Source organism: Nomascus leucogenys, chromosome 9 (genome assembly GCF_006542625.1).
Source record: "Nomascus leucogenys isolate Asia chromosome 9, Asia_NLE_v1, whole genome shotgun sequence".
NCBI lineage: Eukaryota > Metazoa > Chordata > Mammalia > Primates > Hylobatidae > Nomascus > Nomascus leucogenys.
Genome location: NC_044389.1, coordinates 5,691,672 through 5,835,850, shown reverse-complemented (window position 1 = coordinate 5,835,850; position 144,179 = coordinate 5,691,672).

The following is a 144,179-nucleotide window of genomic DNA, read 5'->3' as shown; positions in this document are numbered from 1 at the left end:
AAGAAAATGATCATGTTTTTGCTGTGGGTTGCAGTTTTCATTTGTATTACCTTTCATATTTATTGAATGCTTGATTTCTTTAAGATATTTCTGAATTTCTTATAGGCCCTGAAACTCCTGGCCAAGGCCATTTTCATTAATTCAGTTCAACAGATTTATATCCATGTGTGTACTCTGTGCTAGATACTATGCCAGGTGTTTGAAGAAAGAAAATGGGAAAATTAAAAAGAAAAGAAAAAGCAGAGGAATTATCAATCACTAGATATCAATCTAATAAGAAAAGTAAAATATTTTCAAAAACTATATAATGTGCTGATGGTAAAGCCACAAAGACTAGACAAAGTAGATTCCATCTGAGCTAGTCATAAGGGTGGTAAGATTGAGTAGGAGTTTGGCAGGCAAATGAGATAAGGAACTGTATTCCAGATAGACTGGAAGTGTGCAGAATAACAAGGAAGTATAGAGGAGCATAATGTGATTGAGGAAGAAAATGTAGTTGATGAGGATGTAGTCTGTAGTTTCTGATGGACAGGGAGTAGAAATGACAAGAACACAGGCTATTTTAAAATTAAATCACAGGTTCTTTTTCAATGAGAGTGTCATTTCAATAGGGGGGAAATGGTATTTTCAAGTGATGCTGGAACTAGATATTCACATGCAAAAGATTAGTCAGATTCCTTCTCTAGACCATATACAAAAATTAATTCTAAGTGGACTACAGACCTAAATGTAAATGCTAAAACTACAAGACTCTTAGAAGAAAACATAGGAATAAATCTCTATGATCTTGGGTTAAGTTAGGCAAAGCCTTCTTAGACATAATCTAAAAAATATAAGCAACAAGAGAAAAAAATAGATAAATTGGAATTTATGAACATTTTAAAAATTTGTAATCCAAAGGACATCATCAAGAAAGTTAAAAGACAACTCTAAGAATGGAAGAAAATATTTGCAAATCATAGTATATCTGATAGGGAATTGCATACAAGACTATATAAAGAATTGCTATACTTCAACATTTTAAAAAGACAAATAACCCAATTTTAAAATGGGCTTTAAAAAGTGACCATAAAGGAGGAATTGAACAGATATTTCTTCAAGGAAGATACACAAGTGGCCAATAGGCACAGAAAAAGATGCTTGACATCATTAGTCATTAGAAAAATGCCAATCAAAACCACAATGAGGTAATAATTTGATATCCACTGGGATGGCTATAATAAAAAAGACAAATAATAGTGTTGGTGAGGATGTCACGAAATTGGAACATATATACATTGCTGCTGGGAATTTAAACTGGTGCAGCAATTTTGGAAATAGTTTGGCTTTCTCTTCAAAAGGTTAAACACAGAATTACCACAGGGCCCAGCATTCCTTCTAACCTGACTGTTAGAAGGAAAACTAACGAAAGAAATTTCTTTCTTGTGGCAAGTATATACCCACAAGAAATAGATACATGTCCACACAAAAACCAGTGGATGAATGTTCATAGCGGCATTATTCACAGTAGCCAAAAAGTGGGAACAACCCAAATGTCCACAAACTGATGAACAGATCATCTCTATGTAGTATGACTATACAATGGAATATTATTCCAGAATAAAAAGAAATAAAGTATGGATCCATGCTGCAACATGAATGAGCCTTGAAAATGTTATGCTGAGAGAGCAGCCAGTTGAAAAGACCACATACTGTAAGATCCTGTTTATACAAAATGTCCAGAATAGGCAAATCCATAGAGACACAAAGTAGATTCATGGTTTTTCAGGGACTAGGTGGTAAGATTGAGGGGGAAATGGGGATTGACTGCTAATGGGTGAGGGATTTCCTTTTTGTCCTGCTGAAAATATTCTAATATTGATCATGGCGATAGGAGCAAAACTCTGTGAATATACTAAAAATTATTGATTTATACATTTTAAATGGGTGAATTGTAAACTATATCTCAATAAGGCTGTTTAAAAAAATCTGTTATAGATCTTTGTCCAAGATGGCCGAATAGGAACAGCTCCAGTGTGGAGCTCCCAGCGTGATCGATGCAGAGGATGGGTGATTTCTGCATTTCCAACTGAGGTACATGGTTCATCTCATTGGTATTGGTTGGACAGTGAGTGCAGCCCATGAAGGGTGAGCCAAAGCAGGGCAGGGTGTCACCTCACCCAGGAAGCACAAGGGGTCAGGGGATTTCCCTTTCCTAGCCAAGGGAAGCCGTGACAGACTGTACCTGGAAAAATGGGATACATTCACCCAAATCCTGTGCTTTTTCCATGGTCTTAGCAACCAGCAGATCAGGAGATTCTCTCGCATGCCTGGCTCGGCAGGTCCCACGCCCACAGAGCCTTGCTCACTGCTAGCACAGCAGTCTGAGATCAACCTGTGAGGCTGCAGCTGGGCAAGGGGAGGGGTGTCTGCCATTGCTGAGGCTTAAGTAGGTAAACAAAGCAGCCAGGGAAGCTCAAACTGGGTGGAGCCCACTGGAGCTCTGCAAGGCCTACCACCTCTATAGACTCCACCTCTGGGGGCAGGGCATAGCTGAACAAAAGGCAGCAGAAACTTCTGCAGGCTTAAACGTCCCTGTCTGACAGCTCTGAAGAGAGCAATGGTTCTCCCAGCATGGTGTTTGAGCTCTGAGAATGGACAGACTGCCTCCTCAAGTAGGTCCCTGACCCCATGTAGCCAAACTGAGAGACACCTCCAAGTAGGGGCCAACAGACACCTCATACAGGCGGGTGCCCCTCTGGGATGAAGCTTCCAAAGGAAGGATCAGGCTGCAATATTTGCTGTTCTGCAATATTTGCTGTTATGCAGCCTCTGTCAGTGATACCCAGGAAAACAGGGTCTGGAGTGGACCTCCAGCAAACTTCAACAGACCTACAGCTGAGGGACCTGACTGTTAGAAGGAAAACTAACAAACAGAAAGGAATAGCATCAACATCAACAAAAAGGACATCCATAGCAAAACCCCATCTGTAGGTCACCAACATCAAAGACCAAAGGTGCATAAAACCACAAAGATGGGGAGAAACCAAGCAGAAAAGCTGAAAATTCTGAAAACCAGAGCACCTCTTCTCCTCCAAAGGATTGCAGCTCCTCGCCAGCAATGGAACAAAGCTAGATGGAGAAGGACTGTGACGAGTTGACAGAAGTAAGCTTCAGAAAGTTGGTAATAACAAATTTGTCCGAGCTAAAGGAACATGTTCTAACCCATCACAAGGAAGCTAAAAACCTCGAAAAAAGGTTAGATGAATGACTAACTAGAATAAATAGTGTAGAGAAGAGCTTAAAAGACCTGATGGAGCTGAAAACCATGACACGAGAACTTCATGACACATGCACAAGCTTCAATAGCCAATTCAATCAAGTGGAAGAAAGGATATCAGTGATTGAAGATCAAATTAATGAAATAAAGGAAGAACACAAGTTTAGATTAAAAAAGAATAAAAAGAAATGAACAAAGCCTCCAAGAAATATGGGACTATGTGAAAAGACCAAATCTACATTTGATTGGTGTACCTGAAAGTGATGGGGAGAATGGATCCAAGTTGGAAAACACTCTTCAGGATATTATCCAGGAGAACTTCCCCAACCTAGCAAGACAGGCAAACATTCAAATTCAGGAAATACAGAGAACACCAGAAAGATACTCTTCAAGAAGAGCAACCCCAAGACACATAATTGTCAGAGTCACCAAGGTTGAAATGAAGGAAAAAGTTTTAAAAGCAGCCAGAGAGAAAGGTTGGGTTACCCACAAAGGGAAGCACATCAGACTAACAGCAGATCTCTCAGCAGAAACCCTACAAGCCAGAAGAGAGTGGGGGCCAATATTCTACATTCTTAAAGAAAAGAATTTCCAACCCAGAATGTCATATCCAGCCAAACTAAGCTTCATAAGTGAAGGACAAATAAAATCCTTTACAGACAAGCAAATGCTGAGAGATTTTGTCACCACCAGGCCTGCCTTACAAGAGCTCCTGAAGGAAGCACTAAACATGGAAAGCAACAACCAGTACCAGCCACTGCAAAAACATGCCAAATGGTAAAGACCATCGATGCTATGAAGAAACTGCATCAATTAATGGGCAAAATAACCACCTAACATCTTAATGACAGGAACAAATTCACACATAACAATATTAACCTTAAATGTAAACGGGCTAACTGCCCCAATTAAAAGACACAGACTGGCAAATTGGATAAAGAGTCAAGACCCATCAGTGTGCTGTATTCAAGAGACCCATCTCATGTGCAGAGACACACATAGGCTCAAAATAAAGGGATGGAGGAAGATCTATCAAGCAAATGATAAGCAAAAAAAAAAAAAAAAAAAGCAGGTGTTGCAATCCTAGTCTCTGATAAAGCAGACTTTAAACCAACAAAGATCAAAAGAGACAAAGAAGGCCATTACATAATGGTAAAGAGATCAACTCAACAAGAAGAGCTAACTATCCTAAATATATATGCACCCAATACAGGAGCACCCAGATTTATAAAGTAAGTCCTTAGAGACCTACAAAGAGACTTAGACTCCCACACAATAATAATGGGAGACTTTGACACCCCACTGTCAATATTAGACAGATCAATGAGACAGAAGGTTAACAAAGATATTCAGGACTTGAACACAGCTCTGCACCAAACAGACCTAATAGATATCTACAGAACTCTCCACCCCAAATCAACAGAATATACATTCTTCTCAGCACCACATCACACTTATTCTAAAATTGACCATGTATTTGCAAGTAAAGCACTCCTCAGCAAATGTAAAAGAATAAAAATCACAACAAACTGTCTCTCAGACCACAGTGCAATTAAATAAGAACTCAGGATTAAGAAACTCACTCAAAACTGCGCAACTACATGGAAACTGAACAACCTGCTCCTGAATGACCACTGGGTACATAATGAAATGAAGGCAGAAATAAAGATGTTCTTTGAAACCAATGAGAACAAAGACAAAACATACCAGAATCTCTGGGACACATTTAAAGCAGTGTGTAGAGGGAAATTTATTGCAAAGAGAAATAAGAGAAAGCAGAAGAGATTTAAAATCGACATGCTAACATTACAATTAAAAGAACTAGAGAAGCAAGAGCAAACACATTCAAAAGCTAGCAGAAGGCAAGAAATAACTAAGATCAGAGCAGAACTGAAGGAGATAGAGACATGAAAAACCCTTCAAAAAATCAATAAATCCAGGTTTTTTGAAAAGATCAACAAAACTGATAAACTGCTAGCAAGACTAATAAAGAAGAAAAGAGAGAAGAATCAAATAGACACAATAAAAAAATGATAAAGGGGATATCACCACTGATCCCACAGAAATACAAACTACCATCAGAGAATACTATAAAAACCTCTACATAAATAAACTAGAAAATCTAGAAGAAATGGATAAATTCCTGGACACATACACCCTCCCAAGACTAAACCAGGAAGAAGTGGAATATCTGAGTAGACCAATGATAGGCTCTGAAATTTAGGCAAAAATTAATCACCTACCAACCAAAAAAAGTCCAGGACCAGATGGATTCACAGCTGAATTCTACCAAGGTACAAAGAGGAGCTGGTACCATTCCTTCTGAAACTATTCCAATCAATAGAAAAAGAGGGAATCCCCTCTAACTCATTTTATGAGGCCAACGTCATCCTGATACCAAAGCCTGGCAGAGACACAACAAAAAAATAGAATTTTAGACCAACATCCCTGATGAACATTGATGTGAAAATCCTCAATAAAATACCAGCAAATCGAATCCAGCAGCATATCAAAAAGCTTATCCACCACGATCAAGTTGGCTTCATCCGTGGGATGCAAGGCTGGTTCAACATATGCCAATCAATAAATGTAATACATCACATAAACAGATCCAACCACAAAAAAATATGATAATCTCAATAGATGCAGAAAAGGCCTTCGACAAAATTCAACATCCCTTCATGCTAAAAACTCTCAATAAACTAGGTATTGATGGAATATATCTCAAAATAATAAGAGCTATTTATGACAAACCCACAGCCAATATCATACTGAATGGGCAAAAACTGGAAGCATTCCCTTTGAAAACCAGTACAAGACAAGGATGCCTTCTCTCACCACTCCTATTCAACACAGTGTTGAAAGTTCTGGCCAGGGCAATCAGGCAAGAGAAAGAAATAAAGGGTATTCAATTAGAAAAAAAGGAAGTCAAACTGTCCCTGTTTGCAGATGACATGATTGTATAATTAGAAAACCCCATCATCTCAGCCCAAACCTCCTTAAGCTGATAAGCAACTTTCTCAAAGTCTCAGGATACAAAATCAATGTGCAAAAATCACACACCTTCCTACACACCAATAACAGACAAACAGAGAGCCAAATCTTGAGTGAAGTCCCATTCACAATTGCTACAAAGACAACAAAATACCTAGGAATCCAACTTACAAGGGATGTGAAGGATCTCTTCAAGGAGAACTACAAACCACTGCTCAATGAAATAAAAGAGGACACAAACAAATGGAAGAACATTCCATGCTCATGGACAGGAAGAATCAATATCATGAAAATGGCCATACTGCCCGAGATAATTTATAGATTCAATGCCATTCCCAATCAAACTACCAATGACTTTCTTCACAGAATTGGAAAAAACTACTTTAAACTTCGTATGGAACCAAAAAAGAGCCTTCATTGCCAAGTCAATCCTAAGCCAAAAGAACAAGGCTGGAGGCATCACGCTACCTGACTTCGAACTATACTACAAGGCTACAGTAACCAAAACAGCATGGTACTGGTACCAAAACAGAGATATAGACCAATGGAACAGAAGAGAGGCCTCAGAAATAACACCACACATCTACAACCATCTGATCTTTGACAAACCTGACAAAAACAAGAAATGGGGAAAGGATCCCCTATTTAATAAATGGTGCTGGGAAAACTGGCTAGCCATATGCAGAAAGCTGAAATTTGATCCCTTCCTTACACTTTATACAAAAATTAATTCGAGATGAATTAAAGACTTAAATGTTAGACCTAAAACCGTAAAAACCCTAGAAGAAAACCTAGGCAATACCATTCAGGACATAGGCATGAGCAAGCACTTCATGACTAAAACACCAAAAGTAATGGCAGCAAAAGCCAAAATAGACAAATGGGATCTAATTAAACTAAAGAGCTTCTGCAACAAAAGAAACTGCCATCAGAGTGAACAGGCAACCTACAGAATGGGAGAAAATTTTTGCAATCTATCCATCTGACAAAGGGCTAATATCCAGAATCTGCAAAGAACTTAAACAAATTTACAAGAAAAAAATCAAACAACCCCATCAAAAAGTGGGCAAAGATATGAACAGACACTTCTCAAAAGAAGACATTTATGCAGCCAACAGACCCATGAAAAAATGTTCATCATCACTGGGCATCAGAGAAATGCAAATCAAAACCACAATGAGATACCATCTCACACCAGTTAGAATGGCCATCATTGAAAAGTCAGGAAACAACAGGTGCTGGAGATGTTGTGGAGAAATAGGAATGCTTTTACACTGTTGGTGGGAGTGTAAATTACTTCAACCATTGTGGAAGACAGTGTGGCGATTCCTCAAGGATCTAGAACTAGAAATACCATTTGACCCAGCGATCCCATTACTGGATATATATCCAAAGGATTATAAATCATGCTACTATAAAGACACATGCACTCGCATGTTTATTGCGGCACTATTCACAATAGCAAAGACTTGGAACCAACCCAAATGTTCATCGATGATAGACTGGATTAAGAAATGTGGCACATATACACCATGGACTACGACGCAGCCATAAAAAAACATAAGTTCATGTCCTTTGCAGGGACATGGATGAACCTGGAAACCATCATTCTAAGCAAACTGTCACAAGGACAGAAAACCAAACACGGCATGTTCTCACTCATAGGTGGGAATTGAACAATGAGAACACTTGGACACAGGGCAGGGAACATCACACACTGGGGCCTGTCAGGGAGTGGCAAGCTGGGGGAGGGATAGCATTAGGAGAAATACCTAATATAAATGATGAGTTGATGGGTGCAGCAAACAAACATGGCCCATGTATACCTATGTAACAAACCTGCACATTGTGCACATGTACTCTAGTACTTAAAGTATAATAATAACACAAATAAATAAAAATCTTTAACAAAAAAAACTCTGTTATACCAAAACAACCAAAAAACAAAAACCCCAGACTCAGAGCCCGACTACCTAAGTTGAAATTGTGCTCTTTCATTACCCATTATAAAGTTCTGAGCTATTTAACTTCTCTCGCCAGTATCTCCATCTAATAAATGAATGATTACTTCCAGCTGAGATCTTCAGGGAAATTTTTACAGAGGTGGAATTTGGGCTGGTCTCAAAGACAGTGCTCTTCAGGATTGTGAGATGAAGACCTTAAAAGGGAGGGGAAACGAACTAGTACTTTGAAAACAACTATTGTGCACCAGGGTCTGTGCTAAGCATTCTGTGCACATTATTGCCCTCTGCTTTGTAGTTATGAAAAAAGAAATCCTGGAAGTGAAATCATTTAAAGTGACCAAGTAGGGTTTCAATTGCAAGCCAAGGGTCTCCTGTGTCTGGCCTAAGCAACACCCGTGAGAAGAAAAGCGCAGGCAGCTGGTGGAGGAAGCAAGGTAAGGTTTCTCTGGCAGCGTCCGGGGCAGTGAGTGGCAATTCGATTTTTTAGAATCTTTAATGGCCAGACAAATTTTCTGGATTTCATCCTGTGGGTAATGAGGAGCCATGGAAGTGCTCATCAAAAAAAGGACATAGCAGTAGTGGTAAGCATGTATTTTTACATGTAGAAGTCCAATTCATCTTGTACCTTATTAGGCAGCTCAACTCTAACTTTGAGAAAACTTGCAATGTTATTCAAAATAGACATAGTCTGACAAGCTGGCCTTCGGCAAATTTTCCAGCAGAGAAAGTGCTTCCACAATTAAAAGATGACTTTAAAAAGTGAATTAAAACTCTGTATCTGAAAGTTTGTTACTTTGAGCTGCTGATTGTTACTGAATGACAGACTGATTTTGATGTGAATGTTGATGCTAAGAATAGATACTTGAAGACTTTAAATCTAATTAAAACTGAAAAGATGAACAAAAATTGTAGCCTCACTTTATGCAAGAGCTTAGTGAAAAGGAAAACCATTCAAATGGTATATATGCGTTTATTTCATGGTGCTTTCTTTCACAAGTTGAGGAGGCATCATGAATGCCTTGCCTCTGCCTCCTACTTGGAAACAGCTTCTTTGAAAGCCACCAACAAGTATAGTGTCCAGCAAGCATTTGAAGTGCTTAGGAACTGTCAGACCTGGCATGCCAAGGTAGGCACCACATAGTTGAAGGAACAGGTAGCAAATGTGTGCTCAGCCCCATCCCAGGAGGGACCCCAACCTTAAGTTATGCCGCTACATTAGTGCCCCGAAGGGCCAGGGTGCTCTTTCTCTCTAAGACAATGGTTCTCAAGGGAGATGCTACACCTTCTAGAATGTGTGCATTTGGGAAAAAAACGAGGAGGTACATTTTTGTTTATTGTAATGATTGGGATCTTCCACTAGAACTTAGTAGCCGGTTGTCATATTCTGACAATCCTGAAAACCAGGACTGGACAGTGAAGACGTGCCCTGCATTCTACATGATTGCCAAATCTACTGCCACATTAGTTATTATCTGAGTTTCTCTGAGACTAGACCCTTATTCTATTTTACATACAGACAGAAAGCAGCTTTTACATGGCTTTAATACATATTCAATTTTCCAGCAATGACACTACCATGGAAATGGTGGGAAGACTGTGAAGTTTGCTCATAACTTTGTGAAGAGCTATTCACCATCACAGGACATGTTACCAAGGATGATGTCATTCATGGTATTGGGACCACCAGTTTAAGACATCAGAAGTAGCCTGCATTTCTAATTACTGTAATTGTTGTTTTTACTGTGTCCAAATATATATATTCTCATTTAGCCATTATTTTAAAATGTTGACTCTGGTAGTCTATGTTTAAACCATTTATTTAGTTTTGGGTTATCTAGGCTTTTCAATGATACTTCCATAAATTGTACAACTTCTCTAGAGCTTCTTGTAGTAAAGCTTCCTTTTCCTAATCCATCTTTATTTTTCTTTTCCTAATCCATCCTTATTTTTCTGTGGCCTATGGAAGAAAATGATCTCTAATGTCTTTACATATGAGACAAAACGTATGCACTGATGTGGTGGAATTTCAAGAATGCATATATATTTTTGGTGATGCTTTGTTTCTATACTGTCCTATTTTATAACACAAAATTAATTATTGTGACATCATACATAAATAAAGCCCAGCTCATTTGCAAGAATATCAGACTTTCTCATTTTCTCCACCTTGACAGTGACAACTTGTCTTAGCATCTAATCTTGACTTTAATGAAGGTTATTTTATTCTGCCTTCTATCACACACTTACAAGTCTGCCTGTTATTACTCATCTCAGCCCTGGTTTCATTCTAATTCCCCCTTACCTCCACTCTTTCACTTACCTGAAACTCTTCTGCAAAATCACTTCTCATATTCTTACTTTATTTATTTATTTATTTATTTATTTATTTATTTATTTATTTTATTTTTTCGAGATGGAGTCTCGCTGTCGCCCAGGCTGGAGTGCAGTGGCGCGATCTCAGCTCACTGCAGGCTCCGTCCCCCGGGGTTCACGCCATTCTCCTGCCTCAGCCTCCTGAGTAGCTGGGACTACAGGCGCCCACCACCTCGCCTGGCTAATTTTTTTGTATTTTTAGTAGAGACGGGGTTCCACTGTGTTAGCCAGGATGGTCTCAATCTCCTGACCTCATGATCCGCCCACCTCGGGCTCCCAAAGTGCTGGGATTACAGGCGTGAGCCACCGCGCCTGGCTCTTACTTTTTTTAAATCCAAAACTATTCATTATAAGCATTGGGCTATTTCATTATATCTTCTAATGTGGTCAAGCTGAGCATTATATACTAAATACATTATCATTTAATTATAAATTATTTTTCTTTTTATTTATTACATTTAAGGCATTATATTGGTTTTTGAAAATATTTGTATTTGCTATCTGTCCATTTCCTTTCAGAAGAGTAGACTGTACTTATTTGTTTTAAAACTCTTTATGAAATATGTGTTGTATTAAGGGGTTACAGTACTCCTATTATTATGACAAAACATTCTTCATGTTTTCTATCTGAGACAATGGAATGTGTCTTACTCAAGATTACATATAAAGAATGAGTTTTGACATTTTAGATAAAATTAGAACACCTTGGCTTCTCCTTCTATTCTCAGTTTATGAACTTGTATTCACCACTAAAATGCTTTGTCATGCATGATTTGGGTACTCAGTAAATATAACTTTTAGGTAGAGGTGGTTATGACAGCTCTGTATAGAACTAATTATTATCAATAATAACAATGCAAGTAATAGCTATTATGTATTGATCATGTGCAGGCACCAAAATTAAAAGTTTCCATTTATTATTATCTCGTTTAACACTAATAATAATTATGCCCAATAGGTATGTTGTTATCCATATTAATAGACGAGGAAAATGAGACGTACACAGATGGGTGCCTTGCTCTTAATCACAAGCCTAGTTAAGTGACAGGGACCTAGACTCAAACTCAGGCCTCTCTATCCCAAATGCCCATATTTTCTACCTCCAAAAAGAATGTTACTCAGTTATGTGTTAACAAATATAAAACATAAAAATAATATTTTGGATTACAGAGGATGGTAGGAGTGCTTTCATTAAATCCATTAAGGAAAACAATAATCCCTACAAATATTTTAAGTCAAGAGGATTTAAGGAGGCAAAGATAATATAACCCACACTGGTGGCTCGCCAGTTTTCACAAGCCATGCCATAAAGATATTCCCTTTTTTTTGCACTTGAAATAAATTCACCCAATACTATTTTTCACAAGGGTCAAACCAAACAACAACTTGTGCTGTTCAAAATGGTAGCCAGTAGTTATATACAAGTATTGAGCATTAGAAATGTGGCTAGTCTATAACATAAAAATAAGACACATAGCCAGGCGTGGTGCCTCACGCCTGTAATCCCAGCACTTTGGGAGGCCGAGGTGGGCAGATCACCTGAGGTCAGGAGTTCGAGACCAGCCTGACCAACATGGAGAAACCCCATCTCTACTAAAAATACAAAATTAGCTGGGCATGGTGACGCATGCCTGTAATCCCAGCTACTCGGGAGGCAGGGGCAGGAGAATCACTTGAACCTGGGAGGCGGAGGTTGTGGTGAGCCGAGATCGTGCCATTGCACTCCAGCCTGGGCAACAACAGCGAAACTCCGTCTCAAAAAAAAAAAAAAAAAAAAAAAAAAATAGACACATAGACTGATGGAAGAGAATAGAGAACTCAGACATAAATCCACACATTCACAGCCAACGCTGCTTTGACAAGGGCACTAGGAACATACGATGAGAAAAGATAGCCTCTTCAATGAATGGTTCTGGGAAAACTGGATAAACACATGCAGAAGAATAAAACTAGACATTATCTATCATTATATACACAAAATGACTTAATATGGATTAAAGACTTACATGTAAGACCCAAAACAACAAAACTGCTAAATGAAAACATAGGGGAAATCTTCATGTCATTGGTCTATGCAAGGATTCTTTTGATAAAACCTCAAAAGCATGGGCAACAAAACAAATATAGAAATTAGATTACACCAAACTAAAAAGTTGGTGCACAGTAAAGGAGAGAGCAGAGCAAAAAGACAACACACAGAACTATGGAATACATTGGCAAACTATGCATCTGATAAGACGTTAATATTAAAAATATAAAAGGAGGCTGGGCGCGGTGGCTCACGCCTGTAATCCCAGCACTTTGGGAGGCCAAGGCAGGTGGATCACGAGGTCAGGAGATCAAGACCACCCTGGCTAACGTGGTGAAACCCCGTCTGTACTAAAAATACAAAAAATTAGCCAGGCATGGTGGCAGTGAGCCAAGATTGTGCCACTGCACTCCAGCCTGGGTGACAGAGCGAGACTCCATCTCAAAAAAAAAAAAAAAAAAAAAAAAAGAAAAGAAAACGTGGTACATACACACAGTGGAGTACTATTCGGCCATAAAAAATAATGAGATCCTGCCATTTGCAACAACATGGATGGAACTGGAGATCATCATGTTAAGTGAAATAAGCCAGGTACAGAAAGACAAACATTCCATGTTCTCACTTATTTGTGGGATCTAAAAATCAAAACAATTGAACTCATGGACATAGAGAGTAGAAGGATGGTTACCAGAGGCTGGCAAGGATAGTGGGGTGCTGGCAGGGGAGGAAATGAGGATTAATGGATCCAAAATATAGGAAGAATGAATGAGACCTACTATTTGATAGTGCCACAGGGTGTGCCATAATAACTTAATTGTATATTTATGTCAATAATAACTTAATTGTACTTTTTTTTGAGATGGAGTCTCGCTCTGTTGCCCAGGCTAGAGTGCAGTGGCGCGATTTCGGCTCACTGCAAGCTCTGCCTCCCGGGTTCAAGTGATTCTCCTGCCTCAGCCTCCCGAGTAGCTGGGACTACAGGTGCCTGCCACCACGCCTGGCTAATTTTTTGTAATTTTAGTAGAGATGGGGTTTCACCATGTTAGCCAGGATGGTCTCGATCTCCTGACCTCGTGATCCACCCACCTCGGCCTCCCAAAGTGCTGGGATTACAGGCGTGAGCCACTGCGCCCGGCCTTAATTGTACATTTTAAAATGAAAAGTAATTTGATTGTTTGTAACTCAAAGGATAAATTCTTGAGGGGATGGATACCCCATTCTCCATGATGTGCTTATTTCACATTGCATGCCTGTATCAAAGTACCTCATGTATCTCATAAATATATACACATACTATGTACCCAGAAAAATTAAAAATTAAAATACATTTTTAAAAGACAGGCAACAATAACAGATGCGGGCAAGGATGTGGAGAAAGTAGAATTCGTGCATAAGGTTGGTGGAAATGTAATTTAGTACACTATGGAGAACAGCATGGAGGTTCCTCAAAAGCCTAAAAATAGAGCTACCATATGATCCATCAATTCCACCACTGGATATATATCCAAAAGAATGAAAATCAATATGTTGACAAGATATCTGCACTCCCATGTTTATTACAGCACTATTCACATAGCCAAAATATGGAATCAACCTAAGTGCCCTTCAATGGATACATGGATAAAGAAATGTGGTATATATACACAATGGAATATTATTCAGTCATAACGAAAATCCTGTCATTTTCAGTAACATAGGTGGAACTGGAAGTCTTTAGTTTAAGTGAAATAAGCCAAGCACGGAAAGACAAATATTGCACATTCTCACGCATGTGGGAGCTAAAAAAGTGGATCTCCTGAAGACAGAGAATAGACTGGTGATTACCAGAGGCTACGAAGGATAGAAGGGAGGTGGAGATGAAAAGAAGTTGATTAATGGGTACAAATATAGAGTTAGATAGAAGAAATAAATAAGACCTTCTATTCTAGATTAGTAGTGTGGCTATAGTTTACAATAATCTATTCTATATTTCAAAATAGCTAGAAGAGAATAATTTGGATATTTCTAGCATAGAGACAAGACAAATAATTAAGGTCATGGATATTCCAATTATTCTATTTGTTCTTTACAAATTATATGAATGTATTAAATGATCACATGTATGTAACATGGAACTGCATCGATAAAACATTGTTTAATTAAAAATATGGCTAGTCTGAATTAAGATGTGCTGTTAAGTGTAAAATACACCACAGATTTTTAATACTTATTATAAAAAGGAATACAAAATCTCAATAATTTTTATTTTGATTATATGTTAAAATGATATTTTAGAGCTACTGGGCTAAATAAAATGTTATTAAAATTATTTTCACCTGTTTCTTTTATTAATGAAACTTACGGATAATTTTAAATTACATATTTGGCTCACATTCATAGTTCACATTATATTTCTATTAGATGGCACTGTTGTGGAATATATGTCTTTGAAAATAACTAGGCTTAAAATTGAATCATGGGAAAATTTTTCTGAAAACAAAAGCAAAACAATAAGCAATACCCAATACTAGATGCTAGAAAATTTATTTTATTGAAGTGTTGGTCTTAGTTTTTGCCTACCAGTTAATAGACATGCAAAATTTGACACACCATTTAAAATCTATTAACCTCAGTTTCTTTAAAATCAAGATAATAGTTATATTGCTTACCTCACAGCGTGGTCATAAATATAAATAATTATTTCATTCATTCAAAAAATATATCAAAGGTCTAACATGTGGTGGGCCAGGGATACCAAGAGCGTAAGTTGTTGTACCTTCCTCCATGGGGTTTACAATAGAAATTACAGAATGTTACAGGGGCAATGACGGAACCATTACAAATTATCTTGTGACTAGCACTCTGCTTAGGGATCAAGGGAAACTTCAGCAGAGGACTTGGCCTCTGATCTGGCCCCGTGAATCTGAATCAGAGTAACCCAGGTAGAGAAGTCAAGAACACCTTGTCTTCAAGTCTCTGAGGTATAGAAGAGCAGGATATGCTCAAGGAAAAATAGGCATGGTTAAGGTGCTGGGAAGTAAAGGAGGAGAGGTAGTGCCTTGTTTGCAGTATGGACGGTTCTGGTTGGAAGGTTCTGATGCTGGGAGAGAGAGGAGAAAAGAGGACCCACAGTCACTTGCGAGCTTTTCTGATGGTGCCTATATTCTAATATAATTTTGGAATCTTTCTTTTCTTCTTAGAGAAAAGATGTTAGAAAAAGTTAGAACACAAATTAACAGGATTTAATAGAATAGCATTCAATAATTAATTTCTAGAAAAATGTTAATATCTGCTCAGCTCTTTAGGTTAGACCAGTCCCTCATGAAAGGGTCCACATTCTCAACAGGAAAATTATGCAGTTGCCTGGGGGATGGGGCAGCTTCACAAAACAACCTAAGTCTATAAGAGTCATTTAAATCTACCGGTATTTCCAAAGACTGAATTAGTTGCCAGATATTAATGTATTTCAAAGTTATCTGTTAGCAATACTGCAGTCAGTGCGATAGGTGATTTAAAATTTTCTATGGTACTCTATTTATGTGAAAATCACAATGCAGATAATGGGGTATGAATAGTACTTTCAAGATTATATGTTTGCACATAACATACTTATAAAAGGCATTTTCAGAAGCAAAAATTATGGCTGCTTTTTAATGTTTGTATTTTCTTTAATGCACTTTTTACAGAGATTGCTGTTTCAAGAATAATAAAAATAAACATTAACCAATCTCAAAACGATTTAGAAGACGTAGGCATACTATAGAATCTAAAATATGAAATAATACTTTATTTTCACCATTAAATTCATATTAATAAAACAATATGCCATAAATAAAAGTAGAGAGACCCATTTTTTAAACCTCAGACAATAAGATAAAATCATGTTATTGAATAGACAATTTTTGTTTTCCTTTCAAATCATGGAACAGATGAGAAGATTAAAAGGATGTTTTTCAGAAAACGTCTATTATTTACAACAAATGTCTTCGAACAACAAAATAAATTGATGCTTCAGTGCTTCTGATTGAAGAAATTATTGATTATACTAAACAAGGATTCTTTTAACCAGATAATATTCTTTCTCTGTTGCCAACAAAGTTCCTACTAAGCATAGCAATTACTTTCTGCTTTCTGGTCAGAATCTCATCTTTTCAAGGTCTCTCATCCTCTAGAAGAACTGCTCCTATCTCCCAGAAGACCTCAAAAGGGAGAAACCACGAACTGCTTTGTCTTTAGTTAGAATTTGTTCAGGTCTAGCTTCCTTCAAAGACTCTCTAGAAGCGACAATAGCAACGATCTCCATTACACTGGGTTCCAGAGGAAAATGTGAATCAGGCAGTTTTAAAACACAAGAAAGAATCACCAGGAATCACCCCGCAAGAGTCAACAGTGGGTCAGGGTCACATCCTTCTGCTGTGTCACGTTCCGCCTTCCATCTGCGTATGTGGAGGGGCCCCTTCAGTATGACTACCATATTACATCTCTGCTAAAACAGAGATCACACCTCTTGCGTTCTTTAGTTTTGTTTTTCAGAGAGCATTCCCTTGTGAACACTGAGTATTTACAAGGAACATTCAAAGGAGGGTTCATTAACTATAATCATAAAAATAATGTTTCCTTGATTTTAAAAATATGGCCTGTGTCCCTGTCATGCCCACCCTCTGAGTAACAGCAGAAATATCATAGAAAATGGCTGTGTATTTGCCCCCTCTGTGTATTTCCTTATTCTCTTCCCCCATTTGTGATGAGTTCCTTCAGGGAAGGCACTGTTTTTCTTCTATGCATTCCTTGTAATGAGTCACAGTGCCCACTCAATAAATTTATGAATCCACACACAGTAGTAGAAGTTTGTGGATGGACAAGCAGTAGCAACTTAGTCAATAGTCAGCCCTCCACGATATTCTTTGGAGAGTATTTGTTTAGTGAAAGGTACACAGTCTTAGAAATCAAACAAGAGGCCAGGCTCAGTGGCTCATGCCTGTAATCCCAACACTTTAGGAGGCCAAGGCAGGTGGATCACTTGAGGTCAGGAGTTCAAGACCAGCCTGGCCAACATGGCGAAACCCCATCTCTATTAAAAAATTCAAAAATTAGCTGGGTATGGTGGCATGCACCTGTAATCCCAGCCACTCGGGAGGCTGAGGCAGGAGAATCGCTTGAACCCAGGATGCAGAGATTGTAGTGAACCTAGATCATGCCACTGCACTGCAGCCTGGATGATAGAGCAAGACTCTGTCTCAAAAAAAAAAAAAAAAGAAAAATCAAACAATCAAACAAAACGTGATTTAAGTTCCAACTTAGACACTCATTGAGCAATTTAACATTTTTGACCCTTACTGTTTTATACATACAAAGTGAGGACAATACTTCCAATGATATAGGGTTATTTTGAGGACTGAATGAATGAATATACATAAAGAATGTCAAAGTCTCATAATGCTTTCTTGGCTCATGAAAGCTCTCAGTCAATACGGATCTGTATTCCTCTAGTATCTTGGAATTACTCTCTTCAAACTGGGGTATTTGGCAATGTGCAAAGAGGGCCACAAAGCCAGCAGATAAACACGAGAAATTCCTGCTCCATATACTTTTCTTGGTGGCACTTTATTAATATAAAAGCTATTGTTTAGGAGTTCATTTAGTCAGCAAATGTTTTTGAGTACCTGTTGTATGGCAGCAGTCTATTGGGAGCAAGGGATAAAAGAGTGAACAAGACATAGACGTTCTAGCCTATTGGAAAGGAAGAAAGGAAGGGAAGGAAGGAAAGAAGGAAGGAAGGAAGGAAGGAAGGAAGGAAGGAAGGAAGGAAGGAAGGAAGGAAGGAAGGAAAGAAGGAAGGAAGGAAGGAAACTCTAAGTTCTGACAAGTGCTCTGAAGAAATGGAGATTGCAGCCATAGGAACTAGTTGGGGAAGGAGTCAACCTCTTTAGCTAGAGTGAGCAGAGAAGGATTTTTAAAACAGGTGGCATTTAGGTTTCAAGAGAAGGAGACAGCCAAGCTGAGTTACGGAACAGCAATGCTGAAGTCACCTGAAATCTTAAGGCCAAATATAAATTTTATATTTGTTAGTGGGGCAGCTTCCTTGACTTCTCTGCTACTCAAGGCTCTTCAGTAGATGTTTGGGGAATTTTGCCCAGGAGAAGTCCATGAATTCCACTGCAAGAGGTAGGAATAGTGGATAGAAAACACTCTCCTTTTCCCTATCTGTATTTAAGTCGGCAGCTTGCAAGAGCTATAACTAAGTACTCAGAATAACTTTCAAGGGAATAAGCTGACACATCTCAACTATGGAGGGAAAGATTGTATTTTAACTAGATCTATAAAGCTCTTAAGCTTTATGTGGCACTTGCATTTCAAGATAGAGATTCCCACCAATTAAAATCAAATAAAACTAAGGTTCTTCTTGGCACAGTTTGATGCTTTCTTTTTGCCTCATGTGGCCATATTACTACAGAACGGTAATTGTCTCTCTATTTATATAGCCATAGGAAATCACAATTTAAAAATCTTACTAAATTACTGTAAATTTCACGAAATAGTTATAAATTTACTTTTCAAAAGGCTCTGGTTTCACCGGAAAAATCTAGAGAGATAATTTAATTTAGGCAAGCTTCTTGAAGGAGGGATAATTTTATCTCACTTTATCGTTGTATTGCTAATGCCTTGCACAGTGCAAGGGACATAGTAATGTTCAACAGACACTTAATTAACTAAATTGAAGTTATAATTTCATATTGGAATTGATAAAGGGTACCAAAAATCTCTTCGGCTCAGATATTTGTCACTACAATTAAATTCTAGTGAAACAGAAGAATAGGTACACTCCATATAGTACATGATTTTCTTCATAATAATTGGATTTGGCTAGTACTTTTGATTTCCTACATACTCTATACTTCTAACTCTTGTGAAATTCTGTTCCTAACAGATCCTTCTATTCTTGATAATGTGCCTAACAAAACGCCATAGCACAATGAAGCTGAGAAGGCGGGAAGTAATTATAGCTCTTGGAGGAAGGATGAATAGCTATGTCCGTGAAGCGTCTTTTGAAACTGTTCTAAGAAGAGTTGTCCCTATTGCCCTAGTGGCATTACTCAGAGAAAAAAAATATGATTTCTTCAGATGTGATTTTATTTTCCTTAGGTTTTAAAATTGTTTTCTAAACCAAAGAAAATTTTTTTACAATCTTTAAATGAACAGTATGTTGTGCACTAAGAATGGTACATCAATGTGAGATTCAAATATTCTTGACAGTGAACAACACAGTAATTTGGCTTTAATCTCCTATTTACACATTTAAAGAAATGATAATACATACAATGAGAAGAGGAATTAAAAAAGAAATTAAGTCAACCATCACTACTTGGGTTAATTTTATAGTATGTGTATATTTAGGTATATATTTACTCTTCAAAAATAAATTAATTTTTCATTCCATTAAGCAAACTATATTATAATATATAACATTCATTTCTGTTGTGAATTTTTATCTAATAAAGACCACAGCATAATAGGCATAAACTGGGAGGAATTATTCCACTGCTGCTACAGTAGATGTTTCTTTCATCACTGGGCTGAGATCTTTTGGTCCCAGTGGACAGCTTAAACTGCCTAGAAAAGAGTGGCATTCTCTCTTAATCTGTAGTGAAAGCAATAATGACTGGCCTTTAAACCACCTTATTGTGCCTGTGCTTTTCCGCTGGAATCTCTTTTACTTTGGGTTTCACATTTTACCCCCATCAGTGACTGAGACCAGAGGAAAATGTGAATCAGGCAGTTTTAGAACACAAGAAAAAAATCACCTCACAAGGGTCAACAGTGGGTCAGGGTCATATCCTCCTGCTACATCACGTTCCGCCTTCCATCTTTGTATATGGAGGGGCCCCTTCAGTCTGACTACCAAATTCTATTAAGGGAGGAGACCACCCCTCATATTGTCTTATGCCCAATTTCTGCCTCCAAAGAAAGAAAAAGTAAAAACTAAAAGGCAGAAATGAAATCCACAAGCACACAGCCCAGCGCCACACCCTGGGCCTGGTAGTTAAAGATCGACCCCTGACCTAATCGGTTATGTTATCTATACATTACAGACATTGTATAGAAAAGCACTGTGAAAATCCCTGTCCTGTTTTGTTCCAATCTAATTACCGGTGCATGCAGCCCCAGTCACGTACCCCCTGCTTGCTCAATTGATCACGACCCTCTCATGCACACCCCCTTAGAGTTGTGAGCCCTTAAAAGGGACAGGAATTGCTCACTTGGGGAGCTCGGCTCTTGAGACAGGAGTCTTGCCAATGCCCTCGGCCGAATAAACCCCTTCCTTCTTTAACTCGCTGTCTGAGGAGTTTTGTCTGCGGCTCGTCCTGCTACATATCTCTGCTAAAACAGCAAAGCTCTTGGACATTCCAATCAAGAAGCAATGATGGAAAGCCAAATTAGGAACGAGGGCAGTTGACTTTACATTTTACAAACAGCAGAAAGGAATGAGCATCAAAAGTTTAAATTATTAATGATTTAATTTGAAAAATGAGGTTAAAAAAGGGGGGATGACTGTAATTAAAAAACCCAAACTTATGGACTGCTTTGTATCTGCATGGAAATTGGAATTAGGCTTCTATAATTCTCCTTTGATTTACATGTTCAGAAAAATTGTTCTCAGATATCCTTCACCAGTATTTCCTTCTCCCAGAGTGCTTTCCATAAATATTTATGTGAAAACTGATTTGACTCTCTTCTAGATTTTCTGGCCTGCTTGCTTATTCGATTTTTTTCCCCTGCCAAAATGAAGCACTGAACGACAGAGTGGTTAAACAGCTAAATATTCAGGCTGTGGTAGACTGAACTCTCGTGCATGATACCTGAAGACCCACAGGTAAGCTCCACATCCAATCTAGGACCATTATACCACTTCAGAGCCTCCGTGGCTGAACTTCCTCACAGAGATTTAATTTGTTAGAAAAGTACTTGTCATTTCCATCCAGAAGTCAACTACGGTTGTTTCCTACTTTCTTGATTGTAACTTTTACATGGTGAAAAATATTCTTTTGCTATAATAAGTTGGATATACTTACGAAATGAAGAAAATAGACCTATTATTTTAGTTATCAAATCTCCAGGGGAAATACTTTGATTGTCTAAAAGCTTCACAGGCTGCTCATTAGTGTAAATCCCTTTTTTGGTCATTTCTGAAGTGAAGCACATTCTTTGCTGATGTAAATGCAGTATCAGCTCCTTTAATTCAAGTTGGAATTTCAACAAGAGAGACGAAGCACAGAGGGTTCTACTTATGTCATAATTTACTATTTGGACACATTCATATGATTTTAAAAGAGGTCTGTGCTTATTTCCCACTTAGCTGCCAGGTGGTTGAGGGTTATACATAGTTGAAGTCCCAAATATAAAAGTGGTCATGGACAAAAATTATGCACATTTGATGCTACAAGCATTTCTCAGAATGGCAAGAACAAATTCTGCTTGGTTGTTTAGTGGGAAAGCTGATAGGCCCAGCACACTCACTAAAGACATTTTCCTGACAAAGTTCTGGCCAGTCATTTTTGTCTGGAGGCCCAGTATAAAGGCCTCCTTGCAAATCTCCCCAAGAGTTGGAAGAACAGCAGGTGACTATATCCCAGAGATCCAATGCTCATCCTAAGCACAAGTGAAGCTGAGATCTTGGGTGTCTGAATAATGAACTGAAACTGGTTCTCAACAGATTATAGAAAAATGAGTGTATAATAATGCAAATAATGCTGGCACCAATGCAGATAAGGGTAGCATCAGACTATTGCTTTTAGAGGCATTATTTGTCAAGATACTTCAAAATCGGACTTTAAAGATATAAAGTCAAAGAAAAGTGTTAACTTTCAAGTCTAGCAATACGCTACCTACAGGATATGAAGAATACACACAGTGGAATCACATAAATGGCTTTGAAGGGGTTCTTTTCTATGTATAAGTATGTAAATGACCGTAGGAAGTGAGGACTGATATGGAGATTTCAGAATGTCTTATCCATAATGACTGTTCAAATGAAAAGTACAACAACAGCTGCTAAAGAGTTGGTAAGAAGTGGTGATTCAAGAGTGGTTAGCTGTTAGTTTACATAGTCATTAAAATAAGAAATTCCACAAATAAAGCTGTCAAGTATTCGGATTTATATAGAACATTTCCAAATACAAAAGCTATACAAATAAATCACTACCCTCATATATGCCTTATTTTCGAGAGGCCTTACCTTCGAAGCAGATGTTTCAGTAAAGGTGCAATCTTTTATTTAATTCCTACTTAACTTATAAGATACATTTCAAGACAAAGACTGGTTATGCAAAGCAATTTCTTTCTGTGTAAAATCAACTTTACAAAATGGAGATAAACTTGGCAGCACGGCTGCATGAGGACTAGAGAAAACCCAGTGAACTTTTCCAATTTTCAAAATGCAGGTCATATTCTGATTTAACATATACTGTATCCATCAACTTTGCATCCATAATTCAGCGACACATATGGCATGTTTAAATTTATAGGATCAGGCGAAGCTCTCCAAACAACTTTTATACATAAACAGGAAAACATTTTCTCAGGGAGACTTACCCGCTCTTTCTTTTGGTCTCTTATCAGAGAGCACCTGTAAAAAAATAGTATCACTCTTAATATCTGAAAATTATACCACTTTTGTCAAGAATATTGAGTTTGAGATAAAAAATAAGATTGTAAAATTAGAACCAAATGGCCTCCAGAAATGAAAATAAAATGCCAACTGAGGCATGAAGATTGAATGATTTTAGGAACTACACAATTCATCAGGAATCATAAAAGTCATCAAAATACTCATTCATGGGGAAGATGCATTAAATTTATTTTTCTCTGACTTAAGTAAAGATTTATACAATACAGGCCTTGTGCAGTGGCTCATGTCTGTAATCCCAGCATTTCAGCAGGCCTAGGTGGGAGTTCCAGGCTTAAGCCGAGGAGTTCGAGACCAGATCGGGCAACATAGCGAGACCCCCTGCTCTACAAAAAAATTTTAAAATTAGCTGAGCATGGTGGCATGTGCCTGTAGTCTCAGCTACTTGGAAGGCTGAGGTGGGAGGATCTCTTGAGCCTGGGAGGCAGAGGTTGCAGTGAACTGTGATCGTGTCACTGCACTCCAGCCTGGGCGACAGAACGAGGCTAAAAAAAAAAAAATTTACATGATACCATGTCTCTATTTAGTAACTGAGAGGAAGACTAAAGTCTAGTTTTAATCCACTGCTCCAGGGCCCTGGTGCCACCAATAGTCTCCTCAGAGCTAAAGCCAGGCCCTGCCTCACTGTGTCTCTCAGTGACATCACAGGCCCTAACTCAGCTGACTATTCCTCCCTTCCGAAACTTTATCCTTCTGCTTCTGAATCCCATGCTGTCCCTGCTGTCTTTTCCACCCCTTTGCTTGTTTCTTATCATTTTCTTGGTGGGCTCTCCTTTTGCCTGTGCCCTTCTTATATGCTGATTTCATTTACTTTAGTTTTATTTTGTCTTGTTAGGGATGGGTGCTGGCCCTTCTTCCCTTCTCACTTTGCACCTTCTTCCAGGGTGATCTCATCTACTTTCCATCCATATTCTGATAACCTTCAGATTTAGATCTCCAATTTAGGTCTCTTTCCTTGAGTTCTAGGAAAACAACAATTTTTTTTTTTTTTTTTTTTAAAGATAGAGTCTCACTCTGTCACCCAAGGCCAGGCTGGTCTCGAACTCCTGAACTCAAGCGATCCACCCACCTCGGCCTCTCAAAGTGCTAGGATTACAGGAATGAGCCACCATGACTGGCCAAGAGCAAACTGTTGATTGCACATTTGCATTTGGACATTTCACATCAGACACCTCAAACTCTGTGTCCACAACTCAACGTCCTCTCCTCCCCTCCCACCTCCTCCTCCACCTCCTTGTCCACACACACATACAGATCCCCTTTCTGTGTTCCCTCTGTCTTGGTGAATGGTCTTTTCATCTACCTGTTTGCTCAAATCAGAAACTCAAAGATCACCCTTGACTTCTTCCTGTCCTCACTAAATCCTGCTGAAGCCTACTTCCAAATGTTGCTTGAATCCATCTGCTTCTTTTCATCCCTGCTGCCACCTCCTGGGCAACGTTCAGGTAATATCTAGAAAATTGCAATAGTTTCCTAACTTCTTAGTCCAATTCTAGTCTTATTTCTCTCCAATCTATTCTCAGCCAGTATGATTGCTTCAAAATCAGTGTGATCACTTCAATCTTCTTAAAATCCTTCAATGATTCCTCATTACTCTAAGAATAAATACAGTTTTGTGGTTAAGATAATATATTTAGCAATCAGAAAGAGTTGGTAGCTGTATGACCTTAAAAAAGTGACCACATTTCTCTAAGCCTCATTTCCTCATCAGTAAAATGGGGTTGCTTTGAGGAGTAATTACAAAAATTCAGGGGATGTCCTGAGCCCCATGTGTGGCAGAGAAAATGTATACAATAAATATTGGTTGATTATTCTGAAGGAAATTCGGAAAAACAGATGCTTATGTTTATTAACTTTTTCAAGGTATCAGGTACACAGTATTCTACAAGAGTCAGTCAGGAAAGAGGCAAAATGATGATGCAGTTAAAGCTTTGTCCTTGATACCACAGTTCCTTCCCATCCCATTATTTGTGTTTCTCCCAATATTCTATGCCTGTGCTCATACTTGCCCTGGGAAAAAGCAAATCCACAAAAGAGTTGATGAGTGACAATAAGATCCACTTTTTCCCAAGGATATTCACATATTAAAGGGACATCATTTGACAATAAACACCAATAAATGAACTTCATTTCATTTCAATAAATGATGCAACGTCAGACATTTGTGACACACAGAGGGGAAAAGATCCCTCCATATTTTTAAACTAGTATCAGTGGTTCTGACTTGGTCTGGAAGCAAATATATTTAATGACTATTTGACCTGGAATAAGAAATAGAGTAAACTTAGAAAGTAAAATAAGTTGTGTTACTTGAATATAATAAAATATTAAGCATTATTTTCTAGATACAGTAATGTTCTGACAATCACATAAATTAGAAATAACCCAGTAGAATTCTTCCATTTCAGCTGTTTAAAAATTCTCACTTACAAGCTAAGAGCAATTGCTGTCGAAAAATTCAAGCCTCAGGGCTTGAAAAGGAAACAAAACATGAAAGTATGCTTTCTCAACCACACCTTGAAATGGAGTGCTAACAGAGCTACTCATACATTAATAATAATAATAATAAATAATCCTTGGCACAAGAATTGAAACTCAGATTGCTTGATTTCAAAATAAATCAATGCAACCCAACTGAAATAGGAATTCCAGAGAGAATATTTGACAAAAGTATGGCCAAGTATTATCTTGTCCTAAATGTAGAATATTTAAAAGGTATGCAGAGTTTGAATTTGATAAATATATAAATGTATACAGAATATGAACATTTCAAGTGTGAGGTATCATGATGAGATAAAAGGAGAAACTAATTATCTGAAATTAAAGCAACAAAAGTTAATGTTTTGAAAAATGAAAAATATTTGAAAAATATTACTGAAGTTCAAAGATGTTAGAGATATTTAAAAATGAGCCCCTCATGTATCTACCATTTCAGTAGTACATGAAACATTAGAAGCAGAGGCATAGGGGCCCTCATTTCCCAGGAAAATCGATGAGGCAAAAAATAAATACATAACACCCATTTTCTATAATACGTTAATTGTAAAACATTCATAAATGTGATGGTGAACATATTCTTCTTTATGGATTATATAGCAATATTTTAACATAATAATTTTCATTTAAAATCATAGGATGCCAGGGGCCAGGGTAAGAAGGAATAGGGAGTTATTGATTAATTGGTACGGAGTTCAGTTTTATAAGATGAAGAGTTCTGGAGATGGACAGTGGTGATGGTTGCATAACAATCTGAATGTTCTTAATACCACTGAACTGTACACGTAAAAATGGTTAGGATGGGCCAGGCGCAGTGGCTCACGCCTGTAATCCCAGCACTTTGGGAGGCTGAGGCGGGCGAATCACGAAGTCAGGAGATCGAGACCACGGTGAAACCCCGTCTCTACCAAAAGTACAGTAAAAATTAGCCGGGTGCGGTGGCGGGCGCCTATAGTCCCAGCTCCTAGGGAAGCTGAGGCAGAAGAATGGCGTGAACCCGGGAGGCGGAGCTTGCAGTAAACTGAGGTTGCGCCACTGCACTCCAGCCTGGGTGACAGAGCCAGACTCCGTCTCAAAAAAAAAAAAAAATGGTTAAGATGATAAATTTGTTACATGAATTTCATAACAATTAATAAAAAGGGCCCCCCCCACACACACAAAAAAACTACTAGAACACACACTCTATTGCAACCCTGTATGTTGAACCTCCTGCTGCTTCCTACTTCAAACCCCTCTGTTTGGAATCCAAATAGAAACTCTTTAGAATTTAGCAATATAACACATTAAGAGGATATCTCAGCCATGTGCGATGGCTCACGCCTGTAATCCCAGCACTCTTGGAGGCCAAGATGGGTGGATCACTAGGTCAGGAGTTCAAGACCAGCATGGCCAACATGATGAAACCCCGTCTCTACTGAAAATACAAAAATTAGCTGGGCGTGGTGATGTGCGCCTGTAATCCCAGCTACTTGGGAGGCTGAGGCAGGAGAATCGTTTGGACCCAGGAGGTGGAGGCTGCAGTGAGCTGAGCTGAGATTGTGCCACTGCACTACAGCCTGGGCAACAGAGCAAGACTCAGTCGCAAAAATAAAAATAAAAAAAAAAAAGAAGATATCTCTAAGATCTAAAATGTGACTTATGGATAGATAATTTTAGAAAACTGCCACTATTGGGGGGATAATTATTCATACTCATCTAACAATCCTGAGATTATAGTTAGCTCTATAAATATGAAGGAAGCGTACACTTTGGAGCAGATGCGAAATGATGTTACTTATTCACTGATGTCAGTATAGTTAGATTACGTGTCTCTCGACCACCAGTGGGTTTTCTCTGGGTACTGTATTCACTAAACATTTGCTGAGTGCTTAGTCAGTATATAGATACACACATTTCTAGCACTATGCTAGGTGCTTGACCCTTTCTGTTGTATAGGTGGCTTGGAGCAGGTAAGTGGTCTATATTGGAGAGCCAGGAACTCTAGAACTTAAGAATTATCTCATGGATAATTCATGGATAACTATTAGAATTATCTCATGGATAATTCTCATGGAAAAAACATGACTGTAGTTTTGCCATTTATCACAGACCACAGATAGCATAAACCACATTTGGGTGGCTTCAGTTCCTTCTTAATTAGCAGTAAATTCCTTTGAGGTACATTTAAGGGTAATTTGCAGGCCAGGTGCAGTGGCTCACGCCTGTAATCCCAGTACTTTGGGAGGCCAAGGTGGGAGGATTATTTGAGGCAGGGAATTTGAGATCAGCCTGGGAAACATGAGGAGATCCTGTCTCTACAAAAAAAAAAAAAATAGAAAAGATTAGCCAGTGTGATGGCTTCTGTCTGTAATCCCAGCCACTAGAGAGACTGAGGGAGGAGGATCACTTGAACCCAGGAAGTTGAGGCTGCAGTGAGCCAGTGTTCGCACCACTACACTCCAGCCTGGGTGGCAGAGTGAGATCCTGTCTCCAAAAATGATAATAATATAAAAGTAAAAATTTAAAAAGTCATTTGCCTCATTTGCTGAGCTCCCCCAGAAAGTGTTAATTTTGCAATACCTCCAAAGCCATAGTAGTTATAAATCCATGTTCATGCAGACAGTCTAAAAACATCTCAGGTATTTATTTTATGATAAGGCTGGATATAAAATGCAATTGCTTTTTGAAACAAATGTACCCAGTAATGTATCCTATGCCCACACAGCCAAATATGACAGATTAAAATACAGAACTGCACTAGGTAACCATAAAAACATCCAGATAATTTTTGGGGGGAGGCTATGTCCCTTAGGGCTTGTAATGATCAATCAAGTCAATGAATACATTAACTACTATTGTACTAGTCAAACTATAAAGCAGTTTCAACACCTGCTGCTCCTGAAAAACAAAGGGTCCATTTGTTCCTAATGCCTTCATGTTAACCTTTAAAACCAAAAGCAGTAGATAAAAATCCCAGAGTAAATAAATTCTTATGTAAATATGGAAGCTATTTTATTATCTGCCCTTTACTTTATTCAGAACCCACCTGCTGGTTTCAAACTCAATAGATTATATTCAGTGGTAACCTTGATTTGAATATTACTGGATAATCTCTAAGTAACAATGAGTAGAAAAGGTTAATCACTAGATTACCACTAGAAAGTTAGTTTCCTTGGACAAGTGTATGGGATGTATTACACACTGAGTTTGGCCCAAGTAATTTATGGCTGACTTTGTTATAGGTGAATTATTATTTTTTTTTTTTTTTTTTTTTTGAGACGGAGTCTCGCTCTGTCACCCAGGCACCCAGGCTGGAGTGCAGTGGCACGATCTTGGCTCACTGCAAGCTCCGCCTCCCGGGGTCACGCCATTCTCCTGCCTCAGCCTCTCCGAGTAGCTGGGACTACAGGCGCCCGCCACCACACCCGGCTAATTTTTTGCATTTTTTAGTAGAGACGGGGTTTCACCGTGGTCTCGATCTCCTGACCTCGTGATCCACCCGCCTTGGCCTCCCAAAGTGCTGAGATTACAAGCGTGAGCCACCGCGCCCAGCTGTTATAGGTGAATTATATCTCAAATAACCTTTTCCTAAATCACCCTTGTCTTAGTTTGTTTGCGTGTTGACCTGAGGATACACATATATATACACATATATGTGTATATATATATATGTATGTTTATTTGGCTCACAATTCTGGTACCTCAAACAGCTCAAAACTGGGCAAGGACCTCAGGCTGTTTCCACTCCTGGCTGAAGGTGAAGGGGAATTTGTACATAGAGAGATCACAGGGAGAGAGAGGAAGCAGAAGAGGGGCCAGGTGCCAGGCTCTTTTTAATGACCAGCTTTCACAAGAACTAATAAAGTGAGAACTCACTCACCCCTCAACCCCAGTGAGGGCTTTAATCTATTCATGAGGGATCTGCCTCTATGACCCAGACACTCCCATTAGACACCCACCTCCAACATTGAAATTAAATTTCAACATGAGTTTTGAGGGATCAAACTTCCAAATTATAGCACTCCTCATGTTAGCTACCCAATAGATCATGTACAAATTATACATAAAAAGTATAGGGTTTAAAAAAAGAAAATAAAATATTTCAAAGCACTGTAATCTGTAATTGCAGAGTCATTTTGACAAGACAGTCTTAAAGAAGAGGTTAACCAAACTATCAGCTGATGAAGAGGTAAAATGAAAATATAATGTTCCTTATTTGCCATACTAAATTCTCCCTATTCCTTTTAAATTTGAATTCAAAATATTGCAAGCATGGCCTTGCAGGAAAGTTCCCAAAACTTTCTATTTCTACAAAAATTCTATATAGTGATTTCTGTCTAATTATCAAAGCTATTCTTTCCCTGACTCAGGCTGAAAAAAGGCCGTTCTGACTCTTAGCTAGAAGGAGGGAAGAGACAGGGAAGATCACAATTTCCTCACATATAACTATGTGATGAAAGCAAAAACGAAAAAAAAAAAACCAAAATCACTAAAAAAGATAATTATAGAGTTTTAAATATACTTTTTATTTTTGTTTAACCTTCCCTGATTTCCTATAGATCTGAAATCTGTAATACTTATTTTCATTGCTATATAAAAATCTCAATAAACTTTATACATAAGAGTAAAATGAAAATCCACTTTTGTGGACTGAAAAATATTTCAGTTTCACCTATGATACATAAATCTCTCTGTTTCTAAATATAAATTTTGGTATATGTATATTAGTGTTCATATATTTGAAATAGAAGGAGTAATACAGAATTTTAGACATTTAATCTAATGCAAAAACATGAGTCTTTACTAGTTCAGTGAGTCTAAAATGATGCTATTTAACAAACCATAGCATTTTAATAAGCATTCTTGACATCTGGTGCTAATAAAAAGGACTTTATGTTTTACAGTTAACATTTAAGGAAAAAAACATGACTGTAGTTTTGCTCTTTATCATAGATCACATATGGCATAGCCCACATTTGGGTGGCTTCATTTCCTTCTTGATTAGTTTACATAAAGAGGCTACTTGTTCTCTCTCTTTCTGTGTATATTTTATACAGGATTTGGGCCAAGTCCCAGAAATTAATACATGAACAAAGAAAGGAATTCATTAAATTTAATGTGAAGTTTCTGAAAAACAAAACTGATTATTGACTTTTTCTGGATCCAGTTTAGTTAATAGATTCATTCTAAAACAAGGATCCAAGGAATTTTGCATCTGGAAAAATATTTGAAGCAAGTTTTTTGGAAATGCAAGAAACCACAAGGACCTAAAAACCTCCGTCTCTTGTACAACTATATGCCCTAGGCAAATACTGACTAGTCCGTCTATCCAAGACAGGTTCTTCCAGAAGCCTGTGTGCAAGCCAGCAGCTGAGCGTGATGCTGCTGCAACACCTAGACAGGGATGGAGGCTTCCAGGTGCTCTCCTTGCCTCTGGCTAGACCTTTTCCAATCATGAAACTGAAGTATGGGCTTCCCTTTTCCTACTTGCTCAGACTTTTTGTGTTCTTCCCTTTAGATCCTTTGCTGAGTGTCCTGCTCCAACTTGAACATTAGACTTGAGTTGTACTCTGACTCTCATGAACCCTAACTTACCACTTCCTTACACATTCCTCTGGAAAATGTCGTGCTTATCTGGAAGCATCAGTGCAAGAGTATAAAACGTGTCATATGACTTTTCATTAGATTTTGTTAGAAGGATTGAAAATTAATGATTACAGTTACCAGATAGTAATAACAGAAATAGTATGCTCTAAGATGCTCAATAAGACACACAGAAGCTCAGACTGAAAAGCCAATAGATTAATCTGTGAGAAATGGAGAGATGGGAGTGTTAATTAGCTTAAAATCAAACAAGTTTTATCCTCAGAATTCTTTAAATCTGAAAATAAGAGAGAAATAAGATATATATATAAACACCATTAGAAAGCAATTAAATGCAGAATTTATTACAATACAGAATTAACTGATTGAGATAATAAGCACAATTAATTTTTAGAATACCTTAAAGTTAGTGAAAGAGGTTATGTATGCTGTCGAAAATCTGACCAGATTAGAATAAAACTGAGTTCTTTTTTAAACTAAATTATCGTTATTATTATTATTAAATTTTTATTGATACATAATAATTGTACATACTTATGGGATATGTGATGTCTTGATATGTGTTCATTGTGTTATGAGCAAATCAGATTATAATAGCATATCCAGCACCTTAAATATTTATCATTTCTTTTTACTGAGTACATTCAAAACGCTCTCTTCTAACTTTTTCCAAATATGATACATTATTGTTAATTCTCCTATTCTCCCTCCTCACTACACTCCCATCCTCTGGTAACCACTATTCTACTCTCTACTTCTATGAGAACAACTTTTTTAGATTTCATATAAATGACGACATGCAGTATTCATCTTTCTGTTCCTGACTTATTTCACTCAATATAATTTAACAGGTTCGTCCATGTTGCCACGAGTGACAAAATATTCTTTTTTTATGGCTGAATAGTATTCTATTGTGTATATATACTATATTTTTAAGTTCATTCAACCACTGAGGGGTTTTAGGTTCTTTACTTCCCTTGGCTGTTATGAATTGTACTGTGCTAACCACAAAAGTGCAAATATCTCTTTGACACATTGATACCATGTCCTTTGGATATATACCCAACAGTGGGATTGCTGGAGTACAGGGTAGTTCTATTAATTTTTTTGAGGAACCACCATACTGTTTTCCATAATGGCTGAACTAATTTACATTTCCCCTACCAATGTGTAAGTGTTCCCTTTTCTCCACATCTTCACCAACATTTGTTACTGTTTGTCTTTTTGATAATAGTCATTCTAACCAGAATGAAGTGATATCTATTTGCATTTCCCTGATGATTAAAAATGTTGAGCATTTTTTCATATATTTTTTGGCCATTTGTATGTCTTCTTTTAAGAAATGTAAAGTCAAGTCTTTTGCCCATGTTTTAATTGAGTTTTTGTTGTTGTTATTGAGTTGTTTCAGTTCCCTATATATTTTGGATATTAACCCCTTATCAAATGCATAGTTTGTAAATATATTCTCTCACTCTGTATGCTGTCTCTTTGCTTTGTTGGTTGTTCCATTGTTCTAAAATGCTGTGCCAAAAAAAAAGGAGGTTGATGTAATCCCATTTGTCTATACTTGCATTTGTTGCCTATGCTTTTGAAGTTTTTATCCAAAAAAATCCTGGCGTAGGATATTTTTCATGGATGTTTTCTCCTGTGTTTTCTCTTTTAGCAGTTTTGTAGTTTTGGGTCTTACATTTAAGTTTTTAATTCATCTTGAGTTGATGTTTGTCTATGGTGAGAGAAAAGGGTCTAGTTTCATTCTTCTGCATGTGTTTAACCAGTTTTCCTAACACTATTATTGAAGAGACATTCCTTTCCCCATTTTGTATTTTTGGCACCTTTGTCAAAAATTAGTTGGCTGTAGATCTATGGATTTATTTCTGGATTTTTGATTCTGTTCCATCAGTCTATGTGTCTGTTTTCATGCCAGTACCATGTTGTTTTGGTTACTAACACTTGGTAGTATATTTTGAAGTCAGGTAGTCTAATGTCACCAGCTTTATTCTTTTTGCACAATATTTCTTTGGCTATTCAGGATCTTTTGTGGTTTCATGCAAATTGTAGAATGATTTTTCTATTTTTGTGAAGAATGTCACTGGTAATTTGTTAGCAATTGCATTGAAACTGTAGATTGCTTAGAGTAGTACGGACGTTTTAACAATATAAATTATTGCAATCCATGAACACAGGATAACTTTCTATTTTCTGTGTCTTCAATTTTTTTGTAGTTTTAATTGTGGATATCTTTTGCTTCATTAGTTAAATTTATTCCTAGGTAATTTTTTTTAGCTGTTGAAAATGGTATTGCCTTCTTGATTTCTTTTTCAGGTTCTTCACTATTGGCATATAGAAATACAACTGATTTTGTATGTTGATTTTGTATCTTGCAACTTTACTTCATTTATCAGTTCTAATAGTTTTTTTGTGTGAAGTATGGGGTTTTCTATATATAAAGATCATGCTATCTGCAAACAGGCACAGCTTGATTTCTACTCTTCCCATTTAGATTCCCTTTATTTCTTTCTTCTACCTGATTACTCTAGCTAGGACTTCCAGGACTATGTTCAATAAAAGTGGTGAAAGTGGGCACCTTTGTCTTGTTTCAGATCTTAGAGAGAAAGCTTTCAGCTTTTTCCCTTTCAGAATGATGTTGGCTGTGAGCTTGTTATGTATGGCCTTTATTACATTGAGGCATGTTCCTTCTATACCTAATTTGTTGAGAGTTTTTATCATAAAGAGATGTTGAATTTTATCAAATACTTCTATTGAGATAGTATGATTTTTGTCCTTCATTCTGTTAACATAATATATCATGTTTATTGATTTTCCTGTGTTGAACCATCCTTGCATCCCTAAAATGAATTCCACTTGATTATGGTGAATGATATTTTTAATGTGCTGCTGAATTTGGTTTGCTTATTTTTGTTGAGGATTTTTGTATCTATGTTCATTAGGGATATTAACCTGTAGTTTTCTTTTTTTGTTGTGTTATTGAAATTTAGTTATGGACCCTGAATGATATCACAGTCTAGGCTAGAAGACAGCTCTATAACAAAAAGGTTACAATCTTATAGTCCTGTAGGATTGTAAGTTTTTTGTTTAGATATACAAGACATAATGGTTGCACAAAAGGCAGAAGTAGTGGACATCATGTAGAGAATCAGGGGAGGTTTACAGATAGTAATATTTAACATGGCTGTTGAAGAATAAGCTCACTGGGAAAACACAGGGAGAGGGGACTTCCTGGAAGAAGAAACAACGTGTACAAAAGAAAGGAACAGAAGAAAGCATGGCTGTTTGGGGAAATGCAGGTGAGGTTTGTTTTTTGTTTTTGTTTGTTTTTTAAAAGAGACAGGGTCTTGCTCTGTTCCCCAGGCTGGAGTGCAGTGGTGCAATCATGTCTCACTGCAGTGTAGACCTCCTGTGCTCAAGGAATCCTTCCACCTCTGCCTCCTGAGTAGCTGAGACCTCAGGCACATGCCACCAGGCCTGGCTAATTTTTTTATTTTTTGTAGATGGGGTCTCACTATGTTGCCTAGGCCAGTCTTGAACTCCTGGGCTCAAGCAATCCTTCCACCTCTGTCTCCTAAAGTGCTGGAATTATAGGTGTGAGCCCTCGTGCCTGGCTGAAATGCAGGTATTTTGGAATTGCTGAAATATCAGTTATAGAAAAGAGTGGAAAGTGATAGGGTTTAAAAGACAGACGTGGGCTAGATAATAAAATACTTTACTACGTTAATGTGTTGAGAACAATTTATGTGGTGATGAGGGCTCTAAAAATGTAAGTTTTTTTTTTTTAGAGATAATGGAACTTTATTTATTTATTATTATTATACTTTAAGTTTTAGGATACATGTGTACAATGTGCAGGTTTGTTACATATGTATACATGTGCCATGTTGGTGTGCTGCACCCATTAACTCATCATTTACATTAGGTATATCTCCTAATGCTATCCCTCCCCCCTCCTCCCACCCCACAACAGTCCCCAGTGTGTGATGTTCGCCTTCCTGTGTCCATGTGTTCTCATTGTTCAGTTCCCACCTATGAGTGAGAACATGCGGTGTTTGGTTTTTTGTCCTTGCAATAGTTTGCTGAGAATGATGGTTTCCAGCTTCATCCATGTGCCTAAAAAGGACATGAACTCATCATTTTTTATGGCTGCATAGTATTCCATGGTGTATATGTGCCACGTTTTCTTAATCCAGTCTACCATTGTTGGGCATTTGGGTTGGTTCCAAGTCTTTGCTATTGTGAATAGTGCTGCAATAAACATACATGTGCATGTGTCTTTATAGCAGCATGATTCATAATCCTTTGGGTATATAACCAGTAATGGGATGGCTGGGTCAAATGGTATTTCTAGTTCTAGATCCCTGAGGAATCGCCACACTGACTTCCACAATGGTTGAACTAGTTTACAGTCCCACTAACAGTGTAAAAGTGTTCCTATTTCTCCACATCCTCTCCAGCACCTATTGTTTCCTGACTTTTTAATGATCGCCATTCTAAGTGGTGTGAGATGGTATCTCATTGTGGTTTTGATTTGCATTTCTCTGATGGCCAGCGATGTAAGTTTTATAAGCTAGAAGAAACATGAGGGACGGACTGGGGGTGGAGAGGAAGAGATCAGACACAAGTCAGGGGACTGTTGCCATAAACCATGACTAGGTGAAACATAGGGCCCGGACTAGAGTATGTATACAGAGAGGGCGTCTTGGATGGTTTTCAGGTTTTGGCGTGAGCACCTGGTTCATGTTGACAAAGGGAGTAACAGGGGAGGTGTACAGGGGTTTGGAGCATGAGAAAATGAGTTTTACTTTTATACACATTGAGTTTGAAGTGACTATGAGACACTCAGTTGGGTCTGCATAGAGAAGCTGGAGCTCAGGAATGTGGAATATCAGTGATGATGAAGCTGTAAAAGATGCTGAGATTGTTTAAGGGAAGTGTGGTTATACTGAGAATAAGAGAGGTAAAGGCAAAAATCTTGGCATGATAGTATTTGTGAAGTTGAAGTAATAATTGAAGAAGAGCAGCCAGAGAAGAAAGTGATATGGTATATGACAAAAAAGGGAAGACTTTAACCAGCAGGGATAGGTTAATAGAAAAGGACTGAAAATTGATACCTCTGAAGTCGCTAAAAGTTGGTAATTATGAAGTGACCTTGGCAAGAGCCAGAAGATAGAAATTAGAATAAAATAAATTAAGGAATAAGTGGGAAATAATTTAACTGCAAGAAACTCAATCAGAAAGATTGAAGGAAGCAAAAGTACTGGCCTTAGGAGGCAGTTTGATGGAGGGCTTTCATAAATTAGAGGAGATCAGGAGATCTCAGCATGTTCAGGGCCTAAGGAGAAGGAGCTAGTCAAGAACACAGGTGAAAATACAAGGGAACAGTGTTTCTGGAATGGACCCAGGGGCACGGGGCCTGCTGGAGAAGGAGATGAGGAGGGTGTGGATAATGACAGTCTGGCCATGGTGGGCAGCTGATAGTTGCGGGGCACACATGGGAGGGACTCTCAGTTCTCTGGGGTATGAAGGCCAGATAAGGAAGGGCTGGAGCTGGGGCTGGGGGAAGTTGTGGGGGTGGGTGTCAAGGGAAACCTATTTTCCATCTGAGAGGCAACACAGTGTTCTCCTCTGCTGCACTGTTGTAGTACTCAGACTATAGCCTCACGCTTAAACACTGCCTCCAACTAGTCCCTAGTTATTTCACAAACCTGTCTTCTGTCCTCATGCAAATGTGAGTACTAGAAATTAATATTTCTCCCTCTCTGTTTTCCCTAAGGCATTATCGTATATTAGAAAGACTTGAGTTTCTGAATTAGATACATTGGGTTTGAGTCTTGAATCCAACTCTTATTAGTTTCATGCACTTAGGCAACTCTTCATTGTCTGAAATTTAGATTCCTTACATATAAAATGGAGGTAGTAATATAGACCTCATAAGAATGTAAAAACTTGTATACCATCTCTCATCCATAACATGGAGGCCTAGACTGGGCACCTGATATGCTTAATCTATGCATAATAAACAAATGTGTAACCTGGAACATCGATGTATATCAACATGAAAATGTCTTTTCTTCAACTATTATATTTGGTTTCATCTCTAACTTTAAAATATATTGCCTAACATTAGAGAAACTACAGGAAAGGGTCATTCTATTACATTCCAATTTTGTCCATCAGTAATCATAGCCACCACCTCACTTTTAGGTGTGCGTAGCAAGAAATCCAGATCAAGAGCTTGGGTTGGCTATTACCATATGGCAGACCTCCTTGGGCAACATCCCACTGGGTTTGAGTATTTCATAGGCATATTTGCCTTGGCCTTTAGTCTTGTTTTCATAGCTCAATAGTGCCAGCTTTCAAGATTATACAAGATTATAGTGACATACTTTATTTAATGCTTCATTTTCTTTATAAGAGTAGTTTTTGGCTAAAAACAAAACAAACAAAAACAACAACAAAACATGCTATGCTTCATAAGCCTCATGCCTCTTGGGCCCTGGCTTGTTCAGCTGAATATAGGCCAATAGAGAATAACTGGGTCACCAAGTTCTGGACACATCGCCCTGGAAAATGTCAGATGTTGGATGGTCTATTCCTTTCTCTGGCACCAGCTCAAGTAACTTCATGAATAAATCCTAAGTGCTTTAAGAAATAAAAATGACTCTTAAGAACATGTTTTCTTTCAAGTATAGAGAAAACACTGGTGATGTTGGCTTTTCTTTTTTAGCATCCTTTTTCATTTTGAATTTGAAAGCCACAGAAAAGCCAGTTGTTTAAGGAAATCCCAATAAGAGATGAAGTATATGAGATAGTAATAATAACATAGTGCCACTCTTTTATCTGTGTAAATGGAGGTCTAGGCCTTTAAAACTATTATTGATCAAAACATAGTTTAACATCATTTTTAGACAAAACACATTGCTGCATGCTACCATTTTAAAAAGAAGATAAAAACATTCTCCAAACATGAAAAGTGTTTTTAAAAAAGAGTGTGTAACAGGGAGGATTTGGGGCCCTGCTAATTCAACATTTGAAAAGAATGGTCTGAGTTGTTGCTTCTCTATTCTTGCAACTTCTGCACAAAGGTGCTGATGAGTAGTGAAGAGATAAAAGGTACATAGCAGAAAGAAAAGGCTTAAAAAGCAAAACTGATAGTTCATGATGTGAGACCCACAAGCTAAACAGACAGTCCTTGAATAATGGAAAGATGATTTTTGTGTGTGTGCATTTGCTTAATGTCTCATCTCCTAACAACTCAAAGGGCTTTCTACTTGTGGAGACTATAAGAATGCACTGTTCAGATATTTTGCTACAGGGTGCTTCTGCCCCTGTCAATCCATCATCCTCCTGATGTGAAGAGCACACTTCTGCAGGCTGCTCCTGCCCGATGAATGAACTTGGCAGGAGGACTGATACAGACTGTTTCCAGTGAGAGGTGGGACACTTCCTATAAATGGGTTGGGCTCTGGGACTCTCCACTGATCAGGCTAAACTTTCTTGGAACTGTATTGTGGTCTGAGAACCCTCCTTCTCTCTCTCCTTCCGTGGGTGTCAGGCATCCACTGCAGTCTGGAGGCTCTTCCCAACTTTCCTTTCTACCTTCCCTAAGAAATCTCTTGCACATCTAATCCTATCTTCATATCTACTCTTGGAAGACATGAACTAACATATTCATCCACTATTTTATTTTTGCTTTATCACCATAGGCATTTACTTATAGACAGAAAAATTGAGGCAAAAAAAGATTTAATAAATTGCCAAAGGAGATACGATAACTCAGTGGCCTATCTCAGCCCCTTCTTATGACCTGAGGCTTCTGATTCCCTACAATCTTTCATTTAACAGATATTTATTGAATGACTATTATGTGGTTGGCTCTAGAGCTTATCCTAAGAATATAGAGCTCCTATTGAAAGGTTCTATGCAAGAGAGTGGCATGCTCAGATTTGTGATATAATCAGATCATGTTGCTAAAAGTAGAAAATGAATGAAGGGGAGCAAGGCCAGATTAGAGGAGGCCAGTGTGGAGGCTGTTGCAGACATTCAGAGAAGAGATGATGGCAGCATGTGTGAGAGTAGAGGAGGCAAGGAAATGTTTAATAAGGAAGAGTGAGAAGACTGGTGACTCAGTAGATATTTACTCTGCACCAGGCCCTGGCCTACACTCTGGGAAGGCAGAGAATAAAAGACACATTCCCAACTGTCCAGAAGGATTTGGCTGGCTTTTGTCCAAAGATATGTAAGTAAAGGAACTTTTAATTCACCCCAGTTGCTTAAAGCCCAGGAACATAATGGAAAACAGGAGGAAAAAACCCAAGTCTCCAACAACAATAAAACCAGAATATGGCCATAAGCCTAAACCACAGACTGTGACACACAGAAGCCATTTATGGTGGAAAGGTCTGCCAACGGGAGGATGCTGAGAGCAGACACAAGCCTCAGACTCTGAACAGGATGCAACCATCTCCAAAAGTAAGTGTCACAATAGTGGAAAGTCTATCCATTGATCCTTTGACCAGGAAAACCAGTACTAAGAGAATTTGAGAGAAGCAGGGAGTCCCCTTATGTGTAGTTCTCTAACACAAAAGGAAGTCAGGGGAGGTGGGGCTGAGACAGGCTGATGCCCCATATTACCTTTTACACCCAGAAGTGAAGCCAGGCTGAAGGACAGAAGGGAATAATCAAGTATCAGATCTTGAGACAAAGCCTTGTGATTTACCAGCCTTTAGTATGAATCAAACTGCCTTCTAGAACAAGAGTTACAACAAAAGCCTGCCAGCCAAATCTGGCTCATTGCTTATTTTTGTTCTGTTGTGAGCTGGGAATGATTTTTACATTTTAAATAGTTAAAAAAAAATAAAAAGCGGCCAGGCACGGTGGCTCATGCCTGTTATCCCAGTACTGTGGGAGGATGAGGCAGGTGGATCATAAGGTCAGATTGAGATCATCCTGGTCAACATGGCGAAACGCCATCTCTACTAAAAAAAAAAAAAAAAAAAAAAAATCAGCTGGGCATGGTGGCACACACCTGTAGTCCCAGCTACTCAAGAGGCTGAGGCAGGGGAATCACTTGAACCTGGGAGATGGAGGTTGCAGTGAGCCAAGATCGCACCACTGCACTCCAGCCTGGAGACAGAGCAAGACTCCATCTCAACAAAATAAATAAATGAATAAATCAATCAATAAAATAAATAAAAAACAACAAATAATATTTCATGACAAGAAAGTCATATGATATTCAAATTTCAATGTCCATGAATAAAGTTTTATTGGAACACAGCCCTGAGCATTTGTTTATATATTGTCTATGGCTGCTTTCAGGCTATATATGTATCAGTGTGCTAGGGCTGCCATAACAAAATATCACAGACTGGCTGGCTTAAACAACAGAATTTTCTTTTCTTTTTTTGAGACAGAGACTCACTCTGTTGCCCAGGCTGGAGTGCAATGGCATGATCTCAGCTCACTGCAACCTCTGCCTTCCAGGTTCAAGCAATTCTCCTGCCTCAGCCTCCCAAGTAGCTGGGATTACAGGCATGAGCCACCATGCCCAGCTAATTTTTGTATTTTTAGTAGAGATGGAGTTTCACCATGTTGGCCAGGCTGGTCTCGAGCTCCTGGCCTCAAGAGATCTGCCCCCCTCGGCCTCCCAAAGTGCTGGGATTATAGGTGTGAGCCACCACACCCGGCCAGAAATTAATTTTCTTACATTTCTGGAGGCTGGGAAGTCCAAGGTATCAGCAGTGTTGTTTTCTCCCGAGGCCTCTTTCCTTGGCTGGCAGATGACCACCTTTTTGCTGTGTCCTCACATGGCCTTTTTTCCTTGTAATTGTTCATTCCTGTGTCCTTCTCTTTTTCTAAGGACACCAGTCCATATGGCACAGCCCTTATGAATGGGATCGGTGCCTTTGTAAAAGACACACCAGAAAGCTACCTTGTCCCTTCCACTATGTGGGAACACAGAGACAAGGTGCCATCTATGAACCAGAAAGCGGGCACTGAATTTGCTGTACCTTGATCTTGGACTTCCCAGCCTCCAGAATTGTGAGAATGGACTAAGATGAGGGAAACAATTCCATTTGTAACAGGCTACAATGACACAGTTGAGTAGTTGAAGCAGAAGCTGTAAGGTTCTCAAAGCCTAAAACATTTACTATCTGGCTCTCCACCAAAGAACTTTGCCAATATGTCCAAAAGTGAGAGAAGACTTGCCCCCAGGGCAAAGTAACTAAAAGATTTGGTGACAGAGTGTTTATGACAAGAAGACAAATTGCCCCAGTGCATTTCCACCCAAGCCTTAGGCTCATGTTATTCCTTAGCAAGCAGGACGTCAAATGATTGTGGCAAAGAGGATAGATATGGAAGAAGAAAATCCAACATACAGAAAATTGGCTTTCCTGAAGAAGCAATCAACAATCAGAACACAAAGGTAATTCCATCGGTAACGGAACTTTTGTGAAATAAACAGCCACTTTATTTGTTGCTTGATGGGTCCCACTGTCCTCCAGAAAATCTAATACAAGCAATGCCAAGTTTCAGTGGCATCACTGATATTCCTCTCTAAAGGATGAATCATACAGGCATCCAGACAAAAATCCTCAAAGCCAGAAAAGAACTTTCATTTACAAAGATTTGGGGGAAATAGAATTGGAATTAAAAACTGTCTGCCCATTTAAGTTATTCTATAAGCTTGAAAACAACAGATAGATGATATTAGGAGTGCAAGAATTCAGGAAACATCCAATACACCTGTCTCATAGACTGGGTGGCTCATAAACAAACTACTTTCTCACAGTCCTGGAGGCTGGAGAGTCCAAGATCAAGGTGCTGGCAGAATTGGTGTCTGTTGAGTGCCCATTTCCTGGTTTATCTTTTTGCTATGATCTAACAAGGCAGAAGGGGCAGGGATCTTTTTGGGGCCTCTTTTACAAGAGTATTGATCCCATCATAAGGGTTTCATTCTCATGACGTAATCACCTCCTAAAGCCCCCACCTCCTAATACCATCATATTGGGGGTTAGATTTCAACACACGAATTTTGAGGGTAACATAAGCATTTGGTATATAGCAGTAACTCCTTAAAAATACAAAGATTTTGATAACAAAAACTACTAAAGGGAAGATAAAAAATGAAAACTAAGACATGGAGAAGCCATGATACAAGAACAGGTGGTGAGCATCAAACTCATTTAAATATAGAATCATAGCATTTCCATCATCTTGCATGGTTATAGTTTCTATAATTATCATTCACACCATTATTTAGGTTTTTATTCTGACAATGTCAAAATAATTATATAAAAACAAAACTCAAAAAGTGCGAAGAAGGGGATGTTGAAGAAGGTGTTAATGTGCCCATTTCCTTATCTTTTATAAGAGGAAGTTAAAAGGTATCACTTAAAAGTTGAAATATATAGCTTTTTTTTTTTTTTTTTTTTGAGATGGAGTCTTGCTCTGTCACCCAGGCTGGAGTGCCGTGGCTCAATCTTGGCTCACTGCAAGCTCCACCTCTCGTGTTCACGCCATTCTCCTGCCTCAGCCTCCCGAGAAATATGTAGTTTATAAAAGCATAACAAACTCAACTACTTACTGTTTTTCATGTTTTCAGCAAGGAATCTTTTCTAATCTGGTTTCTCCTGGGTAGAGAAACTTTTAAGTTTAGCAATTCTTTTAGTCTCACTAGGTGCTTCTTCTTATCTCCAAATAAAATTAAAATATAATACATTATGATGATGACAACACGTAGATTCAGCAAGACTGCTGCTAACACAGACACGGTCTGTATGTAAATTAGAATCCAGCAATTCCTGTTGGGAAACAAATTATATATTCTCTCTCTCTGTCTTTCTCGGTAGATGGATTACAAAAGGCCTCTTCTTGCTACTGACAAATGTGTCTGGATTTCAGACCCCATTCTTCCTATGGGCACTTCTGAGTGAGGAATAATCTGCACAACATGTTTACTACTTTTTTTTTTTTGGAGATGGAGTCTCGCTCTGTTGCCCAGGCTGGAGTGCAGTGGTGCAATCTCGGCTTACTGCAACCTCCGCCTCCCAGGTTCAAGTAATTCTGCCTCAGTCTCCTGAGTAGCTGGGATTACAGGCACACACCACCAGCGTGATCCACCCGCCTCGGCCTCCCAAAGTGCTGGGATTACAGGCGTGGGCCACTGTGCCCTGACTATTATTATTATTTTAATCTTGCTGTCTTTTTTTCATTTTTTACAACCTATTGAGGTACAAATGATGTAAGATAAATTGCATATAGTGTACAATTTGATAAGTTTTGATGTACTATATCCATGAAACTACCACCACAATCAAGGTAATAAACATCTCTTCCCTCTAAAAGTTTCCTCATGCCCTTTTTCCACCTCTCCCATTCTTTCTTTCCCTCCCACCTCCAGCACCCAAATGACTAAGCATGTGCCTTCTCTCGCTATAGATCAGTTTGCATTCTTTAAAATTTTGTATAAATAAAATCATACAGCATTTATTCTATTTTTCCTGGCTTCTTTCATTTAACATAATGCATTTGACATTCATTCATATTACTGCATGTATAATTAGTTTGTTCTTCTTTATTATTGAGTAGTGTTCTATTATTTAGAGATAGCACAATCTGTCTACTCATTTGTCTGCTGATGGACACTTAGGTTGTTTCTAGGTTTTTGCTATTACAAAAAAGCTTCTATGAACATTTGTGGACAATTCTTTGTCTAGATATTTTCTTCTTTTTCTCATGGAACGGGGAAGGTGAAATCGTATGATAGGTGGGTTTACTTTTTAAGAACTGCCAAGTTGTGCAGATTCGTGCTTCCAAATTATACCATGTTCCTTTTGCCTAAAGGACTTCCTTTAACATTTATTGTAGAACAAGTCTTCTGGTATTAAATTTTGTATTATTTTGTATGTGTAAACTAGTCATTATTTCATGTTTATTTGAAATATATTTTTTCTGGATATAGAATTCTAGCTTGACACTTTCTTTTTCAGGACATAGACTTATTGCTCCAATGGCTTGCATTGATTCCAAAGAAAAATGTGATGCCATTCTTACCTTTGTTCCTCTGTATATGTAATATGTCTGTCTTCCTCTGGCTGAACTAAGATGATCTCTTTATTATTAGTGTTGAGTAATTCCTTTATAATGTGCTTCTTAGTGTAATTTTCAAATTTCTTACACTCGGAGTTCATTGAGCTTTCCAGTTTTGTTGGTTTTTTCAACCAATTTATAAAATTTAGGCCATTATGTCTTCAACTATTTTTTTCTGTTTTCCCCTTTCTTTATTCCTTTGAGGATTCTAATTATGGGATGAAGGTCAACGGCAAAAAGAAAGATTGGGCCAGGCATGATGGCTCACATCTGTAATCCCAGCACTTTGGGAGGCCGAGGCAGGCAGATCACGAGGTCAGGAGATCGAGACCATCCTGGCCAACATGGTGAAACCCTGTCTCTAGTAAAATACAAAAAAAAAAAAAAAAAAAAATAGCCGGGCGTGGTGCCAGGCGCCTGTAGTCCCAGGTACTCAGGAGGCTGAGGCAGAGGAACCGCTTGAACCTGGGAGGCAGAGGTTGCAGTGAGCCGAGATAGTGCCACTGCACTCCAGCCTGGCGACAGAGCAAGACTTCATCTCAAAAAAAAAAAAATAAATAAATAAATAAAAAAGAAAGATTGTTTCTGGGCCATGGAATTAGGCTGATATTTTACTTCTTCCTTTGTCTTGTTCATATTTCTTAAATTTTAAATATTGACATGTTTCCCCCTTATTTTTAAAAATAACTGACAACTCATATCTTGAATAGAGAAATTCTTATCCAAATTAAATAATAAGTCATTAATATGCTACATTTTTTTCTAGATTTCTAAAGCATCATGTACAATCAACTCAAAAACAAAAAAAAAAGGTGACCAAAATGAACAACATCTTTCTTGCACTCAACTAAAATTGCCAGTTCTTATATTTTAAAGCTATATTATCATTTTTGAAATTCTGGCAACTTTAAGCCTGCTCAAAGATATAAATGTGTGTGCTATTCATACAATGAGATACTATTCTATAATAAAAAGAATTATTGATATAAGCAACAACATACATGAATCTCAAAATAATTAGGCTAAGTGAAATAAACAAGACAAAAAGAGCACATACTGTATAATTCCATATTTGTAAAATTCTAGAAAATGCAAACTAATGTACTGTGACAGAAAGCTGGTCCGTGGTTGCCTGGGGATGACAGTTGTGAGGAAGGAGAGATCACCAACGGGTGTGAGGAAACTGCTGCTGTGTTGGACATGGCCATTATCTTAGTTATGTGATGGCGTCCTGGGTGCTGGCATGTGTTAAAACTTATCAAACTGTACACTTTAAATATGTGCAGTTTATTGTATGTTAATTATACCTCAGCAAAGTTGATTTAAAAATTCATTTTACATTAAACACAATAAAGCCTGTGACATGCATCTCTTGTAAAATCATAAATGGGAGAAAATTAGGATATACTGAGCACCTTCTCTGTCCTAAATAGTGCGAAGTGCTTGTGCTAAGTTTTGTCATCTAATCCTCATACGAGCCACATAAAGTAGGCATTATTAGCACTCAATTTAACAAAGGAGGAAACCTAGGCTCAGACAGATAAGGGTTCCTTAGTGGGGACTCAGGTTTGTATTAGGTCTTATTTCAGATTTGTGCCTTTTCCATAGTAGTAGAGGCTTCTCTTGAGGTATTTTTGCCCGCTAGGAATCCTAAGTATTATTTATACTTGTTAGTTTGTGACAGTATTCTTGCTTATTATGGTTTTTTGCTTAAAAATAGGTTATAGTTTAGGCTTTTTATCTTGTAGTGATTTTTTACAGGGGATTCAAGATGGAGATGAAATATATGAATTTGTAATACTGGTTTTTCTTTGTTTCTGATTGTCATGGTCTGCATATTTATGCAAAATTTAAAACTGGGAATAGATACACTTTGTAGAATGGCAAGTAGAACCTGAAAAAAAGTCTATCCTCTAAAGAACATAAGTTGCCCATACACTCTTGTTAGCCAGCATGGTCTCGATCTCCTGATCCACCCGCCTTGGCCTCCCAAAGTGCTGGGATTACAGGCGTGAGCCATCGCGCCCGGCCAAAAGCCCGGAATAGTTTAGTTAGCAAGGATCTCCACACAGTTTGCTTTGCCATAAAATGGAACTATATGATTTTCTCTCAATTTTTTTATTGTAAACATGCAACCACAATGAAGAAACAACTTTGAATGTTTCTTCTCTCCATATTAACACTTTCCAGCCTCCCTCGCACCTCTCTCTCACAAACCCTGCACTCCGCCCAATCTGTTCTATTCTATCAACCATTTCTCTCTACATATATTCGTTTATTCTGCCATTTGCCTTGCACTTATGTTACTCTGATTTCCTGGGAATGAAGTCCACCTTTAAAATGTCAACACTCTTTAAAGATTTGTTTGAATCCTCCCCCAGCCACGGTGTCTTTCTTGTTCATCCCGACCAAAAACAAACAGCTCACTTTCCCCAATCTTTGAAATATTTACTTTCTGTACCATTCACTTACCCTTTACAGATCATATACCACATTATTAGTCTGCATGCTGCTTTTACTCTTTAATATTTGTGTTAGTCAGGGTTCTCTAGAGGGACAGAACTAATAGGAAATGTGTATATATGCAGGGGAGTTTGTTAAGGAGTATTGACTCACACGATCACAAGGTCAAGTCCCATGATAGGCCGTCTGCAAGCTGAAGGGCAAGGAAGCCAGCCCAAGTCCCAAAACCTCAAAAATAGGGAAGCCAACAGCACAGCCTTCAGTCTGCGGCTGAAAGCCTGAAAGCCCCTGGTAAACCACTGGTAAAAGTCCAAGAGTCCAAAACCTGAAGGGCTTGGAGTCTGACGTTCAAGGGAAGGAAGCATCCAGCATGGGAGAAAGATAAAGGAGGGAAGACTCAGGAAGTCAACTCCTTCCACCTTCTTCTACCTGCCTTATCCTAGTCATGCTGGCAGCTGATTAGATGGTGCCCACCCAGATTGAGGGTGGGTCCGCCTCTCCCAGTCCACTGACTCAAATGTTAATCTCCTTTGGCAACACCCTCATGGACACACCCAGGAACAATACTTAGCATCATTCAGTCCAATCAAGTTGACACCCGATCACTCAATATCAACCGCCACAATATTTTAAATTGTTGGAGGGTTAGAGTCCCATCATATACCTCTGTATCTCCCAAAATGCCTAATTGAGTGCTTTCCATTTAAATGGTCAATACATATTTGGTGTCTAACTGAATAAGTAAATAGTTTGTAAATCTCTGGAAGTGATGCAGGGTAGGCAAGCCTCCGAATTGGGCCTTAGCTTGGGAAGGTTCTTGATTCTGCCCAGGAAAGAATTCAAGGGTGAGCCTGTGGTGTTAGACAGCAACTTTTATTGAAGTGGCAGAGCACAGCAACAACAGGGATACTGGTCTTTGTGGAGCAGGGCTACTCCATAGACAGTGTGCCCAGAGGAACAGCTCAGAGGCAGTTCTGCAGTCAGATTTATACCCACTTTTAATTACACACAAATTAAGGAAGAGATTATGCAGAAATTTCTAGAAAAAGGTGATAACTTCCAGGTTGCCCAGTTGTTACCATGGAAAGGGTCCGTAGCCTCCAGGTGTTGCCTTGGTAATGGTAAACTGACATTGCACACTGGTGGATGTCTATTTTGGAAACTTGCTTCTGCCCTGTCCCTACTTTAGCTAGTTCTCAATTTGGTCCAGTGTCCAAGACCTGCCTCCAGAGTCAAGTCCTGCCTCCTACCTCAAAAGTGCCAAGAAATGTTAGAGAAAGCAGAGACCAGCTATATAGAACTCACTAGGGTAACATAGTTGGAGGTCTGGAGTGTGCTAACCCCACTTCATGTAACCTGGTGGGAAGTAGTGCTTTATCCTTTTTGGGTGTCAAAATATATGCATAGGCTGGGCGCCGTGGCTCATGCATGAAATCCCAGCACTTTGGGAAGCAGAGACGGGTAGATCATGAGGTCACGAGTTCGAGATCAGCCTGGCCAATGTGGCAAAACCCCGTTTGTACTAAAAATGCAAAAATTAGCCAGGCATGGTGGCAGGCACCTGTAATCCCAGCTATCAGGAGGCTGAGGCCAGAGAATCGCTTGAACTCGGGAGGCAGAGGTTGCAGTGAGCAGAGATCATGCCATTGCTCTCCAGCCTGGGTGACAAAAGCAAGACTCCGTCTCAAAAAAAAAAAAAAAAAAAAAAAAAAATATATATATATATATATATATATATATGCATAGCATTAAAACATTAGAAGGTCAATGGTGACTGAACTATATATTCATCAACTAGTATGAAGTCTGGGATTTTTACTTCAAAGTAAGCCAGTAGGGGGCTGAGAGAGAATATTGATGAAACAAAACTAGTCATGTGTTGATATTTATTGAAATGGGAGATGGATAAAGGATATTTTATTATACTAGTCTCTACAGTTTGGTCTTTATTTGAATGTTTCAGTAATATTTTTAAAAGATTTTTCATTAAAGCATTAAGAGATGTACAATGAAGAGCAAAATATTCTCACTTATACAAGTCGATTATTGTAACACATATGTAGCTCCAAAACCTTACTTGATAAGAGATGACACAAAGGTCCATGTTTGGAATGAATCTGTTTCCATGCTTCATTGCCCTTTAAAGCCTCCATTGAAACAGTGGAGACCTGCACTGATCTTATGCTATTATTGTATAATAATACTGAGCATTTCTTTATTTGTTTAAAAAATGTGTTGAGGCTGGGCACGGTGGCCCATGCCTGTAATCCCAGCACTTTAGGAGGCTGAAGGGGGCAGATCACTTGAGGTCAAGAGCTCAAGACCAGCCTGGCCAACCAGGCACAAACTGGTCTCTACTAAAAATACAAAAATTAGCCGGGTGTGGTGGCGGGCACCTGTAATCCCAGCTACTTGGGAGGCTGAGGTGGGAGAATCACTTGAACCCGGGAGGCAGAGGTTGCAGTGAGCTGAGATCATGCCATGGGCAACAGAACGAGACTCTGTCTCCAAAAAAAAAAAAGAAAAAAAGAAAAATTGTTGAATGCCTGCTATGTACTAGATACCACATGAGGAGGTGTAGTGCCTGCCTGCAAGACACTGCCAGTCCGGCAGGAAAGTCAAACTACAAGTGCCATTAAAACCTTAGGTTTTTCCCATCTCCGTAAAAGCACAACCTCAAGCCAAAATTTGGGAAACTTCCTTGATTCCTCTTTCCTTCAGTTTATATAGTCAACGTATTATCAAGTCCTGTCAACTGTGCTTCCCCTAAAATCTCCCACTTTCTTCTTCTAGCCTTTATTTCTACCATCTTCATTGCTATTTCCTTTCTACCATTTACCATGATCTGTTGCCTGCCTTACAGCAGTCTCTTAATTGGCCTTCTTTCTTTTTTTAAATGGAGTCTCGCTCTGTCACCCAGGCTGGAGTGTAGTGGCGCAATCTCAGCTCACTGCAAGCTCCACTTCCTGGGTTCGTGCCATTCTCCTGCCTCAGCCTCCCGAGTAGCTGGGACTACAGGCGCCCACCACCATGCCCAGCTAATTTTTTGTATTTTTAGTAGAGATGGCGTTTCACCGTGTTAGCCAGGATGGTCTCGATTTCCTGAGCTTGTGATCCACCTGCCTTGGCCTCCCAAAGTGCTGGGATTACAGGCATGAGTCACCGCGCCCGGCCAGTCTTCTTTCTTCTACTTTGGTATTCCTATCATTCATCTTCAAAATACATCAGATGATGTTCCTCCCCGTTGCCTAAAAGTCCCTGATAGGTTACCATTGCATCCAGGATGGGACTTACAGGATCTTTCCTCTGTAATCCGAACTCATATCAATCTCCTCATTTGCTCCACTACGGACTGACTGGCTTACCTAGAAAAATGACATGCACTACGCTAAGAAGCATTGCAGATTAGCTAGGAAAAAACATCTGCCAATTACACTATATGTTACATATTATCTTTCTAAGGAAATATACCAGTGCATGTAATGATAATGTCTACTACATTAATGAGATACATGCACTAGTATATTTCCTTAGAAATATGCTATCTCGTTAATGTAGTAGACATTATCAAAAAAGTGAAAATTATATATACATATATATATGAATAAATATAATAATATGATGTGATGGGATTCTAACCCTCCAATCACTTATTGTATGATTCCAGAGTCCCCACTGAGGAACTCTTATCTCTCTGAGCCTAGGTTTTCTCATTTGTTAAATGCAGTGCTAATAATGCCTACTTCATGTGGCTGGTATGAGGATTAGTTGACAAAACTTACCACAAGCACTTCGCATTGTTTAGGACAGAGCAGTCTTAAACAGTGCTCAGTATATCCTAATTTTCTCTCATTTATGATTTTACAAGAGATACATATTACAGGTTTTATTTTTTAATGTAAAATAAATGTTTTAAATCAACTTTGCTGAGGTATAATTAACATACAATATGGTTATGATGGGACTCTAACTCTCCAGTAATTTAAAATATTAAAGAGTAAAACTTGAAACATTCAAATACAGACAAAACTGTAGAGACTAGTATAATAAAATACCCTGCATCCACCTCTTATTTCAATAAATATCAACATATGACTAGTTTAGTTTCAATATTCTCTCTCAGCCCCCTACTGGCTTATTTCAAGGTAAATCCCAGACTTCACACTATTTGATGGTCATATAGTTCAGTAACCATTGACCTTCTAATATTTTAATGCTAAGCTCCTAGACAGTAATTAGAAAGTATTTCAGACTTACATCCTCAATATTACACCCATGAAATGAATGTGCTTACTATTTATTTGTATTTCATTGTATCTTACTCAACTTTAATGTATTTGTATACTAACATCCATAAAAGTTTAAAGATTGAAGTTAAAAAAACAGTAAATATAGACTAAATCCCAACAAAACAAGTGAACTAACCTAGAAAAATACCATAACTTTATGTTATTAGTTGCTATTTGTAAATTGCTTTCCAAGCACAAAAAGCAACATGAATACAAAGTACTTTAAGAGTCAGAATAGGGCTCCTGTGAAATCAAAAGTCTTTAAAGCCCCAAAGAAATTTAAGACAACCCCAATCCAGAAGGGAAACACATACTTGGCATTCTTCCTGACCAGTGGTCTACATAATATCAAATAAAAATCAATATTTTCTCAAGGATATAACTTGTGCGTGGAAGGCAATTTTTCCACTGACCGGGACCGCGGTGGGGGTTGAGGGGGTGAGGATGATTTGGGGAGGATTCAAAAACATTACATTTATTGTTAACTTTATTTATATTATTATTACATCCTAATAATAGGATGTAATCCATCTCTCTCATTGTAATATATGATAAAATAATTATATAACTCACCATAATGTAGAACCAATGGGAGACCTGACTTTGTTTCCCTCCAACTAGATGGTCCCATCTGGGGGTGACAGGAGACAGTGACAGGTCATCAGGCATTAGATTCTCATAAAGAGGGCACAACCTAGAAACCCTTGCATGCGCAATTCAGAGTAGGGTTTGCACTCCTATGAGAATCTAATGCTGCAGCTGATCTGACAGGAAGCAGAGCTCAGGCGGTAATACAAGAGATGGGGAGTGGCTATAAATACAGATGAAGCTTTGCTCACTTGCCCACCTTTCACCTCCTGCTGTGCGATGCAGTTCCTAACAGGCCATGGACTGGTATTTGTCCATGGCCCAGGGGTTGGGGACCTCTGGTCTAAGCACAGCATTAAGCCTCTTTTCAGAGCAAAATGAGGACACTTATTACATTTTTTTTAGGTTGGTTGTCTTTGGGTTGCATATTTAGGATAAGGGCATAATAATAATGGCGTGGTGACCAATTGGAAATGAGTCCGTAGGATGAGAGAACTACCACGTGCCAGCCACTTAGACACTTTACCTGTACCACCTATCTTAATCTTCACAACAATTTCATGATGTCATTATTATCTTCACTTTATAGATGGTATATATATTTGATATTATGTCTCATCCCCAGGCTTGCTTTAAGGACATTTTTTGAATTGCTGTTCAAGGGAAAGAACAGAAGAAAGAACAGAAAGTTGCTGTCCTCTTTAGGTCCAGTCACATTTTGGGAAATTCTAATGAATAATCAGTTTTGTTACTTAAGCAAACCTCATGGCAAAGGTGCCAGGAATAAGGCAAGATAAAACTGATGCAACATCTTTTAGCAATTGCATTTAGTCACAGGATAAAACCATTAGTTCTATGTGAATGGCTCCCACAGAAGCTACTACCATCCTGAACTTCCCAGGACCCCGGTTCTAATCCTACATTTCCAAATGTCCAGAAGCCTCTCCCAAGAAGATATTCTTGTGGACATCTAATTCAATATGCTAAATCAGAATTTATAAATTTTTCTTTCCATTCTACTTATCTTCCTGCGTACCTGATTATGATTAAAGAAATCAGTATCTCTACAGGCCCCTGATGTGAAACATTTTATCTTTAGCTTTTACCTTTTACTGCTCCCTTCATCCAATTAATCTATTGACAGTCCTTGTAATAGCAACTGCTATGGCTTGAATGTGTCCCCCAAGGTTCATGTGTCAGTCAGAAACTCTACCTCAAATGTGGAGGTGTTGAGAGGTGGGGCTTCATGGAAGGTGTTTGGGTCATGGGGACATTTCTCTCATGTGTGGATGAATGCCATTATGGTAGTGGGTTTGTTATCATAGGAGTGGCTTCCTTATAAAAGGACAAGTTCAGCCATCTTTGGCCTCTTCTGCCTCTCTCACTCTCTCTCTCATCCTCTCTTTGCTCTTCCACTTTCTGCCATGGGATGGCAAAGCAAGAAGACTCTCACCAGATGCTAATGTCTTGATCTTGCCCAGATCAAGTTTCCAGCGTCCAGAATTTCGAGAAATAAATTTCTATTCATTATAAGTTACCCAGTTCCAGGTATTCTTTTCTAGAAGCACAGCATGGACTAAGGCAGTAACCTTCTGTTGTTTCTTTTCCAAATGAGTATTTCTCACGAACGGAGTGAGAGCAGAAAGTGACACGGCAAGGGCCCTAGATGAAGGCAGCACCATTAGAAAAAAGGAACTTACCTTCCTGAATGTTGCACAAAAGTGAGCCACCTATTAACCAAGAACATATACCTCAAACTATTGTAGTTGTGTTGTTTATTTGGGGGACCTACTTGTTGCCACAGCTAGCCTACCATAATATACATGCTTACTACGCATCAAGCACTGGACTAAGCACTTTACATAAATTCTCTCATTTTCCCCTAAGAATAAGACTATAAGGAAGATATTATTACTATTCCTCTTTTACACAAAACAAAACTGGAGTCTACATAGTTCAGGAAACTTATGCAATGTCACAAGTAAGTTTCAGAACCAGCATCCAACCCAGGATTACCTGATTCCAATGTCCCATTCTTAACTCACACTAGATGGCCACTTCCCATTATAATAAATGAACTCCAGTAATTTTAAGAATTAAAGTTGAGGTGCTATGGTTTCTCTGCCTTTAGATTCGCTTGAGAGATGTATTCAACATTTTGGCTTTTTAAGTCACTGCAAGTCTAGTTTACATGGAATCCCCCTCACTCTGAGTATTGGCAGAAATAAATATAAAGCTGAAATAACTTACATTTCACTGAACAAATATTTAAGGAATGATATTTACCAGGTACTCCCATAGTACCTATTGGGTACATAACAGTATTGGGTACATAACTGTGAAATAGAGACACTGGCAAAGAGATAATATTAGAGGAGAGGGAGAGGAAAATTTAAAAAGGTACTAATTGCTCATAAAAATTCCGTGAAATGGTGAGAGTAGGCATTATTATCCCATTTAATTAAGAGGAAATTGACACACATTATTTCAGATTGGTCTAATCTCATACATAGACTAATGATAGAACCAGAAGTAAGATCCTGGTCACTTGATCTCAGATATCCCAAATAATCTACTTCAAGCAGGGTAGGGACAAGGGGAAAGGATGTTCATGAGACATGAGCTGTACAGCTTTTTTGTTTGTTTAATTTAAATTTTTTATTATACTTTAAGTTCTGGGGTACATGTGCAAAATGTGCAGGTTTAGCATAGGTATACATGTGCCATGGTGGTTTGCTGCACCCATCAACCCATCATCTACATTAGGTATTTCTCCTAATGCTATCCATCCCCCCCACTCCCCGACAGGCCCCAGTGTGTGATGTTCCCCTCTCTGTGTCCATGTGTTCTCATTGTTCAACTCCCACTTAAGAGTGAGAACATGCGGTGTTTGGTTTTCTGTGCCTGTGTTAGTTTGCTGAGAATGATGGTTTCCAGTTTCATCCATGTCCCTGCAAAGGACATGAACTCATCCTTTTCTATGGCTGCATAGTATTCCGTGGTGTATATGTGCCACATTTTCTTTATCCAATATGTGCCACATTTTCTTTATCCAGTCTATCATTGATGGGCATTTGGGTTGGTTCCAAGTCTTTGCTATTGTGAACAGTGCCACAATAAACATATGTGTGCATGTGTCTTTATAGTAGAATGATTTATAATCCTTTGGGTATATACCCAGTAATGGGCTTGCTGGGTCAGATGGTATTTCTAGTTCTAGATCCTTGAGGAATTGCCACACTGTCTCCCACAATGGTTAAACTAATTTACACTCCCACCAACAGTGTAAAAGCATTCCTATTTCTCCACATCCTCTCCAGCATCTGTTGTTTCCTGACTTTTTAATGATCGCCATTCTAACTGGCGTGAGATGGTATCTCATTGTGGTTTTGATTTGCATTTCTCTAATGACCAGTGATGATGAGCCTTTTTTCATATGTTTGTTGGCTGCATAAATGTCTTCTTTCGAGAAGTGTCTGTTCATATCCTTTGCCCACTTTTTGATGGGGTTGTTTTTTTCTTGTAAATTTGTTTAATTTATTTGTAGATTCTGGATACTAGCCCTCTGTCGGATGGATAGATTGCAAAAATTTTATCCTTTTCTGTAGGTTGCCTATTCACTCTGATGATAGTTTATTTTGGTGTGCAGAAGCTCTTTAGTTTGATTAGATCCCATTTGTGTATTTTGACTTTTGTTGCCATTGCTTTTGGTGTTTTAGTCATGAAGTCTTTGCCCATGCCTATGTCCTGAATGGTATTGCCTAGGTTTTCTTCTAGGATTTTTATGGTTTTAGGTCTTACATTTAAGTCTTTAATCCATCTTGAGTTAATTTTTGTATAAGGTGTAAAGAAGGGATCCAGTTTCAGCTTTCTGCATATGGGTAGCCAGAGCTGTGCAGGTTTTAAGGAACTACTGCTGGAATGATATTAAGATATGTATAAGATTTTAAGCAAAACACTTTCATTTTTTCATAGGAAAAGACAAAGAGTATGAAATTGCCCTCGCCATGTAGCCACATAGAGAGTAGCAGAGAGATCTGCTGTGAGTTGTGCTGGAAAGGTCTTTCTGCACAATGTAAAACCAGCTTTGCAGGCTGCAGCAGCCAGTTCCTGCAAATGCATTACAGCATGGCTGATTCACAATGCTTAATCCTCAGCTTCTAAGCCCACAGATCTATTTAAATAAACTCTCAATTCTTTTTTATTTGCTACATTTACAATGCAAGTTTTACTTCCAGAATGGGAAGGAATACCTAATACTCCCTCAGAGGGCTCTTTCCATTCTAAAATATAAGACTTGCATAGCTGTGTTTCAGAAGTAATTGATTACCAGAGTAGATACATTCACAGTTCAGTCATATTGGCTCCCTGGTTTTTTTTTTTTTGGCTCCTTGGGGGAAAAAAGTCACATGGCCAACTGATTTCATGCCCATCCGCAATGCAGACAAACATATTTTTATTTTTTAAAGCAAAACAAAATGGCCTTCCTGAGAAACGTTTAAGGATCCTTTCAAAATGGACACAAATATTTGCAGCGTTAAATTGCCAAGCTGCATTATAGATACTTCTAAACTAAATTTACTATTTCCTAGATAGCTGAAATAAGAAATTAGGAGAAATATGTAGAAAGAATATTCTTTCTTTATAAGTACTTTATATAAAGCCAATTATGCAGAGACAGATATAGTATCTATATATGTGAATTCATTTATTAATATAAAATAAAAGCCTGGTGAGTGAAATTACATAGTCTACTCCCCTTGCCTTTCATCAAATTTTCAAACAGATGGTGCCTTTCTTTTCTATGTATGATCTGCTCAAGTGTCAAGTTAACCATTTAAAAAATTTGCTTTTCATAACAAGTCTTTTTTATTTAGAACTTTGTCATCAGTTCATAATTATTTTTCTTTTTAAAAATCTTTTTATTTTTAATTTTTGAGGTTACCTCGTGGGTTTATATATTTATCGGGTACATGAGATGCTTTGATACAGGCATGCAGTCCATTTGTTTCTTCTTTCTTGTTTATTCTTTTAATTTTTTAATTTTTAATTTTTGAGGGTACATCATAGGTTTTATAATTATTTTTTCAAAATTCAATCATAAAAGAAATACATATACTGGGGTTTCTCACTGTTAACACTATTGACATTTGGGGCTGAAAAATTTATCATAGTGGTGGAGGGGGCTGTCTCATCATGCATTGTGGTATGATTAGCAACATTAGAGATCTCTACCAACTAGGTTCTAGTAGTACCCTCCCCTCAGTTGCGAGTTGTCACAAGTCAAAATATCTCCAGACAGTGCCAGTTGTTCCCTAGAGCAGGTACAGGGCAGGGAGCAAAATTGCTGCACTAAGAATCACTGACATGCACCTATATCAGCTATGGAGCTCAATGCAGTTTTCTTGTTCACCACTGAGCACCAAAACATGCAGCAATTTATCATGCAACAAAAACACACCCAAGAAATACAATGGCTTAGAAGCAGGTCTAACATTTAAAAGAATATGTGCAGACAAATTAATATTCATCCTGTGTGTTCTCCCTAGGCCTGAGGTCCAATTTAGTCTCAGCCATGACCCAGAGGAATGCGAAAATGTCTAGATTTTAGAATATCTTTGGCTCCTTCCTGATTCAAAGGTATCTGGGGAGACTAATTTAGCCTCCTCTCAGGCAGTTTAGGTATTCTTTGAAAGGGCCTGACATGGCCTCAGGAACTCTATCAGGAGTAATGCCTCATAAACATACACTGAAATAAAACTATAGGTTATAAGAAAAATTAGGCATAAAATACTTAAGATTCTGAGTTGTCCTTGAACTTGCTAGTTGGCTTGTTGATTCATCATTTATCAAGTGGGGGCATCCCATGTGCCAGGCATGGTGTTAGACACAGGAGATACAAAAAAGGAGTAGGATACTATCCTGTTTCAGAGAGATGAATCTGGTGTCTGGAAAATAAGAAGCACTATCATCTATGAAGGCCCTATAATGGGGCTTCATATAATACTCACAAAGTCCAGAATAGTAAATATCAGCCACATTCTTAAAAACAAGGAACTAACATTCAAAGCCGTCAAGTAATTTACACAATTTTACAGAGCTAGTAAGTGTCAGAAATCACATTTGAAGCCATATATGTGTTACTGAAACACCAGAAATTTGGTGTATGTCCAGTTGCATGCTGCACAGAAAGCCAGTCACTGAGACAATGAGTATTGCCAGTAAAGAGTATTGTTGCCGGACTTCAGCACCTGAATAAAGCCTTCTTCCCTAGCAACAGTCATCTCAGTGATTGGCTTTCTGTGTATAAAGGAAATGAACCCAGACCAAACCCCTGCTGTTTCAATAACAGATTTTGGTTCCTGGACCAGTAATGCATTGCTTATGTTTCACTGCCATAGGCCAGGAGAGTCTCAGAAGCCCTTCTAAGCAGCTGTCCACCCATTTTTAGCTGTAGGTGAATTTCAGTCTCTCTCTGGCCCTGCCACTGCCAGCCCTAACCATGTTCCTGATTGCCTAGGAAGAATGGTTTTTAACATTTGTCACCTGCATCTGCATCAAATGGGTGAGTGTCTTTTGTGGGCCCAGACAGCAGGATCTGCTCCTCTCAATTTGGGAAATTCCAAAAGAATTTCTGTTTGCAGGTTAAACAAGCTCAACCAACTGAGAGAGGAAAGCACCCCAATTGTTTGAGTTTGGACACTCTTGGGACTTGTTTGTTGTTGCAGCAGTTGGATTGCATTTTGGTGATTGTTTGTTTATATGTGTGTGTTCCCTCTAGTTATGGGAGAATTTGATAAACTGATATTCTTTTGTAACACCATCTCACCCCAGTATTCTTTGGAATCTGGAGAAGTTTGGCCTCTCCATGGGCCTCATTTTCTGGTCGAATGGGAAAGCAAAATGGAGTTCCACGTATCCAGGCTTTTATGCTGCTGTTCTAACCAGAGTCAAGCTACTTAGTACATGATGTTCTTCTGTGGTGTGGCCCCAGTGTTCTTTGGACTCTGGGGAGATATGCCCTTTAAAAATCAAACTGCCATGGAAACTGCTTTACCCAAAATTTTGGTACACAGCCTTCATTGAATTACCTATTGGAGCAAACAGAGTTTAACCATGTGAACATGTCTGCAAGCTGCTGAGTTTATATTGCTATCTCATGACTAGAATTCTGAGGTAAAAGCTAGTGGATCTTTCTATGTGTATATATGTGTCTGGATGTTACATATTATTTTTACCGGGCAACAAATTGACTTATAAATGAAAGAATGCTTGTACATTAAACAAATAAGTCCAAGAATTTTTCAAGTTCCTGTGACTTGAGTAGATCTTTAATATACCAGCTGGCTTTAAAATTATTGATAAAATTAACATTAAAATGCTTTGAAATTGGCAGCACACACTTTTGTCTGGGTTTCGTATTTGTCTCTGCTGGATATTTTGAGACGTCAGAGTTTGGAAGAGAAAGTTATAAAACTATAAGTCCAGCCAAAACTAAAACAGTCTCCATTTGTGTGAATTTCTTGACAAATAAGACTCATTTACTTTTGTTGGTTTAATAAAAGTAGCTGAATCCTCTGAGCTATTGGCAAAAATCCCCCTGCATTTAACTTTAAGGTTCTTGCTTAGGTAACTATCTAATATTTATAGGCTATTAAAAATTATTTACAAGGAAGTAACTTGAAATGATAATAAGTTTTTCTTAATATCTCAGTTTTCAGAAGAAATCTAGACAAACTGTTAAAAAATAAATGAGTGCATATAAAAGGGATACGTGCTTATAGGTAAACTTTGTGTATAATTTAAAATCTTAAAATTATTTTTGATGCTCCTTGGATATCTGGGTCATTTCCAATTAAGAAAGGATTATGGTATGGGGAAACATGTTTCTAAAAACTGTGGAATGGTTTTCATCTGTAAAATACTGATATTTGACAGACGTTTCAGGATTTTCTTGCTTCCCAAAGAATATCAGTTTATTCTTAAGGTCACTAAGAATAAGAATTCTAGTTAATATATAATTCTGTATGTAAAATGTGCCAAAGAAGATATGTTACTATTGACAAAAATTTCTACTTACATATATTTATATTAAACTATTGATTTTCTTAGTTTCTAATGGAAAGCTTGTAATTGGTTCTGTGAATACTCATTTTGGGTCCTATGCATTTCCAACAATTCATCATTTGCTCTATTTATCTAAACTTCCTAAGCTACCTTTGTCAAGCCTCCAAAATACAATAAAGCATACCAGCCATTTAAAACTGGATTGGTTTTGCTTACCTCTGATAATCTAAAGAGCTACAAGAGCATCAAGGTTCTCCTCCCTCAAAATAAAAGACTTATTTTTACAAGTTCTAAACATAAATCATACATTATTTATTTTGTTATTTAGAAAAATAGGTGAGAGTAGGCCGGGCGCAGTGGTCATGCCTGTAATCCCAGCACTTTGGGAGGCCAAGGTGGGCAGATCACAAGGTCAAGAGATCAAGACCATCCTGGCCAACATGGTGAAACCCCGTTTCTACCAAAAATACAAAAAGTTAGCTGGGCGTGGTGGCATGTGTCTGTAGTCCCAGCTACTCAGGAGGCTGAGGCAGGAAAATCGCTTGAACCCAGGAGGTGGAGGTTGCAGCGAGCCGAGATGGCGCCACTGCACTCCAGCCTAGCAACAGAGCAAGACTCTGTCTCAAAAATTAAAAAAAGAAAAAAAAAAAAGAAAAATAGGTGAGAGTAGAAATGTTTAAATGGTGTTTTTTCTAAGGTAATTCATTTTGATCAATAATTTCTATTGGTTTCAGATCTTTTCCTTTAGGTAATGAGAAAAATTGTGATATGGGTACAAAGTTTTAATACTCAGCAAAGATTGGCCTTGTCCTTAAGAAAATTATATTGACTCGGATTTCCCTCAAATTACTTTAATTGTGTTTACCATTATTATAATTAAGTAGAATCCATCTGGATTGAATAATAATAAAAAATGAGATTTTTAGTGATCTTTGATCCCAAGCATTTTATCACTGTTGGACCTTCATATATATATTTAAAAACAAAATGTTTTCAAGTGTTGTACTGGTGTAACGATTCTAGTGGTAAAAGTTACCTAATTAATTTTCAGCACTATATCTAGAATCAATCTTAGCAATGTGTGACACTCTTTTAAATAGCTAAAAAGAAATTATTGTGCACTTGTTCTTACTTTGTCCCTGTTTTGTTGTACATTATTTAAGTAAAAGGAGATCATTTATCCTCATACTAAATTTCCAAAACGGATATTTACCATTACTATTTTTGTAATGAAGGAGAGAAAAATTAATTATCTTGCTTTGATAAGTTTGGCATAGGACCTGTGTTTTTGATGCTTTTGGACACTAGAATGCTAACAGTTAGACATGTGCAAGAAGTAACCTCACTACTTTAATACAACGGTTTAAAGTGCTGCAGGCAATAACCAGTAGACACCAAATAACAGTGTTTTAATTTGTGACATATTAGCTATTTTGATCAAGTATTTTGAGCCTTTTAACATCTTGAATAAATGTCCTATTAATGAAGCCTTTTGACTTCTGGGTCTGAAAAAGACACTGACTCCTGCTAAATCTTGAACACTGACACCAGTCAATACCTTGTCTTCAGACCTGGGAAAAGGTGACACCAAAATGAGTTGCTTTTGTGAGACACAGGGCCAGAAATTAAAGCTATTCAATCCTTTGAGGTCCAGGGACTGCTGTAAAAGAGGTGGGCACATGAGATTTTAGGAGCCGATTTTGACAGATAAAATTAGTTCAGGTATTCCAAATCAAGGATGGGCACACAATGCCCAAACAGCTGACAAATTAAGAAATGTTACCTCTCTAAATTCTTTAATTCAAATGAGTTTAACAAAATGCTTATGTTTTGTATGGCTAATTGCTACAAGTCAATATCTAAGACGAGGATTCAATTCAATTCTCCCATCCAATGCAGCACCCAATCAAGCCTTCTTCCCTGGCAATGCTTGTTGTCTCAGTGATTGGCTTTCTATGCAGTGAGCAACAGGACCTAGCCCAAACCCTTGGTGTTTGAGTAACACCTTCACACCACAGAGTCATATTGTTTTTCCTGATACTTGCCCAGGCTCTTTTGTAGGTGCCAAACCACTAAAATTACTATTGAGGACCTAAATTTTTCAAATCTCTTTCCTCGGGTATCACCCAAAAAAAAAAACTTACTTTTCAGCTTTTGGTTTTGGGCCCTTAAAATGCTTAAAGAGTTTTCAGGGTTAATGAGTGCCTGCCCATCTCCATCCTGTCTGGCCTAAAATGTTTACTTGGCTATAAGTCTTTTGACTCTAAGTCACTTTGCCACAGGGGTCCCATTAAGGGACAGGATAGACCTGGGGCAGGTAGCCACATCACCCCAACAATAATATGGGACAAAATAAAAATTTAGCTATTGATACTGCCTCTGGCAAATCTTGCCAAAGAACTGAGGAATGTAAACTTAAAATAAAATCCTAAGCTCCATGATGACTAAGTGAACCTACTTATGGTCAAGGAGACCCCAGAAAAAACTAAAACTGAATTGCCAGCCTGATGGGATGGGAGGTCAGACATGCCTTGTTATATCCTCTTCCTTTTGGAGTCTAGACACAACAATTGAATTACAGGTGTCACATTTCCATTCCTCATCCCATTATTCCACAACACCATTCCTCTGCATGAAACAGCCAGAAAGATCAATGACCAGATTCCCCATGATTGAGAAATGGAGAGAAGGTACTGAAACCAGCCCAATAATCCAATAGAATTTATGTTTTAGTTTATTTTGAATAAACGCAGAAATTGACCGTCCAAGTCTTAACAATTGAGAAAGTTACATTTGTCTTAGATATCTGAGTTCCTTTCTCAAGAAACCAACCATCAGGCTTCCCAGATTGTTAAGGAACTGAAATTTCCAGGTCACTGCATCCAGACAGTAAGACTTCAGACCCCTCATTCATCATGACTGCTTCCTTACCCCTCTCCAATTCCTGTTTTCCTAACTGACCACCTGCTTCCTGTTTACCAACTCCTATTCCTTGCCCCTCCAATTCGTGTTTTCCTGCATGTAACTACATTCCTTTTCCACTGTGTAAACCCCCAATTTTAGTTGGCTGGGGAGATGGATCTGAGACTGATCTCCCATCCAATGCAGCACCCAATCAAGCCTTCTTCCCTGGCAATGCTTGTTGTCTCAGTGATTGGCTTTCTATGCAGTGAGCAACAGGACCTAGCCCAAACCCTTGGTGTTTGAGTAACACCTTCACACCACAGAGTCATATTGTTTTTCCTGATACCTGCCCAGGCTCTTTTGTAGGTGCCAAACCACTAAAATTACTATTGAGGACCTAAATTTTTCAAATCTCTTTCCTCGGGTATCACCCAAAATATTTTTTTACATTATATATTTTTTAACATTGATATTAAAAATGTTTGAACATGCACTTAAAGGTCAGAAAGGATACAAATTCTGGTGTATTATAAATATGACATTTTAATAAAACTGACATTACTTTTTTTTCAACGTGTCCAATGTGATCTAAATTTCATCCATCTTGATTTCTACCATCACCCACTTAAAAAAGTAAAGTAAAGTAAAAGGTCAGGCTCGGCATGGTGGCTCATGCCTGTAATCCAGGCACTTTGGGAGGTCAAGGCAGGAGGATCACTTGAGCCCAGGAGTTTGTGACCAGCCTGGGCAGCATGGCAAAACCCCGTCTCTACAAAAAATAGAAAAATTATCCAGGTATGGTGACATGCACCCATAGTCCCAGCTATTCATGAGGCTGAGGTGGGAGGATTGATTAAGCTCTGGAGGTCGAGGCTGCAGTGAGATGTAACCATGCCACTGTACTCCAGCCTGGGTGACAGAGGAAGACCTTGTCTCAAATAATAATAACAATAAAGTAAAAGGTCAAATTACAAATTGGGAAATAATATTTGTTAAATATGTCCCATTCAAAAAATTAATATCCTAATATATAAAGAGATTTTATAAGTAGGGAAAAAATCCAACAGCTTTATAGAAAAATGGGCTATAGAAATGAACATAATGATTCACAGAAAAGTAGATGACAATGCAAATGGCATTTAAACATATGAAAAGATTATCAGTCTTGCTCATAAGATAAACGCATATTAAAACTACACAGAGATTCCATTTCTCATCCATTAGATGAGCAAAATGCCAAAAACTTTAATAGCATTCTCTTTTAGCAAGAGGAAAGGGGCACTTCATGCACTGCTGGTGGGAATGCAAACATGGCATAACCCCTATGAAGGAGAATTTGATAATATCTGGCAGAGCTCCCAGTGTATTAATCCCCAGATCCAGAAATGCATTCATTTCCCTTTCCCAAAAATGCAGAGACAAAAATGCAAAAAGACAGATGCATACTACATTGTGGCATTATTTGTAAAAACAAAAGACCTAAAAGAGTCAAATGTATGTCAGCAAAGGACTGTTTGGATAAATTATGGCATATCCATGCCATGGAGTGCTAAGGTGTTTGAACAAAGAAATAAACATTCCTGAACAAAGAAATAAAGATTATCTCTATGTACTGCTATGGAGTTGACTCAGATGTATTGTTGATATACTTTGGATATGTGTCCTCGCCCAGATCTCATGATGAATTGTAATCCCCAGTGTTGGAGGTGGCATCTGGAATGAGGTGACTAGATCGTAGGGGTGGATTTCTCATGGATAGTTTAGCACCATTCTCTTGGTGCTGTTCTCATGATAGTGAGTTCTCGTGAGATCTGGTTGTTTAAAAGTGTGTAGCACCTCCCTTCTTCTTGTTCCTGCACTCGCTATGTGAGATGCCTGCTCCCCCTTCTCTTTCTGCCATGATTGTAAGTCTCCTGAGGTCTCCCCAGAAGCCAAGCTGATGCCAGCATCATGCTTCCTGTATAGCTGCCTGTGGAACCATGAGCCAATTAAACCTCTTTTCTTTATAAATTACCCAGTCTTAGGTATTTCTTTACAGCAATGTGAGAACGAACTAATACAATTCTTAAATGAAAAGCTCAAGAGGGAGAGAAGGACTGTATAGTGTATTATAGTTTAGGACAGAAGGAATACTCGTATGTGTATTTATAACACACATACGCTATATATAATTTTAAAACAACAATAGAAGGATAGTCTAGAACTTGTTTTCAATGGCTATCTATTGAAAGAGCAAGGAAATGGGGTGGAAGGAATAGAGATAGAAGCTAGGACTCATTTTGTATTACATATTTGAGTTTAGAACCATTAATATCTTACAGAATTATAGAACAATATTAAATTTTTAAAAATCCATAAAAAATAAAAGTGAACTAAATTAAGCTAAATATGTATCCAGTTGGTGACATAACCATACAGAGAAGAAGTTGGTGTGATTTGCAAAAATGAATATTAACTGTTTCTGGTACTTATGTTGGGTAGTAATAGTGTTGGTTTTATCATTCTGAAACCCGTGTGCATATGTCATGGCATAAAACCATGACTATTATATGATATTCTACCAACCCTAATGTTTTTTGAGAACCAGGATTATCACTATGGGAAAAGAAAAGACAGATATATGATTACAGCAGAGAAGTACACTGTAGTACTCTGTAGTACTAAATTTAAATTGAAATCATGAATATAAACTCATGATTATTTTGTTTTAAAAATGCATTCATACACACAGGTACATTTCTTCTATCTATCTAATGAAAAGGCTTAGAAACAATGACTAGTCTAGTAGCAACGAAATCCCCAAGTGTGGTTTCAAAATTCCATTTTGACTAAAAGGAAAGAGAACTCCTTGGAGAAATGACTAATTTCAGGAATAGAAAATGTTTATGATGATCCTGAAAGGTCTTATCATATGTAAAATCCAGGAAGCTATTAATAATTACTGGGGTCATGTAATTTTTTATTAGGGTCAGGATCCAACTTCAAGAGGCTCTCATTGACCAAAGATGGGAAACTTTAAGAAAAAGAACCATATTACCAGTAATGGTTTAAAGCATATCAAATATGTTTAAATCCATTAGTTTCTAGTGACACTAAAAGCAATAACAACTAATAATTCACCACTAGAGGATCTCAATGGACAAGGTCATTATTTTGAAAAATGGTAAATGAAAAGAATCAAGCATGAATCCTTCCTTTCCAATACGAATTGTACCAAGACATAACCAAACAGTAGATGGGAGAAGTTAATAAATGTAGAATCATTAATTAGAATATACTAATGATTAATTCAAATATACTGCACTAATTCTATGTACTACCATTTGTAATTCTTGAGGAAATAATGGTTCTAGGCATCGACTGGCTCCAGCTGCTAACATCACAAAAAAGAAATAACCAGATATTAGATGTCTCTTAATGAAAGAAGGCAGCACCATTTATGAAGTAGTTTTACCTAAAGATATCGAACCACAGTCTATTTGTGCTTTTAGATGCAATTACCAATTTATAGAAAACACAGAGGATAAAGGAATATGTTAAATGCAATCATGAAAGTCCAGTCTATGTGAAATTTCAGAGAAAACACAATCTAATTTCTTCAACAAATAATTTAGTAAGGAAAAATAATTAAAAGAGAGAGAAAACTTAAGGTTGTGTGTGAATGTGAGAGGAGGAGGGGTAGGTGGAAAGAGAGAAATAGTCAAACCCATAAATTAAAAGACTTTAGAGCCATATAACTAATTTTTATGTGTGGACTTTATTTGAACTCTGACTTAAACAAACTTAAAAAATCTGGGTTAGAAATACAAAAAATTAGCCGGGCGTGGTGGCGGGCGCCTGTAGTCCCAGCTACTCGGAGAGGCTGAGGCAGGAGAATGGCGTGAACCCGGGAGGCGGAGCTTGCAGTGAGCCGAGATTGCGCCACTGCACTCCAGCCTGGGCGACACAGCGAGACTCCGTCTCAAAAATAAAAAAGAAAAGAAATATAAGCACTATCCTGGCTAACACCGTGAAACCCTGTCTCTACTAAAAATACAAAAAAATAGCTGTGTGTGGTGGCAGGCGCCTGTAGTCCCAGCTACTCAGGAGGCTGAGGCAGGAGAATCACATGAACCCAAGAGGCAGAGCTTGCAGTGAGCCAAGATGGCGCCACTGCACTCCAGCCTGGGCTACAGAGCGAGACTCCGTCTCAAAAAAAAAAAAAAAGAAAGGAAAAGAAAAGAAAAGAAAGAAATATAAGCACTGACTGGATATTTGATGATACTAAAAATTATTGATAATTGTAGGTATCACAATGACATTGTGGTTATGTTTTTAAAATGTCCTTATCTTTTAGAGATATATACTACAATTTTATTGATGAATTGACACAATGACTGGAATTTGCTTCAAAATAATATAGGTAAGGGAGATGTAGGTGGAAGTGTAGATCAAACAGTATTGGCATGAGTCAGTAACTGTGGCAGCTAGATAATGGGTACGTGAGGGTTCATAGCTACTCTTCCATCTAGTCTTGCTTATGTTTAAAAATGTTCACAATAAAAAGATGAAAACATCCACTAACAAGCTTGTTTTTAACAGTTTTAACAGTTTTTAACAGGTGCCTTTTCTTAAAATCCATTCCCGTTGCCCATCAGTATTTTATCCTAATGTAATGAAAATCAATAAAAAGCATTTTGTTGATCACCAATTTATATTGCTACAACAAAATTAAGTATATAAAGATAGACTTTTAATCTTTAAAATTTTCATTCTGTGATGAGGTTCTAAGTGTTTCTTCCGTGTTTAACAATTATTGATTGTAATTATTGATTACTGATAATATATAATTGATTAGAATTTTAAAAATAAACATGACATTTGTTGATAAATAATTATCAAAGATAAAAGCACAATTTTTAAAAATGCATCTTTTAATGTGGTGAGTAAGGAAAGACTAGGGAAACTTGATTAAGGGAGGCTTTATGTTTTTAACTGTTCTTTTGTTTGGTACACTAGGCCAATATATAAAATGTAATTAGAATCCAACTTGAAGTTTGAAGTCTAGCCATAATCTAACAAAGAAAGTTTTCAGGAAAAATCCTCAGATTAGTTTGTATTTTAAAGTCTGTCTATCTTTTCTTAAAAATTAAGCAGATAGGAGAGAAGCAGAAAATCAGGTAGGAGGGAGGAGAATAATAACACTGACTAAAGGATTTGCATTGATTTGGGGACACCCTGGACCACCCTCCTGATTACAGTCTGGATTTGAATTCAATAAAACTTTCAGTATGCATTTCCCTATAGAACTTCACCTGCCAAGGAAGTCACAAAATTCTAAAGTGAGTCAAGGTTGCCAAATCCTTGGGAGTTGGAGGGCACATAATCAACAAGAACCCACCTAGAGAACTTTAAGATAATAAAATCTGGAATGAATTTTAACTAGGGATAAAAATCTAGAACAGCTGTGGATCTCCTAAGACCATGTGGTCCAAACCTACAGTGGTAAGTAGCCTCAGAAGTCAATTAAAATTAGAACATAACAGATCTATTTAATGTCAGGGCCAAATAAATAAATGAGCAATTACTAAAGAAGTTGGAAGAAAATTCTAATTTGAAAATAATTGATAATTTTCACCATATCTCAGGAAGTTTAGGAATTTCCAAAAATTGAAATCGGCCCAATTTCCACATAGAAATGATATTTACAGGTTTTTGAATACGTAGAAATTGACCCTCCCAGTCTTAAAACTTGAAACTTACATTTGTCTCATCTGAGATTCTAAGGAAGGCAACCCTCAGGCAAGGGATGGAAACTCACCAGATCACTCCATTCAGACAATGAGACGCCAGAACCCTTATTCATCATGATTGCTTCCTTACAGCTCCCTAATTGTGGTTTTCCCACACTTGCAGTTACATTTCTTCCCCCACTATATAAACCCCCCAATTTCAGTTGATCAGAGAGACGGATTTGAGACTGATCTCTCCTGTTCCTCCGCTGATGTCACCCAAGTAAAAAGCCCTCTTCCCTGGCAATACTTACACTCTCTGTGATTGGCTTTCTGTGCTGCAAGCAATGGGACCTAGACCAAACCACTGGCGTTTCAGCCACAAAATCATGGCTATGTGAAAAGTATATGATTTTCCTTAGAAAAACAAAATGTAATGAGACATTTGCCCAATAAAAGTCACTTAGTATTTCAGACTTAAAGTGTAAAAATTATTATTAAAAAATTCCAATATGGTGGGTTCAATAACTTGCATAAAATTAGGATGCGGTTGAAACCACCTTTGCAGAAATTATAACAGTGAGAAAATTAAGACAGTAGAACAGACCCAATCAAACCAACTCCGTCTTGCCTTTAACCTCCAAACTGCCCTTGGTCATTCCTGGATGTGGGCCAAGCCAGCTTTGGGAGAAATTTGGTTTACAGTTTAAATGATAATACCGCTTCCCAAAACTAAACTGTCTTTATAAAACTAAAACATGGTCACAGTTTAGAATTATGAAAGGGGCCTGAATTCTGCTAAGATATAGGCATAGTTAAATGATTGCCAGCCATTGTTCTGGAGGTCACATGATTTGTAACTTCCCCAGTTACTCCTATGAATAACATGACTATTGTAGAATCTAAAATTGACCTTTTGAGATGTCTTTTCAGACTTTTGCATTTCTGAAGACCATATGAATACACCTGGACATGTGACTCATGACTCAACTGGTCCTGTAGACCCCACCCAGAAGCAAACTCAGTGCAGGAAAATCATTTTCGACACCCAAGTGCATCCCCAACCAATCAGCAGCATCCATTCCCTAGCCCTGACCTGCCTAACTACCTTTAAAAAACCCTCACTTCCAAAGTTTGGGGGAGGCTGATTTGAGTAGCAATAAAACTCCAGTTTCCTATTTAGCTGGCTCTATGTGTATTAAACTCTTTCTCTATTGTAGTTCCCCTGTCTTGATAAATTGGCCCTATCTGGGCAGTGAGCAAGATGAATCAGTTGCTCAGGTGATTACGTAGTCATTTCCAAGTATGGGAGCAGCAGTTAGGGAAGATAAACCAAGAAATAGAGGTAAGGTAATTTCATAAGATGATACATTAAGTATCTAAATTTATGCTCAATTTCAAAGTCTTAGATCACCTAAATTTCAAAACATCAATTTAAGGAGACACTTCATCCAATCATTCATAACCTTTAACACTACCAGCTAATATTTGAAACAACTAGAATAAGTAAACTACTGCAATACAGGAAGAAGAAAATAGCAGATTCACATACTGAGAAACTGATCTCTATTATTCAAAATCAATTATTTTGACAGATTTGTAAATTAAGCCTAGGAATATTTTCTCTCAAACTCCTAGTTGGTAAATTGCAAACGCAATTAGTGGAAATGCATTCAGATTGACCTGAATTAAGTGAATGTCAAAAATAAGTAGACAGCTAATAGTTTTATTACTGTCTAGTTCTTCTGAAACTCAAAGGCATTTTTAATTACCAAAGTGAAATGTTCCATGATGTTACAAAAATCTTTGAAGTGAGACCAGTTTAAAGTATAAAACATTTGTTCTCAAAATATTTCTGACTTTCAAAAAACTCTCCAAGAAATTAGGAAATTATGTCAATATGTAAAACATAACAACAATATTTAGCCCTCAAACTTAAAAAAATGCTTTGTTGGCATAAACTCATTAGAAAAGAAATAAGACTTAATGTTTTAAAGAAGAACAACATAGATTATAAAGTAATTTCCAGCCCCGAAAATTTTCTTACGCTACATGAAGATATTGTGGAAATGGCTGGGCCTTGCTAATTCCCTGAAAAAGAGCTGAGAATCTGATCCTCCAGAGGGACAGAATCCCCATTATCACTTTAAATTGAGGTAAAATGAGGTAATAGATATGCAATACCTTTGCATTTTATTAATGCCTACACAAATATAAGGTACCATCATTGATAGTACTAGAAGTCAAATTACCAAAAACATTTGTTTTTAAAATATTTTTGACTTTCAAAAAACACTCCAAGAAGTCAGAAAATTATACAACCCTTCAATTTCAAATTATTTCAAGGCCAAAGAAGGTCCATGCAGAGATGCAAGAAGAAAATAAGAATTAGACTGAGCAAAAATAAAATGAATTAATTATCAGGTATACTTTGGTGAATTGAAGATAATCAAAATGTGGAATGCACAAAGTGTGCAATTCAGAGTGCTGAAGATGGGAACCATTCACTGTAGACCACCCTTGACTGAACTGCTTATAAATCACGGTCAGAGTGCTCCTAGTTAGGAGCACTTTCTCCTGCATTTTGAGATCAGCCCTGACCTAGAGTGACGCTAGGGAAAGAAGTAGATTGGAGTTATTTCTTGGGATTTGGACCCAGAGACTCCTAAAGTGCCTTCAAGAGCCACTAATAGAATGTGAATGGGTTTCTCAGTGTCCATACACTTGCCAAGTAATAAAAGTAAAGGGGCTAAAGTGGAACCCAGAAGAGGGCAGCTGCAGAGTTGGAAGCTTCAAATTCTTTCTTTCCTACATAATGATACATTTCAGGCATCCCAGTGGATGCCCAAAATTGTGCATAGTACCAACCCCTATATAAATTATGTTTTTTCCTATATGAACCTACCTAAGATAAAATTAACTTATAAATTGGGCACAGTAGGAGATTAACAACAATATCTAATTATAAAATAGAACAATTAAAACAATGTATTATAATAAAAGTTATGTGAATGTGGTCTCTCTGAAAATATCTTATTGTACCGTACCACTGTAAACTCAAACCCTGGAGAGTGAAACCACAGAGAAGTGGGCACTACTGTCCTCTTTTCATCTTTCCTTATTGATGCTTTTCTCCAGTATGTGATTTGCATGGCTTATGTCCTCCACTATTCCGTTTACTGACACACTTCTTTGCCTCATCACAGCCACTCCTCTCCCCTAACAACTCCTCTTCCAAAACACAAGCTCTTGCACTTCAACACTGCCTGCCTTTTGCCTGCAGAAAGAAAAGCAGTGCATTCAAAACAGTACCTCCACAGTGACCTGTTAGGACTTTTATGACATAGGGAGAGCAGTTGCTCTTTGACCTTTAAAAAGTTTCCTCCACAAGAAATTGTGCCGCCTGCCATATTGCATCATTGAAAATATGACATTTTCTATTGGAGAATCCGTTACTCAAGCCAAATCATTTTTCTAAACTCACCATAGCCTGGAATAACCATTTATTATTAAAAAAATGACCTTTTAGAAAGTATGGTTATTGGTCTCTGTCATATTGTTTGAGCACTCCCAAGCTCTATGACCTTGGGCAACTTAACCTCCCTGAGCCTTGGTTTCTTCATCTAGAAAATGTAGACATTAATAAAGCCTGCATCACAAAGTTGTCGTGAAGATCAAATGAAATCATCCATGTAAAGCTCTTAGGACTCTTTTAGCACAAAGTAAGGAAAATCTTAGCAGCTGCTGATGCTGTTGCTGTAGTTGTATTTATTATTGTTGTTGATTTTGTTACTATCATTATATGTGTAAAAGATATGCTTTTTTCATTTTCCCTGGGATCTAGTTAGTCCAGTTTTCACAATTATCATCTCACACATAGACATGGAAAAGAATCCAAAAGTTAAAAATATACAAATTTACTTTGGCTACATGCCTTATAAATGAGGAGACATTAGTATATTTGGAATAGTCTGTGAAAAGAAAAGAAAGGGGAAAAGTTTCAGAATGAAGCTGTAGGATAAATGCTCTAAAAGGGGGAGAGACATTCCCAAGACTCTGGGCTAGGGATAGAAGCATGTTATGAGAGTTTCATGAGATCCCGGTGCACTCACATCATTAGAATGCTTTTAATTTGGGCACCTTCATAATCTTCCTTGTTCAAAAGTGTTAACCTTGGTCTATTGCAATGCCCTTACTCTCCTTAATACACAAGATTTTTCTCAATGAATTGCTTGCCTTGCCCTCCAAAGCCATGTTCCTCAATCTTACTTTCTCTTTTAGTTATCATCCACAAACTTCACCAAGCTTATACTTATGCTGCAGTGTGTGATCCATCTGAGAGTCACTTCTTCACCTTTTGCAATCTGGCATACAACCCATCACTCAATGAAAAATATTCTCTCTGTGACCTCTTGCTCAGCTATGTCCTTGTGTTTGTAAGCTCCAAAGGTCTGTTCTCTCAGTGCTGGTCTTCAGGATAGCTTCAAAGCATCTAATCCTCTCCTTCCCTTGGTGATACCATTCTTCCTTGGCTTCTATGCTACTGCCCTCTCCTGGTTCTTGTGTGGGTGTCTGTGGTCACTGAGCCTTCCCCTCTAGTTCCTCTTCCTCTGCCTCTCCCTTAAGTGAACATATTCCTTAAGGTTCTGTCCTTAATCTTCTTCTTTCTCATTACTCCTTCCTCTAACTACAGTTATCTTGATTTTGAAGACTCAGGCTGCCAAATCTCCATCTCCACTGGCACGATTCCAGAGCTGCATCCAGATGGCCACCTTAGAGGTCTACCATGCCTCAGCTCAAGAGTCCCCTCATCCAGGCGTGCTTCTCCTCGGTGCTTTATTTCTTAATTAATTGCACCTTCATCAACTCTACCCTTCCAATTTAGAAGCCTCAGTATTATCTTTGATTTGTATTTCTGTGCCAATCACAAATAAAATCAACAATCAAACCCAATTACTTCTGTCTGCAACAATTATTTCCAATATCTATTTCCTCCTCAAAAATCTTCACTGGATCCCAATTGCCCCTCGGGAATAGAATGAAGATTTTTAAGAATGAGATCAAAAGATTACTAGGCAATGATCTTCCTTTTGGGCATGAATACTCATTATCTTCATGAATTCTATGCTTTTTCTTCTACCAGACATTTCCTGATCATACAAACACTTTCAAGCTTTTGAATCTTGGCACATGAAATTGCCCTAAACTGGAATATCCTTTCTTCTTTCCAACTACTGGAATCCTATCTATCTTTCAAGTTGAAATACAAACTTCTCTCTGTAGCCTTCTTTGATATTCACAGAATTCATCCCTCTCTATGCTGTGATCATACATGACTTTGTGTTAACACATTTAAAGCATTTAAGTCATGCTTATTAACACATTTTCTTTACCTGAATTTGAGACTCATATTTAATTCCCCAACAATCACCTCCATTGGGTTAACCCTCAAGACCCTCAAATTCATTACACTCAAGTTGAACACACCCTGCAGACTGGACTTGTTCTTCCTGCTGTGTGCTCTCTGCTGGGAGTCACACTTCATTATTCTATCTCTTTCTAATTTCACACCCTGCCTAAATGATTCTAGCTTCTAAATATCTTTCTAAGGTATTCACATCTCTTCCCCCACTATTAATAAACTAGTTCAAACGAGCATATTTTATTATTAGCTTTCTTCTTCTGGTCAATGATTAATCAATTGATTAGAATTGCTAATAAAAAAGATCAAGTCTCATTTCAGGAAAATAAACATCAAGTTATATAATCTATATGTAGTCATATAGACTTTATAGTTTTCTGTCTTCTCTTTTAACTTCCATAAGGCAACTCACTATAGTAAAGCCTTTTATGTTATTAAAAGTTGTCTCTTGGTAAACCAAGTTAAAAATTAATTTAGTGGTCCAGTATTCAGATATTTTTCTATTAGTTATAATAAAAGCTAAGAAGCCATCATATTATTCTTCATTTTCTTTCTCTGACCAATGTCTAATAAATGACTTAGAGAAGTTAAATGTTACTTTTATGTGGGTCAAGTCCAATCAACTAATAAAAAACAGGATATAGACATCTGAAAACAATGTACCTATTAAACCTCCTTTTATATTTTCTTTTCAAAGTGTTTAAATTAGAGTTTAGTTGAAAGTATGAAGTAATTTACTTATTCAGCTTCTACGGCCAAAATGGAATGTGCTAATTTTATTAATCTGAACAATGGTGCCTTTGCATTTGAAAAGCTCAAGAAACAGCGACACACCATGGGGTTAATCACTTCAAGTTTTCTTTTCTTTATCTCTGCCAATTTTGCTAGTTCTCATTATTTGCATGAAGACTCTCAGAGAATTACCAGACCAGAAATGTAACCCATTGTATTCCTTCTTCTAAAAGGGGTAGAAATCATTTTTGAGATCATTTTCAAAATTGGTACATTGCTGAAAGGAAAAAAATCAAATGGATCAATAACCTTGACCTTAAGGAAGAACTGTATGTTAAGCAAGCAATGGTTGTGACATAAATAATATTACTCATTAAGTAAATTGTTTTTAAACTTTCACATAAGTTTAAATAACCACGAAAAGAATTTTATCTGATACAATTATAAATGGAATTAATGACAATAGTTTACAACCTGATTTCAAAAAAAATTTTTTTATGTGTTTTAAGGAATTCCACATGCTTATTTTGCTCTGGGGAATTAATTTGAAATAGCAAATTGAAGGATGCTAGTAGGTATGTACTATACTGATACGGACGGGAGACAAGGAAATACCGGGTAGAAGAAGGAGGTTCCCCGGCAAAGGTCCAACCCTCAAGCCTGGATACTCATGGCCCTCAGTGAGAACAAATATTCCTGTTTTCACGCTCCTTTTTGGTCCGCCACATCCCCTATCCTGCACCCATATAAACCCCAAACGCTAAGCTCCAGAGCAGACCAGCAGGTGAGGACACAGGAGGCAAGCAGACAGAGAATGGAATAACGCAGCAGAGAAAAAGAGAAGAGGAGGGACATCTGGATGCTGAGAGGAGTTTGGCTGGGGGTGGTGCAAGAGGAGTTTCGCCTCTGGCCACTAGGTGGCCCAACTCCAGGGGAAGATACCTTCCCACTGCATCCCCCCCAGCCCCCGCCCTTCCGGCTTCCCATCCATCCCACTGAAAGCCATCTCCACCACTCAATAAAACTTCACATTCATCCTTCCAGTCCGTGTGTGACCCAATTTTTCCGGGACACTGGATAAGAGCTCAGGATACCGGAAGCTATCACACTGGCCCTCTGCCTTTGCGAAAGGGCAGAGGGTCCACTGAGCTGATTAACACTCAAGCCGTCTGCAGGTGGCCAAGCTGAAAGACCTTTGTAACACTGAGGTTACAGGCACCCACCACTAGACACTACCACGGGGCCAGAGCCCGAAGTGCTCGCCCTGGCCTTTGCACCTGCCCATCTGTGTGCTCCTCCTCTCACAAGGGGTTTGAGCAGTGGGCAACCGAACAGACGAGCCATACCCATCTCATATCCTGCAAGGGGAATCAGGGAAGTCTCCCGTTTCAATACTGTGTGGCCATGTGACATGCTTATGACATGCTAGAGAATGTGCCAGTGGTAGATGGGCAGGCTGTTTGTAATAAAAATTAAAATGCAAGTTCTATGCTGAACTCAACTGTTGAAAGGATAACAGACCTTGGAAAAACGCCAGGTATAAAACGGAAAACATTTCTCCATGGTATTCCTGGTACCTGGCACTACAGTAGACACTCAACAAGTATTTTTGAATAAATGAATGCGAGGGCTGAGTTAGCTTAGGAGACATTAATATAAAATTGAAAACATTGATGATTTGATTGTCTAAGATGGGAGGAGTCCATTAAGAAAAGAAATCCCATATCATGTATTAGGACAGAACATGTTCTAATCTGGAAAATCTCAAGATGATTGTTTTGTTCATTTCTTTGTTTTTTTTCTTCTTAAAATCCAATGAAAGGATTTAGCAAAAATTCCAAAGAGTCTATATGGTACATTTCATCAGTGATCTGTGAGACCTTGGGGGTTGAAAAGAAAGTACAAGAACATATCCTCGCTCTGTTGTAGACTTTATAAAATACAATCAAGGATAGCTGTCTAAAACCATTTCTCATTAAAAAATGGTTTTTAGGCCGGGCGCGATGGCTCACGCTTGTAATCCCAGCACTTTGGGAGGCTGAGGCGGGCGGATCACGAGGTCAGGAGATGGAGACCACGGTGAAACCCCGTCTCTACTAAAAATACAAAAAAATTAGCCGGGCATGGTGGCGGGCGCCTGTAGTCCCAGCTACTCGGAGAGGCTGAGGCAGGAGAATAGCGTGAACCCGGGAGGCGGAGCTTGCAGTGAGCCGAGATTGTGCCACTGCACTCCAGCATGGGCGACAGAGCAAGACTCCATCTCAAAATAAATGGTTTTTAAACTTTATTTGCACATTACAACCTTAGAAATAAATAATAAAATGGAAATCTAGAGTCCAGCATAATCTGTTTCTCCATTAAACCTCACATAAGGTGATGAGGAGCTGTAGAGTTCTGAGGAACAAGGTTTAAAACTTATTGTCCCAGAGGATTCTTCTGAGGAACCTAAATGCAAGAACTTCTGGTAGTGAAATGATGACAGTTGGATATTTTCACTCGCGTCCATGTGAAGAGACCACCAAACAGGCTTTGTGTGAGCAATAAAGCTTTTTAATCACCTGGGTGCAGGTGGGCTGAGTCCAAAAAGAGAGTCAGCGAAGGGAGATAGGGGTGGGGCCGTTTTATAGGATTTGGGTAGGTAAAGGAAAATTATAGTCAAAGGGAGTTGTTCTCTGGCGGGCAGGGGCAGGGGTCACAAGGTGCTCAGTGGGGGAGCTTTTGAACCAGGATGAGCCAGGAGAAGGAATTTCACAAGGTAATGTCAACAGTTAGGGCAGGAACAGGCCATTTTCACTTCCTTTGTGATTCTTCAGTTACTTCAGTCCATCTGGATGTATAGGTGAAGGTCACAGGGGATATGATGGCTTAGCTTAGGCTCAGAGGCCTGACGATATTGTAATAATACAGTTATCATTTACTGAATGTCTACTAGATCTAGGTACTTCGTAGAGCTTATTTCATTGATTCTGAGTTAAGTACTATGTCAGAGGCATGTGAACCAGAGCAACTGCATCTTGAATAGGGGCTGGATAAAATGATGTTGAAACCTACTGGGTTGAATTCCCAGATGGTTAAGGCATTCTAAGTCACTGAATAAGATAGGAAGTTAGCACAAGATATAGGTCATAAAGACTTTGCTGATAAAACAGGTTGCAGTAAAGAAGCCAGCCAACACCTACCAAAACCAAGATGGCAATAAGAGTCACCTCTGGTCATCCTCACTGCTACACTCCCATCAGGGCCATGACATTTTACAGATGCCATGGCAACGTGAGGAAATTACTCTATATGATCTAAAAAGGGGAAGCATGAATAATCCACCCCTGTTTAACATATAATCAAGAAATAACCACAAAAATGGGCAACCAGCAGCCGTTGGGGCTGCTGTCTATGGACTAGCCATTCTTTTATTTTTTCACTTTCCTAATAAACTTGCTTTCACTTTACTCTATGGACTCACCCTGAATTCTTTCTTGTGTGAGATCCAGGAACTCTCTCTTGGGGTCTGGATCAGGACCCCTTTCCGGTAACAATTATGTCTCTTTTTAATGAGAAAGCTGAGTTTCACAGAGGTTAAATTGCCAAAGTCACTCAAATGCTAAGTGCACTTTTGACTACTCAACTGCTTCAAATATGACACAACAAAAGAACAGGCATCTCTTACTGCATAGATTTTCTGAAGTATCCTCCTTCTGTCCAACAAGGTTCTGTGGTGCTGGGAGATGTACGGACTTCCAAGCAGGTTAAATTTTCCAGAGGGAATCAGCATTGTGTGTGATTAGGGGTGGAACAGCTAAAAAGTTTGCCATGATCACCTGACTTTCAGGAACCATAAACCCATTATCACAACAGAGCCTCCTTGTGGAACCAAGCCTCAGACACTGATGCAACCCCTACTGTAGATTCAGGGATCTTGTCTGGGGCCTGATTTATCACACTCAATTATCCCAACCCCTCCAAAGTCCCAGAATGAACACAGAAGTGATCTCACGTGATCAGTAAAGCTGCTTACGCATTTGTCAAAACCGGTAGAACTATGCAACACAGTGAACACTAATGTAAACAATGGCTTTACTTCATAATAATGTATCATACTGATTCATCAATCATAGCAAATGCAGATAATAGGACATACTAACATCTAAATAATAGGGAATATTAGTAATAAATAATACAGAATATTAACATCTAAAGAAAGATGTTAATAATAGAGAAAACTGTGGGGATGGGGAGTATTTGGGAATGCTGTACTTTCTGCTTAATTTTTCTGTAAACATAAAATTGCTCTAAAATTTAAAGTGTATTAATTTTTTAAAAATTAGCTATTTTCTGGAGCAACTGTATAAAACAATGCATATCCAAAAGAAGACAAATATTAAAGTTAAGAAAATGCAAATCTAGGATTTACTCTGTCTCTAACTCTTCAACCCCACACTTAAACTTGTACATTCACAGAAAGTGGCCGGCTGCATTCAAGGTCAAAGGTAGAGCTGAGTGGAAAACAGCTATGAAAAAAATCCACAGGTTGGTGCCAGCTAAATGACCTTTCTGATGAGACCCTAAATGACTTGGTGCAGGTTTCTCATCAGACAGAGTAGTAAACCCAAAAAGGCAAAACCACTTTGGGAACCCTGTGTTCATCAAGATATCTGATTACCCAGTGTTAGCTGCTCACTTCCAAGTTCCCTTTAAAACTGGGACAGAAAGCACTCCAATTCTCTCTGAACCCCAGGTCTAGTGTAGAAGCAGAGCAGACGATTCCTTTCCATTTGACTTAAATGTCACCTTCTCAGTGCAACATTCACCAAACAACCATTTTAGAACTGCAAACCCTCACTCCGGCCACCCAGTATCCCCTTTCTGACGTATTTTGACCCCACCCCCACCCGGGGCACTTATTGCCATTAACAAGCACACTACACGTTTTACTTACTTAGTTTATTGTTTCCTCACCTGACTAGTCTAAATTCCAGGACACCCACGATTTATTATTGTGTCCTCAGCCCCTAAATGCAGTACCTTGCATTTGGCATGCCTCCCATAAATATTTGTTGATTTGAATGAATAAACCACCACTTGGAGGATGGAATGGGCGTGAAAAGGAATTCTAATCAGAACAATCAGAGTTTAAGGCTCTCCTGCTCTACCTCCCCCACCCTTTCTGCATGGGCTTTCCCAGCTTATTTTTGACACACTGTGTTGGGTCGTTGTCTACTACCAGTGAGAAGATTGCTGAAGATAGAACAGTGGTCAACAGGATTGACTTAAGATTATAGTCCAGATGCAACTGGATGGAGGCTTCAGGAAAATAGCTTTTTGACCAAAAGAGCAGTATACTTTTCTTTTAATTTCACTGTAGCTAGCACAACGAGAATGACCAGTTGGCCACTTAGGACAACTGCCAAACAGAGAGATTATATGATACACTCTATAGAGGTCACGATGTCACGGTTTTCTTTGCTGCTGCTCCAAAAAAAGAAATAACTAGTCAAAACCACTTACACACAGTAGAAAACATAAAAACAAATGCACCCCCAAAAGACTCTACTTAGGGTTCCCACGACAAGTCTTCCAAAATCAACAGTGCAGTCTGTCTGAATGTTATCAATGCTCACTAAACATGCATTCCCATGACATGACTCAGTGACTCCATTTCCTGCCTACACTTCCGCTAGTTCTCGGTCTCACTGTGAGCTTGGCTGTCAAGTGCAGTAATGCCAGATACTTCTAGCTCCTACATGTAGACCATAAAAACACTTCAGAAAACACACAACACATGAGAATAATATCAGAAACCAATTTACTTCCCAATTTCATCCATTCTTGTAATTGTACCTGTCAATTAAAAAACTATTCAGAACTCTATCACATTAGGTTTTCTTGAACATCACTTAAGCCAATTATCATCTTAACTATTTTAAGTGGACGGTTCAGTGGAACTGTGGAATTTTGAACTTATCTTTTATATTAGAGACTTGTTAAGAAAATGCTAACTTATCAAACAATATGAGCTCCTCTATACATGGTACTATTCGAGAAAGCCTTGAAGATAAATGATAAACATTTACAAGGGGCAGCATGAACTAAAGTTAAAGGATAGGAAAGCTTAAACACTTTCTTCATGTGGATCACTTACTTTCTTATTAGTCTTGAGTAAAATATTTAAATATTTGTGTCTCAGATTTCCAATCTTCTAAACAGGATGGAAATATTTGCCAAATACTTGCCATGTATATATTTTCTTTGAATAAAGCTAGTAAGGAGCAAGAGGAGCATGGTTTTGAATTGTTTTGTATTACTCTCTGTTTTCCATACCTCTTTTATAATGGATGATTTAAATCAATTTTCATCTTGAGCTAATAATCTTTCCACATTTAATATAATTTATTTTTTATTCAGACAAGTATAATATAACGATTATATTATTACATAATTAATATTATACAATTATAATGTACTATTATATATAATATATAATTATATAATGATTATATATAATTATATAATTATTATAATTATATATAGTTATATTAAATTCTTATATTATATAGTTATATATTGTATATAATTACATTATTTAATTATATATAGTTAATATATAATTATTATAATGTATAGTAAATATAAATTATTATAATTATATATAGTTAATATAATTATAATTATATATAGTTAACATATAATTAATATGTTAATATATTATATTAACTATATAATTATTTAAATTTTATTTTTATAATATATATAATCATTTTAATTTATGATTTTATAATTTCTACTTATTTAAATATAATTTATAATACACTTATATAATTTATAATATAGACATAATATAATTTATAATATCAATTTTATAATTTACGTATGCATTATAGAATTTACATATGAATTATAAACTTTATTCTTTTATAAATTAAAAATAAACTCAGTTTATTTTATTAAAAAATAGTGTATTTACAATAGCAAATACATTTGCAGCTAACATTGCCTCATTATTATTGTTACTATTATTATTATTAATTTATTTAGAATAATTGGTCAGTTTCCATAATATAATCATGGTAAAAACTTCCTCGTGGTATCATTTTTAATATACAATTCTCTCCCTAACTTATCATCCCACTTGATTACGCAATTTCTCTTCTTATACATGTTATAAATATTTGTTTAGGTCAGACATTTGGGTAATATCAATTCCTCTGAATCACCTGTATGCATTGGCACATATAGTATGTTTTCAAGTATCAAGCATCCAAATGGCTTCCATGTTTAACTCTTTTTCTATAACACTCGAACAGGGACACATACAGAAGAGTACTTTTAAATTTCATGATGATAATTATGATGGTGATGATACAGTTTATACATATTCATTGCTGTTTTTAAACAAAGAAGCAATGTATGCCATTTTGTCTCAACATCAAATGATAAATTTTCAAATTCTATTAGATCTTTGAGTTTTGAAAATCTTTATATAGTTCCATTTCCGGATAAATTTTGGCTATGTGATAAGCTGCTCTCTGTTTTGTTGCTATTATCCTACAAGTACTGTTTTTCTCAACTGAACCTCAAGTATATAACAAACAGATAATTTTGTAAGAGAAATCTGTTTTGTCTTATTTTCACAGCTTTGTGGTTATTCTTTATGGCAAGGAAAATAGACTTGGGGATCCTCCCAAATTTTGAAAAGAATAAAAGACAGGGTTAGCTTAATTAGCACGACCTCAGACGAGTCCCATCACATCTCAAGACCTTTAAGTTTCCCAAATCATTAATCTAATTATCATCCTGAAAAAAATGATGTGCTGTGCTCCTCCATGTGCAAATGTATGTTGTTGTTATGTGCTAAATATTAGGATGTAACCAAAAATACACAGCCTACTTCCTTTCCATGAAGAATGAATGTGTATTTTGTTCTCTGAGTAATATCAGTCATCTAAAGGACTGTGTATAAGGCTGTTCTCAGCCTGAAATTTCATTTCCTCTATCAGCAAACAGAGTTGAAGCTACGATTATGTCAGCCTTGGGAAGTCTCTATCTTGATAAAGAAGTGGGAAAGGTTTTCCAAGATCATAAAAATATTTAGTAAACAGGTGGTAGTATGAGCCTTTACTTCTAAATCACAGCTAAATCACGAAGTCACTCTTCCTAGAGATCTTGACCCTGCTCTACTTATTTCTCTCTCCTCTTCAATATACAAACCTGTCAAGTTCATTTGGTGGCCAAATTAGCTGATTTATTTATTCTATCTACTATCTGCTTTAAAAATCACTATTAGTCAAATGCCCAACAACAATAGACTGGATTAAGAAAATGTGGCACATATACACCATGGAATACTATGCAGCCACGAAAAATGATGAGTTCATGTCCTTTGTAGGGACATGGATGAAACGGGAAAACATCATTCTCAGTAAACTATCGCAAAGACAAAAAACCAAACACCGCATGTTCTCACTCATAGGTGGGAATTGAACAATGAGAACATGTGGACACAGGAAGGGGAACATCACACTCCGGGGACTGTTGTGGGGTGGGGGGAGGGGGGAGGGACAGCATTATGAGATATACCTAATGCTAAATGACGAGTTAATGGGTGCAGGAAATCAACATGGCACATGGATATATATGTAACAAACCTGCACATTGTGCACATGTACCCTAAAACCTAAAGTATAATAAAAAAAAAAAATCACTATTAGTCTTTCCCTGTCTGTTTAGAGCTATTACTGTAGTTTCAACATCCACCAAGTGCCAAGTGCCATTGTGTCTTCTCATAGGTCTAGTGAGCCCTACTCATTGTAGGGAGTATCAGGTTTGGTGAAGGTGGAGTTAAACGTGTGAGAGTGTCCTGGCATATACAACCCTCGCAACACTGAAATGATAATGATTCCGTAAATACGTAATTACTTTTGTGGTTCTACTATGTTACTTTAGTATCATGGGAATTGATAAACACAGACATGCAAAACTCTGTAATATGAAATGAGTTCCTTCACCATGTGCATCAATAACAACCAACTTTTTACTAGCATAACATAATCTAAGACATTACAAAAGTGGCTAATAAAAAAGAGCTGTCATACCAAGAACTGATTTCAAAGAGACAAACTAGAAGCTACTGATACTTCCTTGTGTCTAAATCGAAGTTTTAAAAGCATCTAGTTCTTTGCAAACAGAGAAAAATAACACATTTACTCTTGAGTCTTAAGTCAATATGAAATAGTTAGAAGCACAGCATGACAACTGATAACCTTCAATTGTAAGAACTTGGAATTCTCCTCTGCTAAGTGTACACACTGGGTCAAAGTGTTATCCCAATGTTGATGAAAAAGGTTTTAATGGAAATGATATGAGTGAGAGTTAAATAGATCAAAATTCAAGTTCCTCTAATGACTTTACATTAGGGATTGTTAGAGCCTCTTTATTTCAGAATATTGCAGTGGGTCATGAATTCGACTTTTTAAAATATTTGCATTTTTGTAATAGGCAAGGGATAAGGTAATAGGACCTCTACTAATATAATGAAAGAAACGTAAGATTAGCTTTGGGTAGAAAAGATAATCAATGAGATTGAATGAGTTTAAATGCCATTATTAAATGGGCCCAAATTATACATATTAAATGACAACTTGAAATAACATCTGCAAGATGAGATACAAATATTTCTTGTATTAAATAAAAAATGCTAAAATGGTACAGAGAAAGATAATAATGAATCAAAAGTAAAGAGTACATTCAGCTATGATCCAGGTTATAAAATAGTAAAGAAGGCATACATTGTACCTCCTTCATATTTTCAATATTGCATATTTGCATATGCAATGCTTCAGAAATACTGAGAGAGGACTCTTGAAATAGTCTCAAATTCTTCCTACCACAACAAAAACTATTTTGAGTACACTGCAGCACTTTGGAAGGCCGAGGCAGGCAGATCACCTGAGGTCAAAAGTTCAAGACCAGCCTGGCTAATATGGTGAAACCCCGTCTCTATTAAAAATACAAAAATTAGACAGGTATGGTGGCACGTGCCTGTAATCCCAGGTGGCTGAGGCAGGAGAATCACTTGAACCCCGGAGGCAGAAGCAGCAGTGAGCCTAGATCACGCCATTGCACTCCAGCCTAGGCAGCAGAGTAAGACTCTGTCTCAAAAAACAAACAAACAAAAACAAAAACAAATTTTAGCACAGAGTGAGCCTCAGAAATTATTTAATCTGATAATCTTATGTTTATAAATGATAAAACTGAGGTTGAAAAAAGTTGAGTGGGTTGAACAAGTGTATTAGTCAACTTAAGCTGCCATGACAAAATACCGAAGACTGGTTGGTTAAATAACATGAATTTATTTCTTATAGTTTCAGAGGCTAGAAGTCCAACATCAAGGTGCCAATGTGATTGGCCTCTGGTGAAAGCTCTCCTTGGGTTGCAGATGGCCACTTTGTTGCTATATTCTCACATGGCAGAGAGAAAAGGAGCTCCAGTCTTTTCCTCTTCTTCTTCTTCTTCTTTTTTTTTAAGAGACAAGGTCTTACTCTATTCCCCAAGCTAGAGTGCAGTAGTACAATCATAGCTCACTGCAGCCTCAAACTCCTGGGCTGAAGCAATACTCCAGCCTCAGCCTCCCAAGTAGCTGGGACTATAGGCACGGGCTGCTGTGCCCGGCAAATTTTTGTTGTTGTTGTTCGCTGTGCTGCCTAGGCTGGTCTTGAACTCCTGGCCTAAAGCAATCCTCCCACCTTGGCCTCCCAAACTGCTGGGATTACAGGCTTGTGCCACTGTGCCTGGCCACGCTTCCTCTTCTTATAAAAATACTAATCCTATCATGAAAGTCCTACCCTCAAGGCTCTACCTTAATTACCTCCCAAAAGCCCCACCTCCAAATACCATCACATTGTGGGTTGGGGCTTCAACATATAAATTTGGGAAGGAGGGACACGAACACTCAGTCCATAACAATGGATTGAGAAAAATTTAGAATGAAAGTAAGGACTAGTACCTAGGCCTGCTGAAATCCTGGCCAGCCATCTTTTCAAATCAAATTATTGGTTGATTCTAACTTACATTATTTAATTTCTAAAATTAATTGTGCAATTTTTAAAAACATAGTTGAAATAACGTTAAGGATTAGAAAACCAGCAGAGAAGGAAAATGAGATTGACAATTCCCTACAGTTCTGTATCATTATACGTATAAAAGTTTTTCTATGCCATTTGATGCCTGTCTCATATCATTTCACTATGTTCTTTTTTAATAATCAGCCTTGATGCACCTGAACAGAATGTATTAAAGATGTGCAATGAAAAATTTTTCTTGCTGCTAAATAAATCCATTTTGGGTGCTCTTTGGGTTGTTATTTCTTCAGACACAATCAATTGAGTGCTTGATGAAATCCTTTCTGCCTCAGACTGTGATGACTTCTAACATTTTGTTTATATATTTAGCAGCAAAAGGAATCAAGAGCTGCCAAGTATTATTAAAGTAGAACAAACTACAGCAGGAATTCTATCATGAGGGCAGCATCACTTATGAAGTAAAGCAGTGAGATAGAAAATTCTAACCATAACTCCAGTTTCTAACTCCTCATGATATGCAGACATTGATTCTCTTACTGTTTTTCAATTTAAACAACGGAGATAACCAACTTGTATTAAGGATTCTCAAATAATGCTTCAGTCTGCATATAATAATTATGAAATGCTTGCTTTTTAAGGAAAAACAGTATTAACTATCAGAAAAATATTTATGGTCTTATAAAAAAACAACAACCTAAAAAAATAACAAAAAACCCTGCCACATCACCTTTCTTTCCTCTTCTCTCTCTCTTTTTTTTTTTTTTTTCTGAGACGGAGTTTTGCTCTGTTGCTCAGGCTGGAGTGCAGTGGCACAATCTCAGGTCACTCTGTCTCTCAGGCTCAAGCAATTCTCCTGCCTCAACCTCCCAAGTAGCTGGGATTACAGGCACCCACTACCACACCTGACTAGCTTTTGTATTTTTCTATAAAAATAAAAATTCACCACGTTGGCCAGGCTGGTCTTGAACTCCTGGCCTCAAGAGAACCACCTGCCTTGGCCTCCCTGTTCACTCTGATGGTAATTTCTTTTACTGTGCAGAAGCTCTTTAGTTTAATTTGATCCCATTTGTCTATTTTGGCTTTTATTGCCTTTGCTTTTGGTGTTTTCGTTATAAAGTCCTTGCCCATGCCTATGTCCTGAATGGTATTGCCTAGGTTTTCTTCTAGAGTTTTTACGGTTTCAGGTCTAACATTTAAGTCTTTAATCTATCTTGAATTAATTTTTGTGTAAGGTGTAAGGAAGGGATCCAGTTTCAGCCTTCTACCTATGGCTAGTCAGCTTTCCCAGCACCATTTATTAAATAGGGAATCCTTTTCCCATTTCTTGTTTTTGTCAGATTTGTCAAAGATCAGATGGTTGTAGATGTGTGGTATTATTTCTGAGGGCTCTGTTCTGTTCCATTGGTCTATATCTCTGTTTTGGTACCAGTACCACGCTGTTTCGATTACTGTAGCCTTGTAGTATAGTTTGAAGTCAGATAGCGTGATGCCTCCAGCTTTGTTCTTTTGGGTTAGGATTGTCATGGCAATGCGGGCTCTTTTTTGGTTCTGTATGAACTTTAAAGTAGTTGTTTCCAATTCTGTGAAGAAAATCATTGGTAGCTTGATGAGGATGGCATTGAATCTATAAATTACCTTGGGCAGTATGGCCATTTTCACAATATTGATTCTTCCTATCCATGAGCATGGAATGTTCTTCTATTTGTTTGTGTCCTCTTTTATTTCATTGAACAGTGTTTTGTAGTTCTCCTTGAAAGTTGGATTCCTAGGTATTTTATTCTCTTTGAAGCAATTGTGAATGGGAGTTCACTCATGATTTGGCTCTCTGTTTGTATGTTATTGGTGTACAGGAATGCTTGTGATTTTTGCACATTGATTTTGTATCCTGAGATTTTGCTGAAGTTGCTTATCAACTTAAGGAGATTTTGGGCTGAGACGATGGGGTTTTCTAAATATACAATCATGTCATCTGCAAACAGGGACAATTTGACTTCCTCTTTTCCTAATTGAATACCATTTATTTCTTTCTACTGCCTGATTGCCCTGGCCAGAACTTCCAACACTATGTTGAATAGCAGTGGTGAGAGAGGGCATCCCCGTCTTGTGCCAGTTTTCAAAGGGAATGCTTCCAGTTTTTGCCCATTCAGTATGATATTGGCTGTGGGTTTCTCATAAATAGTTCTTATTATTTTGAGATACCTAGTTTGTTGAGAGTTTTTAGCATGAAGCACTGTTGAATTTTGTCAAAGGCCTTTTCTGCATCTATTGAGATAATCATGTGGTTTTTGTCTTTGGTTCTGTTTATATGATGGATTACGTTTATTGATTGGCATATGTTGAACCAGCCTTGCATCCCAGTGATGAAGCCAACTTGGTCGTGGTGGATAAGCTTTTTGATGTGCTGCTAGATTCGGTTTGCCAGTATTTTATTGAGGATTTTCGCATCGATATTCATCAGGGATATTAGTCTAAAATTCTCTTTTTTTGTTGTGACTCTGCCAGGCTTTGGTATCAGGATGATGCTGGCCTCATAAAATGAGTTACGGAGGATTCCTTCTTTTTCTGTTGATTGGAATAGTTTCAGAAGGAATGGTACCACCTCCTCTTTGTACCTCTGGTAGAATTCGGCTGTGGATCCACCTGGTCCTGGACTTTTTTTGGTTGGTAGGGTATTAATTATTGCCTCAATTTCACAGCCTGTTATTGGTCTATTTAGGGATTCAACTTCTTCCTGGTTTAGTCTTGGGAGGGTGTCTGTGTCCAGGGATTTATCCATTTCTTCTAGATTTTCTAGTTTATTTATGTAGAGGTGTTTATAGTATTCTCTGATGGTAGTTTGTATTTCTGTGGGATCGGTGGTGATATCCCCTTTTTCATTTTTTATTGCGTCTATTTGATTCTTCTCTCTTTTCTTCTTTATTAGTCTTGCTAGCAGTCTATCAATTTTGTTGATCTTTTCAGAAAACCAGCTCCTGGATTCTTTGATTTTTTGAAGGGTTTTTTGTGTCTCTATCTCCTTCAGTTCTGCTCTGATCTTAGTTATTTCTTGCCTTCTGCTAGCTTTTGAATGTGTTTGCTCTTGCTTCTCTAGTTCTTTCAATTGTGATGTTAGGGTGTCAATTTTAGATCTTTCCTGCTTTCTCTTGTGGGCATTTAGTGCTATAAATTTCCCTCTACACACTGCTTTAAATGTGTCCCAGAGATTCTGGTATGTTGTGTCTTTGTTCTCATTGGTTTCAGAGAACATCTTTATTTCTGCCTTCATTTCGTTATGTACCCAGTGGTCATTCAGGAGCAGGTTGTTCAGTTGCCATGTAGTTGTGCATTTTTGAGTGAGTTTCTTAATCCTGAGTTTTAATTTGATTGCACTGTGGTCTGAAAGATGGTTTGTTATAATTTCTGTTCTTTTATATTTGCTGAGGAGTGCTTTACTTCCATCAGAGTGAACAGGCAACCTACAGAATGGGAGAAAATTTTCACAATCTACCCATCTGACAAAGGGCTAATATCCAGAATCTGCAAAGAACTTAAACAAATTTACAAGAAAAAAATCAAACAACCCCATCAAAAAGTGGGCAAAGGACATGAACAGAGACTTCTCAAAAGAAGACATTTATGCAGCCAACAGACACATGAAAAAATGCTCATCATCACTGGCCATCAGAGAAATGCAAATCAAAACCACAGTGAGATACCATCTCACACCAGTTAGAATGGCGATCATTATAAAGTCAGGAAACAACAGGTGCTGGAGAGGATGTGGACAAATAGGAACACTTTCACACTGTTGGTGGGACTGTAAACTAGTGCAACCATTGTGGAAAACAGTGTGGCGATTCCTCAAGGACCTAGAACTAGAAATACCATTTGACCCAGCCATCTCATTACCGGGTATATACCCAAAGGATTATAAATCATGCTGCTATAAAGACACATGCACATGTAGATTTATTGTGGCATTATTCACAATAGCAAAGACTTGGAACCAACCCAAATGTTCATCAATGATAGTCTGGATTAAGAAAATGTGGCCCGTATACACCATGGAATACTATGCAGCCATAAAAAAGGATGAGTTAATGTCCTTTGTAGGGACATGAATGAAACTGGAAAACATCATTCTGAGGAAACTATTGCAAGGCCAGAAAACCAAAGACCACATGTTCTCACTCACAGGTGGGAACTGAACAATGAGAATACTTGGATACAGGATTGGGAACATCACACACCAGGGCCTGTCGTGGGGTGGGGGAGGGGGGAGGGACAGCATTAGGAGATATACCTAATGTAAATGATGAGTTGATGGGTGCAGCACACCAACATGGCACATGTATACCTATGTAACAAACCTGCATACCTATGTAACAAACCTGCACATTGTGCACATGTACCCTAGAACTTAAAGTATAACAAAAAAATAAAAAGAAATAAATAAAAAATAAAAAGAATACCACCTGCCTCGGCCTCCCAATGTGCAGGAATTACACGCCTGAGCCACTGCGTGCTGCCTCATATTTTCCTATAAAAAATAAATTACACCATGAAGATGGCAGCAATAGTTGCTCTATTTGAGACATTGCTGGAAAGGTCTTACTTCGGCAGAAAAGTCCTTCAGCTACAGCCTGCATATTATTCTGCCTGAAAGAAAGCCTGCTTCCCAAGTACAACTCATAGCAGCTTGGGTGTTCAGTGAGAACTGAATAAAGGAGCCCAACACTCCCTGTCCTAACTCTGTGAGTTTACAACCCAGTGCCTGTTGCTCTTGTAAGTAGAGACTGGGAATAGTAAGTTGATGGCAGAAAGAAAATAAATATTTATTGAGTGTCCTCAATGTGGTCAGCAAAGCACTAAGTTTCACATTTATTATACCATTACACCATTCTTAGAAAAATGTCCCAAATGTTCTACAAATAAGGCAACTGAGGATAAGGGAGGTAAAAATTGAAGATTCATTAGTTGGTAATTGGTATGGCTGGAATCCATCCTCAGGTTTCTCTAGTACTAAAAAATAATTCAGTATATAATACAATAAGTAATTAAAAATTCATATAGAATTAACTCACTTTTTTTTTTTCTTGAAATGGAGTCTTGCTCTGTCGCCCAGGCTGGAGTGCAGTGGTGCAATCTCGGCTCACTGCAAGCTCCGCCTCCCGGGTTCACACCATTCGCCTGCCTCAGCCTCTCCGAGTAGCTGGGACTACAGGCGCCCGCCACCAGGCCCGGCTAATTTTTTGTATTTTTAGTAGAGACGGGGTTTCACCGTGGTCTCGATCTCCTGACCTCGTGATCCGCCCGCCTCGGCCTCCCAAAATGCTGGGATTACAAGCGTGAGCCACCGCGCCCGGCCTAACTCACATTTTTTAAAAAGTCATTTCACAAAAATGAATCTTTATATATAGTAGTACATTTAATATTATAAGCCAGAAAAATTATATATGGTTTTGCACAGATATAAAATATAATACCAAAACATTAATATTATCCTTTTAAATAATTCTTAAACAACAAAACGAAAGAAAAGGCAATTTTCAAATTTGTGTGGCAAACAATTCTGCCAAAGAGCAATGTCTTCTGATTTAACTACATCTTTTGTTAAATTTTTTATCCCCAACTTTCATGAAAATTTAGAACAAAGTATTTCGAAGTCTAGTTTGACATGCATTGTTACAGTGACAAAAATGACAGATAAAAAACAATGGCCAAGCCAAAATAGCACCTCATGCTCATGGGTCATTTTATGGTGGGTCCTCCCTAAATACATTTATTTCAATTCTTACAAGTTATAGCTACAGTTGTCAAAGTGTGGTCTGCAGAGTCCTGGGTATCTCTGAGACCCTTTCTGGGGTTTTGCAAGGTCAAAATTATTTTCTTTATATTGCTGAGATGTCATTTGCCTTTTTCACCATGTTGAAATATTTACTAATGGTACAAAAACAAGGCTGGGTAAAACCATTGGTGTTATAGCACAAGTCAAAGCAGTGGCCCCCAACTGTACCCATAGTCACTGTACTCTTCAGCGACATGCACTGTCGGGGAAAAATACAGTGCAAGTTTCACTTAAGAAGGTTTTGATGAAGCAGTAAAAATTTGTTTTCTTAAATCTCAATGTCTGAGTACATATTTTTAATATTCTGTGTGACAACATAGGAAAGAAGCATTAAAGCACTTTCCTTGCATTTTGCAAGGAAAATGCTTGAGGAAAAGCATGTGTGATTGAGTTGCAAGCTGAATCAGGTACTTTTTTGTGAAGGACCATTTTTACTTGAATGAACAACTAACAAACTATACTTACTCAGATGTGGGTGTTTGGCAGACATTTTCTCAAAAATTAATAAAGTGAGCCTATCACTGACAATTTTTCTTGTCAACAACATAATTCCAGCTTTCAAGAGAAAATTGGAAGCTTAGAAAATCTGTGTTCACCACTATGAGCTTGACAGCTTCCAAAGACTTAGAGACTTTTCTGAAAATGCTGTTGATGCAAATGGATGTGATATTTTTGATGTCATATAATCAAGTGTGTCACAAGTGGAAGATCTGCATAACTCAGTGTACCAATATTTTCCAAACAACCAAGACATGCTGATACAATATCATCCATAGGTAAAAGATACATTCGAAGGGAAAATTTGACCAATGGATTTTAATGTAAGAGGATATGAAAAGCTCATTGGTATGGGTTCAGATTCTACATATGTAGAAATTACCACTTGTTGAGTTTTGGTATAGTATAAAAGAATATATACAATTATCTAAAAAGGCTATTAAAATACTTCTTGCCCAGGTTTGGTGGCTCTCACCTGTAATTCTAGCAGTTTGAGAGGCCAAGGTGGGAGGATCCCTTGAACCCAGGAGTTTGAGACCCGCCTGTGCAACATAGTGAGACCCTGTCTCTACAGATTAGCCAGGTGTGGTGGTATGTGCCTGTAGTCCCAGCTACTTAGGAGGCTCAGGTGAGAGGATCGCTTGAGCTTGGGAGGTCAAGACTGCAGAAGGCCATGACCTTGTCACTGCACTCCAGCCTGGGCAACAGAGTGAGACTGTCTCATGAAATAAAATAAAATAAAATAAAATACTTCTCCTTTTTCCAACTACGTAACTATAGTGCCAGATTCTCTTTCACCCAAAACAAACAACGTAGTTATGAACTAAAGCAGAAGCAGATATAAAAATTCAGTTGCTGTCTATTAAGTCAGATATTACAGAAATTTGCAAAAGTGTAAAAAATAATAATGAAGCAACCGGGGTTTTTTTTACATGTGAAATTCTTCTCAATAATTTTTTTTGTTTTGAAAATATAGTAATGTTTCACTAAAATATTCTAATTACATTAACTTTTTGGGATTATTATTGTTATTTTAAATAAAATTATGAAACAATTTTAAAACTTCTGATTCAATGTTTAATAAAGTAAACATTATATTAAGGACTCACAATACCAATAGCTCTTTGGGGTCCTTAATAGGTTTGAAGGGTTAAAAGGGCTCTTGAGGCCAAAGTGTATGAGAATCACTGTGCTATAGAAAGAATGTGTTCAATAATTACAATTGACCCTTGAACAAGGCAGATGTTAGGGGTGCTGACCCCCAACACTATCAAAAATCCAAGCATAACTTCTGAGTCCCCAAGAAAACTTAACTGCTAACACAGCCTACTGTTGACTGCATTCCTTACTAATAGCATAAATAGCTGACAAGCACATATTTTATATGCTGTATGTATTATATACTGTATTCTCACAACAAAGTAAGCTAGGGAAATTTTTTTGAAGCAAATCATAAGGAAGAGAAAATATATCTATTATTGATTAAGTGGAAGCAGATCATCACAAAATCTTCATCCTCATCATCTTCTTGTTGAGTAAGCTGAGGAGGAGGAGGAAGAGGAGGGGTTGGTCATGCTGTCTCAGGGGTGGCAGAGGTGGAGGAAAATCCACATGTAAGTGGGCCCGTGCAGTTCCAGCCCATGTTGTGCAAGGGTTAATTTTATATGATAATATGTAACTAAGACTAAAGTATGTTTAGGTATCTGCCTCCCAACTTTAAAGTCACTTGCCTAAGGTAGGGAATACAGGCTTTTTGATTTAGCATCTTCTTCAGGAAAACCACTCCTCTGCCATTCTCAGTGCAAGTGGCTGATCCTACTCTCTGGATCCAGAGGAGGTTGGCATGTGTTGCAGAACTTACTAAGTATAGTACTACATTCCTAAAAAACTGGTCAGGTGGCTCAGACAGGCCAACAAAGGAATATTTGTATTTACAATTTTGGTTGTGTTGCTAACTCTGCGGATGCAGCCTGGAGCTGCTGGTGGCTGTCTTTGCTAACAAGTGGAAAAACAATTACAGAGTAGCCAACACAGATAGTAGGGACAAGTGGAAAAAAATGTGTACTGATAATACTGAACTCTGTAACCAACATGCTTGAAGACAATTGCATCTTTGGCCTTTCTAGTCAGCGAAACCAAGAAATTTCTTCTATTTAAACTTTTATAAGCTGAATTTATATTATTTGCACTGAAGTGAACTCTAACCAATACAGTATTTGATAGCTGGAAGTGGAGCGTTGTAAATGACAGACCTTAAAATGTGACACTGGATAAGCTGAAGTGAGAGGGAGGATTCCCCCATTCCAGGGAAAAAGGCAAATGCTGTTGACAGCAAAGCAGCCAGATAAAAGATGCTCAATGTGTATAAGAACTCAAATCATATACAGTCATGTGTTGCTTAACAGCAGGAACAAGTTCCGAGTAATGCATCATTAGGCAATTTTGTCATTGTGGGGACATTCTAGAGTTTACTTATACAAACCTAGATGGTATAGCCTACCACACACCTAAGCTATATGATATAGCCTATTGCTCCTAGGCTACTAACCTGTACAGCATGCTATTGTACTGAATACTGTAGCCACCTGTAACACAACGGTTAAGTATTTGTGTATGTAAACATATCTAAACATAGAAAAGGTACTGTAAAAATATGTTATTATAATCTTATGGGACCACTACCATAGATGCAGTCTGTTGTTGACTGAAACATCATTATGCAATGCATGACTGGACCGTAAATATCAAGTTTTATGGAATCAGGAAAAAGATGCCAGAATTTTGGAGGGTGTTGGCTACTTCTTTTAGCTTTCAGTAAGACCATACAGGAATGGAATGGCCTTCGGCCTAATCTGGCAGTTGCAGAAGGAAAGAGGAAAAGGGATTTGGTCCTTCCTAAGAGTCATCCTTTCTGCCTGCTCCAGGCACTCCACAATGGCCAACAGCAGATAACCATTGGCCTTTAGGATGTGTAAATCTCTGCCCTATGCTAAATTTAGTACAAGCAGGAAACATAATGGGAAAAGAGATTGGGATCCTGGTCAACTAGGGATCTGGGTTCCAAACACTTGCTGCTGTACATTCAAAGAGAGCAGGTACAATTCCACTCCAAAAGCCATCCCTAGAATTCCACCACTGAGGGGTTAGGATCTGTGTGATTTCAGCCCATTGCCTCCAAGCGTGAGGCCCAAATGGCTAGGGAGAGGGGTAGAGCATGAAGGCTGATTGCTAAGAGGGAGAATCAGTGAGGTTTGGAATCAGGCCGATGGGCCATGACTCCACAAAAGCTCTGGCTTTGTTACCATTGTAGGGAGTATCCAAGAAATTAACAGAGCAACAGCCAACAGATGTCAGGAGAGGCTGTGGCATTGCCAGTGAAATGCGAAGGCTCAGCAAACAGACCGGAGAATGCCTAACTCATAGGGCAAATTTTCAGCACCCAAACCCATACCCACAGGAAAGAGGAACTAAAATGTTCTAGCTGTTAGAACGGGAACTTCCCAGTGTCCATCTGACACATAGCTGTGCAGGACAATAGGAAAGGGAGTTCCTCCCAGAAAGCAGTGAAGGGCCAGCCAGATTCCTGAACAAAGAACTCCCTCCACTGCCAGGTCAGAGAGTCCTTGCTCTCTTTGCCCAGCAGCATGAGATCATTGTGACGAACTTGAGATCAATCTTTAGTGGTTGCCCTTCTCTCCTTTTCCAAATGGAAGTTTTATTGCAGTGATGGCAGTTTCTTTCTACCACTGTGAAGTGGCAGTGCTAAATTTATCCTTTAGCCAGAGGTTGCCAAGCCACGATGAGCTACATTTAGACCCAACCAAAAAAATGTCATAACTTAGAGATTCTGGAACTGAAGTTGAAAGCAGTAACTGGATGAGCCTAAGCACAGTCTCCCATTAGAGTGAAGGTAGGGAAATTTTTCCGGTAGAGGTATATTTGCAAGGGCCACTTTGAGAATTTTATAAATGGAAAGAAGGCTCATATGGATACTGGGCAGCCAAGGGATGGAAACATAATGAGAGACATAGTTAACCTGTGTTTTGTTCAGCCCAGAATCTCTTTAGGAGCTTTTTCCCATTCTGAGTCCAAGTGCTTTAGGTGGGGCTCTAGGACTCCTGGCTCTAGGGCTGCCATCATGGAAACATGGCCAATAAAGTACTGGATTTTTTCATTCATAGTGATCACATCCAGGGATGATCACATGACCAAAGACAGGCCACTAAAAGCTCTCCCTGGGTCTTCTGTTGGAGCTATTGAAAAACTGACTTCTTATTTTTATTTTTACTAGAAATTCCAGCTGCCAGTACAACGTAAACTAGGAACTGCTGCTGGTCATTTTTGCCACATTGTGGTGACAGCCTGCCCAATAATGCAGCCAACATCGAATTTAGTAAGCAGAGAAAATTATTTTGAACTTCTAAATCTAGTCATATCTAAAGCTGGACTGATAAGCCCTGGTTTTCCAAATTATTTGAGTCAATAAATACATTTTTGTACTGAAATGAAATTGAGTTCACAAGCCAAATAATCCTAATAGCTAATTAAAATAATTTCTATTTCATTTAAATTCTTTCAAAGATAAGTAATTGAGCTGACACCTAAATTTTTTTTTTTTTTCTGTTTAAATGCTGATGCTGGCCAGAAGCAGTGGCTCATGCCTGTAATCCCAGCACTTTGGGAGGCTGAGGCAGGCGGATGACTTGACTAGCCAAGAGTTGGAAGCTAGCCTGGCCAACATGGCAAAACTCCTTCTCTACTCAAAATACAAAAAATTAGTCAGGTACGGTGGACTGTGCCTGCAATCCCAGTTACTCGGGAGGCTGAGGCAGGAGAATTGCTTGAACCCTGGGGGCAGAGGTTGCAGTGAGCCAAGATCACACCACTGTACTCCAGCCTGGACAACAAAGCAAGACTGTCTCAAAAAAAAAAAAAAAAAAAAGCTGCTGTATTTCTGCAGTACAAGATGTATTTATTTATTTAACAAACATAACATTTCAGTACAGGAATTGTTGATTTAAAAATCTGTAGGGAAAACAAAAAGTCACTGTAAACTGAGGTGGCATTAAAAGGTAGCTAAGGTCACAAAGATCTGTATTAGAGGGTAATTCCCCTGGACAAAGTGATGATGAGAGCCAACAATTTACTATGTATTATTTGTATCCTACTTACGTTTAAAAATTTTTTGTGTCTCTTTGCAATAAAAGGCACTATGTAATGAAACCACTAAAGCAAATTAAAAACTAAAAGATCCAAATAATAAAGTGAAGGAAGAGGAAGTTGTACTGCAAATCCTAGGCTGAGTCTCCCCACTAGAGTCAAGTGCAAAACTGGTCTCTGAGCTTCTGAAAAGGCAAAGCAAAATGGGTATCAAAAAGTTCCGTACCATGGTTATCTTAATTGAAGGAAATACTTTGTTAGGAGAGATTACTTGTTTCTACCACTAAAGTTTAAAAATAACTAATTACCTAGCTCTTTATACACTAGCCCCATGTAATAAAATCGGGTCTTTAACAGAAGCTTCATAAAAGATGCAGAAATGCTCTTTTCACAGCTCTTATAGAAAAAAAATTGGCCATTAATTAAAGCTCAGAGGCACTTGTTTAATTGTAAATCCATGAAGACAATGTGGATGGAGACTTGGAAATAAGGAAGCAGACACAGGCTGTTTTTAGTAATGTGGCTTGATATTTGAGCAGATTTTGGAGAATGTATTCCAGAAGAAAGTGTGGTGGGGGTGGCACGTCCCTTAAGACCACTCTTCCCAATTAACAGTTGACTCATAAAATCTTGTAAATAAAGGTTATACAGCAAGCCACTGGAAACTAAAGACTAAGATCAATCTTAGGAAATTAAGTGCCAAAAGAGGACTGCTGATTAAAGTGATATCTACATGCCCTAAAAATCCTATTATACGTGAGCAAAATTTTACAGTGCAAATCAGCCTTGCTTGCTTTTCTTACAAGATGAGGAGTAATAAATACTGTTAAAATGCATAACTAAAAGCTTTCAAGATTAAGAGTCTTAGAGAAGTGTTAGAGTCCTTAGAGCAAAGACAGGTGCTTTTTAAATTTAATATGTTTTTTTACTCTTTTTTTTTTCTTTTTTTTGAGGTGGAGTTTTGTTCTTGTCGCTCAGGCTGGAGGGCAGTGGTGTGATCTCAGCTCACTGCAATCTCTGCCTCCCGGGTTCAAGCGATTCTCCTGCCTCAGCCTCCTGAGTAGTTGGGTTTATAGATGCCCGCCATCACGCCTGGCTAATTTTTTGAATTTTTAGTAGAGACAGGGTTTCACCATGTTGAGCAGGCTGGTCTTGGACTGCTGACCTCAGGTGATCCACCTGCCTCGGACTCTCAAAGTGCTGGGATTACAGGCATAAGCCACTGCGCTTGGCCGTTTTTTCACTCTAACCATAGCTTCAGCCCAGGTTCTTGTAAGCTCAGATTGCCAGCAAACCACTAGAAGCTACCAGAGAGTCCTGGAACAGATTCTCCCTCCCAGTCCTCAGAAGAAACCAACCCTGTGCATATCTTGATCTCCGGCTTCTAGTTCCAGAACTGTAAGACATAAATTTCTACTGGTTAAGCCACCCAATGTGTGGTACTTTGTTATGGCAACCCTAGTAACATAATAACAACAGCTACATTCACTTGTTTATATATTGTCTACAGCTGTTCTCATGCAACGATGGCAGAGTTGAGTGGTTGGAACCAAAACCACATGGCCTCAAAGCCTAAAATATTTACTATCTGGCCCTTTACAGAAAATGTGCTGACTGTTGACTTATCTGATGAGATAGGGTAAAGGGTCACCAGGCATATGAGGTTTATTCTCCTTGTCTTTCTCCTTTGAGAACTGTTTGATGATCCTTGCTCAGCCCCTCTCTCTTCCACACAAGCTGACTCACCTGGGATCACTGAGTTCTATTTGGGATAAAAGTAGAAGAAAATGAGAAGACACTTGGGGTCTGAGGCGTGGTCTCCAATTTAGCTTTATCAGCAATAAAGTGTTTATTTTCTCTCTTCCTGATAGCTATACATATTTCTCAATTGATTTCAAATCTGGGAGGAGAGACATATGTGATTCATTGGCTTCCATGAATCTCAACTTCTTCCTCCTCATAGTATAGAGATGTTGGAAATCTTATTTCCCTCTTGGAGTTTTCCCAAAAAGGAAGTGAGTGCTGATTTGTTTTTAACCTGGCCATATCCTCTCTGAAGATGCAATTCTCATGACTAATTTCTAAATTCCGTAGCACATGAAACTATTATACTTGCACTCATGCTCACAAAGTTTAGATTTTTTTCATGCCATGCCATTATGTATTTATGAGTCTCTGTGTATGCTTTTATAGAATAGATCTAAATTACTATAACCTTTCTTAGATTATGAGCTTCTGAGCAGATTTTTGTTCAACTTGCATTCTGGTTTAATAGCAACACAGTGCTATGCTGTTAATATTATTGTTTCCCCCACTAATAATGAAGGCCCCATTAATCCACTGCTAACAACTTTATTCACGTAACATAACAAGGAAGAGAATTTTCAAGATGAAAAAGACACTGATAATAAATAACAGCTTTGTAGATTGAGAGAAAAATACTTTAACCTCTAATAAAATATATCTAGAAATATGCCCGAGAAAGTCAGCCTCTAATCTGTCACCTGTAGCTTGTAATTAACTAAGTTAACCCATTGATATTTATGGAAAATACCCATTACACACATGATTCTCTCTGACATCAGTAGATGGAGGGGCATGGAAGATAATAACATTAAATAAACAGTTAGGAAAATACCTTGACGTTCAGGCAGAAAAATCTGGCTATGATTCAGTAGATGTTCACAAAGTGTAACGGAGAAAATGGACACAGTGTTTGGGAGGAATTGTAGAGGTCTTAGCTTAATGATCTAAATGAGAGATGTGTCTGGCTTGTGGGAAGGAGGAGCAGGGTAGGCCCAGCAGGGTCTGTTTGCTTGAAGGATCTAAAGATACTCAGGGACCCTAATAACTCATCGAAAGAAAGGACGGCCATGGGGTGCTGCTGGAGAAATTGTTGGGCTTGTTACCTAGTTATCTAGTTACCAGTTGCATCTGGCTCATCCTCTGTGAGCTGGTCCAGGAGAGAGGGTGGCGGTCGAAAGTGAGTAAAAGTGGAAAGAGCAGTTTCCTTAAAGACTCTGTTGAGGGCAGTGTTTAACAGTAGGTGCCACAATGGAGGCTGGAGGGTAGGGCGGGGCCGAGGGCATGGTCCTCCTCTGCAGTTACCTTTGCAGTTGCATGCTAGAACAGCCTCTGGCTGGACCAGGCAAGTGAGAGAGCAAAACACAGGGGCAGCCTCAGGCTCTTTGGAGGGCTTCGGCTGCACCACAATATGGACAGTGACAGATGATACCATGGATTCCAAACAGTCATAACAAATAAAAAGGGAGCCTGCCATGATGCAGTCTACAAATCCAAGTTTTAGACATATACGGACCTCTCGCCCGACACCCCACTCCCACCAAGATTCCTAGGGAGAAAAAGAGCCCAAGGCTTCTAGAACTGGTGGGCAGAAATTGTAGATGGAGTTTGAATAAATGGGAGTGGCACCTCGGAAAGCGTGTGGTTTTACAATTACCGCTTCCAGGTTATGTGGCCTGGAAAACATCACTCAAAAAGATGTAGAAGAGGAGATGATGTAGAGTAAAGGCCAGAGTACTAGATGCTGGATGTGTTAAATATCAGCTGTGTGACCTTGGCCAAATTATTCAAATGTTCTGGCTTCAGTTCCTGTATCAAAAAAGTGGAATCTTTCAAATGCCCTCACAAGGTTGTGGTAAAGCTCTGATGTGTGAGAAAACCCTTTACTCTAATGAAGAGTTATTATAATTACATGGAGTATTGCGGAGCAGGCTATTTATACAAGGTTCTGAGAGCACTGATTTACAAGATATGCTGCCAAATAATTCAGCTGTCTTCTGGTGTAAAAATGTTTTTGTGTCTTCCTAAGCCATTTCCCAAGAAAGTAATTTTTCTCACATAAACAATTGTCTCAGCAAAACCTAGAGCCTCTTGAAATGAAGGATTTTAGGAGCATCCACGTTTGTCTGTGTTCTCCAAGGAAACACAACAGGGAAAGTGCAGAGATAGCCGGCACAGGAGAAATGAAGGACAGGAAAGCCTCTGGGGCACTAGAAAGTGGGGACCATAAAAATCTTCGCCTTATTTTAACATTTCTCAGAATATAGAAGTCAGTGTATGAGCTTGTTGGTAGAGATGGTTCCACTGGGAAATCTTAACTTTAAATTGCCTGCCAATCTTTATTTTGGGTGTCCAAGAAGAACCATTTATCACTTTTATGAAGCCACTGAAAGCCCACGGTGAGGGAAAAAACTAATTATTGAGCAGTACATGTCCTCACACTAAATACATAATGAGAGTAATGGGCTGAAGGCTGTAGAGATGGGTAGTAAATGTTTTGATAAAACAAATCTAAGATGCTCCCAACAGGAAGACAGCTCTTCCTCATCTCCACTAATTCTCTGTTGCCCACCTGGGGAGCAAGTTTCTGACAATTAGTGATGCCCTGTGATGATGGATTTTATCTGATAGCTCATCTCCACAGTATAGCCTTTTGTTAGCCAATGACAGTAACCCAGATATGCATATGACTTTCACTCTTAGCAAAGCAGTTTATATATATATATATATCCATATATATATACACACACATACGCACACATATATATGTTAACTTTGTATATGTAACACTCTTAGAAGTGTTATATATATAATTTATATATAATATATAATGTATATATAATTCATATATATGAATATATATATTTATATGTCATAATATATATTCATTATCTATAATTCATTATAATTCATAATATAACGAATTATATATAATCTCCTATATAGTTGAAATTTCATATATAGTTGCAGTATTACTGAAACCCAGGGCAGTAATTAAGCATATCAGTTTCAGCTGTTTTTCTTACTTAAGAACACTGAGAACATTTCTGAATGAATTCCACCATCATATTTTAATTCAAAGTAAAAAAAGTATCCCCTTACATGCACCTGAAGCCTATTCAGTAAACTCTACCCTGGTCAAATAAATCTTCCTTTGCCAGGCTATTTCTTGGCAATCCATATCCAAAGTTAATTTGCTTAATTTTTTCTCATTATTCTTTTTAATGCTCTCTGACTTAAGATTCTATAAGATGATCTATTTATTGATTAAACAATAACAAATGGCTTTGGTCATCATAAAGTCCTTCCTCTTGGGTTACCACCTACAGCTTCTCTGTCCACGGCCCACAAATGCTTCCTGAGCTCTTGGGATGTGGCTAGTCCAAATTGAGATGTGCCATAAGTGTAAAATACAAACCAGATTTTGAGGACTTAGAACCCCCCAAAGAAAGTTACATATCAGGCCAGGCCTGGTGCCTCACACCTGTAATCCCAGCATTTTGGAAGGCTGAGGAGCAAGGATCACTTGAGCCCAGCAGTTCGAGGTTGTAGTGAGCTGTGATTGCAACACTGTACTCCAGCCTGGGCAACAGAGCAAGACCTTGTCTCAGAAAAAAAAAAAAAAGAGGAAGAAGAAAAAAGTAATATGTCAGCAATTTTTGTGTGTTGATTACATGTCAAAAATGGTAAGATTTGGGATATACTGGTTTCAATAAAATATACTATTAAAATTAATTATACCTGTTCCTTTTACTTTTTTTAAAGTGGCTGCTAAAATATTTTAAATTACCTATGGGGCTCAGCTTGAGGGGCAATGCTGAACTTTCACTTTGCATCATAGGTCTTTATCACAATGCTCCCCCTACCCTGTTCAAGCCCATCCTGCCCTCTTGTCTCATGGGCATTAATATCACCACTGAACAGCTAAAACCCAATTCCTTTTGCCTACCTCTACCTCAACCAAGGAAGAGTTCCTTGGCCCTCATTTGTTGGAGGACAGATGTAAGAACTTGATGCTACTCATACAGCAAGTATGCTGGTCCTGAAGTTATTCCATTAGAAATTTTAAAAAAATGGTTTTCCAGCCAGGCGCGGTGGCTCACGCCTGTAATCCCAGCACTTTGGGAGGCCAAGGCGGGCGGATCACGAGGTCAGGAGATCGAGACCATCCTGGCTAACACGGTGAAACCCCGTCTCTACTAAAAATACAAAAAAAAAAAAATTAGCCGGGCGAGGTGGCAGGCGCCTGTAGTCCCAGCTACGCGGGAGGCTGAGGCAGGAGAATGGCGTGAAACCCGGGGGCGGAGCCTGCAGTGAGCCGAGATCGCGCCGCTGCACTCCAGCCTGGGTGAAAGAGCGAGACTCCTTCTCAAAAAAAAAAAAAAAAATGGTTTTCCTTATTCCTAAAATGATGTCTGAAGACTTAAACCAAAGTTGGCAGAACAGGGGCAGAATATTCATAGATGTTCCTACTGGCCCTGAAGGCAGAATTGACTTTCTGGAAAATTACATCCAGTAAGACAGTTCTACATGGAGTGAAACAAATTTAGTCCTGATATTCAAGGGAGTGCATAAAGGTTCCTCCGATAATGTGGAGTTAATAAAAATGGATGGCCAAACCAGTTGTGTTTTTCTTGAAGGAAGTTCATAGCCAGTATCAATCCAGCCTAAGGGAGCAATGGGGCTGTAGATTTTCCAAGCGTTTGCCATCAACAGCTGAACATACTCTTGCAATTGTGATTTGCCATTCTCTTTACACTTCTGATATTTTTCGGACAAATAAATCCATACACAGACATATTTATAACAAACCATTGTCAATCCATGATGTATACAAACCTGCCTCACAATAACCAGACTGTACTGAGAACCGCCTGCCCTGTCTCTGTGTCCTGTCTACCTACTGGCTGCTCCCTGCCACACTCTTTCTCCATCCTCTACATCTGCTTCTGGGACTCATTATTTAAAAACAACAACAACAAACAACAACAAAAACAATCTTGAAGCTTTTAGGGAATCAGTGAGACTAGAAGTTGGGGGCAGGAAAAGGCTCTGAAAAAGCAGAAACAACTTCCAGGAGCACAGACTTCTAGACAGGGCTAGTCAGCCTGTGTTGTGCCCATTTCTGAAACAGTTTCTTGTGCATTACTTGGTTTGCTTTCATTTTACTGTTACACTGCCAAAATCACCCCCATCCCAGATTTACGTGGGCTAAGACAGGATCTGTTAAAAATGCAGTTACTTCTGAGAGTGTTAAAGTATAAATGTATCCATCGAATTGCCCTTCTACTTTGGACTCACTGCTTGTATTCCTCAACAGTAAGGACAGCAATCTAATTTCAATACGAAGGGTTAGAAAGCCGCCTACCTGTGGCTACTCCTGAAATCCACCAAGGTAACATTTGCGCAGCTCAAAAAGCTATGCCAAACTGCCTCTCAGGTTTTCTCCAGCAAAATGATTTGAAAACTAAAAAGATTCAGGAGACCTCATTTTTGTTATGCAAATGTGGGAGGGGAGGTGGGGCACCAATTTATGGTCCTGCGGTCTTAACTGTAGAGAAGGAAATTTCCCAAGAGGTGACAGCTGTTTGGGGAGGGTGGAAAGGATGATAGTGCTGAGTAGAGGCAAGTGGCACAGTTTGCTAACTCACCTGTCACACTCACTCTCCAGGAACAGCTGTGTTATCACTAAAGAACCTGAACTTCAAGATGCTGATATTTATGGCCAGAATTCACAGTCACTTCTGCACTTTGCATACCTTGATGGAGACTTTAGACTCCATCAGACTTACAGTCTGTAAGATGGAGACTTACAGACTGTAAGACCCTGCTATTTGTGTATGAACCAAATCTATTTCTACTACCTGGTCAGATCCTCCTGCCCATGAGCTGGGCCATTCCAATGGGTCCTGTCTTCCATGAGTCACTTAAGGTCAAGGCACATGATGACAAAGATTCTCTGCTTGACCAAACATCTAAACCTCCTAGGCCCATCTGAGCACTTTGGCAAGAACCCTGCTAAATCAGCTTAACAAGCCTGCACACCTGATGCCCCTCAATAACTGATTAGGTTCATTATGCCTCACCAGCCCCCAGGTGATGATGTCTGATTACCCTGGCCTGTCTTCAGCAAGAATCCTCTTGGGTGGGTTTAGGCAGACTCTCACTCCCGTTGATGGTATTTCCTCTTGGTAATTTATTTTCTTTCTTTCTTTCTCTTTCTTTCTTTCTTTCTTTCTCTCTCTCTCTTTCCTTCCTTCCTTCCCTCCTTCCTTCCTTCCTCCCTTCTTTTTTTTTTTCTCTTCTTTTCATTATTTTTTTTAAGATGGAACCCCATCACCATGTTGGTCAGGCTGGTCTTGAACTCCTGACCTCAAGTGATCCACCCACCTCGCCTCCCAAAGTGCTGAGATTACAGGTGTAAGCCACTGTGCCCAGTTGGTAATTTTTTTTATCCACTGGCCTCCACCTTCCTCCTTGGCTATAAATTCCAACTTGCCCATGCTGCATTTAGAGTTGAACCCAATTTCTTCCCCACTGCAAAATCTCATTGCTGTGATTCCTATACCTATCTTGAAGTGCTTTAGCAAGTGTCATTTAATAACTTTTTTAGTAATGACCAACTTAAAAAGCCACAGAAAGTATCGTTGATTGTTAATCCCTTAATCTCTGTTCCAACTTCATAACACAGAAAATCAACAGTGGAGAGACCTTGAAACATTAGGAAATCATTATTTCTCCCATCTTTTTGTAAGAGATGAGGTATTCGTAATATTTCCATTTCCTGCATAGAGCCAACTCAACACAAAAACAGCAATTATTGAAGGTCTACACAGAGAAGGCACTCCATAAATATTTGCAGACTGACTTGCTCAAATGTGTTAAGAGCACTGCAAAACGTGTATCTTGCTTTACTTGTAAATGTGTATTTTCTCTAAATATCCTCTTCTCATAGATATCCAATCATTTTCAGTTGACATCTGGTGCATAACTTCTGGCACAGGTGTGGGCTGCCCAGGTCTGCAGAGTGGAGAATTTATTACAATAGTCGATGCTGTTATCCATTCAAGACAGAGGAAATGTGTGATCAGTAAAGGCTATAAAACAAACCAGAACGAAAGCCTTGAATTTTTCAGAAATGCCATGTTGAAAAGTACTTCTTTAATAATTCAGAGGAGAAATATGTCTGGCTGGTAGCTGGGGTGATTTCATGGGTGGATATATCTAGTCAGGGCCTAAAGAATGCAGTGGCCACATGCGGTTGTGACTGCATATTTTCACCCACACAACTGGGCTGTGTTCCTGAGACAGATGCTGTTTTACAGAGACATGGCTTAGTAGGTATTAGTTCTGGCAAACAGTCCCCAAAGCTGCAGAAGACATAAGGACCTAAATAGCCTAGAATAGTTCATCATAATTTAATCATAAACACAATATAAAGTACTGTGTTTTATTCTCCAAGACGTTACTTTTCTTTTTAAACAATAACGGCCAGTCTATCTTCCATCTGCTGGACCACTGTGTACATTCAGCTTGCCCCTCGGGTAGTGCTGCCTCAGCCTGGTGGTCAAGGTCATTCTGCCTTCCCCACGGCTGCCGCCATGAGGATTTGCTTCACATACACTTCTGATCCCTTTGTTCTTGCAGAAATCCTTGGAACTTCCCCACTGTGCATCCCAAGCAGGGATCCATGTGATTGTCATGCAGGAAATAATGGCGAGGAAGAAGTAACATGAGGCAGGAGGATCCCCCCACCACCATGCCCTCACCACCGGGGCCTTCTTTTCTCCCGTATTTCCATAGCTAAAGTACAGGCTTTTCCAGCTAAAGTACAGGCTCATCCGCCAAATCTCTATCCCCCGCAGTAGGTCTCAACTCTTACAAAGCCTCCAGATAGTCCTTCATTCTTACTTAGCTTCTCCAATTAGAGTCTAAGAAGTTCACTGAGCACAGGTGGCCTTGAAAGGATAGATAAGCATTACTCAGGACCCATCACCTACCTGTCTCATCTCCAACCAACGCACAGTCCTAGCCCCATGGGAACACTGACTTAAGCTGGGAGAGCCCATGCCCTCAGTATTTGTCAGGAACAGAGAGTCACTTGTTTGGCAGTCAGGCCTAGATTCAGAAACGAGCACATGTTCCTCAGACATGTTCTACAGGGCAGTGAAATTTACATATCAGGTAATTTATGGCTGAAATAGGGTCATGCAGGCTAGGCTGTGAAACTAAGAAAATAATGTCAGATGAATGAAGGTACACTAGATCGAAGAATTTGTTTTCTATCTTGACAGAAATTCAGCCAATGGCAAGTGTTCTCTGTGGGAGCTTCTGAGTTCACGATAGTTGAAAGAATTAGAAGTGAGTTGACACTTTAAAAGTTGTTCTCTAGAATAGGAAAACAGCAAGAAAAACAGAATCTATTGTCCATCTCCCTAAAGATTCACAGCTAGAACAGCATCAAATAGGTTCCTCTGCCACCTGGGCCCCAGTTTGCATGCTGCCTGTTTACAACTTACCTTCTTGGAAGGAATGCCTGTGATAGATGGTGGTAGTGAAAGCAGGTAATAGAAAAAGATGTTTAGAGGATAGGTAGATGTCAGTATTAACACCTGAGGATATATATTTCTCCTCTCCACTCTCTGTGCCACTAAGAATTGACAGACTATGATTTTGTGAATGGACCAGAAAATTAAATATTCCCTATGTTTTTACACAATAATTTATAAAGTTATTCTGTCCCTATCATGAATGAGCTAATTTGGAAAGAAATGATCTACTCAAGGATAATTAAGAGCTTACTATAAAAACAAAGAAACAAGAGAAAAAAAATACTATTAGGAAAGCAGCTAAGGCAAGTCCCAAATGCCTCTTTAATAAATTACATTCCCTTAAGAGGCAATAGGCAATGAATTATAGCATTAAACTAAAGATAATGGCTTTTTCCTTTTTAACTTTCATTGTTAATTTTTAAGAAACTCAATAAATATCTAATAAATACTTTCTTCTCGGGCTGAGGAATGTTCCAAGTAGGAAGTCTTGTGTAGAAGTTTAATACTATTTATCAGGCATTCTTTACCAAAAAGAAACAAAATGTGGATCACAGTAAATATAATTAAGATGTGCTATATTTTTCTTTTTTTAATTGAAAGCAATGTTTTTACAAAATAAACTTCACTTTTTAGAGCAGTTTTAGGTTCACAGCAAAATTAAGAGAAAGGTACGGACATTTCCCATATGGCAACTGCTCCACACATGCACAGCACCCCCATCATCAACATGGCCCACTGCACCCTGGAGTGGTACATTTGTTACAAATAATGAACCTCCACTGACACATCATTATTACACAAAGCCCATACTGTACAGTAGGGTACACTGTTGGTGTTGTATATTCTATTGTATATTCATTTTGACAAATGTAGAATGACATGTATTCACCATTATAGTATCATACACAGTAGTTTCATTCCCCCCAAAATCTTCCATGTTCTGCCTATTTATCCTTCTTTCCACCTAACCCCAGCACCCACGGATTTTTTACTGTCTTCTTAAGTTTGCCTTTTTCATGTATTAACAGTTGAAGTCATACAGTATGTAGCCTTTTCAGATTGCCTTATTTCGCTTGGTAATAAGCATTACCTTTTTATAAAGGCATTACAAAAGCTCCCTTGTGTATTGGTAGTGACAGACAGCATGGAGACCCAGACTTGAGTACTGGTTTTGCCCCCTTGGGCAAGTCACCTACCTTTGCTAGGCCTTGGTCTTCTCATTTGTAAATTCAGCACAACATGAATAGCTACCCTGGTAACTTTGCCATGTTGTGAAGATCAGGTTTTTTCTCTAGAAAATTAAGGTAGTAATGCCTTGTAGGGCTGTTGTAAGGATGAAATAGGCAATGTGTGTGAAGAGCTTAGCATTGTGCATGGAACATACTCCATGCTCCATCATGGCAGTTAACAATGTTATTTTATTATCACGTATGTTGAATATTTTCCACTTGACCATCTGAAACTACTCTCTGCTTTTTTCCACCTTGTTCTGTGGGGCACAGTTTCTAAAGAACGGATCAACTGAGCTCCTTTCCTCCTGACTTCTCCATGGATTCAGCCAGCGGGAGGTCCCAGGAGGAGGTTAGAAGATGGGAGGAGGAAGAAATTGGGTATTTATTCTGTAAGCCTCTTCTCTGTCAGGCAGAAGTTTGGTTGTGGCTGTGTTTCTATGTGAAGGCCAAAGATCTTGCTGAGCCACCAACATTTTAGAATTGTTGATTTACCTTAACCCTGCCCATATCTTGCTGATAATTTCTTAAATTATCCCTTTCTAGGTAATTTTTAAAGTTTCTCTTGTTTACTGTCAGGAGGACACATGATGTTTGCCTTTCATATTTATTTGTAAAATTATTATTACTTTTTTACATTGTAAAGCAGACAAGGCATCATAAAATCAAGAACTATAAACAACTGTAGACAATCTTGCAAATTATTACTTAAAATCCTTCTAGGCCGGGCACGGTGGCTCACGCTTGTAATCCCAGCACTTTGGGAGGCCGAGGCGGGCGGATCACGACGTCAGGAGATCGAGACCACGGTGAAACCCCGTCTCTACTAAAAATACAAAAAATTAGCCGGGCGTGATGGCCGGCGCCTGTAGTCCCAGCTACTCGGAGAGGCTGAGGCAGGAGAATGGCGTGAACCCGGGAGGCGGAGCTTGCAGTGAGCTGAGATTGCACCACTGCACTCCAGCCTGGGCGACAGAGCAAGACTCCATCTCAAAAATAAAAATAAAAAAAAATAAAAATAAATCCTTCTATATCTAACACTGGTCAGGATTTATGAAGGCCTACTTTCAGATTCAATTTTTTAAAAGTGAAAAAAATTTAAAGATTCTGAAAGGGGCCGGGCGGAGACCAAACTACACCGGTCGCGGTCAAGAGATCTTTATTGGAGGTATGGAGCGGCACCACGCAAGGAGAAGGAAGAGAAGAGAGGAGAGGGGAGGGGAGGGGGCTGCTGGTGTGCTGGGTTTTATATCCCTTGGGCCTACCTACGTGGTGCGGGCCCAAGGGAAGGCGGGAGATGCTTCTTTCTGATTGGCCCTCCTTTGGCGGGTTCAGACAGTGCCCGGTCAAGGAGGGGAGAAGAACCCGGAACTGCCGCCATTAAGGTACCCCTGTTGCCCAACAGATTCAAAAAAGTTATAAATATAATGAAAAGTTGTAAAACATCTATAGAAAAGGTTGGTCAATTTTTTCCTCATTAAAAATATATCCCAAAATGCAGCAACAACAACAAAACTCTGTATATTATTTTCAGCTTGGTAGAACAAAGGCAATTTTCTAAACAAAGTGGATTGAATGTTAGTAGCTGATGTTTCCTAGATATGATTCCCACTCTTATGCCTCTTTTCTGGATCTCCGAACAGTGGGAGACAGACTAACCTCACAGGGAGACTTTTTAAACATAGTTCAAGGAAATTTGCATTTGCAGCATAAATTTTTACTAAAAATGAAGAGATGAAGTGTGTACAATCCACTGCCATGGTTACAATGGACTAAACGTTTTACCTTCAGCAAAAGCATTTTTTCTAATTTTATAAATATTAACAACTTTACATGTTCTCATTACAAATTTTCTCATGTTGTAATGAAACACTAGTTCATGCTAATGTTAAGTCTGAAAAAACAAACAAGAAAAATAGATAATTTTTGGACATGGTGCTGTTTTTACCTTGATGAATTACACGGTATGAACAGGGCAGGACACTCACACCAGGGGCATATGTAAGAAAACTAAAACTTACTTTAGTTTTTGGTTGAGTTCCAGTTGACATTTGGCTTGGCACACCATCAAGATCCTGGATGTTTGCAGTTTTAGTTCTACAAATTCCTTTCTTCTGATAATTTTTCTTAGGATTACTCTCCAGGTTTATAGAATCCTGTAAAAAATTTTTTTAAAGAGGTTTTTTTCATATATAAAGGACTATCCTCAGGCAATAGTTCAAGTTAATTAATGACTTACATCAATAAAAAAAATTTTTTAAACTACAATCATTTTGAAAATTGACACAAAATGTAAGAATATTCTTAAATATTAATAATTTTTCCAAAGACATTTTTGGTTAGTGAGATCAGCGCCAGTAAAGCCTAAGGGCTTGCCAATGTAAGTTTATAAACTAAAAGTGATTGTAAACTCTCAAGATAAATTATAGAACTATATTGGCATTTTCTAAAACTTTAAAAACAAAACCAGAGGTATTTTATGTATTTATTATAGTCATTTATTTTTTAATTGACAAATTAAAATTGTATATATTTATGGTGTACAATATGATGTTTTAAAACATGTATACATTGTAAAATGGTTAAATCAAGCTAACTAGCATATGCATGACCTCAAATACTTATTTTTGTGTGTGTGGTGAGAACACTTAAAATCTACTCTCGGCAATTTTCAATATGCAGTATATTAGTATTGATTGTAGTCACCATGTTGTGCAGTACATCTCCTGAATTCATTCCTCCTGCCTAACCAAAATTTTGTATCCTTTGATCACCAAAGGTGTTTTATTTTAGTTTGGTTTTATTTCATCATTATTTTCTTAGAGACAGGGTCTCGCTCTGTCACCCAGGCTGGAGTGCAGTGGCATGATCATAGCTCACTGAATCCTTAAATTCCCAGGCTAAAGCAATCCTCCTGCTTCAGCCTCCCCAGTAGCTGGTATTAAAGGCACTTGCCATTACACCTGGCTAATTTTTTTTAGTTTTTGTAGAGACAGGGTCTCGCTACGTTGACCAGGCTGGTCTTGAACTCCTGGTCTCAAGTGATCCTCCTGCTTTTGCCTCCCAAAGCACTGAAATTATAGGAGTGAGTCACCCTGCCTGCCTCCAAATGTGTTTTTAAAATTGAAATAGTAAATATTGAAAAATTGAAATAATAAGACGATGTTCATATACAGCCACAATGGTCTTTTAAGCCTTATGATTTCAGACCATATGTCGTAATAGTGGAGAACAATTTATAAGATTATATTTCTGAAGGTTAACTATGCAAATAAAATAATTTAAAAATATTAATATATTAGTATAAAGAGAATCCAGCTCAAGCCTGTAATCCTAACACTTTAGGAGGCCGAGGCGGGCGGATCACCTGAGGTCAGGAGTTCGAAAACAGCCTGGCCAACATGGTGAAACTCATCTCTATTAAAAATACAAAAATTAGCCTGGCGTGGTTGTGCATGCCTGTAATCTCAGCTACTCAGGAGGCTGAGGTTGGAGAATCGCTTGAACCCAGGAGACAGAGGCTGCAGTGAGCCGAGATCACGCCATTGTGCTCCAGTCTGGATGACAAGAGCGAAACTCTGTCTCAAAAAGAAAAAAAAAAGGAGAACCAAATGGGTTTTCTTCATTACATAAATCTGCATATGACTAGCCAAAAATAAAAGCAAAAGTGAAAAAAGCACTGACTGCAAATTTTAGCCCCAAGTCTTCATTTAAACTTAATATTGATGATTTCAAAGAAGTTTAGAAGAGTTACATACAAATATTCTTGAACTATAACAATTTCAAATTGATACAATTAAGTAAAAGATATTTTGTATTTTAAGTTTTACCACAGAGAATCAAAGGCAATCAATTAAAGATAAAATTGTATTTTAGTAACTTAAAAATACAACTTCCAGGAGCAGATGAGAAAGAAAAACATCAATTAATTGTTCTGATTTTCAAAATAACTTAATTATATTAATTAGAGATATAACAAAGGCCTGCTCCAAAGGAGGAGAAAGTTCTTAGAACATATTGCTTGTTTTGCACCAAGGTCAACTTTATTTTGAACATAAAAAACTTACATTCATTCTCTTATCACGAAAGCTGAAGTAAATATGTTCTAGCCCTCAAATGTGACTATTTGTGTTTTGGGGATAAAGGGAACTTTGCCCCCTTATTTATGGCTTGTTTCTTTACAATAACCCCATTCAGGGAAATAAAAGGCACATTTGTTTTACTGATTCCATCTAAGCATATTATAAAAGGCGAGATGACAGTCCGAAAATCTATACTTAAATTATTGGAATGGAAAAGGACTGAGTGATCCCTTCTAGAACACACAGAGGTCAGACTTAACACTCCAGTTGGTCCTCATCATGATCTGGAATAAGAGCATCGGTGATTTTGGGGACATGAATAGAGCTGGGTTATGGGAAAGCTACTCTAGATGTGACATTTCATTTTCTGTGTGTGCATGTAAATAAATTAAATATATAGGATTGTCAATCCTCAGCAATACAGTTAAGAGTACTGAAGACTTAAAGGTGGAAAATAAAATGGTAAAATGGTGAAGCAAAACAGAAATGGCAAATGAGACAACTAAACTGTATTGGCCATTATTTAACATGCCATTACATCATACGTATTTTTAAAGCCAGGAATTTATGAAACTTATTGTAACATCATTTGGACTGTTTTATCATCAATAACTGTAAGAAACTTTTTAACTGTTCCAAGCTGCATTTGTTTATTCTATAAGTTAGGAAAATGAAAACTAATAAAAAATAATAAAGAAAACGAAGCTCAGGAAATAAGAGTATTTGATTCTGAAATATATTTTCCCATCATGGGAGAGTCTCCTGAATCTGAGAATGTTGTAATATTACTCAGTCCATATTTACTGCATAATGATTATGCTGTCTTGGTAGGATAAAAATTACATTAGGGATGTATATGAGAGGTGACAATAAAAATTGAAGCCAATGTCCTATATTCAAGGGATTTATAACTCTCTCTGGGCTAGCACAATCTGACAGCAGAATTAAAAGGGAAAAACTGGTAGATACCTCTTTTAATGAACACTCAACTGTAAAACCACCTGGATTTCCTCTTTAAAGAAAGAAATTGCTTCTGCCAGCTTACTGAACAGAACTTCCCTGTGATGTCTGATGACAGCCTATCCTCCGATCTCTGTAAAAGTCACACTAATTATTAATACACTGGAGCAGAGTTCAGGTTCCATTTTGTCATACAGTCTTAGTGAAACTGCCTCATTATATTGTTCTATTGGTTTGTTAGTAACAAAATTCCCTTGCTATTCATATTAGAGCTGCTTTAAATTTTATTCCACAGTAAATAAACTTTTTTTAATCAGATTTTCTTTTAGGTTATTTTATCATAGTAAAAATTTTATTTTAGGTTACAAAAACAATTTCAGGATTCATTAAATAGCAGCAAGAGAGCAAATACCACGACTTGAACACTATAGATGAGAAAACTTTCAGAACAGTTCTGACCATGGCTTTCAATAAAACGAACAAGTTGTTTACATAGCTGTGAGAAAGGTTATTGTTTCACTGGTTTTGCATCCTAGTGCAGCATTCAGCATTTAGTGGGAGTCCAATCAATGTTTACTGAATAAAACAAACTAAGTGATGAGCAGAAAGCTGGAAATGTTGTGGCTTCCGAAATACTGCTGCTATGCAGACAAGTTATGACTAACATTCCCCCTTGAAGTTAAAACTGTCTTTTTGTATAAATAATTTTAAAAACAATAAAGAACCCATTATGTATCAGACATTTTACAAACAATCTTTTTAAAACCCAATCTTGGCAAGTAGGTATCTTATTTGACACTTTAGGGAAACTGAGGCTCAGAAAAGTTAAATAATTTGCTCAATTACACCCATGCAGAAAGTGAGGGGTCTTGGATTAAGTCCTGATCATTCGATCTTCCTACAGTACACTCACAGACCTGTGGGCAATGTTTTATATAATTATTCCTTGAAATTACGGTAAAAAATCAAATCCACTCTCGGGCTTGGCCGGGAAGTGTGTATTTCTTCACTGGCATAAAAAAAAAAAAAGGGAAAAGAAAAGAAAAGATGTATTTCTTCTTGCTTGACTAGAACATATGCTTGTATTTTAAGAGCACCAAAGGTGACAGACTGAATTTACAGCTACAGCATAGTCATGTTTAGCTCGCCTGGAAACAGAACTACCCTGATCTCTCAGCAAAAGGAACAGAGGGTGCTTCCCCATACAGAAGACAGAGTCAGGCCAACTCTAAAGAGAACTAGGGCATTGCCTAGGAACCCATCTGTGGCAAGGGGGTATCATTGCCAGGAGGCCCCACAAACACCTCTAGAAGAAAGACGGAAAGTCACTTCCATGTCTTCTGTGTTGTTTCTGATGTTTAGAAACAAAAAGTATTGACACTAGTTCAGAAAAATGAGCCTATCTTTATTAGCATAAAGACTCTCAGATTAAAAAATAGACTCCGCCTCTGAACTGTGAAGAACTAGGGAAATCTGAGTAAAATACAAAAAGGATCTTGAGAGGGCAAGATCCCAAAGAAGGGTGCGGAAAATTCTGCCCATATTTGACTCTCTTTTTCTCCTTACCTTATTCATCAATTTGGAAGTTGTTTCAGAGGCTGAGAAGTTACACAGATAATGGCAACTAAGAAGCAGAGAAGCTGAGAAGAGCTTGCTTTCAGGAGTCCATTGATTGAGAAAATAAAAATGGGAGTTCAGGGCCCACGAAAGAGGGAAGGCCTAACACCTTGGCTTTTAGCTGGGATACAGAAAGGGTCACCTCAGGAGTAAGAAAGAACCTGAAATAGACCAGACCTAACAAAGTCTGAAAACCAGTTTGAAATAATCTCACTTCCATATTAGATTAAAGTGCTCTGCCCTTAGCCTAGCTTCCTAATAGAAGCAAAAGTAAATCCTATAAATACTTCCATAAAGTAAAAAACACCACTCAGAGCCCAGTATTTTTTTTTTTTTTTCATAAACAAAGACAACATTTCATAGAGAATTTCTGGGCATACCAGGAAACAGAAGAAAAAGATAATGGAAACAAGATCCACAGATGATCCAAATATTGGAGTTAACGGGCACGAACTATTTAATTTTTTATTTATTTTTTTCTTTTTTTTTGAGACGGAGTCTAGCTCTGTCGCTCAGGCTGGAGTGCAGTGTTATAATCTCGGCTCACTGCAAGCTCCGCCTCCCGGGTTCACACCATTCTCCTGCCTCAGCCTCCTGAGTAGCTGGGACTACACATGCCTGCCACCACGCCGGGCTAATTTTTTGTATTTTTAGTAGAGACGGGGTTTCACCATGTTAGCCAGGATGGTCTCGATTTCCTGAACTTGTGATCTGCCCGCCTCAGCCTCCCAAAGTGCTGGGATTATAGGCGTGAGCCACTGCGCCCGGCCTTGAATTTATTAATACTAGAGATGTAGAATCTATACATAAGAAAATTCTAGAACTAAAATAAAATGATTCAACAAACTGAAAACTTAAACTAAAAAAATACACTTAGAATAAAAACCATGAAATGTGTAGGAAGAAACTTAACAATGTATGTGCAATACCTGTATGCTGAAAATTACAAACAGAAATTAAAGATCAAAATAAAAGGAGATATATGCCATGTTCATAGATTGGAAAACTCAGTATTTTTAAGATGTCAGTTCTCTCCAAGCTGATGAATAAATTTAACAGAATCCCATTCAAAATCCCAGCAGATGTTTTTAGAAATTGAAATGACAATTTAAAAATTTATATTAAAATGCAAAGGACTTAGAATGGCCAAAGTAATTTTGAGGAAAAAATACTTCCACTATCTGATCTCAAGACATATAAAGCTACAGTAATCAATACAGTGTGGGATTGGGTTAAGAACAGACATGTTTATCAATGAAATTGAATAGAACAGAAATTCAGAAGATCGGCAGATTTTTAATAAAGGTGCCAAGGTTAATTCAATGAAGGATAATCTTTTTAACGAATGCTACCAGAATAACAGGATTTCTGTTTTGAAAAATATGACTATCAACTGTTATTGTGCCATACTAAAAATTAAGTGGATCATAAACATAAATAAGATATATTGTGAATCTTAGAAATGAGAGGATTTTATGAACAGCTTTATGCCAATGAATATTTGGATATATACAAATCCCTACAAAAATACAACTTACAAACAAAAGCTACTCTTTAAAAGATACTATTAAGAAAATGAAAAAGCAGGCCACAGACTGGGAGAAAAATATTCACAACGTATACCTCCGACAAAAAAGGCATACGCATAGTATGTAAATAACTCCTACAACTCAATTACAAACAACTTAGTTTTAAAATGGGCAAAAGTTTTGAACATATACCCACTTAATGGCTAAAACTAAAGACTAAAAATAGCAAGTGTTGGCATTTGATAAAAAGACCTGTCACCCTTTTAAACTATAGTAGTTCCCCCTTAGCCTCAGGGGATATGTTCCAAGAACCTAGTGGATGCCTGAAACCTGAGAGAGTACCCTACCCTAAATACATTATGCACGAATTTCTTTTTCTTTCTTCATAATTTCACAGATAGAAGACTGATTCTTACCAACCACTTGGTTCCTAGTGACCTTACGTGATTCCTTAAGTCGAGAACTTTCACCTTCCACTTAAAGGAAGCACATTAAGGCTTCTTTTGGCATATTCAAATTGCCAGTATCACTACTATTGGGCCTTGGAGACATTATTAAGGAAAATACAGATTATTTGAATCCAAGCTCAGTGATATGGTGATAGTTGATACCTCTGATAGCGGATGCTGAACAAAGGGAGGATACAAGTTCTGGGAGGCACAGAGAGGGAGCAGCATGAGATTTCACACTACTTAGAACTTCTAGCAATTTAAAATTTATATTTCTGAAATTTTCCATTAAATACTTTTAGACCTCGGTTGACAGTGAGCAACTGAAACTATGGAAAGCAAAACCATGTATAAAGGCGACTACTATAAAAGGATGTTTGATGAGTGCAGACACAAATAGATTCGATGGTGGGAATATACAAAAATTCTTGGCTTATGCTCACAATTCGTTTTTCAATAAAGTGTGAGGCAAAGTCATTAGTTGAGAAGGAAGTTGATAATTTGAGGAGGGAAAAGAATGAGATATTTGGATTACAGAAGAAAAGGGCAAAGTCAGTAGAGCAAAGGAGTAGGAGAGCTGATCAATATGCAGAGCCAATTTAGATGTGAGATCACACTAGTCCACCCAACAGTTAACAGGCTGGGTCCAAGCTCAGAAAAGATAAATGCATGCAGGAGTTCATCCATGGTTTGAGTTTTGCCAGGCAAGTGCTAAAAGTGAGGGATAAGAATTGAGGATACTTGCAAAGGAGTCAATGCCACTATTTCTGAATATATGTGTACTCTTTAAACTGTGAAGAGCTATGTTAGTGTAACTTAATTGTATAATGGTAGCAAAATGAAGCAATCCCTCAATTTAAGGTTGGTTATATACGATGAAGAGAAAGATTGGAAAGTCGAAAAAAAAAAAAAGTAAGCAACTAAATGGGATATAGCCAAAGCTGAAGTATGCAATGATGAAATAAACTGATTCCATATTCCACACATTTGATTTTAGGGTCTAAAAGCTATTTTGCAATCTTCCAGATCACTCTTTCAAGACCTATTACAGCTTCAGCTCTGACCTCTTTCACGTGTTTTCTAGTATCTTCCAACATTTTCCCCTTTTCTTCCCCTTTGGATATCTTGCCTCCTCCTTGCCCTATTTCTGACCAATCTTTAATGATATTGCAATATCCCCTTAACTTTTACATAAACAGGTGCCATGGTACTCCTCACATAACAGCAGCGTTTTTCCAGTACCAACTACCCAGACTATCAAAAGGTTTTAGCAAAAAACAATGAAATACACTTATTTGGCAATTTCGGACAATCTTTCTAATATCCTCTGGCCCACTGCTGTTTCTTTCAAAATATCTACTTAAACGCCTGTATTCCTTTCCCTCTGGCTTTTACAAGTATTGTTTTTATATAGGCCCTGGACTGCAAAGAGCTTTGAAATCCAGATAAAAGTGTTTACCAAGGCTGAAGAAATTTTCCAGGAGAACTGAGCACTTTGCACAGCTGACATTTTTGGCATTAGTTTAAAATTAAACAGAGCGGATGCAGATTCATACAGATTTTATTTCTGCAACACACCTTAGTTGTTTCCTTGCAGCATCTAAAAACAAAGCCAACGCACCTTCAGAAACTACTACGGTCCTCTAAAATTTAAGTGAAAAAATGACAAAATTTTCCTTTGGAACACATCTGCACAAGAGGCTTTCCTTTAAAATTTGATAAAAGACCAAGGCCACACCACCAAGGCCACACCACAAAACAGAATATAAAACTGTGTATCGACAAAAATTAAAAACTAAGACAACTCCTTAAGAGAATCGCTTGCTAAAAAGCTTAAAAAACACGAAGACATGCTTTCTTAAATAATTTTAAAATGTTTTTGGTTCCACACGAGTAGTTTATTTGTTTGCGTGCCTTTTTTATTCCTTGTGACACTCCTACCTTCTCAGAATAAACACTTAAAGATGAACAGACCGGAGGATCAGGCCGGTTCACTAAGATTTAGAGGGGAAAGCTGGGTCCATCTTAGCACTGAGACCGCACCCACACTGCGTTTGGATCGCTAAGGACTAAGAAAACAGTACAAATCCAGTTTTACCTCTTATATCATTAATTTTCCATAAAGCCTTCCAGAAACCTGACTCACAGCCAGAAACCCAACCCCCGTGGGCGGGATTTAAAACAAAACCCATTACGCCACCATTTCCGCCTTGCCTGCCTAGCAAACGTGCAAACACGGAAAAAGACGCACACGCAGGCGGCGCCTACGTCCCCAAAGTGCGCATGCGCACGGCGAGACCCCGCCCCTCGCACTCCCACCAAGACGAGGCGCGTGCACCAGCAACGAGGGCCCGCTGGCGCCGCCCCGGGTTTCCGCTCCGAGGCCCGTCGGTAGCCGTTCGGTTCCGGCTCTGGCCCCGCCCTCACGAGGGAACCTTCCAAAAGTCTTAATATCCGGGACCAGAGGCTGGTTGCGGCGTGCATTTCCGGCAACGAGCGCAAAGGAAGGGATCCGGTGACGCCTCTTCCCGTCTCCCCAGCGGCCAAGGCTCTGGCTCTCGGTGCGGCAGCGCCATCTGGTGCCGAGTCTCCTGCCACCCGCGGAGGTGGCACGCGCCCTTCTCTCGGAACCTTCCAGAGAAACCGCAGCCCCTGCTTTCCTTTCTCCCGCCCTGGACTGGGAGGGAACCGAGTCTGCGCCCCGCCCCGCCCCGCCGAGTTCCCGCGCGGGAGGGACTTTGTGGCGACTCTGAAGCGGAAGCTGCTTGTAGGAGGAGCTTTACAAACCCAAAATGGAGTGGAAACTGGGTTCTTTCTCTAGTTTGAAGTCCAGAAGAAACAGTGTCCTTTTATTTTTTGCTTCCTTATGCGTTGTTGCTGGGTCATTCTCAGTCTTCCCCGTATCAATTCTTTAATCTTTGGGGACTGGGACCCTGTATTAATTGCCTGGTAGGAAGATGGCACGAGCTTTGTGGCTTACATTGGCCTCTGCTGTAAAAGCTTTTGTTTCCTTTCGCCTATTAAAGCGCTGTTGTAAAAGCCTGCTGTGTATGTGTTAGGAACCCATCGAGAAGCAGAATGTAGTAATCTGCTTTAAAATAGGCCATGGAAGTTTCAGAGAGGTAGCCTCAGAAATGCTCAATGTAGGTCCGTTTGCATGTCCTGTTTCTTTTAGATAATCAGAGAAAGGAAAAATAATTCCCCCAAAGTTAGTAAAATCAACACATTTTCCTTTCATAATGAGTTCTTTTTTTCCTGTAATCTTGGAGCACTAACAGCGTTGTTTTAAATGTTTTATTGGAATGGTGCTGTGGAGATCAAAATATATAGTGAAACAAATTTCCTTTAGAATTGAGATAGCACATGTTAACTTGACTCTTTGATTGTATTTCTCTTATAGTAGTGGTTCTCAAACTGGAGCATGCATCCAGATTCTCTAGAAGGCTTGTTAAAACAGATGGCTGGGCCTCAACCCCAGAGGTTATAACTGGGAGAGAAGGTCTGGGGATACAGCTGGATTAGTGTAGCTCTAATAAAATCTCAGGTGATTCTGATGGTGTTGGTACTAGGACCACACCTGGAATGATTTAGAGTTCAGGATTGCTTTGTCAATAATGCTTTTTGCTATTGCAGGAGAGACGGTACTAAATTACACTGGTGATACTAAGCCTGCACAAGTTAGTCCTTTTGACTCCGTGGATGGGAAGTAGTAAACTAAACCCTAGAACCAGTAGAGAGCTATATAAATGTTCACAGATTAAAGCAACCAGTTCATAGAAATGTATTCTGTATATGATCATGTGATAGAGGGGGGTGCTGTAATACCAAGTACACTAAATATTTCAGTTATTATAAAGTAATTGTTCTTTAGTTGTTAAGTTAGAAATGACTAAAATTAAGGACAAAATAGTTTAAACAAACATACTAATTTTACCCTTTGGAAGATGCCAGGTTTTTTCAGTCTTTTGCATTTCCTCAAGTTCCTTTGTTTTACGGAATTCTCTACCCCCAGCCCACTCCCATCCCCACCATGCCATTTATAAATGTTCACAGTGCTCACGTTATAAAAAATGATCATCTCAGAACTTGTCTCATCTTTTCAGCAGGACTTAATTCTGTCAAATTCTGACTGTGCCACTGCTTTCATTGACACAGTAATTAAATCACACAGTGATTAAAGTGTGCTGCACACTGTAACTTTTGTGCTTGCTACAAACAAATACAGTTATTGTTAGATAAGTTTATGTTTATGATAATCAGTTTCTAAAATGTAGAAAGCAGTCGGTTTTCTGGTCTCAATTTTATTTAAATCACTGCTATTTTGTTTACTGGATGTAAGTTTGCCCCCCTCTGCTCCTCTAGCCTGAATGGGCCTTCATGAAAAGAAGAAAAAAAAGGTTGAGAACAACTGTCTTAAAACCATGGTATTTCCCTAATAGGCTAGTACCATGTATTTGGATAATTACTGATGAATCATTTAAATCAGGGAAAGGTGCATGGTTTGGTTTTTTTGTTGTTGTTTTTTTTGTTTTTTTTTTTTTTTTTTTTGAGATGGAGGCTTGCTCTGTCGCCCAGGCTGGAGTACAGTGGCCCAATTTCGGCTCACTGCAACCTCTGCCTCCCGGGTTCAAGCGATTCTCTTGACTCAACCTCCTGAGTAGCTGGGACTACAGGTGTGTGCTACCATACCTGGCTAATTTTTTTGTTTTATTTATTTATTTATTTGAGACGGGGTTTTGCTCTTGTTGCCCAGGCTGGAGTGTCATGGTGCGATCTCGGCTCACCACAACCTCTGCTCCCAGGTTCAAGTGAGTCTCCTGCCTCAGCCTTCCTGAGTGGCTGGGATTACAGGCATGTGCCACCATGCCCGGCTAAAATTTTGTACTTTTTTTAGTAGAGATTGGTTTTCTCCATGTTGGTCAGGCTGGTCTCGAACTCCCGAACTCAGGTGATCCACCCGCCTCAGCCTCTCAAAGTGCTGGGATTACGGGTGTGAGCCACCGCGCCTGGCCTAATTTTTTGTATTTTTAGTAGAGACGGTATTTCACCGTGTTAGCCAGGATGATCTCGATCTCCTGACCTCGTGATCTGCCTGCCTCGGCTTCCCAAAGTGCTGGGATTACAGGCGTGAGCCACTGTGCCTGGCCCGAAAGGTGAATGTTCTTTGCCTTATTTTAAACCTCTATTGTAATAAATTCACTAATGAAGCAGGCAGATAAGATGTAAAGCACACTTCATTAGTAATGCTGTATTTCATATACCTGCTGTATTTTGGGAGCATTATTGCCATCATTTGGTTTGTTGGATCCCTCCAAATCTCACGTTGAAATTTGATCCGCAGTGTTGGAGGTGGGGCTTAATGGGAGATGTTTTCAGGCAGGGGTGGATCCCTGACACAGGGCTTGGTGCCCTCCTAGTGATAATGAGTGAGTTCTCTATTAGTTCCTGTCAGAGCTGGTTGTTAAGAGCCTGGCACCTCCCTCCTATCGATTTTCTTGCTGCTTTGTCTTGCTTCCTCGCTTACCATGTGATCTCTGCACATGCTGGTTCCCCTTCACCTTCACCCACAAGTGGAAACAGCCTGAGGTCCTCACCAGAAGCAGCTGCAGATACCATGCTTCTTGTACAGCCTGCAGAACTGTGAGCCAAGTAAACCTCTTTTCTTTATAAATTACCCAGCCTCAGGTATTCCTTTATAGAAAAGTAAATGGACTAACACAGTTGTTAAATAACCTTATTTTGTTGACTAAAAGGAATTAGTATTTTATGACGTTTATTTATTATGGCTGTTAACATTACAATTTATCCTGGCTAATTTCATCAGTAAACACTCTTATGAAATGATACTGTAGTTTACTTTCAACCAAGAATTGGTTGACTTTGATACAGTAATTAGGATTCCCACATCAGATTTTCTTTCAAAAATAATTCGTATTATTATATGGAAGCCTCCTTTTCTGATTTTTTTCTCTTATTTTCTAAGAACATAACATGTAAATGGATGTATAATGAATATTTGTGGCAAAAAGCATTTGTCTAAGAAGAATTAAGTTGATTCAGCTGTTAAAGGGGTCTTAGTTGTTAGAGCTTTTTGTGTTGTCGGATTAATTTTTTTTTTTTTTGGAGACAGTCTCACTGTGTCGCCCAGGCTGCAGTGCAGTGGCGCAGTCTCCACTTACTGCAACTTCCACCTCCTAGGCTCAAGTGATTCTCCTACCTCAGCCTCCTGAGTAGCTGGGATTACAGGCAAGATTAATATTTTTTATTTGTAATCAATTTAAGCCTAATACATGTTCTAATAATGTTTATATTTCATGTATGAATAAATTATAATAATTCTTTTAAAGTGAGAGTATTGATGTAGATCATACTTTTTTTTGGAATAGCTCATCTTAAGCCCCTGATACTTGATATGGATAAAATATTTTAAATGTTTAATAAAATGTTGAAATATATTTAACTTTACTATACTAATTTGAGCCTTGCCAATTATAATACTTTAGAAAAAGTGGAAATATAATAGTACATTTATATGGCTTTTAAGTATTCACAAAATAGTCATTTCCCAGTAGATGTTTTTCAGCTCTTATGATACAGTGTTTTCTTGTTCTTTTGGCCATGTATTGCTCAGAATTAGTCATTAACTTTACTAAACAACTGGATTTAGTTTGTCAGCCTTGATGGTTGGGTGACACAGATGTAGCTATTGTGTCAACCCCACTGTTTTAAATATGTTCCTATGCCAGATGAAATTTGATCCCTTTAAGCAAATTTCTGTTAAACACTTTGTGTCAGTTTCAATAATGTTTCCCCAATGAACATTCCTACTGTACAAAATTTTACATATATGTATTTACATATTTGTACTTTTTTCACAAATGTGGGAATTTAGGATACTATGTTTGTAAAAATTGGGTAATTTTTCTTGAAGATAATTTTTAAAATTACAACAAAACATACAGCCCTGAGAAGAAGAGGTAAAATATATGGAAGAGCAAGTGTATATAGATAATTTTGTAATGTAACCTTGAGAGAAATAGAGAAAACTGAGACAACATAAGCCAAAGGAAAGGAATTGGGATGTGAAAGCTTTAGGGTAGAGCAGTGTTCTGCTGTGGTCATTTATGCTTTGGCATTAAGTTCTTGTGAATATAAAACAATGCATTTAGAAGGATTTTAAGACTGTAGCACAGTGCACTGGCATTTTCTTCTTCAATTTTCCTAAGCTAAATAAGATAATTGAATAATAAAACTTAAAAGCACTGTTCATGAAGATCTAAGAAAAAATATTTCTTAACAATTTTTGTTTACAAGAAGCAAAAACATATTCATAAGAATCTTAGATGATTAGTAGGTTAAGGAAATAAAAAGTTTGTTAGGAAGAAGGAATACTAGTTATTGAACAATGCCAATTTTTTCTATTTAAAAATACTTAAAATGCCATTAGTTGATTTATTTAATGAGCCATCAGCCTTTATTTTAGATTCACTATAACTCTGATCTCCTAAACCTGCTTTTCCTATCAAGTTTTAAATATTTCATCCCTGCTTTCTTTTACAATATAGTTTTTGGGAATGTAACTATCATGTTGATAAGTAATGCTAGGTGAAGGAAAAAGTTAAAACAACTCCAATACTAGGCAATGATATACCATAGAAAAATAAATGAGCCAAAGGTAGGGGAAGTGATTTTTTTTGGAGGAAGAAAACAGAAATGAGAACAAGAGGACACGGCTGACTGCTGAAAAACTGACCAAGTTCCTCTTCAGTCTTCTAACAGAATTGGGAAGATGTTCTTAGCATGCAACTGTTGGTTCAAAAAAACCCAAATGTGCAAGGGCCATCGGTTCTTAAAAGTGGAATAGTGCATAGAAAGCTTATTGACACAACATAGCAGTTTGATGAAATGGACTGAAGCCATTTCTGTGGAGTGGACTCGTGTGGAAAATGTGATGCCTGATTCACAAAATTGTACACAGTTGAATGTTGCTATATAGGTAAGACTTTGCAAACTCAGGACTCTCAGGAAACATCAAAGGTATATAGTTGGCACACTTGGATTTTAGATATGTGTGGTACGTTTGTGATTTTTTTTTTAAATATTTCCAGGAATGCTTAAGAAGATTATACCACCTCATGCTATAAAATAAAACTAACTTGGAGAATTCAATAATGTTTGCTGTTTTAATATGCATCTTACAAAGATAATTATAAACACTGAGAGTATTTACCGCAATGCCCTGAATATAGTATGCCCAAAGAATTTTCTGTATACAAATAATTGTATTTATTTTAGTTAAAAATTGAGTAAAATATACATGCATCAAAATAAATTCTAGGTAGACCACAGTGATATATGTAAAGAAAGACAAAATCAAAAATCAGGAAATTGCTGGTGAATATCTAATCTCTGGATAGAAAAGTACTTTTTTAAATCACAAAAGCAGTCAGTAATCAAAAGAAAAGATGACTGATAATTATTACCATATAAATATTTTTAAACTTATGTGTTAACAATTTATAGAACAAATAAGTTCGAGAAAATGTTTGTCCTTAGCATGTCGGTTAATTAAAATAAAACACAAAAACTTCATACAGTTCAGCAAAGGACATCTTGATTTCTGCTTTGGAGAATGTATTGAGTTTTTTTGGTTACTGAGTAATAGTTCAGTTAGATGTGTTGCTATAGCTACACATTCTACCGTCTTATGTTTTCAAAATATGAAGTGTCCTCATTTATTTTTCGTGTAATTGAGAATAAACTGAAATCAAGTAATACACATTCTCTCATAAAAATAAGTATACTCGGTCATTGAATTGTAAAGTGTGGACCCCAGGATGATATCAACATAACCTGGAAACTTGTTAGAAATACACATTCTTGACCCCTGACCAAAATCTATTGAATGAGAAACTCTGAGGGTGAAGCCCAGCATTTTAAAATCTAAAAATCCATGTTTTAACCCATTTGGGGATACTAAATAAACTGCTGTAGTCCTTCAATAAGCCCATGACACATTTTCACCATGTCATCTATAGGCACTTTTTCCACAGTGTTAACATCATCTTCATCATCACTATTATCATAATCACCTTGATTAAGAAACATTTTGGCTATTTCCCCATGGATCAATGAATGAATAATTAGAGCTGCATTATTGCTGGTAAAAACTTACGTGACATCTGTTTCTTCCATTTTACTGCCAGACTTTGAAGGTATATTTTTTTGTATATGTATGGAGGTCAGACATCATTTTTTTTCTCATGTGACATATAGAAACCTTCAAAGTCACCACCTTGTTCATCACCATTACTGAACATAGTTATGGCCCAGAGGTTGTGCCAGGCATGCACAACTGTGTATTTGTCACTGTATTCCAAACATGGGCATTCTTCATGCTAAACTCCTTTTGAAAACTTTCCACACTCATGCCTCTGTTCACTGCTGCTAGCATGCTGATCAAGAAACTGTTTTTATATTTATTCTTTATTGATCCAAGGACACCCTAGTCACATGGATCAATTAATGAAGTCACAATTAGGGTAAAATACATGACCTAAACATTTTTGATGAGAATTTCTGCTGGATGATGAGCAGAATCCTTATCAAGCAGTACCAAAATCTTGGAGTCATTAATCATTCAGTCTAGATTCCCTACAGCAAGCAAGAGCCACTAGTACCAAATGTTTGTGAAACCAATCAGAAAAGATATCCCTGATGCTCTATGCCTTTTTGTTAGCATAATAATTTACTGCTAAGAAATTTACTCCTTGAAAACAACAAGGATGTAAGCTTTTGTCTATCATAGCAAGGTTACCTTTATGCATGCCTGCTGCATTAGCACATCCCAGAACAGTTACTCTGTCCTTAGCATCCTTAATTCCTATTGAAGCTGTCTTACCAGCTGTAGTCAGTGTTTTTCTGGTGCAATAATGCCGAAACAGTGATGTTTCATCAGCATTACAGACCTGTCCTGGTATCAGATTTTCATCAGTGATGACCTTGGTAACCTCATCAGTGAATTTCTCCCTTGCTTCATGATCAGGAAATGGTTCATTACTACAAATCTTCAAAACCTTAACACTGTGCATTTTCTTAAATTTCTGCAACTAGCCTGTTGAATATTCACAGTTCCCTTCAATTTTCAGTTCATCGTGACAGATCTTTGCAAGTTTCATGTTCAGTATACCATTAAGTAGCATGTATTCGCTGTGACACTGATGGTTCCATTCGTTCAATACACATTCAAGGACTTCATATTTCACTCCATGCATTGCTTTTCTATTTTTCATTAACTTCTGTTCATCACTTTCAGCATAGAACTTCAACAATGTATCCTTCTCTTTCTTCAGGTCATATGTGGTGGTCACTCCAACACTATACTCTTCTATAAGACATTTTCCACTTAGACCACCATCCAGTTTCTGCAACAGCTTGACTTTCTGTGCTATAGGTAAGTATAAATGCTTCCTCTTTTCTTTACTACTGTTACTCATAAGGGTATCTGCAGATCTTTTTACATTTTCTACAGCATACCACAGACAAGAGAATAAGCAAAACAAAACAACATAATGAGTAAGGCATGTAGGTCTTGGCCTCATGTCGGGCATCACAGGCAACCTGCCATTGGTGTGTCTTGCCTGACGTGCCATTTTATTACCTTTTGTGGATGTGCCTGCATGAGGAAATCTGGGGCATGTGTGGAAAAGATACTTCACAGCTGAAAGGGACTGGGAGGGTCTCTTTGGAGACATTAACTTAATGTGTATCTGCATTTTGACTGTGATCCATCACGTGAGGTCAGGTATGGAATTTTCAACTTGTGACTTCATGTCAGCACTCAAAAAGTTTTGGATTTGGGGGAATTTCAATTTTGGATTTTCAGATTAGGGATGCTTAAGATGTAATTTCATTATGAGTAAATAGATTAAATACTGCAACCAAAAGGCAGAGATTGTCAGGCTGGATTTTGAAAAGCAAGATCCAACTATCTGCTGTCTACAAGAGATAAGCTTTTTCTTTTTTTCTTTTTTTTTTTTTTGAGGCGGAGTCTCACTCTGTCAGCCAGGCTGGAGTACAGTGTCGGGATCTTGGCTCAAAGCAACCTCCACCTCCTGGATTCAAGTGATTCTCCTGCCTCATCCTCCTGAGTAGCTGGGGTTACAGGTGCCCACCACCACACCTGGCTCATTTTTGTATTATTGATAGAGTTTCACCATGTTGGCCAGGCTGGTCTTGAACTCCTGACCTCAGGTGATCCACCCACCTTGGCCTCCCAAAGTGCTGGGATTATTGGCATGAGCCACCACAGGTTGCCATGAGACACACTTTAGATTCAAAAATTTAGTCTGAAAGTTAAAAGGATAGAAAATGATACATCATACAAACAGTAACCATTAAAGACCTTCAGTCAATATACTAATATTAGACAAAATACACTTTGAGACAAAAATAAATACTTGAGACAAAGAGTACATTTCATAATGATAAGGGAGTTAATTCAACAGGAAAATAGAAAAGTTATATATATACCTCAGATTTCCCCAAGTACATGGAGCAATAAATCACAGAACCGAAGACAGATATAGATAATAATAATTGGAGACTTCAACACCCCAATCTCGATAACTGATGAACAAGTAGATATAAAATTAGCAAGGATATGTTTTGTATCACTTAACGCTTACACAACACAATCAGTAGACTAGACCTAACTGACCTCTATCCACCAAACAAAAGCAGAATACACATTCCTCACAAGCACACATAGACTGTCCTCCAAAATAGACCATATTCTAGGACATAAAACACATCTGAATATATTTAAAAGGAATAAAATCACATTAAGTGTGTTCTTTGACTGTGACAGATAAATCAGAAACCACCAACAGAAGGTAAAATGCTTTTGTGGTGATGGAAACATTCTAAGACTAGATTGTGGTGCAAGTGAACAACTCATTTACCTAAAATAATCATTGAATTACATACTTAAACTATAAATTTTGTATGTAAATTATACCTCAATAAAGCTGTTAAGAAATGAATGAAAGGAGAAGCACATTCACTATAGCAACAAAACTTTAAGAATACCTTTACTGAGGAATATTTGTGACCTATAGGAATAAAAAGTGATTAAGCTTTGAAAGAATTAAAAAATAGAAATAAATAATAGACAAACTATGTTTCCATATGTCAAAAATAATACTTCCAAATGTCAGTTACCTCCAAATTAGAGATTTGACACAATTTTAGTAAAAATCATAGTGAAAGTTTTATTTTCTGACTTAAAGTCATTCTAAAGTTTATCTGGAAGATTAAAAACACAAAAATTCACAGAATATTTTGAAAGGGAGAGAAATGAATTACACAGGCTATGGTAGACACTGAACCATATTTTAAAGCTATCCTGTACTAGCTAAAATATGGATATAGGAATAGAAGATTAAACAAAATACTCAAGAAATTAAACATTTTGTTTTTAGTACATATTAAAAATACATTGCCAAACATTTTGAAATGGATAATTCAATAATTTTTATTGACATAAAGAGTTGCATTTGATTTAGCAATTATACTTCTGGGAATTTTTTTAATGGAAATAATCCTGAAACTGGGTGAGGCAAATATGAATTCCAGTTTCATTCATAAATGTACAAAATTGGAAACAACCTAAACACCTAGGTAGGAGATTAGTCAAAATAATCATAGTTGTAGTTGTTTAACTTACAACTCAGAAGTAGGCATATTATGCAGTTATTAAAGTAATTTTAAGTAGCATTTGATTATAAGGAATAATGCTTATAAATTTTATGTTAAATGACATAGGACGTAAACGTATATAAATAGTGTGAATATAAGTATATAAGCAAAACAAAAATAACTTTTCATGAGGAGATTAATGGGAAATATACCAATATGTTAATAGTAATTTTGTATTTGATCATAGTTTGAGTAGAATTTTTAAATATTTATTTGCAATTATAAAACTAAGCACTTTTTTTTTTTTTTTTTGAGATGGAGTCTCACTCTGTGACCAGGATGGAGTGTAGTGGTGCGATCTTGGCTCACTGCAACCTTCGCCTCCAGGGCTCAAGTGATTCTCCTGCCCCAGCCTCCCGAGTAGCTGGGACTACAGGCACCCACCACCACGCCTGTCTAATTTTTGTATTTTTAGTAGAGACGGGGTTTCACCATGTTGGCCAGGATGGTCTCGATGTCTTGACCTCATAATCCACCTGCCTCAGCCTCCCAAAGTGCTGGGATTACAGGTGTGAGCCACCGTGCCTGGCTGTAAGCATTATTTTAATTAAAATTTTCCCAATAATTATATCAAAATTTTAGAATTTATAGTTTAGTTTTCAGGATTCACAGCAAATTTTTAAAAAGATTTCTATTTTTAATATAATCATTATATTATTCTTAGAGTTTGGTGAATATGTTAAATGCCTCTCCCTTTCATGAGTTTATGAATTTCAATTATATCTTCTCTTCACCATCGGGTATCTGGCCTAATCAATACTAATAGGTATTTAACCATATTTTAAAGCTGTAATAATTAAAATAGTATAATACTTATATAGGGAGGAACATTAAATACTCAGGAGATGTAATTTTTTTAGCCTCTTAATTTGGCAATGTATCTCAAAATGTGGTATGTATCAAAATAATCTGGCCCCAATTTCATAGCTTCTAAGTGGGATGCAGCTCTGCCATGTATTTCTTGAAGGCAGTGATGGTGGCAGTGATTCTAAAAGAGAAATTCTCAATTTTGTAGCTAATTCGCATAGAGGGCTTGTGACTCCATCACCTACTGTCTGTGTGACCCTATGCAAGTTATCTAACCTTCCATGCCTCAGACTCTTCCTCTCTAGAGGAACTGAGCATAATAATAGTGCCTTCTTCATAGGATTATTATGATAGTTATATGAATTAGTACATGGAATGTGCCAGGTACGAGGTATAGTAAGTATCAAATATCTGCTATCATTATGCTAAGGCCTGTTATTACAAAGTAAAGTTACCTAATATTTATTATTTGTTATGTGTTATAAATTGTTAGGCACATTGAAGATATAAATGCACAATCTCATTTATTTTTCATATCCACTCGATGTGCTGAATGTTGTCATACCCATTTTAGAGGTTGGAAAAGTGAGGTCCAGAGAGGTTGAGCTGGCTGAGTGTGACTGAGAAGAAAAGGCTTGAGGCTGCAAACTCCACAGAGATAAAGGTGAGGTAATTTTCCAGTAAATGTTGGGGTTAGGATCAAAATTGTGTGTAATTTATTTCAAAAGCCCTCCTAGTGTTTTGCAAATTTTAAGTGTGCAAACTTTGAAAGCATACCTTGGTTTTCCTGGGTTCATTTCAGGGCATTTTTGTTTAGTAGGTCTGGGTGTAGGGCCCAGGAATCTGCATTTAACAACAAACACCCCCAGGTGATTCTGAGGCTGGTAGTCTAAGGATCACAGTGTCAGAAACTCCGCACTAGGTCATGTTCTGAGATAACTAAGAAAGGATGTAGGAAGTAATCATGAAGGGTTTCAAAATGTGTTTAAGGTCATATGTAACTAGTTAGTATCTGAACTGAAACTAGGTGTTAGGTGCCCTCTCAATCCATTCCTCTTTTTCACATCAGAGACCTTAAGCCTGGATTTTTCTCTCAGCCTAGCATCAAATCAGCTAAGCCCATGTCTGCTATTTCTCTAACCTCTTGCTGGGCTTCAACAAAGCTTCTGCAGGGCAGAGGGCTTATTTTTAGTCAGAGGCCAGACCAGCAGAGGAGCTAAAAGGCTCCAACTGTCTGCATTAACTTTTCATGAAGTTTTTGGGAAAGAAGAGAATGGCCTTATTAGGTGTAAACCTTTTTTATTCTGAAATTATTTTGTAATTGGGAGGTTTCTTTTTATTATAAATTTCAATACCCTGGGTACATTCTTGTAAGTTCTAATGCTACTCTCTAAGCTGCTGATCATCCCAAACAGCTGTTCGTTCCTCTCTAGTCCAACCTAACTTCAGTTCGATTTTTGAGAGAATGGATGGTGATCTAATGGAAAGAGTAAACAACTTGGAGTTAGGAAATACTGGTTGAGCATTGTCCTGCTAGACACTAGTTAAATGAACCTAGAAAAGTCCCTAATCCTCCACAAACTTCAATTATTTCACTTAAAAACTTGAGATAATAAGGTCTTAGTACTTAACATCAGAACTATGAGAATCACATGAAATAAGTTAGGTAAATGGACTTTGCCCACTGTTCTATGATGTTCAATCTCTTGTTAGTATTAGACCCATTTTTATAGTCTGACCCATTTTTATAGTCTGATGTGGTATTCCTGAGGCCCCAGGTTTGGAGATAATAATATTTCTTCTTCAGAAAAATAAATGACAGAGCCATGGCTGTGGAGCTTTCATAGACACAGGGCTCTTTAGCTAGTGAAGCAAGAACTGGCAAAGTAGGAACACACAAAGGTTAACGCTGTTATGTTTACTGTTGAAACTGGCATTTTGCACAATGTAATGGACTTTCAATACATTAGATTTCTTATGGAAAAATTCATAAGGTAAAATAAAATCAAGATGATGTTTAATTGTTCTTTTTTATAATAGGGTTCAGATATTCATGAAGAATGCTTTCAATGCTTATTCATTTCCTTCCCGCCTCTCTTTTCTTTTCCTTTCTCACTTTTTAAAAATTTCTTTTTAAAGAGACAGAGTCTCACTCTGTCACTTAGGCTGGAGTGCAGTGGCGTGATTCTAGCTTACTGCAGCCTCCAATTCTTGGGCTTAAGCAATCCTCCACCCAAGGCTCCCGAGTGACTGAGACCACAGGGGCGCCACCTTTCCCAGCTAATTCTTTTTTATTTTTTGTAGAGATGGGGGTCTCGCTAAGTTGCCCAGGCTGGTTTCAAACTCCTGGCCTCAAGTGGCCCTCCCACCTTAGTGTCCCAAAGCATTGAGATTACAGACATAAGCCACTGCCCACTGTCTTTTCCTTACTCCTACTTTTCACATTTCTATTCCTATTCTAAAACTTACTTTTATAAAAATCATTTTAAACATTCTGGATTTATGGTGGATTACCAACTTCTCTCACATGTTTAAATTATCTTCCTAATAATGCATTAGAGACTTAGGGAGGGCCTAATTCATTTTGGTAAGGAAAGCATACAACTTTTTGTGTGTGTCTGTGTGAGACAGGGTCTCACTGTGTCTTCCAGGCTGGAGTGCAGTGGTGTGATCTTGGCTTCTCCTGGGTTCAAGCGATCCTCCCACCTCAGCCTCCCAAGTAGCTGGGACCACAAGCACACACCATCATGCCTGGCTAATTTTTGTATTTTTTGTAGAGATGAGGTTTAGTCAAGCATGCAGCTTTTTACTTGAAGCAGCCATTTGGTGATTCACCAGTTTGAAAAAAGCAGATTCATCAAATAGTACCTAGCTGGATGATATCATTCCACCTCTCATTCAATCTGTAGGGCACCATTGAGTGTACTAAATTCACAAGAGACAAGAAGTGTTCTGTAAAGAAATCCTTACTGTTGCTCTTTTAACCCCTTAGATTGAAAGAATATTGTTCCCCCCACAACACTTCTTCTCCTTCTTCTAGTCCCTCTTCCTTCTCTCCCTCCTTCTCTTCTTTAAAATTAGGATCATGTATTGCTTTTGTTTTAGAAGCTTACGTACATTGAACTTGATTTTTTAAATTCAGACTTCACCCAGGCAATGTAATGACTTATGATGATTTCCAAGAAAGTATTATTTCCAAGTAGCATAATACTCCTGTATAAATCTGGGAAAAAAATCTCCTCTTGAATTTTCATGTTATTCTACAAATACGTTTTTAAAAATCTTGCAGCCATTAGTTTTTAAATGATCCTATTCAGGGAAATTATTGCTCACTTTCTTGAAATTTATGAAGAATTTACATTCTTCCTAAGATTTAGTATTTCATTATTTGCCATATTTCCTGCAGGACAGTAATTGTATCTTATTTCTCTTGATATTTCTAGTACTATCACTGTATGTGTTACATAGAAGGTGCTCTGTAAATGATTTTTTAACTGTTTTTATTGCTTATTGAAAACTCAGAATGGGAAACTTTGGAAAGGGTGAGACCTTTGTAGAAGTGATTTAATCCTTTCTCTTCCACTCCTACCACTCATTTAGTAAGCCAAGGTATAAGTCCTTGCTAAGAGACAGGAGTTTAGTATAAACCCTTGCTAAGAGGCAGGAAGGTATACCTATAGAAGGTTTCCTCAGAGGCTATAGAGAATTTAGGGAGAACGAGATGTTGGCATGACCATGGTCCCTAACTTGAAATTATAGCTGTGAGAGTTTCCTTTTCTGTGCATCAGAACGTTCTCAAGGGCAATGACAGAGAAGCACAAGGGAGTAAGCCGCCATATCATTTAAACCAATAAACTATTTCATGAGAATAAAAACCATTTAAGATTGTAAAAAGCCAAATGTAGTAAAAAGTCATTTTGTAATAAAGGTGGAAATACAATCTCATTTATAGAACAGAAACAAAGTAATACTTTAAGAGGAAAAAAAATAGTTTCCAAATTCTCCCAAGGTTTTTTTCACTCATAATCTTTCTTTCCATCACTTGCTTGTTCTGTGACTGTGAGCAAGGTACCTGCAAGGTACATACCTCTCTATGCCTCAGTTTCCTTATCTATAAATTGGGGATGATAATAGTGATATCTGCCTCACAGGTTAAGGTTAAATAAGTCAATATTTTAAAAACAAGAAAGTACTAGGGACAATAAATGCTTGTTAAATAAAATTTAAAAATAATATCTTTACTAAAGCACATTTATATACTTTCTTTTAAAATATGGCCCTGTTGGTAAGGTATTTTTCCCAGCTTGCTTTGAACTATTTGTATTTATTTTTTGAAATTAAAAAAAATACCAGCCTATCTGTATGGTAGAGAGAAAGAAGGGAAAGAAAGAAGGATACAGAAAAAATGAAGGAAAGAAGTGAAAGAAATAGAAAGGAATTACTAAGTTTTCTTTAGGAAAAGGGGCAAAAATTTTGACACTGCTCAGAAGCTAATGTTGCACTGATTCTTCTCACTTTCTACTTTCTATTATGCTATCCTAGGGCCTGAAAATGGTTATAAATACAATAAGAAGTGACTCCCATATAATTCTAAAAGTTTATTCTGACAAATATAATAAAATGATTATAGTAGTACTCTGTCTGCTAATATAAGGCTACTGCTGTTATCATGCACAGAATTCTCCCAATATTAGAGTTTTATTTTTTGTCATCAGTAATCCTCAGATTCAGTGTCATCCCTTTCTAACCAAGTCACTCATCTGGAAATTAGTACATATCCTGAGAATTGAAGACAATACAGTGTTAAAAGTAAGAATAGTTGACTTTTCAATTTCATGTTTTTAGGCATATGATAGGCAGGTTTATATTACAATTTTTAACAAATCTGTCATTTGAATTCTCTATTTTCCCCCAAAAAATTCAAATGATTAGCAAAGACTGTTCAGTTTCTTCATTTGCCCTGTGTCAAAAAATTAGAGGAAAAGTTTGGAAAATGCTTTTGAAGACTAATACTTTTATGTAATTATTTTCTAAACTACATTAACCTGCTACATTTATTTATAATGAGTTTTTAATAATGTTATGTTTTGTTTTCCCAAAAGTACCACCTATTTTATTCAACTAAAAGTTCTATTTATATGTAATACATAAAACTCAGATATACCTTAGACTTGAAAGAATTGGAATAAAGTTGGAGAATAAAGAAATCAAGGGAACTTCAAACTTTACATAGTTGGTGTTAAATATTGATGTCTTTCCAAAATTCATATATATAGAAGCCCTAACTCCCAATGTGATGATATTAGGACTTGGGGTCTTTGGGAGGCAATGAGGTTTAGATGAGGTTGTGAGGGTACATCCCCCATGATGAGATTAGTGTCCTTATAAGAAAAGGAAGAGGCCAGGCTTGGTGGCTCATGCTTGAACTCCTAGCATTTTGAGAGGCCAAGGCGGGTAGATCACAAGGTCAGGAGTTCAAGATCAGCCTGGCCAACATAGTGAAACCCCATCTCTACTAAAAATACAAAAAATTAGCTGGGCGTGGTGGCATGCGCCTGTAATCCCAGCTACTTGGGAGGTGGAGGCAAGAGAATCTGTTGAACCCAGGAGGTGGACGTTGCAGTGAGCTGAGATCACGCCACTGCACTCCAGCCTGGGCGACAGAGTGAGACTCCATCTCAAAAAAAGAAAAGAGACACTAGAGCTTCTTCCCTGCCATGTGAAGATACAGCAAGAAGTAGTCAGCAAGGCAGGAAGAGAGCCCTCACCAAGAACTAAATGTGCTAGCACCTTGATCTTGGACTTCCCAGCCTCCGGAACTATGAGATATATGCCTGTTGTTTAAGCCATCTAGTCTGTGGTATTTTGTAGTGTAGCAGCTGTGCTAAGACATTTGGATTTTCAGGTTCTGAGAGCTTAATATGAAATAAAAAAAACTGTTGCTGACATGGTAGGTAATATTTTAAGGATGGTTTGTATTTTTTCCCTATGGCTGTCCACATAGCTACCCCACACTATTGTCTTATACTTACAAGCAGGACACTAAATATTAGTGCAACATTAGTTCTTACCTTTAAATGATTGTTTTTATCTAGTGGAACTTCAAATTGGTCTGAAAACTTAAATACATAGGTTGTAAGTTTAAACTTTTTAAAAAGTTAAACTGTCCTTATATGGACTGCTGGAAAGCATAATATCCTAAGAAAACGAAGTAAATTATTTTAAAGGGAAAAGGATTAGTCTTCAAAATGGGAAAAACTTGGGTTCATTTTTTCCCCTTATCAACAGAATCTAGGATGGCAAAATGACATAGGAAATGCCACCTCAAAATCTAGACAGTGTACATAATCAGTCTTGCATCCCGTGGGTCACAATAAAGGAGCCGTTTCAGCATCGTAAACATTGTTGCAAAATGAATTTGAATGGGTTTTGGCAGCAACAGAGCAGAGAAAACCACCTTTCAGAATATGTAACTTAAAAATTCATTTGTAAGCACAAAAGTTATCCACCATTTTTACATTCTTAAAACATCTCATTGCCCATCTTTAATTTAAAAATATTTCAAAGTCAGTGATATTTTCAGGTAAGTTTCAGGTATTTGTTGTTATGCTTTGGTTAAACTGAAAGGATTTGCAGGCACACAAAATCAGAGCCCTTCAAATAATGCCTCACATAATTAAATGCAATCTTGTGTTTGGTTTATTTCCATCTCTCTTTATTCTGCAATCTGTTGACAACAGCCAGCCAACTTACATTCTTTGGACTGATGATGGCATATTTTTTAAATGCCTTCAGTGTTGGCATTACTAAGCTTTATAAAGGTGTTATATCTCTGAGAGACCACTGTTGCCAGCATTGCAGTAAAAATGTGTAAGAATCTTGTCTATGTTACCTCTTTAACCTTTTCATTTCTTTTAGTTTCCTATAAAAATTCATAAGCTTATAAAAGTATTAATCCAAATAACTTGCAATGATTTTTATTTTTTATTCTGGATTTCTAACAGATAGATATTAGCCTTGCATGAAGAGGAAATCCAGAACATTGTTGATTTTGGTTAAAAAAAAGAAAACACAGGTCTATAGGATTTGTTCTAGGGCTTAAAATTTTTGCAAAAAACATGGAGTTTTTATGGTCACACTAATAAAAATTATTTGCTTGAATTTTTATTATTTTCATTCTGCAACTATTTACTTCCAAATTGAAGATGTTTTTCCTTGATAGACTCTATGATCCCTGTGATCACTTTTAGAAATAGTCTATCTTCTTACTTTCTAATTGTGTTACTTAGAAATGTTTCATTTCCTCTATCGCATTTCTTGTCTTTTTAAAAAATATCTTTGTGTCTTTAGATATGTGTTACAAATTGGATTTTAAAGATCTGTGCCAGTGTACCTGCCTGAAATTCTTTACTGCCTCTGCCAATGTATCAAGTTTAATACCATGAACAGCCATGAATAACTTCAGTCTGCTCTTCATTTTAAATCTTCCTAAATTAGTTGCTTTGTAAAGGTATTGCTAATCCCTTGCAATCCAGAGATATAAAAAATATTACACTCTAACACTTAGTACAGCACAGAGATAATTTACAGCATTAGTCAAACAGTTCCAAAGATGTCATCATTTATAATGACCCCACCCTAGGGCCATTATTTTACTACATAATATGATTAATGTGCTGTCATTTCTTTCTGCTTAAACTGTAGCCGCAAGTAAAAAGTAACACATTTTGGCCTTCAGTTTTCTTAGCCTGAAAGAACTGGTTATCTTTTTTAAAATTTGGCAGCTTATTTCACTTCAGGTTTTTCAAAATATTCATATCTGAGATAACATCTCCATTGCTGAGGATAGTGAATGAGTTATATTCTTGAATGTTACTTGGTTGATTCTGAACATCATTTAAATGCCCCCTTTTTCATGTGAGATATAGATCCATTGTAAATATTGTTTGAATGTATATGTTGTGGTAATATTTGAAGATATGGGATCAAAATTTACAAGATCCAAAGTCAAATCTTCACATTTATTTTAGCTATTTACTGCCTTTAAAAAAACTAGAACAGTTTATTTCTATCATCCATAATTTTCTTTATGGCCATGTCCTCAAAGGACTTAACTTCTGTTGATTCTCCAATCTGGCTGCCTACATCTTTGTACCTATATGACTTTCCTCACATTTTTCTCTTTGCCTAGAATAACTTCCATTCTCCCATGTTCAATGTCTGTCTAACACTTAAGCTCAGGTCATATGACACTTCCTTCAGGAAACCTTCCTGGACTCCCCCACAAACAATAATAAGTCCGTTTCTCATCTGAAATTATATGGTAATTTATATATATTTTTTTAACTTCGCATATTTTCTAAATAGGTTCAAATAAATAATGTACATACCACTAAATGTTCTAAAGTCTAGGGGTCCTGCCTTATTCATCTTCATATGCCCTAGAGTACCAAGTAGGTCCTCAATCTATGTTTGTCAAATAAATAGTGTATATAGCAAAACGGTGGTCATTTTGGGGGAAAAGAATGACCTTACCTAAATTGGTTGATTAAAAGCATTTTTACAAATATGCTATATAAAATGTTAAAATATCAATTAATAATTAAAAGCAAAATTATATATATTACAGACAATTTCCTAGCATTAGTTGAGGGGGAAAAAAAACACAGCCAAACAACCAAAGAAACCCTTGCCACCAACGTAAAATTATGTTTAGCATAAGCTGTTGGAGGATCTAAGAATGAATGTAGTAAGATATTGCTAAGGTAATTTTTATTAAGGTTTGATTTTTAAAAATTAGATTTGTTGCTTTTGGCCTCAAATGATATAAGTTACCTAGGAATCAATTGAATCAAAGATGTGAAAGATCTCTACAGGGAAAACTATAAAACACTGATGAATGAAATTGAAGAGGGCACAAAAAAATGAAAAGATATTCCATGCTTATGAATTTGAAGAATTAATATTGGTATGACAAGCAGCTCACAGATCCAGTTCAACCCCTATCAAAATACCAGTGATATTCTTCACAGAAATAGAAAAAAAATCATAAAATGTATATGGAACCACCAAAGACCCCATATAGCCAAAGCAAGTCTGAGCAAAAAGAACAATGCTGGAGGCAACCCACTACCTTGACTTCAAAATAGACTATAAAGCTGTAGTAACCAAATCAGCATGGTAGTGGTATAAAAACAGATACATAGACCAATGGAACAGAATAGAGGACCCAGATATAAATCCACGCATTTAGAGCCAACTCATTTTCAACAAAAGCACCAAAACATACAATGGCGAAAGGACAGTCTCCACAGTAAATTGTGCTGGGAAAACTGGATAACCATATACAAAATAATGAAACTAGACCCCATCTTTCACCATGTACCAATATCAAATAAAAATGTATAAAAGACTCAAATATAAGCCTGATGCTATGAAACTCCTGAAAGAAAACTTTGGGGAAATGCTTCAGGACATTAGTCTGGGCAAAACATTTTTGTATGAGACATGAAAAGCACAGGCAACAAAAGCAAAAATAGGCAAATGGGATTGCATCCAGCCTAAAAGCTTTTGCACAGCAAAGGAAAGAATCAAAGTGAAGAGACAACCTACAGAATGAGAGAAAATATTTGCGGACTATCCATCAACAAGGGATAAGTAACCAGAATATATAAGGAGCTCAAACAACTTAGTAGCACACACACGAAAAATCTGATTTAAAAAGGGCATGGCTGGGCACTGTGGCTCATGCCTATAATCCCGGCACTTTGGGAGGCCGAGGCAGGCAGATCACCTGAGATCAGGAGTTCAATACCAGCCTGGCCAACATGGTGAAACCCCATCTCTACAAAAATACAAAATTAGCCGGGTGTGGTGGTGTGCACCTGTAATCCCAGCTACTCGGGAGGCTGAGGTGGAAGAATCACTTGAACCCAGGAGGCAGAGGTTGCGGTGAACAGAGATCATGCCATTGCACTCCAGCCTGGCGACAGAGTGCGACTCCATTTCAAAAAAAAAAAGGAAAAGATCTGAACATGTATCAAAATAAGATATACAAATGGCCAATAGGTGTATTTTAAAATGCTCAACATCGCTAATCATCAGAGAAATACTAATCAAAAACAAGGAGATATCATGTTATCCCAGTTTAGATGGTTTTATCAAAAAGACAGCGAAAAATGGATGCTGGTGAGGTATGGAGAAAGGGGAACCATGTGTACTGTTGGTAGGAATGTAAATTAGTAGAGTCACTATGAAAGGACTATGGAGGTTTATCCAAAAGCTAAAAACAGAACTACCATATGTAGTTTCACTACTGGATGTGTATCCAAAAGAAAAATCAACTTATCAAAGAGATATCTACACTCTATGTTTACTCCAGCACTAGTCACAACAGCCAAAATATGGAATCAACCTAAGTGTCCATCAATGAATGAATGGAGAAAGAAAATGTATACCTACAAAAGGAACATTATTCAGCCTTAAAAAGAATGAAATCCAGCTGGGCGAGGTGGCTCACGCCTGTAATCCCAGCACTTTGGGAGGCTGAAGCGGGTGGATCATGAGGTCAGGAGATCGAGACCATCCTGGCTAACACGGTGAAACCCTGTCTCTACTGAAAATACAAAAAATTAGCCGGGCATGGTGACACATGCCTATAGTCCCAGCTACTCGGGAGGCTGAGGCAGGAGAATGGCTTGAACCCGGGAGGTGGAGGTTGCAGTGAGCCGAGGTCACGCCACTGCACTCCAGTCTGGACAGAGACTCTATCTCAAAAAAAAAAAAAAAAAAAAAAGAAAAAAAAGAAATCCTGTCATTTTCAGCACCATGGCTGGAACCAGAAGTCGTTATGTTTAGTGAAATTAGCTAGGCACAAAAAGATGACTATTGTACGTTCTCACTTACCTATGGGAGCTTAAAAAAATGTGGATTTCGTGAAGATAGAGAGTGATTGGAGCTTACTGGAGGCCAGGAAGTGTAGAGGGAGGGGGAAAATGAAGATTGATTGATTAATGGGCACAAATATCAGTACAGTGACTACAGTTAACAATCAATTGTACATTTCTAAAGAGCTAGGAGAGAACAATTTGAATGTTTCTAAAGACAAGACAAATATTTAAGGTGATAAATATCTCAATTACCCAAATTTGATGATATGAATATATCAAATTATCACATACACTGCAAAAACATCTACAACTATGTGTTAATAAAATATAAATCAATTTAAAAAGAAAAAATATGTATTTTGATAAAATGTGTAATATATTTGGCAACTTTAAATAGAGGGCTACACTGGTAAACCTGAAGGAAAGCAAATTTACCATGGATTTTGTGACCTTTCCATACCATTTTGATGGATAATTTGGGCCTTCTAATCCATAAGTTGAGAGAAGAACATCAATTACCTATAGGCTCATACAGATCACTCACCTTGCCCAGGACTCTGCCTCCAAACAGGTAAGAAACATATCTCACAGAAGGGCATGATTACTGGCATTAACATCAGCCAATGGCCAGGAACTTGATCCAACAAATCCTAGGGCTATTCTCTTCCTACTCTAAGGAACACCTTCCTACTTATTCATCCTTCAAGGTTGAAATCAATGTCACCTTCTTTGGAAAGCTTTCCCAAGCCTAATTAATTACTTTCTCCTTTATGCTTTTAAAGCACTTCTACCTATATCTGTAAAATAACTTAATCCACTAGCTTTCCCCTTATCTGTAGTTTCACTTTCCACAGTTTCAGTTACCTGTGGTCAATCATTGTTCAAAAATATTAAATGAGGAATTCCAGAAATAAACAATTCATAAGTGTTAAATGCTATCTTATGATGCTTGTGACATTCACCTCACTTCATCTCATTACATCAGCATTTTATCTTCTCAAATCATCACAAGGAAAAGGGTGAGTACAGTACAATAAAATATTTGGAGAGGCCACATTCACATAGTATGCAGGATTGTTATAATTATTCTGTTTTATTATTAGTTACTGTTGGTTATCTCTTACTCTGCCTAATGTATAAATTAAACTTTATCATAGGTATGTGCATATAGGAAGAAAACATAGTATATTTAGGGGTTGGTACTATCTGTGGTTTCAGGCATCCACTGGGGATCTTGGAATGTATGCACCATTGATAAGAAGGAACTGCTTTATTTGTATCTCTAACTGCCTGAGACTCAGAGACAAAGTCTAGTTTTCTGTACAAGTCTACCTTCTAGCATAGTTTCTGGCACTTGTGAAGAACCTGTATAAGTAAGGACTTTTCCCTTTCATTACAATCATAGTACTTCATCCTATGGTAAACATACTCTGTCATCTTTTAAAGCTTTTCTAATTTTCATTTTTGTGAAACCTGCAAAGAAGAAGTGTAAACGATCACATGATCAAGGACACAGTGAATAGACAGCCAGCTTCCCATGCCTCTCGAAATCTATTAGAGAGAAGTGAGAAATTTGGTAAGTCAGAGAAACCTAGATTCCCAGTTGCAAGTCTTTTATAGAATTAGGCAGTACGGGAATCACTGCTCTCAGGTGCAGGCTATTACTATGTGATCCTTGCTGTGTCTAAATTCCATCCTTCCATAGTCAATTTCCTATTTCATCTAGCTTACAGCAGGCCTGCCATCACTTACTATATTACATAGGTTCTAGCATGCATACTAAATAATTGTATTTTGGCTTCAGTTTTCACTTCTTTCCAGTTGTCTAGTTTGATGGTTCAGTAATTTCTTGCTCCTCTACACCTTAAACAAGTCACAGCATGCTCTTCTAATATTCCCATAGTGCAATTCTTGTGCTTTACCCAACTCATCAGCCTTTCTCCAAAGCTTTGTTGAAGCTTCGCTTGGTCCTGGTTTAAATACGTATTGCTAAAGCAGAATGCTTTGACCCTACTAGGTACTCACACTCACCTCAAATACCCTTTGCTCCAATAAATAAATACAAAGGCCCAACTTTTTTGTCTAAAATTCATTACAAATATTCTGATAGAAATAACAAACAACAAAATAAAACTTACAATGGCTGAATTTTACCTGGAGAGGACAGTAAAGAATCATGACGTCTTTGTGAAAACAACAGTGGCCCAGGGAAAATCAGATCTTAGTGAAAGTAATAAACACAAAATAGAACTTATACCAACTAAAACAGTAATGAGGTGTCATTTGTTGTGGAACACAGATT